Source organism: Pithys albifrons, chromosome 7 (assembly GCF_047495875.1).
Source record: "Pithys albifrons albifrons isolate INPA30051 chromosome 7, PitAlb_v1, whole genome shotgun sequence".
NCBI classification, from domain to species: Eukaryota; Metazoa; Chordata; class Aves; order Passeriformes; family Thamnophilidae; genus Pithys; species Pithys albifrons.
The window spans coordinates 42,421,732-42,565,910 of NC_092464.1; the positions used below are offsets into that span (position 1 = coordinate 42,421,732).

General features: G+C 40.1%; 2 protein-coding genes across 3 annotated transcripts; both read right to left on the reverse strand.

Moving 5' to 3' along the window:
* Positions 1-8,389: 8,389 nt before the first annotated feature.
* On the reverse strand, positions 8,390-27,744 carry TCAIM (T cell activation inhibitor, mitochondrial). Of its 2 annotated transcripts, none has more exons than XM_071561158.1 (11): positions 27,656-27,744; positions 25,247-25,322; positions 21,964-22,099; positions 21,299-21,452; positions 20,145-20,391; positions 18,395-18,517; positions 15,662-15,759; positions 13,999-14,090; positions 11,841-12,073; positions 11,216-11,347; positions 8,390-9,456 (listed from the first exon to the last, which is right to left on the reverse strand). In XM_071561158.1, the coding sequence occupies exons 2-11, from the start codon at positions 25,273-25,275 to the stop codon at positions 9,231-9,233; spliced, it is 1,470 nt and encodes a 489-aa protein (XP_071417259.1). In that variant the 5' UTR covers positions 25,276-25,322; positions 27,656-27,744; the 3' UTR covers positions 8,390-9,230. The 2 variants fall into 2 exon arrangements, with proteins under 2 accessions (XP_071417259.1, XP_071417260.1); XM_071561159.1 differs by lacking the exon at positions 27,656-27,744 and adding an exon at positions 27,025-27,177.
* On the reverse strand, positions 27,021-65,794 carry TOPAZ1 (testis and ovary specific TOPAZ 1). The gene is made up of 22 exons (XM_071561256.1): positions 64,648-65,794; positions 60,848-63,254; positions 58,818-58,879; positions 55,937-56,067; positions 53,931-53,992; positions 51,284-51,396; positions 49,553-49,638; positions 48,701-48,838; positions 44,678-44,741; positions 43,438-43,589; positions 43,130-43,222; positions 42,735-42,850; positions 41,277-41,343; positions 40,089-40,263; positions 38,716-38,816; positions 38,356-38,521; positions 37,370-37,534; positions 36,141-36,344; positions 34,919-35,102; positions 33,432-33,627; positions 30,592-30,721; positions 27,021-28,102 (listed from the first exon to the last, which is right to left on the reverse strand). The coding sequence occupies exons 1-22, from the start codon at positions 65,792-65,794 to the stop codon at positions 27,021-27,023; spliced, it is 7,041 nt and encodes a 2,346-aa protein (XP_071417357.1).
* Positions 65,795-144,179: the final 78,385 nt, after the last annotated feature.

The following is a 144,179-nucleotide window of genomic DNA, read 5'->3' on the forward strand; positions in this document are numbered from 1 at the left end:
ACAATAAAATAACAGGACAAAACAAACTCTAGCTTTCAAGAAAGGATGATAAGGGAAAAAATATTTTCCACAAAATCTGTGCATTTGACCTGTTCGTAGCAAGAACTAAAATATTTACAAAGAAATCCATGACACTTGGTGATTTGATTTGAACAGTGATTTCTGGATGCAAAGCATCCAGCGGGGATTACAGAAATACTGAACTCCATTGCAATTTTTCAGGAAAGAGGAAATATTTTAACAACATCAGCTGTTATGAAAATGAGAAAGAACTTCACTGAAGCTACGCAAGGCCTTGTTATCAAAAAGTGCCAGCATTACAAGTGTACATTTAGCTTACAGTAACTCTGGAGAAATTCTTCACTGGAAACTCACTTCTGCAACAGTTAATACACTTTTAAAAGTTTACTTTTGCCTAAGACTGTATGTCTAACAAAAAAAGAACAACCAAAAAGGAAACAAAATACTGGAACAAGCATTTAGACAAAAGGTTACACTATTTTACAAGCCTGAATTCAACTCTGGCTCTCCAACTGCTGGCATTCTCCCAGATACACCCTTCCCATAGACTCTTGTACATTTATGCAGCTGTACATCTGGTGCACAAGGTGGAATGAGACCCTTTCCCATAGTAAGGATGCGGCACTGCCAGAATTTGTGGAAAACAGTTTTGCTTAAGCAAAAAAGAGTCAGCAACAACTGCAAAGTCCAAACCAAAATAATAACACTGAAGATAGAAGAAATGTAATGGAGAGTGCAAACTACTGAGAAAGTGGCTCCAGTGTACAAGACAATTATCCGGACTGGCACTGTGTGTGTGTTAAACTATTTATTATGCTCATGCACATGGTGATATATTAAAATTCTTGTTGGCAAAATATCAATTCAAAATTAAATGATGCTTTAGCCTCATCACTGGGATTTTTGTTGTAATAAGTCACATTTGTAATAAACTTGATTAAATGTGATAAAATATTACACAGTTCAAACAGACAAATCCAACAGGGAAATCATGTCCATTTTTGTTAAACTAAATGGCAGAGCTTTGTTGTTGGCATTCGAACAGCTCTGAACTTTGCTAGAGATGTATTCTATCAAATCTCCCCATAGTTCTTAATGAATAATTGAAGATAATATATAACTGAGATGCTTGTTTGCTACCTCCAGAGTTAGATCCTAGAGGACCATTAAATTAATTTTTAATAACGTTTGCTATGGTTAAAGTTACAGGGCACAAAATTTCGCTTTAAATATGCTCAGCGTATAAAGAATAATCCCATGATTACAACCCAGATAGCAGAAGGTGTACAGTGATTAATAAAGCAGAAAGGAAAACATTAGCAAAGCTTACAGCTACTCCAAGTTATTTTTCAGATATCCTCCTTTTGTGCCTCTTACCTACATATTCCATGACTAACAGTCCACCATGATGACCATGCTCAAATTCTCCAGCACAGTTCTCCTTGTTTCCCCTTTCCCCTTGCAGAAGCTCGGAACTGAGCAGGCCTTTCGAGCGTGTGGGGTCTGTGCAAGATCTTACCCATTTTAATTATTTATCATACATGGTCAGCGAGGAGGCAATTTCTGCTAGTGCCTCAGGGTGATGCTGAAAATGTTTCACAAATTTATTAGACAAAAAGAATTCAGCATAATAAGTTGCCTGCAAAATAAATTTTTAGAGAACAAAGTAATCATTAGGAAATCCAGCCCATTTTAAGTAATTGCTAACTGCACCTAGGCTTCCATTAATCACCGCATAATTATGTTTCACCTAATATTAACTCTGTCCTCAAAAAAGGCTGGTCTATCTGTGAAATAAAATAGTATAATAAGGAAGCAATGAAGGAATGACAAAATTAGCATAAACTTTAAACCAAAAAGAGCAGAGGAGTTACCAACTATCCTGTGCCATGGATGACTCAGTATTTGTATACAATCTCTACATTCTATCAGCAAGATAAGCAGCACTTGAGAATGTATTGGAATGCAGGTAGAGTACATTTTGTAATGCTGTGCTGGAGCACGAGGGTTTAAGACGCAGCATGATAGCCTGTACTCAGTCAAGCTTTTATTTTGACAGAATCAGAAAGCAGCTTTGGAAGCACTGGTTTGTAATTTTTTGACAAACTGCCACCACTGAAGGCTCACTCGTGGAGAAGCCTTTGTCCAATGGCACCTAGTGTTCAAAATAATAGAGGGCAGAAAGGAGGGAAGACAGATGTACTCAACATCCAATCCCTTCACACTCTCTTCTTAGCCACTTTCAAACACTGACGTTTAGAACAAACCTGTCTATGATTTGTACATACCAAGTCTAACCTGATAAAGGAAAAACACTGGACACTTGTACCCAGCCAGAACGGTCCTCTTCTCTGAAAGAAACTTCTAGTGCCAACCAGATACACAGAGGTACTACACTCACTATACAGACTTCTACAGCTTTACTTGGGTGAGGGAGTATTTTTTCCCAAGAGATTTTTCAAATAAAGACATAATTAAATTTTTCTTCTAAGAGAGATCTGTGAGCTGAGAAGGTCTGTGAGGACCTCTTGGTGACATCTGAAGATACCTCCAAACGCAGTAAGGTCTCTATGGCTTTCAAAGGGCTGCCACACAGTTAGGGACATGCTACTAAGTTATAACTAGAAACCTCAGCTGGCACCTGCTCTTTAGATCTGCCATTCAGTGCTGGTCATGACAAACTATTTTAGGAAGGAGGTGGGCAAAACCCGTAACTGTCAAGCTGGAGCAATCCTAAATTTGGTTGTTCCTTTTCCTCATTTTCAGACCAGAGCAAAAATTGTAGACGAAATGTGGCTCTTGCCAGAAGATTGCACTTACGGTTTCTATACCCAGTAAAGATGGAAAGAATCATACATTAGTGAGGAGGACATATATAGAGAGATATATATGTGCATGTGTGTGTGTGTATATGTAATTTTTTTTTCAGTCCTGACTTTGGCCAGGAGGAGTTTAGACTTGCAGGGCCTTTTGTCCCACCCACTTTTCACCATCTCAAAATGAAGATGGGCATCTTGAGCTTCAGCATAGATTTCTGGCTAAAATCAGAATGCACACACCCCCCTCAAATTGCAGGACAGCTTATTTTCCCTCCAAAGTCTGTCATGCCAGGACAACAATGATCTGAGTAGCCAAAAAACATTTGCAACTGTACAGACTTTTAAATTCTGATTCATTAATTTGCTTTTTTTTCTTTTTGTGGTAATACAGAGTCTAAAAGACCTAGCTATTCCAGGCATCACACAAAAACTGACCAAGACAAGATCTCCTGTTACTAAAACCTTTGTGAACTGGTTAGTCACATCTAGATTAACACTTTGTGACCTTTAGAGAAAGGTCTCGCAAGCTCCAAGATTAAACAGAGAGGAATGTGCATCTGATCATGCAATACACTAACAGCCCTGTGTTTAAATATCACCTGGATAGAGGGATTGTCTGTTTTGAAGACAGGAGAATCATCCTCCAGGAATCTTATTTGAAGTGGGCAAAATTGCAGCAAAAAATTGGCTCAAAAGACCACAAGCTGTTAACTCTGTCAGCACTGCTACAAACCCCGGTAGCAGTTTCAGAAAGGCCATTCCTCTCTTTTATTTCTGTGGAGGTTTTCTTGTTTGTTGGTTTTGTTTTTAAATGAGCAGGTTCCTCGGCCCCTCCACCAGAGAGGTTGCTGTGATCAGATGTCCTCCCCTGGGGCTGCATGGGCAGTCCTCATGAAGACAACACTGACTCACCCTCTGTAGTTCTGCTTCTGAGACAGTATCACCTTCACAGATCCCTGCTAGCAGGGTGAGCCTCTGTACAATGCCCTAGTTGCCAATTGGTGAGAAGAATCAAATAAGTTAGATGTAGTGCTCCTTGTTAAGTACTTTATAGCAATTTTAACCAGCTGTGAAGTTGAGGGATTTTCATTTACTCAATAGCACTGTGTAGAAGTTACCACTCAGTCTTGATGGACTGCCTGAAATAAATGCAAGCTGAAAATGACAGTTACCCATTCCCTTGGATTATAATATATTCAAAAACTCAGTTTACAGCTATGACCCACTAACTCAATGAACTTGAAACATCCCATTAAATTAAAAACAAGAAGTTCCCAGGAGCATGACAAACCGATGGGTAAAATAACGTGTGGGTTGGACAAAGCACTATCAAAGAAATGCCTTGATCTTGAACTGTGGCCACCAGATCACAGAGTAGTCTTGAGGGAGGACAGCAGGTTCTCATCCGATTGCTGCTATTAGTAAATGGTCCCAGAATATCCCATTACAGAGAGAGGGTGCACACAGCAACCACAGGCATTAGCTGACTGCTCAACTATGTCCCTGCAACATAAAAAAATCAAATAACAAAGCAGATGATGAAAGAGAAACAATCCAAAAGAAATTAAAGCTGACTGGTATCTTAAGCTCCAGTAAATTGCTTGTGTTCTCCTGCACAGCTAGGTAGGGATGTCGGCACGAAAGAAGAAAACTAACCCTGCTCTTTTAATCGAACCTCAGTGTTAAAACATTGTTTCATGTTGTCATTGCAGATGTTATATTTGGCACAAACTTTGGCCACTCCCACTTTTCTGAAATCTTACTTCTCTGTTAAAATCCAAGAGAAGTTTACAAAGAGGTTAAGGAGCTCAATTTCAGGCATGTTGGGGCAGTCTGTAGTTAACACAGTCCACAGCATAGACAGATCAATTTCAAGCTGTGCTCTTTTGGTAAACATGTTAGGAAAAGCAAAAGGGTTAAAAATCATTTAAACTTGCTAAAATATGGAGCCACATAATAGCCAAAAGCTACGGAAATAGAACACAGAAAAGACAATTTCAGGATATAAAAGCTGTCAAGAAAATATTAAATTTCAGCTCTACTAAATAAAATATCTTCTAAAGGTTTTTTGTTTTTTAAAGACATAAATGTGATCATAATCAGTCAGTTTGGCTACTTAAACACAGCACCCCATTGGAGGATTTAGCAAAAATGAAGTACTAAATTATTCAGCATTTCAGCAATTGTGTAAGGAATATGGCTGAAAAGGACAAACTGCAAAACAAGATTATTTTTTTATTACTTCAGTATATACTGTAGTTTTAACTGGGCCTTCCAAGGAGATATCTAAACATTTTTCCATACACAAAATTGAGATCCTAACTTTTAATATTGTATTTTTAAGTCAAATTACTCTATATGTAACTGAAAAGGATGACCTCCTGTCTAACTTTTTAAATTAATATTTTCACTATATTTACAGCTATATTTTTTCTCTCAGCTGAGCTTTAAAAAACAAAAAACCCCAAACACCACCTCCCCTCCTGCATAAAACCAACAAAAATCCAAACAAAACCCAAAACCAAATCCAAACAAAAAAATCCAAAGAACCCTTCCCTATTACAATTCTGCATAATGTTAACTTTATAAATATTAGAAAAATCTCATCTTTGTATACATGTACTACACACAGACAGTACATGCATGTGTTCAAGGAGTCACAGAGATAGCCCTGTTCAGACAAATGCTATATACTCTCAAAAAGACAACTGGAAATTTGTATGTTTAAAAATTTCATTTTCCTCAGAAAGGTTTTTTTTAGCAGTAATGTACACAAACTAGGTGAGATTTACATTCTCCATGGAGTTCGGATGAATTTTGGATGTGCTTTGATAAATCAGCTCTAATCTTCTGGAAGACTTTCCCTTTTTAAATCTTCCTTGAGATTTTGAATATCTTACAAAGCATGAATACGAGCCTAATAGCGCTGGAGACTGTATCACAGCAGTTGATAGTCACAAGAAAAATGACAAAATGGGCCTTATTGCATGCAATTTCATGCAATTTTCATATACAGCTGTGTTAAAACACAGGCAGGAGCCCATAACACTGAAATTCAGACAGAACTGATACTGTAAAATGTTATGCCAACACCTGACAAGATGGAAAATGCTGTTTGCCTGTGCCTGCATCTCAAGGTCACAGTATTAAACAGCATCAAAATAACTTGTTAAGGTGATAAATTTTGTCTCAAGCCCCCACCTCTTTTATTCTAGCATTGAATCTGGCATTGAATTTCCTTCTGGCAGCTGCATGAAAACACTGAACCACTCTCACAGACTGAATGACATGATCTGGGCATCATGGTTTATTGACTCATGACAGGTGACCAACACACATTTCAAGTCTTTGATCACTGGCACAGTTTCTTACTTATCCTTCAAATCACAGAATCTTCTGAGTTGGAAGGGACCCACAAGGCTCACCAAGTCCAACCCATAACTGAATAGCCCCTGCAGGGATTAGACTGACAACGTTGGCTCTGTGCTCTAACCACTGAGCTATCTCACAGCATGTTTATTGCAGCTTTCTAAACAGTAGAAAACCTCAAATCTAAGCCAAACAATAATGACTGAAACAGCAAAACATCAACTCTACCTAATTATATTAGGATTTGTTTTTAAGGAGGGCATCTTTAGGAACTTAATACTAAGTACATTTTTAGTTTAGTTGTTGGTTGCAGAGCACGCAGGAATGTTGTACTGAACAAAAAACTACAGTAGATGTTAGTTCTCATTCAAATGTATTTCCACAATAAGGGAACAGCCATATCTGTTGAACACAATTTGATGTGGTCTGCACTGTTTAAAAACACAATGGTTTCAACCCTGTCATTGTGACAAAAGATTTTCAGTTCTACACCTTTTTTCCCCCAACCATATTAAAATGTCAGAAAGCAAAATTTAACTCTGACAGATTTAACCCACGAAGTTACCTAAATGGGTAATTCTGTTACTTCAGTGACAGTTCAAAATAAGTCAAACATGCCAAAATAAAGACCTACAACATACACCACAAATTTTCTACCTCCCCCGCCCTGTTTTTCTAAGTATGTTAAAAAGAGAAACCCACATGTTTGTAAAGGCAACTTGACCATTCTGCATCAAAACCAACTTACAGAAAGTGCACTATAAAAGAATACTGTTAAGACCTAGACCTTGCATTGCTGAAATTACTGACCTATACTCAACCTCAATTTTTATAGTGCTCAATTTCCGAGCAGTTTTAGATTTTATAATGCATCTCTCTAAGAACTCAGGAAAACAAAACCTAACAGAAGAAGGAAGGCCCACCCCCAGGGCACCTGAGCCAACCACCTCCTTGGTGGAAGAGTGGCAGGACTGGAACACTTTGGTTTATTGCACAAGACTTGAGGCCCCAGCCTGGAGGTAACCATCAGGGGAGCAAGCTGCCACACCATCCCTGAAGGGCTGACTCATTTTGCTAGACCATTTTGGCTACTTCCCCTTAGAAGAAACTGTGAGAATCTGCAGATGTATCCAAGACTAGAAATGTGTAACAGCAACTACTTTTACTGCTTTTACACTTAAGCTCAGTCCCATTCCCGCTTGTCAACCCTTGCCTACTCCAATCCCTATTCCAGGTCAGGGTCTCCATTGCTCCATTTATTTACTTACATGGAAACATCCCATACTCTGTTTTTTCAAGGCTCTTTACAGCTTATGTCTTTTCCTCCTCTGGCCAGTTCCAGTCATCTTTTTGGCACTGCAAAGAGAAGGTGTAGTCACTGCTTTCTGTGACATTGGTGTCAGTCCGCAGCCATCAGGCTCCTGGTTGCATCCATCCACCTTCCCTCAAGACTTTTTATCCTCTACTCTACAATCAAACTGGGCTGATGCTTGTTGCATCAAGATCTGTAAGGGGTCATTTAACTCAAGTAAGAAAAAATCCGACTATTACATTCCCTTTTTATTCCCCATGACACCTTGCTTTCAAAGAGCCCTTACAGGCAATACTGCTGGGCTACAGCTGATGGCACTGCCTCACTTGCTTAGCACAGCTGAGGGCACAGACAGTGTCATCAGAGCTAGGTGGAGAGAGGGAGGTAACGTGCAATGGAAGAAATTAGAAGAAACTCTCAACTAACCTTCAAAACCTATACAGGAACTGCCAGTAATTTGCCTGAATCAGGCCTGAGAAAGTCACAGAGGGGCTTTTTGTATTACGTTTGACAACATATCAAACAACTTGACACTGAGCCTTTTATAACAGGAGAAAACAGAGAACCACAACAATTCCCCTGCTCAATACAAATAAAAATACAAGTAAGGAAGTGTTTGACAATTTCATAGTTTGGGTTTTTTTTGTTTTTGTTTTTGTTTTTTTTTCCCAGTTATGATGAATTCAAGTCCAGGAACACTAAGCAGTTGGTCTTTCTCAAAAGATATTTTGTGAAGTAGTAATCCAAATACCAAAATCATCTTGGCATGTATTATAATGAAAAAGTGTTCACATGCATTCACACTTTATTTCATGTTTTTTTCAAGGAATAAAGTACCAGTCAAGATCCATTTGTTGTACTGCAAACTCCTTGTTCTTATTGAGAAATACTTACTCTTGCAGACAGTCCCACACAAACTAATGCTTCTTTTCCTTAGATGTCACATTAAACTACTCAGGTTTAAAGTGCTGTGAATGGTATTTGCAATCTGTTATAGTGTAAGTAAAGAGGATTGTCTGTATTTAATGGAGAAAATGCTGGAAAACAAAAAGAGAATGACATCTGCTTTAAAGTAACTGCAGACAGTACACCTGGCATATTTTGGAATTCTAAGGCAACAATGTTGGATCAGCATATGAAACTCTGCTGTAGAGACCAAGTGAATGTACTCCCTTCTTCTGCAAAGTAGAAATATTCTGTTGTTTTTCCCTTGGGTTTTTTACCTAATTCAGTAAGAGGCAGCAGTATGAAATGCCAATATTGCCAGCAGGTAAATTATGTACTCAACTTCTGCATTCAAAAAATTCCTTAAGGTAATATGTAATGTCTAGTTTGAATAGCACACTCTTTAAGGTCATCTATCTGGCAATGTTCGTGTATATTAAAAATACACATGCACATTTTTGCAGATTTACAATTTAATGTATTTTCAGAATTCACTACAAAAATGCAGTTTCACAACTGCTAACATACACTGGGACTTCTACAGTAGTACAGATAATGTACAAATGTCTTTCCCAGAACTACCAATACTGTGCATTGTGCAAAGTGTCTAGGACTCCAATCCTTCTTGAGCAGCAGCTGAAAGAAAATTTGTATGTTGAATACTGATATCAAAATACAGATTTAAATAATTTACTCTTAAAAACATTCATATTTATAACCTCTTACAGAAAATAAACAATTCATCTGGTTATCAGATATGTCCCTCAGTTTTTCCAGTTCCAAGGTATACACAAGTCTCCATCCTGCAGCACAGAGTAGAAATGTGAAATGCAAAGGTGCATGCCCTGTAGGTATGGCAGCGATTCCTCCAGCAGCCGCTTACAACAATCTACCATCTGTGCACTGGAAACACTTGGCTCCTTATACAGCCGGTTCAAACAGAACTTTTCAGTGGAGGTACTGATTAGCTCTTTTTCTGTAATCATCATCCTAACAAATGAAGACAAGACACAGTGACAAAGTTAGAACTTAGTAGCTTAAAAAAAACACCAAAAACCCCCCACCTTGAAATAAGCATTTCAATATATACTGAATACACATTAAAATAACAAATAATGAAGTAAGTAGGTTATATGCATGTAAATAAAGGTGTCAATTCATGTACAGCTATAGTACAGCTGAGATTTTTGTGCAGGCTGATACCTATGTCTGCTCAGAGGTCAGACTGAACACTCTTCCACGAGTATGACCAAGAGCATACCCATGAAGTCACATTTGAAAGCCTGCACCATGACATCTTTTTGCTCACTAAGTAAGGGGGAAAACCAGCAAAATAAATGTCCTATCAAGCTCTATTTTTAATGTAAGGGGTGAAAGCACTTAAATAATGTTGGAAGTGTATTTTTTAACTATAAAATCATGTTCATAATTACTCTTTCCCAATTACAGCAGTACTCTCTATGTCATCAAAACAAACAGTTGATAGGTACAGTCAATTGATGCATATTAAATGTGTCAATTATAACTCTTTAATTGCAGAATTATATGGATCTGGTTAGACCTGATCATCTTAGGGTCTTTTCCAACCTACATGATTCTAAGAATATTGAATTCACAACTTGCAGATGATTTTTTTTCTTTCACCCCAGAGTGGTAAGACACTACATGGCAAACTCCAACTACTCAGAAATAAAGTTAATGTGTAGAAATAAGTAAGTCACTGGAGCTGTGATTGATCAACTAAAGCAGACAGTTTAGGTTCAGCAAGCCTTACTAGCTGAGGCGCTGTGCCACACTAACAATCTGTACTGTAAGCCAGCCTGGCCACAGAAACAGCACCACTGCTGCCCTACAACACAGACCCTGTGCTAGACAGGGCAGAACAGCACAGTGTCTGCGGAGTCACTGAGCAGTGAATCAGCCCAGGCTAAGCACGGACACAGCTACTGACACCCTCTGACTCACATGATAACGCTGCTGTAGGGCCTCACCACCACCCTCCCGGAGCTCAGGATGGGATCCTTGTGTACTTGCACAGCACTGTGCTCTGTTGAGGCACTCAGATGACTGCACAAGAGTCCAGTCCACCTCTGTCAGTCAGGGATGAACTGAGATGGTGAGTGAACCTAGAGCAAGGCTGTGCTCTCTATGGACCATACAGGCACCACCCTCCTGAGTGCCTTCCCTAATACCTGGGCACAAGCCTTCCTGTTCTGTGAGACCTCAGGCTTCCTTGAAGGAATTCAAGTTAGCTGCACTCAGTGAGAATCCCTTGTTAGGTGTTAACTAACCTTTATCTAAACTAACTGAGAAACAACCAGAAATAATGATTCTTGAGTTGGTCTCAGTAGTTTTAGTTTAGATTTTACTGCTTTTTATCACATTGGAATTAGCATTAATAGAAGTCGTGGCTTTTCTTATTCAATAAAAAGGTGTCTTCCTTAAAAAAACCTCCATCTTTCCATTGGAGAAGTAATTGCAAAAAAATTACGCAATTTTGTCTTTTAAGCGAAGAACTTTTATATCTGAATGAAGTACAACTGTTTCTACAAGCTGAAGGAGGGCATTTTCTAACAACTGTTCTTCACTTAATAAAGCTGAAGGGTAAAGTTCTGTTTTATAAAGAGAAGATTTTTCCCACCAAAAGAGTATGAATACATTCTTCAAAGTTCTCCTCCTCCACCAAATAAAAAACATAACATGCAAAAATTTTAATGAGTTAAATGTATCAAGTCACATGAACACTTACTCCTCCTTTCTTTTCAGATTCTCTCTTGCTTCCTGTGCTTTGGCAAAAATAAACCACTGAAGAGCTGTTGGATCACAGACCGTTGGGACCATAAAGTGTCCAAGTTCATGTAAGCTTGGTGCATATCTGTCACTAATGAAACATGATGGAAGTAAAGAACAAGGTATCATTTTTTTATGCAAGTGTTTACATTAATCACTTTCAGAATGAATTGTGAAAATAATATAAATTAGTCACTATCAGAATAATTGGTAAAAATTAATCAAGTTTGATTCACGAGACTACAGAAACATAATACATAATTATTTTTTAAAATTACATTTCAAAATCAACTGATAATACTCAAAAAATAGTCACAAGCATGACAGCACAAAACTTTTGATTTAAACCAGCACACTGCTGAAAAACAGAGAACTTAAGAGTCCAACTTGAATGAAATTAAGCAGGATTTTCTTCAGTCTGATTCCTTCTTAACCCACAAAAATGCACTTAAAACCTTCAGAAATAAAGACTTTGACATAATGAAAATCTGAGATTATATTACTTTTCTTCTTAGTGAGAGCAATAATTAGTGTAACAAAAAAAAAAACTCTACAAGAAATAAACCTTTCCTGCAAATACCTACCTTTCCAGAATCATTTTCAAACCTCGCAGACTACGAGGATGAAAAGGCAATCGACTGTCACGTAATCTATTATAGAAGGAGTTCAGAGTCTCATAGTACTCTTCTAGAGTCAACAAAGGTTGCAGTTCTTCAACATATATTACTTGTATGCCTCCCAGAAGTTGGCTTATCCGATCTTCCAAGAACAGCAGCCTTTTCTGAAGCTTGTAATAATTTGGCAGTCTCTCAAAAATCTGTGCACACACACAAACATTTCATATGTTACAAAGCATAAAACTTAATTATAATAAATTAAAAAAATAACAAGAAACTATAAAAGAGACATTTAAATACGCACACATAGAACCCAAGGGGAAAAAAGAAAATAAAAGAATACCAAGAGTGAGAAATACCAAGTATAAACATTTTGGGACTAAGAATGCAAGTACTTTTCATATTTATACTATGAAGGCACCAAGAGGCCATAAAAAGATGTATGGATGTCCTCTACACATACAGGAATTAATAAAAGCAATATATACTCTGAAGCCTAAATAAAACACTTATCACCACAGTTATAGTGGTAGAGCTATTCCTCATACAGAAGTCACTACTTACCATCTATCCTGTTATTACTATAAAGTAGTTTTCCATACAAAAAAATGCTGCTGCCGGAACAAGTCAAGTGATTTCAAAACAATCTTTTTAGAAATCCAGGAAAGTAGTAGAATCAGAACAGCTTTTGGCACAGTAAAATTTATTGGTTCAGCACTTGCATTTGTTATGGAGAAAAACAGCAAAAATCCTTTAAATGTTATACCTCTGACCAAGCATTGTACAGACTGACTTGGACAGTCTTCTACTGCTTCCTTCTTGCAGTAATTAGTAACAAAAAGCAATAGCACTCAGGACTGCTTTCTAAAATGGGGTAGAATCGGACAATTATGCCCTTTAAAAGCCAAGTGGTTAATCAACCTCATCAAGATTTTCCCTGACTTTTTCTGTGTAACATTTCACATAATCTTCAGTGAATTTTAAAATAAAAAGCCTTTGATTTCAGGTGCAAATATATACCTCTCTTTTGCACCATCACTACAATTAACTACACATACTGACTGTCCCATCGGCATGGCATTTTGTGCAGGTACATGATCTCTTCACAAAGAGATTAGAAAGGTTAGAAAGACAGAGCATTTATCTTTTTAAGGAAGATAGAATTTTAATCAGAACATTTCTATTCCAACGACTATCAACACTCTCAAATCTGAGAACAGAAAGTTTTTTATTAAATTCTGGTTTCTCAGTCTAAGTTTGTAGTAAATCATTCACATTAACCAACCACAGGTTTTTTTCTCCTTCAGTGAAATAGATATAGGCCAAAATTCAAACCAGCACCAGAGAAAGAAGATTGAGTGTTAACTTTTCATATTATTCACTGACTGGACTACAGAAATAGAATATTCTGACATTCTAGCAAGGCAAAATTTCCTACTAATTACCTCCTTTACAAAGAAGTATTTTTTGATAGAACTATCAATAATATTTCAGCAACTGAGATTAAAGGAAAATTACGGAAGTGATATGCTGATATCAGTACGTATTTAATTTTTGGTTCTTTGCATATAATACTTTGTCATTTAGGATGCCAGAAAGTTTATCAACTGAACTTTACACAAGCAGCAGCAGAACTAGCATAGGCACTAAATTTCTGCAACAGCCACACAGCTGCCTAAGAGAACAAAATGGAGTGACAGGGTTGATTAGTAGTCATTGACTGAAATCATCAGTTCACAACTGCCTTTAAATCTCTTATTTACAAAAAATCTGAATAAAAATAATTAATTCTTCACAGAAATGAGCTCTTCATGGATCACGAAATATTCTGCCAGTGCTCACTGCAGAGACTGGAGCAGCGCATAACAAATTAGTTTTCTTTGTATCTAATCAGGGGTGGTACTGCCTTGTTAATGAAAGCAGTAGTAAAGATCTGACAAAGATTGTTCTAAGTAACAGCATACACAGGATTAAATTTAGAATGTAGTGTATATAGTGATGCCGAACATAATAGCTAAGTGTTTGCTTTAAATTCTTCATCAGTTATCTGCACCTATCAATATTTTTGTTATGGTTTCAGTATGGATGTCATACCAAGAGGCGTTACCATTTACGTTACCCTTACTTTGGTCCAGTGATGGTGAACATCCATGGTCCCCAGCATGACATGACCCGCTGCGCTCATACCTGAGCGGTCCGTAAACACCACCGTGCGCCCTGGGGATTGAACACAGCTCGTTACTCCTGGGGGTTACTGCAATCCTTCCCACAGTGTGTTTCTGCATCAGAAATGCACATGAGTAGGTGCTTTTGTTATTCTCAAAACTGGAAAGAGATTCTTGGAAAGTCCAGTTTAAGAAATTTTTTTTCATACAAACCTGACCCAGCCTTTTGCCTGTTTGAACTTGAAGAGTTTTTAGCTATTTGGATTTTTTTCTAATGACTCCTTTTAAAATAAGAGAAAATCTCAGCAGACAGCATATGCAGAGAATATGTACAAATAATGTATATAGAGTAGGAAACACACTATATGCTTAAAGTATACATAAATAAGGTCAAAGTTGGTCAAAGAACTATCAGCACAGCCATTTAAGCCTACTTTCACAGAACTCTCTGCAACATGCAGGCTGTAAGAAACACTTTCACTTTAGGTTTTCACTCCTTTTTTAAAGAGAAAAAAGAGACAACATAAAAGGATAACTCGAGGTGTATTTTTAGGGTGATAAATCAGTTTTGAGTCTGAAAATGATTAGTACAAAGGCCCTCAAGAATTCTTTAGGGTGAAAGCACAGGCAACTATTCATCAAAATAAGCTTCCACAAAAGTCTTCAGTGGGATTACTTACAAGACAAGGCTTAAATAGAAGCTCTTGCTCTCAGAAATCAGTTTTCCAAAATCCCCAAAAAAGGAGCAACACTGACTTTAAGGCATTTAGTCCATCCTTGTACCCTAAGGCAAGATCAACTGCACCTGTATAATTACTGACAGGTATTTGTCCAGTGTGTTATTAAAGATCTTCAAAGATGGAAACTACAACGGGTTCACAAGACAGACTTCTCCAGCACTTTAAATCTGTAGCATGCTTAGGAAATAAAACTAATTTGAAACCTGATACAATTTAAAACTACTACTTATTGTCCTACTCACTCTGTCTTTTGACAAAGTATTAGGTGAACCCTCAAATGAAAGCCACTCAAAATTGACTATCTGCAGACAGGCATAAAATGTGGAATTACAATTAGAGGAAACAGTCACTGCCACAGGTCAAACAGCTGTATGAGAAGAACAGTAGGTCAGATTTACAGAATATTTTAATTTTTCCTGAGAAAATACAGACTTTAATCAAGTTATATTTATGGAACAGAGATGAGAAGAGAAAACAATACAATTTTAAAGGTATTCAAGTCAGTCCTCTTATATTGACTCATTAGAGAGCTAACTCACATTTTTATCTTGACTCTACCATGTGTAACAGTCTATTGCTATCTCTATCCTTTCAGAGGTTCGGTCCATATTTTTCACTTTGTTAGTATTAAGTCTGGTGCCTTCAACTCACTCTGTTAGCATTTATTAAGGAGTAAACCAAAAGCTGAATGTAGCCCACATTAAAAAATACCCACTAGCTTGAAATTAAGTTCTTACCAGATTTTTAGTAAGCCAAGCAAGTTTGTTTTTGCAGTTACCAAAAGCATTTATGAAAAGAACTAGAGTTCCTTTGCCACAGAAGACTCATGCTCATATCTAAATCAATACTATATTAGGATATATGAAACAAGCAACAGAAATACCTTTAACATTCTTTAATACTTCAGGTCGCTGCTGGACTAAGCGAGCCAGACTGTGTAGTTGGCTACAGCGGTGAGCAATACCCCAGCTTCTCTGCCACCTAAATAAAAATATAATTGAAAGCATTTAATTCTCACTATTATTTAAAAAAATCACAGAGGTTGAGATGCAGCTCAAGGTCTTATAACACAAATAAAATAGGAATTCAACAGGAATAAAAGCAAATGCTACCAAAAAGCTGTCCCTGTCGTATGCTATTTGAACAGATAAAAAAATAAATAAAATTTCACAGTGTTTCTTAAAACAAGTCCTGAAAAACCAAAGAAAAAAACCAGACATAGGAGAAACAAATATAAAACCTGGTAGACAGAACAAAATTTGTAAATCTCTCCCCCACCCATTAAGAAGGGGGTTAGTAAGAAAACATCGACAGACAACCCAGTATTTGGTTCAGTCATGGAACATGCAGTTTGTTTGTACAATGTGTAATGTTTGTCCAGAGGAGCAAATACAGTACCTAAGGTCTCCTGGTTTTTTTTCTGGAGTTCCTAGCCCAAAACACTACTATGATTCCAGTGGGAAGTTGCTATGTATTATTCATATTTTACAGTGGAATAATTTTTGTTAAACCATACCAGAGCCAGGTGTTACCTCGGTGACTTTAATATACATAATTTTGACATCTTTTCCATCACAGACAGATCAGATTTCTAACTAAACTGCAAAAACATTTAAATTGTGAAGTATTGAAAAAATACACTCTTTTACAGAGCTGATATAAAAATCTCTCAAAGTAGGAAAATGCCATTCCTTTACTGTACTGGGTCTGTCTGGAATTGAGTTCATTTTCTTCATACCACCCACGTTTTGCATTTTTTGCTAAAACAGTGATCACAACACATCAGTATTTTGGCTATTGTGCAGTGCTGGCACAGTGTCCAGGCCTTCACTTTGTCTTCACTTTTTCTTCCCACTCTGCCCCTCATCATCAGCAAGTAGGCTGATGGGCATGATGCTGGGAGGGGACACAATCAGGACAGGTGATTCCAGCCAACCAAAGGGATATTCCAGACCACAGGTTGTGTTCAGCTATAAATGTGCATGGAAAGGAGCAGGAAAGGGGGATCCTCATGGCTGTAGTGTTTGTCTTCCCAAGCAAGCATTGCACATGCTGAGGTCTGTTTTCCATAAGGGGCTAAACACCTGCCTGCCACTGGGGAAGAGTTAATTAATTCCTCCTTTTGCTTTGCTTCACTTCACCTATTTAAACTTCTACTTCAATCCACATATTTTCTTGGTTTTGCTCTTCCTATTCTCTTCCTCCCACTCCACTGGGGATATAAGTTCAAGTGGCTGTGTGGAGGTGTGGAGACTCAGCTGCTGGCTGGGGTCAACCCACATCATCTCATTTAGGGAAACTTAACTGGCAAAGCCTCACTCTTTGGGATGCAGGAAATGGCACTGTGCCACAGCACTTGTGAGGCAATTTAATCTAATACAAGTAATTCAAGTAACTACTCACTGTTACCTAGCAATACCACTTTGCTTTCAGTAGCACCAGACGGGAATGTAAAAAGATGGCATCTCTTCAGCTGTCCTAAACTTAAACATGGAATAAAGCCAATGACCCAGTTATTTCTCAGACGTTATTTTTCAGACGTTTGTGAACAGTAGCATTAGGCTGCAGGATCACAAATAACAGTTTCCTATTAAAGATACTGGCTTGTCAGACTTCCAACACTCACATTCTTTTCTGTATTATAACAATATAACTCATGGAAGGTTAATAACTCTTCCTGGAACATAACAGTTTTAGTGAATTTTAAGAGCACAAACTATAAGAAAATTAAGTATATACCATGAATAAAAATCAAACCCATGCATTTAATACTAAAGACTGTTTCAGAATCTTAAAAACCCTCACCACAGCACAGTTGCAGAGGATTAGAAATCGTGTTCAAAAAAACTGGCTTCAGCTTAAAGGAAGCCAGTGTCTTTTATAGGGTGGAAGGACAAAAGCATGATTTCAGAAGCTCCAACTCTCTCCTTCCTCGTTTAAAAACCAGAATTTAACAGACGAGCCCATGAAATAATCCCCAGAAGTTTATTTTTCCATTGGTGAATATCTTCACTGCCATCTTCCCACCCTGAATATCTCACTTCAGAACATCCCCACACAAAGGCACAAAATTTAAAAAGGGACTGCAAATTGTTTTCTGGAAAATACTCTGAATAATCAAGGTCTCCAGCTGTACTCAGCCCTTTCAAGCAAACAGATCTCCTCCTACTCTGGAGAGTGGGAAGCTAAACACTCCAAACAAGAACAATTTTTAAGCTTTCCCAGGATGTGAGTATGTACATTGTGCACAGGTGCAATTCACTGCCAGTCTTAGATCTTTGTGGATATTAACCTCAATTCAGGAAAAGCAATTTTAACCAGCAAAACACCACCCAAACTAACACATGCACACAGGTTCTATTTCTATTTATGTGTCTGTCTCAACTGGAGCCTACATTTTTAGTTAAAAATACTGGGTCTCTTGGAGCAGATTGTAACAGGAAACTTCTGTCCTAGTAGAATTTTCCTAGAAAAATACTCAGGGCAATAACATTTTTTCATATATGAAATATAGCTGTTCTGCTGAAAGAAGGCTTTAAAGCTCATGGCATGGTATTAGACAACACTTCCTTGCTTTGGCTGTCTTAATCAAAGTCCAAATGATCCAATTTATTACCTGATATCTGAGAGCTGGAGTTCATGAGAGAGTTCAAATTTTAACCGTTCTAGTTCTTTTCTAAGCGGCAAGCTCTTTTTCAGCTTTTTTACTGCTCTTGCTTCATTATCATCTAGCCAGGATCTGAAAGAGCAGACAGAATACTCAGCAGAAGAAGATGCTGCTCTATTACCTTTCATGCAAACAGTACAGGTTACTGAATTTACTGCTAATATAAACATTTTATTTCAAATTACCAGATAAAGGGATTTTTTAAAAATAGAGGATAGAGATTGAAATTATTGAATGCTTCACCTTAAGTAATCTACAAAGGAAAACCTGGCACTTTGAAGGGGACTAGGGAATCAAACTGAACCAAAAGACACTGACAGTGTAAACTGTTAAGACTTAGTGGTAAGAAAGGCGTAGAGAGTTGCAGATGAGTGTGATTTCAGGGGGTAGCTTCAGAACTATGTGCTTTAATGAAAGAACTTCCACACATCTACCTTTCAAAAAGAAAAAAGCCACAACAAAACCCAACAAAAAAAATCCAACCAAAGTGAACACAGTAGACTATCATATACAGGGGGTGGTACTAAAGGGCTGAGTTAGACAGAGCTGACATGAACACAGATTAAACGGGTCAAAGTTTTATAGTTTTTTTGCCAATAATCGCAACCAGACAAACATGACTCATTAAGTACATCTAAAATTTCAATAAATAGGTAATTCTATTTCTAGGGAAAAGTTACTCTTTAAGAGATTTAGCCTTTGCTCACAGCATAAACTTATTTTCATATTCTTATTTTTATAAACAAATACTTCTGTTCTCATGGAATGGAAGCAAAAACATTCAAGCTCAAGTAAGAAGAGAGGCCCAATGCCAAATGGCTAGATATTAAAAGGAGACTGTTAATACATAACTGTTTGTGGCACTTCTTGTAAATGAGTAAAAATAAGTAAAAATGTTCTCTACTATGTTAAATGCCAGTTAAGTGTTTTACAACTGCATATATTACAGCACTTTTACTTGTGAGGTGGTATGCAGGATGAGGGGAATGCTCTCCTCTATAGATCCTTCCAGCACCATCCTGCATTCACTTCAAATGACACAAAGTCTCATTATTACAAAAAGTTTTTCAAGGTCACAAAATGTGTTATGTGTCCCAAAATGAGCACATACAGATCTTTTTTAACCACCAACTTTTAATACACAACATGCTACATTTAATGCAATTTCAGTCCTTATAATTGCATTCATTTAAATATTAAGGTTGGCATGCTGAACAACAAATGAGGAGCACAACACTCAGGCAAATTAAAACCTTTTAACCTTAGTTTTCATGTATCATCTCCCACTGCCACCAGAATGTGATAATGAAATAGCAACAATAAAGTGGAGAGCCATAAAGTTTTGTGTTACAGAAATACTGGAAAAGGTAAGGAGCTATTTAGAGCAAGTAGAACTTCTGACCCCTTCTAAATTGACACCAATATTGCACAAATCTGAAAAACTAAATCAATCCAAACTGGATGGATGAAATATGAGTGCTGGGCAAAGTTACAAGAATGCCTCAGCTTAGCTGGCACTGTACTTTCCCCAGGAGCTCATTAGAACCCTCTTTAATTACAAAAAACATGACGAAGTTACACATTGGACAATAAAGTTTTGTATTGTTCAGAATGCTTATTGCCTGCCTTAAGAGAACTTGGCATTAGAGTAAGACCAATTCAGGTTACAAAATGTCCATTCAGTGAAAGCATTACATACATTAAAGTTGTTTCCACTCTCTGGGCTTGTTCTAGTTCCTCCTCGGGATCCTTGAATCCAGTAAAGGAATAGTAAGTCTTATCCCATTTGATAGGTCTGTTCACTGTGCTTGTTGCTTCCTTGTCAGGCTGAGAGTTCACATTCAGACTTTGAATATGCTCTGTAGATAAACTGCAGGAATTGAGAATATCCAATACTGTGCTCAGGAGATCCCTAGTATGTAATGTAAAACTGACTGCTCGAAACCCTGTAAAATACAAGTATTATTTAATTACAATTATTTAAAATGCATTTGCATTTCTCTCCTCTTACACAAGAACCTGAACAAGGCACAGACAGCTGGAAATTATTATAATACTGTTATTTCAATACTCACTGCAAAACTCAAGTGCAGTTTAAGCATGTCCCATGACAGCTACTGGGCCAAACTGCCCTGTTAGAAAGCAAGCTTTTGACTCAGGAACAGAAGACAGCTTCTTCAAATGTTACTTAAGTACACTGGACATAACACTTATATTTTCTTGAAAAACAGTATAATCTTGTTTTCTAGGCCTAGGGTCCCTCACAATTTGCTCAAGTATTTTGACTGTCAGGATACAGAATGTAAAATTCATCTGTTAGGCAAGGCATATGGGTGCACCAGAGAGAAATATGTAGAACAAAATTAATCAAAAGCAATTTTCCAAATTTGACAGTATTTTTTGCACACTCAGAGATAAGAGACCATGTGGTAAATTGAAGCTTCAGATGTTACACAGCTTTGGCTTACAGAGTAAGTTCCTACTGATCCTACAAGTACTCTGACATTGTGTACAACACATTTACCAGCAATGAGGAGAAGGATCCAACTGCTGTTCAGTTAAACACAACAGTGCTACTAAAAGCAGAAAAATTGTAATTTACATGCACCAAGGTTTTTTACTTCCTCATACTGTAACTTGACCTCAGCTCTGCAATGTCTCATCCTTTCAATGCTTTTAAAAGCTCAAGATGTTTAATTACTTGGGATGGTCCCAGCTGTCTGATCTAATACCTGTTTTCATAGTTTGACAGGATTTTATTTAGATGAGAAGTCTCTGTGACTGCACAAGGCTAAGTAATGGTCTGAAAGAACTGAAATACAGGAAGATACATTCTGCACGATATAAAAGCACCTGAAGCACTGAAGGATTCTTGAACATTAGAAGAGTTTGGTTCTGTTTCTCTTACATAAAAAGTAAGCTGAGTTGGCTTCAAGGAACGAAATCCTGGTTTCTGAAGGTTCTCCAAGTAGCCATTTAACCTCTTCAGAGAGTTTTCATTAACTTCCTATTTAAAAACAAAACCAAAAATTATAATTATGAATTTGGTAATTTTTCATTTAAACCTTTTTAATCTTACATGCAAAATTAGTTTTTTACAAAATGCCAGTTGCTCTTAGTAAGTAGTGATACAGTTCATATTCTCAGCATTAATAATTATCTTGCATGGATAAATTTACATGATGTACATACTTGTACATTCCAAACCCCACTTTTAAGGCTTTCAAGCTTAAAGAAATCCATTGATTCTATTATAATGCACAGCATTTCAAAGTGATAAAGTAATATGTATTGCCAGAAGGATTTTATTTACAACAATTAGAAAATATGAGTAATAAATAATGGATGTTTAAGGGCCCTATCCTTGCTAAAAATAAAGGAAGTGCATCTTTTTCCTGTGATGCCGACCATATTAAATTCTAACACTATGTTTGTCTCTCTGACAGAAATAAAACTAGAAAATTTCCTCCCTTGATATATGAAACATTTACAAAGAAAGCATACTAAAAGATTTTTACCCTCTCTTTAGGATGCTGGCCAAAGAAATCTGGATGTACAGCAAAATAGAAAGGTCTGAGAGCATTGATGGCATCAGCTCCGGACAAAGCTCTTGACTGAAGAACAGATTGTAGCAATATCTTGTCCAAACATAACCTAATAAAGTAATAAAATATTTATGCATGGTGCAACCAATCAAATGACAAACAGATATGAATTACATTAGAATGTGACAGAATTCAGTAAACATTCACAGCTGCAAGTATAATAATTTAAAACTGACATCAGAAGTCTCAGTTCTGGATTTTTCCCCGGGGATTCACAAAGCTGTATTTTGACAGAGCCAATCCAACAGGTTTAAGAGATGCTGCGTGCTAATGGCTGATTAAAGACATGTAAATAAGTACAGGAACTTTTCCCTCTACCTTCTCAAGCCTCAAATATAAATTCCCCAGTCAATTAGTTCAAATTACAAATATTTGCTTTAGTGGTATTTTTGGTAGCTATTACTGAAGCTGCTCTTAAAAGCCAGTCCTTACATATTTTTGAACCTCCAAGTTCAAAAGCCAAGCTCAGTATTTTTCAAGCAGTTCCAAAATAATATGAGATTTCACCCAGGAATTATAATCACAATTTAATCCAAAAATTTCTACATTAGTTTCTGAGTTTTGCACACTTGTGTCCATAAAAAAAAAAAACAAACCCCACTTTCTTAAACATACTCTTTTATAGAAAATATCAAGTAAAAAGACAATATTTTTTTGCCCTATCATCTTCACTGACTTAGAACAAACAAGGACTAAAAAGAATTTCAATGGAAGGAAACAAAGATTGTTTCACCTAAGATCAGAAAGAAAAGTTAAGTTGAAGAAGTTCAACAAAGTTCAGAAAGTGCAAATTATTAAATACCAGCAACTATGCAGAAATTAAACAACAGTTCTCTAACAAGCACACGTGTGTAACAGAGGACTCAAATGGAAAGAAAGATAAAATCTACATTAAAGACCACCTGCCATAGTTCAAAGGTGATATTCAGGTTTAACAAAGTAATTACCAAGAGATAGTATATATAGAGACAACAAGAAAATGTAAATATTCAATGCTTCTCCTTCACTGATTTCACAGGCTAACAAATTCAGTGGGCCATTTTCTGTGATTAATGTTCATTTTAGTTTGCAACTCAGAGGGGCAGACTCTGCTCTGTTAAGCAGTACCATGCTGTTTCACTCTTCACAGTATCATTCAACCTGCAAACCCTGAATACACGGCAGGCTGGAGACAAAGCTGCTTCCAATTCACATAAAATTAATGACTTTATTAGTAAGTTTTCAGGACTGTTTCACAGAGAGCTGTTTGTCCAGCACCCCAGACTGAATAATCATCCACAGAAACATGTGAGGCTTTCCTGACTGCTGTCATTAATTTAAAAAAAAATCCAAAAAATCCCCAAATTTGTGCTCAGGCAGTAAGCAGAATTCTTCATTTAAATGACAACAGTTTAGCTTTCAAGCTGATGCAGTGACCCTTTACTTTATCTTTTTTCTGTCAACTTATCCAGATTTTCAATTAGAAACATAAAAGCAGTTCAGCCTAATGTTTTCTGGCTAAGAGTTAGGCAAATATTTAATTAGTAGGTCTTAAAAGTCTTGCTGAAAACAGAAGTTTATGTAGAAGAGCGGGACAGAACACCCATGATGGAAGAAGACTGACGAAATGTCAAATCCATGTTACTAACAATAATTTTCATGTGTGGATTAAATGGAAGGAAAAGAAAAGATAAAATGTATTACTGGCAAACACTTCTACCTCTTTGCTGACTACAACTCAGAGGCTTTAAGGCTGGTCATCAGTACAGTCCATGATCCTACTCAAAATAGCAGGAGATGGTGAAGTAGCAGAGCAATGGCATGTTTTTATGAAGAGTGAAAGCTCTCAGTGACAATGCCACGGTTGGTCTGTGATGCAGGAAAAACACCTCCACTAGACCCAGCAGGAAAGAGCGCAAAGCACACTGGATGAAAGTCCACTTGGTCCTACGCCTGACAGTTTTGGGCCTCAAAACACCAAAATGATTGTCTTGCTGGGAAAGAAAAACATCTGCTATTTCTTTCCAGCAAAGGAAAAAAGTAAATTAACCTGTTACCTATCCAATAGCAGTTTTGATGAGCAGCCAGGCAAAAAATCCACATTCTCCTAGACCCAGCTGCTAGGAGGAAGAGGAGCTCAATTTTCTGTTCACCTTATTATACACCATTTCCCACATCCACTCTCATGCTACATTCCATGCCATTCCAGTAGTTCAGGAAAAAGTTCCAACATACCTGGAAACTATTCATCATACTTCCAAATTTATTAACCATAAATTTCCATCTGCTATTCTAAAATAAAAATGGCCAAGTATGGCTAACTTTTGTTCTCTTGTTTTCTATCTAAACAACACCATCATGTGGGTAGGAAGGCTCAGGATTCCAGCCAGAAGTCTATTTTGAACTTGCTTAAAAGAGAAATGCTCGAAGGCCAAAATTAGTCTGTGTGACAGAAGGAAGAATTCATTCACTGAAGGTGAAAGACAGAACTCTTCGGCATCTTTCAAATGAAGTGACAAATCAAGTGAATTAAAATGGATTTAGAGAGAAAAATGAAAGAAAGATGTTTATGGCTTCACTCACAAGGAACCAGGATTGTCCCAAGAGATTCATTTAGATCTGAAGAGCAGAGAAAGGCTTCGTATTAAAATCAAGGTCATAACCACTTTGAGGACAGTGTCTCCACTTCATGAAAGATATGAAACACAATCTCTACCACAACGCATTATGCAATCACAGTGTAGGATTTAATTTATTGATTAAATAATTCCCTCCAGCTTTCTTTTTCTTCACATGTCTCTGAAGTTTAACTTTTTGGCTTATAGCTTTGGCACTGAAAAGCTTGGTTAAATTAAGCCCACAGTTGTAGACATATTCACACATTTTGAAACACTAAGCTTTAATAACTCAATAGTGCAGTCATATACTGGGTATCATATTCAGATTTAGACTACCCCTTCTCATAATTAAGCTATTTTAAATTCCTTGTTTTGTTGAGAGCCTTTTTAATGTCTCACTCGAGGACAGGCATATGGCTTTTGGGGATTTGCAACTGTAGATGCGCTGCTGAAACCTTCAAGCTGTAAAGACGAGAACTTCCAAGAAATAAGCATTAAACAAAAATACCAAACCAGTTTCACACAGATGCAAGTCATATACAAAAACATACATACATAAACACGTGCCAAAGTTAAATTAAGCCAGCAACATGCCATACCTTCTCACGGTTCTCAAGCAGCAAAACATTTCAGCAACTCAATGGTCAAGCCAAATCTCAGCCATCCACCAACTCACTTAAAAAAAAAAGAAAAAAATTCCTGTTTAGTATGGACATGGGCATTTTCCCCTGTTACTTCTCAGTGCATTCTCTAAATCTTATGTGATAACTTTTGAGGTCACAATAGTAATATAAAATTGAGCAACCACACATAAAATCTACAGCTTTGTGTAAGAATGTTTTCAATTTCCTCTGTTAACAGTGAATCTTGCCAATATTAAGAGTTGTTACCATATTTTCATTTGAGGATGAATATTTAAAGACATTCTAGTTAGGGAAAAAAAATCAAAAAAATTATTTATGGACAATATTTTCCAGCTCTTCCTGATGTTCAAGTTTTGTTTTGAATGAAAGCAAAAAAATAGAAGCTTTCTTTATGCACTAATATATAGCAGCTCATGGAATTCAATGTAAATTTTTAGCAAGCCCAAAACTCTCAAACAAATGGTAATACCTTAAAATGTACATGCCAAATATTTTATGGGAGCATAATAAAAAAACAAAGGGAAAGACACTGTCTTACAACATTACCTGGGGATCTTTTATCAGAAGTTTACTGGCATTCCTAAAAATGAATTAGCAATTTTTACCAGTAACTTCTGCACTAAGCAACTGTAGGTGAGCTTTCCAACAGCAGACAAAGCCCTTGGCATGTCAGAGTGCAAACATGCACCTAATTATTAGGGATTATGAAGGAAGCTCCCTATTGGTAATGTTTCTTATATGATTTCATGTACTTTTTAAAAAAATATACTTTTCTTTGCACTTTCCAAAATAACATGCTAATTCTGCTTGCTGTTTTAAAGCACCCAAGATGAGCAGGTATCAGAGAAACACCAATCACGTCCCAATATAGTGTGACAGTTTCCATGACTACTTTGCAGAACACCTGAAGTTTTAAAACTGCATCGTACTAATAAAAATATACTTAACCAAGAGGTAAGTGGTTTACTGGATGTTTTACTAGAAGCAGACAGTGGGAGAAAAAAATATGTTGAGCTAAAATATTGCCAGAATACTCAATAACTTTTGTCTTCTGACTTTCAGCTAGGTAGGCAAGACAGTAATAATGTCATTTTTAGTCTCCATAACAACTGTCCTAATCATAAACTACGTTAAATACATTAACAAGCTCTCTGGTAATAAAACCCTTCTCTCTCTGTAATTTCAGCTTCAGGCATTTCGGCAGAGGATGGAAAATAACCAACAATCTCATTAATCCGTGGTGACGCTTTATATAACCAGACAAAAGCATCATTGTTTCTTGCTTTAAATGCTCTAATAACTGCTCAGAAATTGGTACGCTGCTTAGTTAAAAAACTAAATCTCCTCCTGTTGACCAGGTTTCCGTGCACCGCTGCTAACACAGAACAAAGTATTACTTCTTTTGCAGTCACTTCGCAAAAGCCTTTGGCAGGCGGAGGTTGCACATCGGGGCTGCTCCCACCGGGCCCGGGTCTGTCCCGGTGCTCCCCCAGCTGCGCTCGGGGCAGCGTGGAGGGAGCAGCGTGAGAACAAACAGGGCAGCAGCGCTCAAAGAACAAACGCGGGCCGACCGGACCCGCGCTGTGCTTGGCAGGAATCAGGCAACAGTGCTCTGAGCGCTGAGGCAACTTTACCGAAAACAGAGCCCTAGTATAATTCGCTTTAATATTCACTGACGGAAAGGTCTTCCCAAAAGGCGGCAGAAAGGACAGCGATCCGAATGGCACCCTCACCAACAAGACACAGGATAGGGCGCCAGCGATTCCGAGCCGAGCCGCGCCGGGCAGAGGTGAACCGAAACAAGACGAACCCGGCGGAGCCGAGCCGGGCAGAGCCGAGCCCGAGCGGAGCCGGGCCGGGCCAGGACGGGCCGTGCCGAGTTCAGCCGTGCCGAGCCCAGCCCAGCCGAGCCGTGCTGAGCCCAGCCGTGCCGTGCCGAGCCCAGCCGAGCCGTGCCGAGCCCAGCCGAGCCCAGCCGTGCCGTGCCGAGCCCAGTCGAGCCGTGACGAGCCCAGCCGTGCCGTGACGAGCCCAGCCGAGCCGTGCTGAACCCAGCCGTGCCGGACGCGGCGCCGCCGCCGGGCCCGTGTCCCCGCACACGTAGGGCCCCGCACGGGCTCGCTCCGGCCCGCGGCCCCCGCTCTTCCCGCCGGGACGGAGCCAGCGAGCCCGGCCCGCTTTCAAAGCAGATTCCCCCCACACCCGCTACCGCCCGGGCTCGGCCTCGCACCGTCCTCCGGCCGCCGTCCGAGCGGCCCCCCGAGCAGGACGGCAGTGAGGTCGCCCTGCGTTCCCCGATCCCCTCCTCCCCTGACCCGCCCTCGCGGAGAGGCGCGGCGGGGACATAGGCCCGGCCCCGCTTACCGGCATGGCCGCACGGCGCCCGCCGGGGCTCAGCCCCGTCGCCCCGATCGCACCCATGGCCGGCCCCGGGGCGTGCCCGGGGATTCCCGCGGGCGGGGCCGGTCTGGGAGCCCTCCCCGCCCCGCCCCGCCCCGCGCAGGCGCGCAGGGCTTGCCCCGGCAAGCGGCGCCTTACCCGCCCACCGCCCCTTGCGACGCCTGCAGTCCCTGCCCAGCCCACGGCCCCTTCCCCGCCCACGGCCTTTTCCGACGCCTGCAGTCCCTTCCCATCCCACGGCCCCTTCCGACGCCTGCAGTCCCTTCACAGTCCACGGCCCCTTCCGATGCCTGCAGTCCTTTCCCACTCCAGCTGCCCCTTCCCGCTCCAGGGCCTCCCGCCTCCGGCCCCGAGGCTGCTGTTGGCAGAGGACAGGCAGCAGTTCATCCCAGTGCTTGCATTGCCTTCGTTCTGCAGAACGAAAACACCAAGAGGGACCAGCCGTCAGGTTTGCGGTCCCGGCGGGAAGGTGAGAGCTGTTCAGCTGCAGTTACACAGAATCAGGTTGGAAAAGACCTCTGAGATCATCGAATCCAACCTATGACCCAACACCACCTTGTCAACTACACCACGGCACCAAGTGCCCCATCCAGTCTTTCCATAAAGACCTCCAGGAATGGTGACTGCACCACCTCCCTGGGCAGCCTATCCAACCATCCCTTCTGTGAGGAAATTCTTCCTCTGTCCAACTTAAACCTTGCCTGGTGCAGCTTAAGACTGTGTTCCATCTGTTTTAATAATGCTCCGTGTTCACACACATTCACGCATCTATTTTTCTTCCAAGGTCGTCAAAATGCATCTGATACACGGACATGGAACCTCAGAGCAAAACGTTGCTGACAGAGTTTCAGAACGAAGGGGTGTTATTAACTGTTAGGGTTTGGAGTTATTTGCCTGCAATCTATTGCATTTCCAGGCAGAAAAGGTTAAAAAGAGGACTGATAAGGAACTAACTGTAGTTCAGTGAAGCTTTAAATCAAGTTAACACTCTCGCAGCCCTCGGGGGATTTTCTTAATTTCCATAATGTGCAGCATGTTTTTTGCTTCCCAACAGAAGCCGATCACAGTTATGTAAGCAAATTGGTTGCATAATTATGCAGATGAAAAAATAATTGATTCAACAGAAGAGTATGCTGTTCATTTCACCTGGGATTTCTTTTACCTTGTTGAGAACAAAATAAACTGGGAGAGGTCATCAGCAAGTGGCACTGCCAGGTACCACTTCCATTGCATAGGCCTCCCGCTCCTGCCCTGGCACAGGAATTAATTCCTGCTTTTTTGCTAAGTCTCAGCACTTCAGCTGATAGGAATAGTACTGTGGCTTTGTCTGGTTGTGTTATTCCCCATCGATACCCACGACACATCCCACTGGCTCAGCAAGAGTGGCACAGATCTCCACACTGAAAGCTTGTTTCATACCAGACAAAAATATCATCTGAAAAAGTTTGTATTTTGACTGCTTGTTCCCTAACAGAAGAAAAATTCTAATCATTCTTGTTGCTTAATTCTAAGTTGCTAAAAGTGGCAATGGACCTGTTTCCTCCTTGCTCCTTTTGTTTCTGTTTTGGTCCTTGGTCTGCAGAAGGTCAAAAAGTGGCTTGAATTTCTTGGAGAAACAGGCCCATTACAGGCAATCATTCAGAACTCTGATACTAATCATGTCAGCATTAAATTCTGATACTACTCATCATTCTAGCAATTTTAGAAAAAAAAAGTTCTGCAGAAGGAGTTAAGACTGAAAAATGTAGACCTGGGATTTTCAAAAAAAAAAAAAAAAGAAACCCAAACCCAACTCAAACTTAAAACCAAACCTAAACCAACAACAATGCAAGATGCCATCTGGAGAAAGGACAAAAATTGTAAACTGGCCATTGCTTTTAATGTGGCTGTATTTTAATAAGGTGAGGACTATGGCATTAAGATTTTAATAATTAAAGTTCTATACCAGGGTCATTTAATTTTACTATTTCTCCTCAAGTAAAACTCTCAGTAAGATCCACTTGAGTTCTCCAGTGAACTGAGCACGCAGCCTGTAATCCTGGCTGTGGCCTCCACCCGAGTCTGCAGTTACAGCTGGAAGCTGGCCATGTCCACAGCTGGCAGTTTCAGCCCAATTTATTCATGAGCATTTGCTACACTATGTGCTCTGGCGTGGTGAAAAACTGCATAGTCTGCCTGATTTCACACTTTCTTAACCTCCTCATGCAGAGTATCATGCTCCAGATTCTTGTACCAGCTACAAGATACTAAACTGTCCATGTCTACTTTGCTGTTCCTTTTTTCTCCTGCATACCTAAAAATGTTAATTACAGGGGTCTGAATTAAATGGTTCAATGACAATACAGACACAGATATTTTGAATACTTTTATATAAATAATAAAAAACATTTATTAACATCTTAACAACTTCTCCAAAGTGACCCCACGAATTGCTCTTTATAAAACACAGTATATATCAAGCTCCTATTTCCAGCTTCTCATCTCCATCCTTCATGTGGGTTAAGAAACTCTCAAAACTATCAATGCTTTGAAATAACACTGTATTAAGTTTTCAAACAACATCATTGTTTTAGTTACAAGACACAGTCCGTACCTAACAAAAGTAATCTTTCCAAAAGCATATTGTGTAATCAGTGAAAACTGAAAAAAGATTTTCACAGAGAGAATTTCTCATGCATCTAACAACGTTCCAAAGGAGTACAGCATTGTCTACACCCAGCTACTGAAAGTTTTCATCTGCACATTTTCCTGTCTTTGACTCTCTCTGCAAACAGGCACACATACATTTATTTCCTATATGAAAAATTGTATCAAATTAGTTTCTTAATGTCAAACACAGAAGTTCTTTCAGCTTAAGGTACACCTCAGAAAAAGCAGAAGTATGGATACTGTGAATATACCGAGTGCCTGGTTCTGCAAAACTGCATTATCTCTGTTGTACTTAACTTTATTCTTTGGGAAATTTTTCCATCTTTTTAGGCTTGTTTCCATTCCACAGTGGAGTCTTCTCTTGTTTGGGACATGCAATTTCTGTTACCAAAATACCAAGAATGTTACTCAAGAAATTTTCCTGGCTTTTTATTACACATCAAAATGACCAGATTTGTACTGTATTTCATATGGACCAAGACAGTACAAAAATGTGAAATACAGGACTAAACAGCAAAGTAGTTTAAATTGCCTATAGGTTTATAATGTACTATATATATATATACACATACATATACATATATATATGTATATGGAGAAACAGTATATTGACAGCAACACCAGAAGCCTCGGCTGTAACAAAACTGAGCAATGATGGGGGGAACTTGCATTGCTCATTGATATAAAACATGCCTGAGATAACAACCTATCAGCTGAAGATGATACTCAGAAGACGGAGCCAAACCATTGCAAAAATTTTACACAGTTCCAAGTTAAGCTTGAAGGTCAATGATTAACTTCTGTCTGAAAAATAAAGCAGCATGTGGATTTTTTTGGCGGGGATGATCTAAGTGAAAATTCAAGGTTGCTTATAGTGGAAAAAATTCTGCTGTCTCCAGAACATCCCAAGCTTTGAAGCCATACAGATTACAAAGATAATTTTGTCCTTCTGCATCTCTCAAACACAGTATTAGCCACATCTGGTATCGCTTACAGAAATGTGGGATTTAGCTGAGGGTCAGATGGCCTCTGTTTAATTCCAAGGGAGATTAAGCTACAAAGCATCTTACAAAAAGTAATTAGCAAAAATTACTTAGTTTCTCACTACCAGTTTTAGTTTGTTGAAACCTTTCAAAATTGCTCTTATGACTAATGCTGGAGTGGCTGCAAGCACATCAGTTTAGACCCCTCACTAGAAACCTGATCACTTCTTCCCCAGTCTTGCAGAGCTACTGGGCAGCAAATCCGATTGGATCTGGCCAGGCAGATGGCCTTACAAATGGCAGAACCATCTCGGTGAATACCAAGGGGTAGAACCCAAAGTTTGACGTAGTGCCAACTGTACTTCAAGAAATTTTGAGGTAAGGGGCTTTTAAAGAAATGCCACCTGATTGTTATTACTGAATCTACCATTTCTTAGAGGGAAGGCAGATGAGATCCTCACAGAAGAATGATACTCTGTGAAAACACAAGAGTTTGTATCCTTGCATTCTTCTGTATAGCTGGCTTAGGAGCAAAGTAGTGATTGTGGTGGTCATCAGATTCAATCCTCTCTCTTCCAGTAGCAACTCCCAGACAGACTGGATGAGCAGTGGTACTGAAAAAGGTCAGGACCTGGCTCTGAAAAGGATGAGGAATCTAACAACTGATGATCAGATTCATGACATCAGATAAATAGCATGAACCTCAAGATTAGAGTGGCAACCTACCCCAAAGAGAAATACCACTGACACCCCTCCAAAACCATCCAGTACTAAGATCATAGTTGCTTTCGTGACTCAGAGGCACAAAGGACACTTGCAATAATGCTGCTGGAAGGGACACTGCCCCAAAGGAGGGAAAGCTTTTTCAAACATTGAGGTCTTAACCCACTGTCTTGATCTCCCTTATGATGGAACAGCCTTAAACACACATGGACTTCTATAACCAGAAGGGCAGAAGTGTTCAGAACAAAAAGCTTTGAAAGGAATGGAGAGCAGGCCTGAAAGACCTGTATTATTGGTACCTTTGTGAAGGTTGGTACTGGAGATCTAAACTAACACTACACAAGTGGGGAGCTTGGGCAAGTATCAACTTTGACAGAGGTCCATTTGATTTGCCACAGGTTTTCCCTGATATGAAATGTGTGTCTATTCTTACTCATGCTGCAGATCAGTGGATGAAATGTGACTTGAGCAATCCATACTCCAAATCTGATTCAGAATTTGCAGGCGGGAAAAAAGAAAAAATCCTGAAGAACCAGGAATGGTAGAATGAGCCTGCTTGAAGCCTCTGTCTCATCATGCAGTTGGCGGAAATCATAAAATGGGCAAACACACCTCCTTCCAAGAGCATAACCAAGGGAGAAAGCAAGCTTTCCTTTTCTGTGGAAGTACCTATACATAAAAATGTTCAGCCATACACAAGCTATTACCAAGATACAACTAAACCTTCATCTGTGAGCAACATGTGTAGACCCCCTCAGTTCTGTGAAGAAAAGTATCCCAAGTCAGGCACGTCTCAAGTGATTTTGAAGTTATTTTACTCTCAGTGCTTTTTATTGGGCTTTTGGAGTAAGAAAATTAAGATCTAAGGGGCACACAGATGGGACAAAAACCCCACAAGTTACTGTGAGGAAGGCAAAAGGAAACATGTCTTACTTACAGACTATGAAGCAACATGGAAAATATCTCACTCAAGAAGAGCAGATACACTCAATCAATGCACTTATATCTACACTTTAATACCACACTTACACCATCACCTGCTAGGAAAAACAAGTTAGTGCTACATTCTCAGTAAAAAAAGAACATAGGTTCTGAGGCTGCTGCGTCCTCATTATCTATTGATGCTGTTACAAAACATTTATGTAAGTCAGTGTGACAATTTATACAGTTAGGGAAAAAAATACTCTTTCTGTGCTATTATCTGCATTATATCAACATAAGTATTTAAAAACAACTTGAGTTTGAAACCTTGTTGTTAATCAGTAAGGCACAGTCTGAACCCAGGGGGAACTGCCTTTATTATTCTGTATTATTTTCAACAATGATTGCTTAACCATTAAAAACTAAAAGTCTTAACTATTTAATGACTACTGAAACAGCCAGACCTTCTCAGCCCATTTCATATTCTCCTGAAGCCATTTGAGAGCGAATGAAAGCTCTAGGCTGTAAACTTCTTCCATATTAGCATTCATTGTCATATGCTTAAGAAAAAGCTTTGGATCAGATAAACGAGCTGCTTGGATCAGTCTCTCCACTGCCACTTGATAGGAACTGTTATTCTGAACTGTCTGATCTTCACATCTGTAAGAGAATTTTCACAAATACAAAATTAGGTACCATACAGGCACTGCATCGCTCGCCTGACACTATACAGGCAGAAAGATTACAGAAATATTAAAACAATGCCTTTTATTCACTTCACTGGTAATATATGATGTTCATTTCTGACACATTTTTTAATTATTCTGAAGAATTAAGAAATTAGAAAAAGTATATATTTAACATATTTTACAGTACTGAAAAGTAATAGGCTTTAATGGCACTGCAGAGTAGCTCTGTAATATTCACAGCACATTTCATGAAAAAATGGCTCCAGGCTGGAAAATTCAGTAAAGGAACGGAAAATATTTAATGAACTGGATACAGCAAGAATTCGTGTACATGCTTGAATCCAAAAGGTTTACTAGTTTTTAGCATGTAATCACCTTTGAAACAATGCTGTGCCTGTATTTTTTGCAAGAGCAGAACTTAATCTTTAAGAAAGCAAGCAGAGGTACAATAGCATACACATGAACACATGAGATAAAAAACTTCTCATTTATCAAAGGAACAAAATTAAAAGATGTATTCCTTGAGAAGGATAGAGAGGAAGGAAGACAAAGTACTGAAGTTTTGAGATGCTCATGCTGATACTCCTTAACAAATGTAGCTTTTCTACGCAGCTTCACATTTTGATACTGAGCCAGTTAATCTCAGAGAAAAGGGGGTCTTGAAAAATAAAGTTACAGGTATAATCTAGTGACAATGGTTGGTGGTTTATGCACAAAAGGGAAAAAGCAACAAAACATGTTTTAATCTGAAGGTATTCAGACTCACAGAAATGGGGAGCAGGGGGGGGAGGGGGGCTCAACAAATTTAATACTGAGATATTCCTCATAAAGAAAATGAAGTAAAATGGCACATTTCAAAAAACAGTCAAGAAATGTTAAGAGTTTGTTTTTGAAAGAATTAACATTTTGACTGTGCCTTTCTACTCCACTATTTCACCACAACACAACAATCAATATAGCAAGGTATCAAGTAGACCTGTTTTTGAAAACACAGTACATTCTTAGTGCAGAAGATGCGTTCAGTTGGGGAACACAGGCCAGTATCACTCTGGAACAACTAATTCTCTGCTACATGTGTGTAGAAATAATAATGATAAAACCCCCCTAAGATTTACTGTTCTACAACCAGTTCAGAAACAACGATTCAAAACAAGTTTAAAACCAAGCATTCCCATTCCCAGACAGTGGAAAATAATATTGCTTGGTAATTCTATGATCACATGAACAAATACAATCAGAATGGTACATATCTGACAACAAACCTTTTCACTACTATTTGAAGAGTCCGACTAGTGCTCATTGGATTTTGAATATCACTGGCATTTGAAACAAGAAATATTTCAATGGCCAACAGCATCTCAACTTCAGACAGGTAAGATGGAATCTTCAAGAGTTTGTGATGTAAATTTCCCTGCAGCTGTGGGTAGCAACCCAATGATAAAGCACCTGAGAGTAAGTGCAGAAACACGAGGAATTAGGACTACTAATACAGAACATAGATCTGTTTTCTTCTGTTTGTGACTAAATGTGGAAAAAACCCAACCCCAAACCCTTAAATGGATTTTACTATTTCACCTGTGAAATGGCTTGTTTTGAGAAGATAGGAAATAGTGTTCACACATAATATTTACAGGTGTAAAGTGTTATTTTTTCAACGAGTATTATCAGCTATGATTAAAAAACTCTGTCAGAAGTCTGGAGACACCAAGTGTGTAATAGCACAAGTACAACTTATAGCAGGTCAGACAGAACCTCTGTTAGTCATGACCAAAGTGAGAGAACATTTAAACAGCATCTCCTGTTTTGCTCCCCTAACTTCTGTCAAGTGATCCCAGCAACCCAGCTGGGATACAGCATATCAGAGATTCAAAAAAAAAAAAAAGAAAAGAAGAAAAAAAGACATAGAAAAGTGTTCACCCCAAGAGGGAGGGACTCAAAGCAAATTGCTAACCACCACAATTCTAAGAATCAAACAGTAGATCATGTGACAATATGGAGGGATGACCCACCCAGTTATTATCTTCGCTCAGAAATGGGGAGTTGAAAACAATTACTGACTATGAGCTTTTAGTTGAATGGAATTTTCATATACTTAGGATAAACTTCTTAGCCAGACTTCTCAAATCTTAGATATTTTTACCACCAGAGTTCTAAAGAGATGTATAAGGAAATGTGATTTGCCTAAATGAAAAAGTGAAGATGATGCAATTTTCAACCATTTCAAGGGTTCACATTTCTGAAATTCTGAAACTGAATGTAAAAAGTTAATTTAATCAGAATTACATTTATTTCATGCCAGATAGTATGCACAGATTCTTATTTTCAACTCACTATTTCCTAATAAATATTTTGGTTACAAATAAATTCTTGATAGTAACACAGAAATGGTTTTCTTTTCACCCATTTCTCCTCAACATACTGAGATGTTAAGAGCATGTTATCCAAAGACTGTAAGGGAAGGATATTGTTTAAGAACCAACTTACTTTTGTAATAGGTTCTAGCTTTAGACCACAAAGAACTTGTTCCCAAAGCTGTGATTAATCTTCTAAGTAAAAGAAAATCAATAGCAATTTTTTTTGAAAGCATGAAGTCTACTGCAGAAGATGAGACCCCAAGGTTCTTGTTCTCAAAAGAGGCATTTATCAGCTTGTTAAAAAGGCAGCTGTACTGAGAGACATCTACAGTATCTGAAATGAAATGAAGAATATTAACTAGTGAATTGTCAAATGCAAATCTAATTGAAGAACTGCTTCACAATCAGTATCTAAATGAGGGGTTTTGCTTCTATCAGCAAAATGGAACAAGGTTGGGATAACATGAATTCTTTATTCATTGAAAGTCCTTTCATACAGTAGTTCATTCACATCGTGAAAGAGAAGTGCTAAGGTTCAAGTAATAAGTTGGTGTAAAACCCAATAGGATCAGATCAAAATAAATTCATTTGCCCAAGCCTACAAATACAATCTTTACCTGATTTCTCACACTTAAAATTTACACCAACAAAAGTCACCCTGATGCTTCCAGTTCTGCTTCTACCCTTACTCTGAACTGTCCCTGGCAGGACTGAGCAGCCTTGTATCCACCTCATGCTCTGATCCTTTCAGTATTCTCGGAGTAGATGGTCTTCCAACCAACCTCTCCTAACATTCCTAAAAGCACACACTGGCAATAGACTGAGACATACCCACAAGAATCAGCTGAATTTTCCTCAGTGGAGCTTAAGTAATGACACATCTCATTCTGAAGTACATGTCTAAAATTTGTAAGATAAATGGAGCCCACAAAAGCACTTAGTTCTTACTTAGCACAGGATGTAAAAGATGCCTAGGTTAGCTGGCTCAGTTAAAGAAAAAAACCAACCCTGAGGCATTCATCTGAAATTAGGATAAAATTAATTGTGCCAATGGTATCCCTATTTTAATTCATTATGTAGACTCTATGATGCTTAAAAATTTACTGGGTCTTTCTTGTTGCCCTGTGTAATTGAGTCAACTGGAAAAACAGGCCCGTGTATGAACACCATGTGTGTACCTGAGAGTGTGCCTGTGTGGCAAGAGCTGCAGAGTACAATACGTATTTAAACTATGGAAAAAAACCCTGAGCTTGTCTAAAACCATCTTAATTCTTGAAAATAATTTAGGTGGAAAACAGAGAAAGAAGTGCACAAAATCACCTGTTAACTTTTTAACTCAGTACCTTTTTCTTTACTTACCAGAATGTTTTTGCAAACCTGGGAAGTTCTGCAGAACTTCAAATGCCTGCCTGTACAAACTCTTACTCAAGTATTTGTGCACCAATGCACGCAACAGGTTGTGTCGATTGAGGATGTCCGTTTTATCACAAGGCCACAATGGTGCATTGGTGGTCCACTCTGACTCTGTGGCAAACAACAGTGCAGTGTTATTTCTATGAACTGAAACTGCTGGGCGCTGAGACTTTGGCCATTAAGAATGTAATGTAAAGTGGAAAAAATACAAATTTCAGTTCTGCATAGAAAACGCCGTTCTAGTTATTAATAATTCATTTCTTATAACAAATGCTTCTCAGATGGGTTCTCCAAAACTTTATATTGTAAACAATCCCTTTTGTTAAAATATCATGGAAGTAAAATGGTCTTTCAGTGGCATATATAAATATGTATATATCTATGTACACCTATAAAACTGAGTAGCAAATTTTGGATCCTCAACTCAGTATTAATTTACAGAACACATTCTATTCTTTACACTTCTGAGTTTCTAGTCCTTTCAGCAAATCAGAATTCCAAAAAGCCAGAAATAATGTATTATTTAACTGCAGAAATATGGTACTATTCTAAAGCAATTACATTGAATGGGGAGGGATATTGTGAGGCATAAAGAAACACTGCATTGGCCCAAGCCTGAATTTTTTTGACACTGAATGTCCCCTGGCTCAAAGGAAATCTACATGGGGTAGGGCCATTTCCCAAGCTGCAGTCCTCCCTCATTACAGCAGACTTTTGAGTAGAATGCTGTTGATACCAGACTACTGTGAAAACTTTTCTGAAAATTAGTAGGTATGAGTTATAGTGTTTCTTATACGTATCAAGAATAATAACCAGTAAGATGGATCAGATTTGCTTCTGTTGTCCCAGTATTAGTTACTAACTTTTGTAACACAGACCAGCTTTTATCTTTTATCTGAAAGGAACTGTTCAAATTCAAACCAAAATCTTACCTCTCAATACCCTTGTTGCTCCATCCAAACTTCCAGAATGAAGGAAGACCTCTGCAGCTTTATTAACAATCTGACATCTTGAGGCAAAACTCTCTGCACCTTTAAGTCCTTTCAAGACTGTAAATTGTATCTGTAGCTCATTCAATTTGTCCAAAACCTTCCTTCCCTAGTGTAAGAATGAGAAGGGAAAGGGGAAAGGTCAGAGAAAGCAGCGGTAACAGTGAACAAGTAGTGTATTTACATAAAATACAGCAGATTTAACTTAGCAGTACAGATTTATAGGCATCAAGTCAGTTATCCAAAGTGAGCTGGGGAAGTATAGCAAAATTTCCAATGAAGGTTAAGAATAGTCAAGTATACCTTTGTCCACTGCAGTACTTTGTGATAAGAATACATTACACTTATTCCAGTCCTCCCAATGAAAAGTTTGTCTGCTTCATTATGTTGTGAATTTTTCATTACTAGAAAGACACAAACAAAGCATTTTAAAAAGTTTTACATGTAAATGCAGTTTTAAAGAAATGAAACACTTGAAAAACACAGTCACTAGGAAAATATCAAATCCGTTTTCTTAAATATTTGCCATTAAAAGTAGTAACTTCCTAAGTCTTAGCAATGGAAAGTAGAGTAAATAACCACAATCTCTTTGATCTCAAAGTACGGTTGTGAGCACAAAATCCATTCAGGTGTGGGAATACCTTTTGTACCATTATAAAATATTTTAAAATACAGTATTTATTTAATATTTATATCATATTTGCAATTCCTATTTTGTGTATGCTTTTAATATATTAAAGCAGTAGCACAAGTATATAATTTATTAATAAGCAAATTGGAGGTGAGTGCTCAAAAACTTTTTACTGATGGAGGTGCCTAACAGTTTGGAGACCAAGGCTCCAGGGAGGACAGACTAAATTCCAAACTCTGCCAAAATCCTCTCTGTGGTACAAATGGAAGCTGTGATAGCTGTTTAGTAATATGAAAGTCTGTGCTCAGAAAGGTCATGCCATATATCTGGAGTAAGTGTTCATCACATTTTAGTAGTTAATACAGGTTGAAAAGTATCTGAGTCATTTCTCATAAAACACTTCAATATCCCACTGATACACTTCACTGAGCCTCGGTAATCAGGGAGCTTATCAGGAAGAATGATACAGATATGCAAATGAAGGGGCATAGGGAGGAAAGGAACAAGAAAACCTGCCAGAACTATTAAAACACTAGAACTCTAAGTTCTTTAGAAAATAAAATAATTTTAAAACCCCACATTACTGAAAACAAAAGTATAAATTATATACATGATGTAACCCTGTTTAATGTGCTTTAAAATACACAACTGTATATATATATATACAGCTCAAATTTTTATTTATGCTATTAATAGTGTGACACTTCACATGGCAATACCTAACATTTGCCTTTGTCCTGAGTACAGGCCATTCTTATTATAAGATCATGAATTTTGTGTTCTCTTCTTGATTTCGCAAAGCTCAACTGCTCCTCCTTCAGAATTTTCTTTTGACTTTAAGTGTAAGCACTATGGATTTTACTTCTATAAAAATGGCTTCTATTGAACATTACAGCAGATTGCATTTGCACCTCAAGAAATTCTGAACACTGTAACAAAAAATTAACTAATAATCAGAAAACTATGTGAATTCATTTTTTATCTCTTTTAAAACTCTATAAAGAATAGGGATGAACAAAAAGCATTTCTTGTATTTTAATTTTACCTGCATCAGCAAAATCACAAAAAGGAACTCCTGGTCTGTCTGTCTCAGAATCTTTGCTTAGTATTTCAGCAATAGATAAAAGTAATTTCTGAAAATCAGCAAAACATTCACATCCAGTTCTTGCATTAAGATACAAAGCTCCAAGCTTGGCCCAATCCATTTTTTCCTCGCAATGCTGTGAGGAAGGCAAAGGATAAAGATAAGCAAACCTGCTTCCAGAACACCAAACAGAAAATATGTTTAATTTTGAGAAATACACGTGGCATAGCCTTAGAGCAGAAAAAAGATGGAGATGAAATGCTACTGCCAGCCTTAATGCTGATATGGAACAGGTACATATTGCCTAACTTGCACGGACCGCTAATTACTGCTGTCCCTCAAGAAATTAAATTCCTTTTTTTATGTCATGACCCCAGCTGGGGAAGCTCATAACTTATTCATCCTATTTAAGAACTGGCATTTATCCAGTATTTACTATCCCTTTTTTTTTGACACAATGCACACTGAATTTACGGTTATTTTCTGTATGAATTATGAATTAGTCATTTGTTTGCCAGATCACTTGAGAACTTTGATGTTAAAGGAGTAAAAAAAAAAGTTCTTCCTGTCTTATATTTCAGTGTTTGGATCTGAGTATTATGTGTGATAATATGTAAACTATATTATAATTGAGCATAATAAGTAATATGACCTTGAATACGAAACATCCAACTGTTCAATCAAAGAATGTTTTACAATATTTTCTTATTCTTTAAAATTCCTGCTTAGTGTTGTCATCCTTTTGCAATTGCGTGTTTCTATACTGGATATGAATTCTATCTGCTAAATAATATATTAAATAAATTTTTGGTGAGGAATGATGTACCACTACCAACTAAAAGCACAACAAATATAAGACACTGGAAATATTGCTTAGTTATATATTGTATTTCAATCATATGCAAAATGAAGATAAAAACTACAAGTATGTAAATTAAAATAACATCAGAGAAAAGCCAAAGACAGTCTTCCCCTCCATTTAGGCCTTCCCAAACATGGCTTTGCACAGAAATATTTTATCATAAGCTCAATATGCTCAATAATAAAGCCCTCTAATTTAGGGAAGTGTAGGAATTGCTATTTCTTTTTCATTTAAAGAAGACATAGTTTTAAGTATTTCAACAGGTTTGAAGAATGCACATACTGTACCTGAATTTCATCCACTGCCAAGTTGAAATCAAAAAGCCAGTTCTTTTCAAAATGTCTTTCCTTAAATCTTCTATATGAAAAAAATATTAGTACTTAATTTTAACACACCCTATTGAACTAAACCATGCACTAGCAGAAGGTGAACAACTAAATACCACATAAATAATGAACTGATATGATTTTTGATTCTATTTACTTCACATTATGCAAACTTCACACTGAAAACACTAATTTATGATCTTGCCAAGAGAAGTCAGTAAATGTATTAAACAAATAATTAAGCTGAGCTCTTTTCACAGAATATATCCCTTATCTCAGTTGAGATGTAACTGCAAAGGTACAAATAAGACTTGCCATCTACTAAGTCAATGCAGAATTGTATTGTATGTATTTCTGACAGAGTGACAAGTGCTAGTCACCTGCAAATACCGATGAGCACAGCACTTGATTCTGATGCTGCCACTGGAAACATCTGCCCAGTGCGATGCTACCACGAAGAGATGCAGAACCCACATGTGAACGTGCCAACACACAGAACTAAAGTAGCACATCTGCTCAGTCTTCCTAGATAGAAGTCACTGCTCACCTTTAGCTGAACTCACACACATATGGAGGCAACCTGGAAGAAGTCATTGCTTTATGAATCAGATTCCTGATACAAAAAGTGATTAAAATGACCTCCAGCATGTGTGGTAAGTTGCATTGGTAAAACATTGCCATCCACGGCTGAAAGTGCTCTATGGAAAAAGTATGCAAAAGCAGTAAATAATTTCTACAGTGGTTTCAGTTGGAACACTAGTGGCTTGTTTTCAGATGGGAGATGCTGCATATTTGGTTTCCTCTAAGAATCAAAGGTGTGTTTATGGATCACAAATTCAGCTTCTCAGCTTGTGTGTGTGTATAATGCAGATGATACAGAAAAAGGATCACAATCTTGTTCAAGTGATGGGGAGGCATCAACCGTTTTGGAACAGATTTGACATTTTGTACAGCATAATCCAGTAGTATTTAAAAACTGACCCTCCTTCCCAGTAGTGCTGGCCCCCAAGTGCTTATGTAGTCACACTGCAAAGGAAACTAGAGAACTACTTCAGATTGTAACTAATCCTCTTATTGCCTAGAAGGGTTATTTATTGCAGAAGTACTCTTTGCATAAATGATATACTGAACCATTATGTTTCCAATTTGATTAGTTATATAAACCTGTAGGACAGTGGGGAGAAGGCTGTACAATGATGGAAAAAACTAATCGTAACTGTGGTCAGAATCTAAATTTTGACTTAACAGTCCTTGATCTCTGAAGCACAGAAGATTGACAACACTTTAAAATACAATTAGGCATGATATGATAGTATTTTCCTTCAAAGTATTTTAAAGATTTTACATAAATTTTTAAAAATATAATCTGAAGAAGAAACTAGGCAGATATAATTAGCAAATGGCTCCTCATAGACATACCTGGATTTCATGTTTGAAACAGTACTTATTTCCCACCTGGAAACTTGCAGTTGCTGAAGTAACTTAATTATATAGTCAAAATGGTCTAGCTCAAGGAACATACCAGCATCAATGAGCTGTAATACCAAAAAAGGTAAGAAAAGTAACCATAAAAAAATTGTGATAATTTAATGCATTTTCACAGGTAAGTGGCAAACAGCATTGGGAAAAATATGTCACACTGAATCCCAGTCAAGAAAGAATGGATAAATAAAAACTTGTACAACAAGCTCAGCTACTCACAATAACACCTTTAATATTATTTCCGTACTATATTTTAAAATAATATGTTTGGGTTTTAAAACAGGGAATATACTGCAGGAATTCCAACAAGCAGCAGTAGTACAAACTCTTACCTTACAAAAGGTATGGATTAATGTAGGCACAGCATCTCTTAAATTCAAAGAAGCCACATGCTCAAAAACTTTCAAAAGAACATCCACAGCTGGCTAATTTAGGGGGAAAAAAAGCAGCACCATCAGTTTTGCAACTCTGTTCAATAAGAAAACTTAGAGATTTTATAATAGGAACTCTTGAATTGTTCCCCATGCCCAAGATCTGACTACCGGGGTAAAATAAAACTGATTACTACAAACAGCATACCACTCAAAAAAACTAAGACACTATAGAACAAAGATTGCAAAAATATTAGTAAGTCACCTACCAGTGTCTTGATCTGTACAGTTACATTCAGTATCTGAAATACTTCCTGCAACAAACACTTCTTGAGCAGAGAATTGAGAAGATCATTCAAGACTTCAGAGGCAAAATCCACACCAGGAGTAACTTCTCTGTAATACTGCACAAATATTCGGACTAAAAAAACAATTACATTAATTTCATTTGGGGGCAACTGATGTTAGCTATTTAAACAAGTTATTTGCTTACCTTTTAAGTGCAATGTAACAACCCCTAATTATCAAGATATTATGGGACAGATATGGAGAAAAATGTGTGAAAGGATCCAGCTTGAATACTGTGTTAACCTTGCTGGGCCCAGGCTGACTATTCTGAAAGACCTCATGTCATTGAGCTCTGTAGGCTTCAGGAAAGCTGAGCTGATCTGGTGCAGCACAAGAAAAATGCACAGGTCAGGTTTAGTGTGTGTGTCCAGGCAGTAAGGCCTTTCCAGACATGAAGCTCTCAGACGTGAAGTGCAGTGTTAGGGCGAATGGTTTTACAACCTGTTGCAGTGCCAGCCTTCGTTAATAACCTGCTGGTATACAGTGTTGCCCACATTAAAACACCCAGTGTTTCAGAAGAGAAACATTACAGCATAAAGTGCAACTGAATCCCCCATTCACATTCTGGTACACTGAGAAGCTCTCAAAAACCTAAGACTTCTTAAGACAGGCACAAAAGGAATCACTGTCCAGAGTGAAAAAAAATCCAAACCAAAACAAAGGCCTTTCTGACTGAACTCAAAAGCTCAGATGGATCTGAATCAACTGCAGTCCCTAAAATGGGTTAACTGTAATTGTTTGCATATATGGTAATCTGTAAGGACTAAACTAAAGATGTTTGGGTGCAGTACCAACATTTCATTTCAAGAACTTCATTCTAAAGTTTTTTGGGTTTATGATGTTTGGCCAGGATGTTCAAAAGCTCCTTAACAAAATCTGGGTTCTGTTAAACCTTCCTGCTGCCCCAATTACTCTCAAGTGTAGTTACAGTCAGGCTAAGTTGGTTTTCTGTGGCAACACGTTCCTAACAACCTCCTGAGACAACTGTGCATCTAAATTTCTAGCCTCACTGGGAAACTGAAAGATGAAAACACAGGGATTGAATGTATTCATTTGAAGTAAGAATTTCTTATTCACTGCTGAAGTGGTGGTAACTATTTCTTTCTCAACAACCTATTTAATTTGTTTAAGTAAGCTAAAGATACCACTACTATACCATACCTGCACGTTTTAGGAGGCCTGATTCTTTGATATTAATGTATGTCCTAAGAATTGCCATGCAAATCTAGGAACAAAAACAAAACCAGAGTGAAATGTTACCTCAGTTTATGCCAAACAAAAGAACTACCCAAACCCACAACTTCTATTATGAAATGAGCTTTAAATTAAAATGCAGTTACTTCAGAATTAGTGTAAGTGTCGCAGATTGTAAGCAAGCAGAGAAAGAAGTCCACATGTGTTATTTGCTATTGGAACATTCATATCTTAGCATCTTAATCTGTCAGCTTTGTGCTACTTACGCAGTTTGCTCCGTCTCTGCAGATGAACAAATAAAGACTACAGTTTTTAAATCTTAGAATTCCAAGGTAGGGAAAAAACCCACCCACCCTTTCAGATACCCTTTGTCACTTCTGGAACATTTACAGTCTTTCTGCATAACAATGTAAATAGGTCATATTTAATACTATTTTGTGAAAGAATGAAAAATCAACAGAGAGAGAGAATGACCTAAATTAGTAGTTATGTTATTAGACAATTGAGTTAGGTTTATTTTTACATGCAACTTCAAAATTACACAGGATCCACAGGAGTTTGTTACACAGCAAATGCAGAAGACAGTGGCTTGTGGCCAAGACATCTTTTGTTTTTTAAAACCATTAACCTGTTCAGATCATCAAGCCCAAGAACATAAAAATTGTACATCTAAGTATGTTGAATATAAATCTTACCGTTTTTACTTTACAACAGTATCACAATGTTGTTGAACTATAATCCAAGATAGACCTTTCAGAAAAGCACATCAAAGTTTTAACCTTTTATGTGAGTGTGACTTGGCAACAGGTTAACTCATTTGATCTGAATCTATAATCCCAGGTGGCTGAGGGCATTTCCAAAACAAACTTTTGCACATGTTTACAGTATGGAAATTAGTTTGCTTTCTTTTGGAATCTGCTTTTGATCTTCTTTGGACTGACTCCCAAAAAAAGCCAAGATTGCATCTGGAGCTCTGACTGTTCCAAGTATTAGTGGAATTGCCTGGAAAACCCACTTGTAGTACTATTTAATCATGGGATATGTTACATTACATTGATAAAAGAAACTAAATGTGTTATATCTTTACAGTTTCCAGAAGGCTTCAGTTGATTTAGTTGTTTCAATTTTAAAAGCTGTAACTGCACCTACAGACCATGTGAAAATCTGAGAATCTCTAAATTTTGAGTTAACGGTAACAGATTTTGAATGAAGGTACAAGAAAGACATGATTCCTATTTTCAAAAGGTAGGATAAATCACACTACTCCATCTGTTCATTGATTCCATGACTCATTTAACATGACAATTTAATAAAAACCATAATAAAGGACTGCATCTTATACAGGCAACCAACAGTCCAGTAAAACAGGGTCCTTATTTGGAACAACAAGCACAGGAATTTAGGAAATCCTACAGCATCTTCCAGTCAGTGTACACTGTGATGTTTAGTAAGAGAGAACCCCAGACTGCAGCCTTTTGCTCAGTGAGATCAAAACCAGGAACCTTTTAAGAGGAGATTCTGCTTATGAACCCTGTGTAGCCTTTAAGATGGACATGACCTATTAAATATGGCTGAAACTGACTAACAAGTTCAAAAGTCACTTAATGGCAGTTACAGACAGTAATAAAAGGACAGGAATAAAAGTCTCATTGCTTTAGGAACACAGATTAAAAAACAAAACCAAAAAACCACCACAACAGAAGCATATACCCAAGGCCCTGAAGTTGCAAAACAACACTAGTGAAGACAGAAGTCTTGCTATTTTATATTCTGTTTGCTTCCAGTTAGAGGTTTATAAGATCAAAGCAAAAAAAGTATGAAATGACAAGAAGTGAACATTTCTTTAGTGGATACGAGTCCAAAAACATGAATAAGTAAAGTGCACAGAGCTAAAACAAAATCAGACAAAGAAATACAGCTTGTAGAAAGACACTTTTTGAAACCACTTATTTAACTGTGCCATTATTATGTATGCTACACTCTGAAGTGCCATTTGAGCAAAACAATTTACTGTATTAGGGCCACTTGTCTCTTGCCCTTTCACTGTGCCCCACTGAGAAGAATCCAGCTTCATCTTCCTTAACCCTCTCTTCATCAGACACATATATATTACTGAGATCCACCCCACCTTTAAATTCTTTGGAGAGTATTTAAAACACAGTCTTCCTAGTTTTGTTTACTTTGCCTAACAGAAAACAGATTTCACCACTTGAAATTAGAGGCATCTTTGAAAAAAACCCCAAACCCAAAATTGGTACATTGTATGACTTGCAGAGCTCAAGAAAATGCTGATTTTCAAGACATACAATATTTTTATAAATTAAATCACTGCTGTGTTGTGTGATCAACAACTGTCAAGTGTTAAATACCAGGAAGTTATGCCTTAAAGCATCAATCAGTTACTTAATGAAAAGGAAAGCATATCCATTATGAGGAAAGGTATTTCTGGTAACAATCATCACTGAAAACACAGCATTAAGCAAGTGGACTATCAGCCTGCACAGCAGTTCCTGCAGAGATTTATTTCTCCTGTATCTGACTGGATGACTTTGTTGCTTCTTTACCTCTTTTCCATTTATGTACTTTGGTGCCACCATGAGGTGCTTGGCCTACTATCATTTTTGAATGGACAGGTCTAAAAATACAAATAAATACACAAACAAACCAACCTCGAAATATACTTTCAGACTACCCAGAAAGTTTGGCGAGGTTTGGTGGGCAGAACAGTAAAAATGTGCTGGACTGCTACACTGCAAGTAATATCAGAGTGGATTTTTAACGGTTTCAGACAAAAGAATTCTTTAATGTGCCTGCATATAATTAAGCATTGCAAACCATGACAATTCATATAAACTAGCTGAAAATCACTAATATTCACTACAGTCTGCCAAAGATACTTCACAACTGAGGAAAAGGGAAAATGTCCCATACAAAAATACTCTCAAACGATCTTAATGTTTTAAGATGTCATATTAATTTTAAAAGGGGTTACACAGCATTAGAAAAAAAATAAAGCACCTTTTTTCCAGATGTAAACAGGAATAGAGAAAACATTAAGAAAAATAAAACTGAATTACACTGATGTATTTTAAAGATTCTGATGGAGTATATTTAAGCTATCAAGAAGATGTATAAGCTCCTTTAGATGTTACTTGGGTTTTAGCAATTATGTCTAACAGGTTCACTGCAAGTTATTTTTTACATTTTGATTCTGAAATGTCTGACATTAGTGACAAAACAGCACTTACACCAATAAGATGACAGATAAAAAATAAATCTTTTAAGACCTGATGAGGACAAGGTTAGGCATTTGTCTTTGTTTACTTGTTTTGAGATTTTTGTTTGCTTCCAAGTGACTTACAAAACCACACAAGTCTTAGTGTTGTACAGGCAATTCCAAAATCTTATTAGATGACTGCACAATTAGGTTGCCTTGCACAGTTCTTGGAAGTATTACAGACTCATAATGTCCCTGTTAAATGGTTTGAAAATGTATCTACTTTGCCCATCACTGGAAAACTATTTTTCCTTGTAAATATTGTGAGAATTGCTGCTCCATTTAAGGATATTACAGCATCTTTAAACAAATATGCCCATATTGCACAAAACATGCAGAAAGTCACACACACCATAAATAGCATTTGACTTTAACAACACATACAAGATTTTTGCAAAGGTTTTCCGAAAATCTCTGATGCTCAGGATAGGAATGTCTCAGAATCTGCACATTCTACTACTCTATATCCACACAGCCTAATTCTTGCTCTTTTCCTGATGTTTGCTCTCTTAAGAAGTCTGCTAGCTCAAAATTGTACCATGTTTTAAACAAAGAACTTTGAAAGACCTCGAGAGAAAGAATTTCTGAACGTGTTTTACATACATCTATCTCTGAAGTTTACTCCCTTTCCATATAAACAAAGGAGATGATGCTTTGCATTTAAAAAGTGTTCACACTTACAATCTGTTCCTTACTTCAACAGATCTTGTTACCTTTTCATCCCCTTGTTTGGGAACATGACAGAACCAACATTTTGTTCTTGCACACCCACGTGAAGTTGCGAAATAGTATCTGCAGTATTTACGGGGCAGGTGAAGTGCACTCAGGATCTGTTGGACTGAGTGAGAAGCCTGAAATAAAATAAAATTATAAAAAGCAGAAAAAATCAAAGAAGTAGTATTTTTAGAAAGTAAACATGCTCAATTTTTTGTGAATTTGACAATATCTACAAATTATAAACAAGAGCAAAAAAAGTGTGATTTAAATTAAACCTCTGAAACAACCCTCATCTCTATCCTGTACTCGCAGCGTTCAAAGGGGACAAAGATCAATCCTTTGTCATGTTGTGTTAGTGTCTAACACAACAAAAGCCCATCTTGAACACCACAGACAGGGAGAATGCAAGAACTGCTAAATGAGACAGACAATGAGTAGAGAGGAAGAAGAAAGATGACAAACTCCTGCATGGGTCTGAGACTTCTGAGGCATCAATTTCCTTTACCCTTTTTCAGTGCCCAGAATAATGGATAAAACAAGCTGTCTTAAACATGTGAAACCTTGTCTGCTTTTCAGTTACATGAAAAACGATAAAGCAAAAAGTACTTCTTAATTTTGCTTAAGCTGAGTTAAAAAAAAAAAACAACAAAAACCCAGGACAGTGAATAGCTGCCTTCTCTTCACTGATTTTGTTCTCAGAAACTGTACTTGCTCACATCTTTAAATGTACAGAAACATAAACACACATAGACTCATAATTGCTGACTCGATATATGGAGAACTGTCTGAATATCTCTAGGAAATTTACTGTCAAAGGATCAGAAATCATTGAAGATTTAATAACTCACAACTGCATTTTTCTCCATCCTCTGCGGCTCAGAATCTTCACAATTCTTCAATGGCTGTGAAGAACTTTTTCCTGAAGGTTTGTAACCTAAAAATTAGGATGAGAGCAATAAATGGATCACATAATAAATGGAAATCATAGTGAAACCACTCTAATTTATTTTATTTATAGTTCCTCCAAGTCACAGCAATGATAAATGAAAATTTGATTAATACAATCTAAAGCCAGTAATTTAAGTTACAGTTTTCTTAATTATCCTAAAAGTGAGACTTTACACAAACTTCAAGAGTAAGCACATTTCATTTAAAAACTGCACTACTTTATCCAAGGTTCCCAGTCTCTAACTTACAGAGATAAGAAATGAAATAAAAATATCCAGAAGTTTTAATTTCAAAAGGAAAATTACCCACCCACTTTATCAGTAATCTTTGCATTCCAACGTCACTACCCACAAATTTAAACTAGTTTTTTCAGATTTGAAAGAAAGCCTTTCATATTCTTATGTTTTAAGCAGGGCAGTAGCAGGCTTAAGCCCAATGTAAGTTACTGGTTTCTTAAACATGAAATTTGGTCTTAGAACTTTAATTATTACTGAATAACAGATTTCTGTCTTTGAAAAATGAATAATGTTAATGGAAAAGTTCAAATTTTCAACTCCATATCTATGGAGAAGTAAGAGCTTTTGAATGCCTTGCTTTCTATGCTTCCCATCCAGCCCCTTCAAAGAACTGGGTATTCAAAACCTTTTCTGACAAACTATACTTACTAAAGAGCAAGCAATAGTGAATGTTCTACTACAGACTTGCACTTGAACATGGTTCTTATCCTGCATGCCTTTCTAAACAGATAGGGCTATCCCAGGAAAGGAAGGAGAAACCTAATGTAGAACAATTAAATATTTACTGTTTCACACTGTCACAGTTGCAAAGCTTTGTGCAGTGATGGTGGGCAATTCCATAAATTCAGGATTGGACACCTTTAGTGACAAGACTGAGAAAACAGCTGATCACTAGAGCTGCAGAAAAACGCCACTGCAAACTTGATCTCAGACTCTTGTCATCTCCAAACCCTAGTTTCTGACCAGCCCTTTCAAGAGCTTTCACTCTTCCTTCTGAATGTAGGGCCCTAAAGTGAAATAGCCAATCCTGCCTGCACAGTTCTGGGAATGAATGGTTGTTTTGCCCTGTCCTAGCACACAAATTCTTGCTTTGGCAACTGTTTCAAATGATTTTCAGAAGGAAGATTTAGAACATTTCAGAAGACTATACACTTCTAAGGTCAAAGACATGAATAGTTTCAAACAACTGGAGTCTGAAGATTGATCTCACAGTTGCTTTTTGCAGCATGTTTCTTGCACTTCCTGAAAATATTACTAAATAACACGATGATAAAATTGTTCTACAGGCTCAGACTGGCAGTAGAATTTGAAACTAAGCAAGAACCTCTGTCACTAATCTTAATTGAAGAAATTCATGTTCATAAGTATCCCTAATAATCAGTAATTCTAAAAACATTAATTCCCAAAGCAGCTGTCACAAAGAAACAGAATACAGTATCTATCCATAAGTAATCGATTCCTGCTTTTCTCTATCTTGCAGTTTTGTTTTTATATAGCAAACTAAAATTCCAGCCAAAACCTTCAGGAAATGAAGACAATCAGTGAGATTTTATAGGCAAATAAAGCACATGAAAAAATAAATTCTGGAGTGTTCACCAATACAGCATACCATACCATTTGTCCAGGATTTCATCACTGTAGCTTCACTGAAGAGATTTACTTCTGGCTCATTCAGTGGTAATCCTGATACTAATTCACAGCTCACATGATCTTTGTATTTACAGTCGCTGCTGAGTATTAAAAAAAAATAATTTAACTAAGTAAACAGGTTTACTTGCTGTAAATTTAAATAGCTAGCAGTCCCAGCAACTTTACTTTCATTATTCTCATTGGCTGGTCCCCCCATAAGGTTATCTTAGCTGAGGTTATTGTGTTCTAAAATGCAACCATATGAAATTCAATAAATCTGTGAAGAACTTTTGGTTTTGTTTTTTTCCCCCACTATCCTGACAGGAAAATTAAGATGATTTCTGTCATCTCTGAAGAAGCATCTACTTTACCATAGTCTGTTATATAATATCTGCCAAAGGAGTAAACCACAAAGCTTTGGAAACTACATTTGAAGAGCCAGCTGTTTTCTTTCCCAAACACTGACTCTGCTGGGCAGAAGATTTAAGTGGTTTCAAAGGGAATGCCAATTAAAGACTCTTCTGCCTTTAATTATTCTTGAAAAATGTACACTAAAGATAATTAAACTACTAAAATATGATGTTTTCAAAAATAAAATATTGCTAGCAAAATACTTAGTAATATGCTTCTTATTTGTAAGGGAAAAAAACAATCCCCATGCATGAGATCTTTACCCCCTCCCCCTTTCAATGAAGAATCCTGGTCCAGTACACAGGACATTTCAACCGGCTTCCTCCTTTGGAGACAGAAACAGAGTTGCCATCCCCTTATGAGGGGCACATTCTAGCTATTTAATACTTCTCATAGCCAGAACGATTCAAATTGTTCCTAAACTTCAGGTTGTTTTCAATACAACTTGAAATGAAAACGCTGTGGCAGAGAAGTAGTTCTATCTAATAAACCCACATTCTTCAAGATCAATCTTTATTTTTATTCTAAGCAATGCATTGGGTTGGTTTTCAGAACGGAAAAAAAATCTGCAAATTTTGTTACTCAGAATTTTCAAGTTAACATGTAAATTGTTTTTACACTTCCTTGTGATGCCAGACTCAATCTGAGACACCAGGATTTTCACAGCAGCTCACCCTCAGGATAACAACCTTCAATTTCTTTTTAATCTAGACATGAAACTACACACAATTTTGCCAGGAACTGTAAACTATATAGTTATACAACTGATTCCTTTTTTTAAGTAACAGCATCGCTAGAAGTGGAGTTTGCTAAATAAGAACAGCAACTATGTCTTCTTCTAGATGAAGGTTTGCAATGGTAACTTACTGAGTAAAACTAGAGAAAGTAGTTTGACTCCAAATGAAGGCCTTTTCTTTAACCACACAGAGTGATGCCTTTCAGCTAAAGTAGTGAAGTAGCACAGAATCATGTGCCCAAACATATTTTATCCAGCATAATCTACATATTCTATAGCATAAAGAACTATTTTTGCTACTAAGGTAAATTTAAACGCTAATTTACCAAATGAGCTTGGAGCTTTCTAGTGGATTAATGAAAAGATGTTGTATTCTCCATTAACAGATTTCTGGCACGCATCATATCTGTCATGGAACTGTGACCGATGTTGGAAAAAAAGTAATACTCTCTTCTCTGTCATTTAAGGTTTGTTGATTATTTTGAAAATTACTCTGTGTTCTGGTTCCAGCTGGGACAGGGTTAACTCTTGCAGTAGCCAGGAGGGGGCATGGCTAGGACAGGGACATTACTCTATAGGACTTATGTTAATAATATTGTTGCTGTTACTGTTAGTTTTCCTATCTCATTGCTGTTTCCAGCAAATTTTTCATATCTTAACCCACGATCTTCATCTTTTGTGCCTCCAATTGTCCTCTCTGCTGCAAGGGGAGGGGAGGAATGAGTGTGTAGCACGTGGTTCAGAGAGTCTCAGTGGAGCAATAAATTGGGGAGCACCAGTCCTAAACCATGACTCTATGAAATATGTTAATTCTCTTGTAACTGCCTAAATATTCCATCTTTTAGACATACTTTTTCTACAAAACTAATTCTCCTTCATTTTTGGACTGCTGTGGAACGGAAGTGTCTTAGTCTGACACTAAATCAGACTAAGAAACAATGTACAATGGATATGGTAAGCACAGCTTGAAGGCAGCAGAACAGTAAAGCACTTCCTTAACTTCTCATGACATGTTTTTAAGCACTTTTTCTACTGCTGTATAAATATTTGTCAGCCTGAATTTGAATGTGATCTTTCCATTCTTTTCTAAGTTTAGAAAGAGGCAGAAAACTGGAAGCTTCACTGATTTATTATTATTTTTTTCATTTTGTTAAGTTCTGGTAAGTACTATTGTGGCTAGAAATGTAACTTAAGCTGCACTCACAGAGATGCAAAGGTGAGACACTGTCACAGAGTGGAGATATTTTGCCACCCGTCAGAGGACAATATAATCCCTATTGTCCTGTCAGATTATGACTATAGTTGTTCTGTACTTTTACACAGTGAAATTATATTAGTGCACATATTTCTTTTCTTCATCACATAGTCACAATAGCACAGAAAAATTGAATTAAATATTGATGGTGTTTTGGTAAAAACATTACTTTACATTCTTTTAGCAACTGGGGAACACCACAGGTTACATGAAGGACACATAATATATACCTTTCTTCAGCTTCACTCTTTTTTTCTTCTTTAACATCAGGCACTCCATCTGCCAACTTGATCTGTGAAGATATTTAAAAGTTATTACTACTAAGCCTGTTATGCTTTACTCTACAGACTTAAAACTGTTAGTGATTGTTGGAAGGTGTGATAATATAGTCTTAACTGTAGAAACTGTAATTTGGATTGTAGGCTTACTCTGACATCATCTTTTTAAATGGACATATTGCCATTATGCTCTGTGATCTTTAAATAATGATTGTTAATTGGAACAAAGGCAATGGTGACTGTCTTGACTTCTCTGCTCCCACTGATAATCCCAGAAATTTTTAGGCCTACTGCTGTGTAGAAACCCACAAAACATATTCCATCAAGTTTGATGAATTTAAAGCTGTACCGGGGAGGAATTCAAGGCTTTTGCTCAGCTGTGTACCAGGCTGTATAGTTAAAAATCACCAACGATTTGGAGAAAAAAGACAGCGCCAAATATATTTGTGTGTGAGAATCTGAAGGGACTAATATATAATGAATTAATGTAATCCTGACTTTGTTTTGTCCACTATTCATGCAAGTAACTGGGACTTCACATTCTATCACAGATTTACAATAGCCAAAGAATTAGAGATGGATATGCTCTCATCAGATTTCCAAACTTCATTTTACCAGTTTCCTCAATGTTTTTAGTGTGAGTTTTTGTTCTTCTCACAGGATTATCAATTGGAAAAGTCATCAAAAAAGCAAAATCCAGGAATCACCCCAAATGGTAGAGTACTTTCAACATGTGTTCTGCTATTGCATTCCCTCCCCAGCTCTTACACTACACTGTCAATGGCACAGCTCATATTCTGCCCACATACGGAACACATTTAGGGCTTAGCATGTCTTCTGTGGCTTAAGTTTGGCTAAATTTGAGGTTTGCCTGAGATTATTTGTACATATTTACTGCTGTCCAACACAACACAGGAAGGCAAACAGTAGGTCAATGATTTTATAAAGAAAACACTATGAAGCAACCCAGCTGGGACTGACCTGGCAATATTGCAACAAGTACTACACCTTCAGCAAACTGTACTATTTGACACACCTTTTTAGACTCTCTAAGAGGTCAGGGAACAAAGTGGTGCAGGTAACTTGGTGAAGCAGATGTTAGCAGCCCCAATTCCATTTGCTGAAGGAAATGTTTCTACTCTTCTAAATAATGATTTTGAAATGGAGGCTGATTCTCTGCTGTTTGATTAACTTCTTTATTACTTGCCAATTTTTAACCATGTGAATTTTACAATTTAACTTACGCAGTTACAACAACTGGAAAACAGTAAATGCCATCAGCAGCTATGTCTGAGTGGCAGAGAGATGTAAATTCCAACCCCTTATTAAAGAAGTAAACAGTATAAAACTTCAGCAAGTCTTAAAAGACTTATTATCTAGAGGAAGGAAGACAGAGAGAGTAGAACAGTCAGATGAAGTCCGTGAGTGAAAATGGCTTAACATTCCCTCTGAACTGTCAGGAAGTCAGTACATTAATGTAATGGCCCTTTTGTCCAAGTAATGAGGCACGGAATGATCCTCCTTGGACGCAGGATGGCTGTGCAGCTCCCCAGCTTTTCAACACCACCCCATCCTTCAGACTGTGTGGTGAAAAGCATTTAACAGCAACTGTTAAAACTAGGTATGTTATGCAAAAATGTCACATATGCACAGGAGTACTCTTAGGTGTTCACTGGAACAGTAACTTTCATACCATTGGCATTACTCTAACAAATGATATAACAGTATCTTGTTTCATTTCAAAAGTGAAGATGAACTATTAAGGAAAAACAATCAAATTCTGTTAAGCAAAAATTACATTGTCAATGGCACAGAAATCTATGAAATGCTAGTAGTCTTTTTATTATAGGAAATTAAAAATTTTGTTGATAAAACAGCATTAATAATTAAAATTATGCAATTATGTAGACTATAATTTCTTAAACTATTTAAAGAGAGAAAGCATAACTTCTCAGTACCTTTACATTCATGTCAAAACTCTTCAAAAGCTCATCTAGTTTGCTTGGTTGCCCATCTTTAGGTAAGTCCTCTGTAACATCTCCCAAAGGACAGTTTCCTCTGGAGGAGTTGTGGGTTACAGTATGTTCAGCTGAAAATGTATAAACACATTGCTTTATGTGCTGCCTGTGCTAAATATTACAAAGTCTTAATACTAATAACATTTAAGAACTCCTAGGACTTCCTAAAAGTGAAATGTATAAGGAAAAATATTTCATGTTTAAGGCAGGAACCATTTCAAATAAATATTAAGCTTAATCTGCAATTAAAATTCTATCCAAGCTATATGTACTATAATGGTCCCTGTAGAACAGTGTAACAGGTTTATTTATAGAATATTGAATTCAGTATTTTAGAAAAAAATTCAGTTAAGCTTTTTTATTGAAATCCAGCCAAAGATATGTATAGTAATTTGCTAAGCAAAAAGACTTAGTCTTTGCTAGAAAAGAGCATAAGTTAATCATGCAACTCTGAACTAAATATAGGTAGCTCTGAGAAACTCCAAATTCCTGTAAAACAGAAGACTCAGTAAAAATTCAGTGTAAGGAAATTTCAGCACCTTTTGCAGATGCCATAGGAAATGAGTAAGACACCTGACTGCAAAGTTCTGAAGCAGCTATTTATGTACAACAAAAGAGTTCTGCATAGAAAAGAAATTCAGTATTGAATCATATGAATGAATTTCAACTGCACTGCACTGCCCAGATGCAGGAAGAAAGAATCAGATTAATATTCGAAAGACTTTTATCTTATAGTGACTGATCTCTGTATGATCACCAGTAAAAGACACATCTGGCTGAAGACAATATACAAAGGATTTCCACTTGAAAGGTAAAGAGGATTGATGTTATACTTTAACTGTAGTCTTTTTTCCCCTTCTTAGACGGTGAAGCCACTGAGGCAAGCAGGCATGACCTCACTACATAACACAGGACACCAAAGCTTTATTTACAAGGAAGTGAATTATTTTATATCCTAAATAAAATCACTCTAAATCAATACATAAGCAGTCAGTAATTACCAAAACCAGGCATCTTTCCTTTGTTCTGTGCAGGTCTTTTTTAAAAATCATACATCAAATTATAAGCTACTATGTGCATATTCATCTAAGAGTGTCATGTGATCCTAAGTTTCTCAGATCTGGGAAGAAGGACTTATTGAAACCTTCATTTTAAGCACCACAAAAAGAACCAAAGACTTTAACCCTCAAACTTTGCTAGAACATGAAGTAAAACAACAAAGAAAATGTGGAAGTTACTAACAGTACAGGGCTTGCTCCCAGGTTTAATTTCAACCACTTCAGTATTGCAGATGCCATGGCACAGGTCTCTCCAGATCTTCACATCCCCAGAGCCCTAACTGAGCACTTCCCGCCTCCTCAGGAAATTTGTGTCTGCTTCTTCACATCTGAGCTCTTAAAACCTCATTACCTTTTATTTTGCCTTCTAATCCCAGAAGCCTGAAACCTTTGCTCCCTCAAATAGTCACTAGTCACTCCTTTCATCTGCCCACACAGCTCTTTCTACACGAACATAAATCATTAATGTGGAAAACCAGCACAAGAGGTACTGTCATAGATGCCTTTCAAGCTTGCAGCAAAATGAACAAATAATGTCAGAATATTAGATTAACAAGGGGCGGTCCTGGGGTGTAATGGAGAGCACTCTGGACTCTGAATCCCAAGGACCTGAGTTCGAGTCTCAGTGGGACCGTCCCCTGGCAGTTAAAGCCTCCCTGCCATCCCATCCCGTCAGATCTCGGATGCCCAGCAGGGTCAGCCCCGGTTAGTACCGGGGGCTGTGACAGTCCTGAAGACTTCCCTGTCACTGTCCAAGCTCGCTCGGCCGTGGCAGATGGACCTTGGGACTTAAACGGTGGGCCCAGTTCTGCACACACTGTGCCCCACCTAAAAAATCCACTGCACAGGCTGGAAGGGCACACCCACGTGGGGAGAGCCCTGCCCAAATCTTGGTTTTGTGAAGTCTGGCCATGCATACATTAGATTAACAGCAACCTGACAAACTGATACCAGAAAGGGAAATACTATGAACCTTCAGAATCAGTCTCTGCACCGTGTGTGTTTGCCACTATGACAGTAATGGGCTTCTGTTCAAAAGTCAAAATCCTGTTCCTTCAACCCATCTAACAGAGACTTCCACATCAGATGTACTTTGAAAAGTAGGTCTGGTATGCAAGTTGTAGAAAACAAAACAAATCACAACCATATGCTACCTATCCTGGACTGTTCTGCTTTAAATAGGAAGAAAAAAACCACATTGTCAAAAGTAACCTTCTCTTATTTAAAAAAAGCCATCGTTTAAAAACAAAACAGTGTCTCAGAGGAACGGACACAGCATCCACAAAAAGACCAAATGGACAACCTGGAAAAAAAAGGGCTTACAAAATTCTGTCTGCTGATAAACACAAGAGAACAACCAACTGTAACTGTGAGCTAGACTCCAAAGCACTCAGCATCCCACCACACAAAGTGCCACAGCACTCAGTGTCCCACTATGATCCCAACACCTCACAGAATTTCTTGCCTGAACTGAGAGATGTCAGAAAAACCCACTATCAAAAACAAACAAAAAAACCCAAAGCCCCCAGTACTACCAAGAGACAAGTATTACACAGAAGTAGATCCCTGTATGACTTAGGTTTGTACCATTTAGAAAGACATCAATTTTATACACATTAGCAAGTGAATTGCTGTTACAATAAAAAGATATTCCAGGAACTGACAAGTTCCTCTTTTTTGCATAAAAGTCTAGATTTTGGCACAAAACATCTCTGTGGTTATTTTCATCTTTTGATTACATATGAAAAAATTTCCAGTCTTACCTTTTAGCACCAAGTCGCAATAATTTTCAGTATCATTTGACATTCCAGATTCTTGCACGCATCTGTTTTGAACAAAAAGTGTATTTAAGATTTCCATCTTGCACAAAAGCAAAATTAATCTACCAGTTAACATAAAATTAAAGTTCTTAGTAATACTTTTAGCTATGAACAGAATCCTTACATACAACCCAAAGTAAAACTGTTCTTAAGTTAATCTTTTGTCTTTTTTATGTCCATCCCTACAGGCATACACCTAAACATGTTAAGTAAAACTAAGACATTTCAAATCCCAAAATTTTCAGTAAAAGCTCATTATCTCATTTAATCTTTCCCTAAAATACGCAAAAAGGAAATTTTGTCTGTATAGCAAATTATGGAAATATTGTGCCAATGAACCAATTTATGACTTTCTACAAAATGTGACTTTTAGTATTTTTATATTCAAGACCAAAGTATATTTATATTGAGATCATTTGCATAACAATGAATCTCAAAGAAAGTAATAAAAACATTTGTTCATAGAAAATACTTTATGTATTTCAAAGATAAGTTGGGGAAACGTAACTATTTCTCCTTAGAAAAGCTCACAAAGTAAAAATACATATTAAAGTATTATTTTATAATATATAAACCACCATCATCACCACAGGTTTTGGAAGCTCATAGCTGGTGACTGATACCATGTATAATGACAGCAAGCTGTCTAATAAAATGCAACAAAGAAAATTTGCAACAGCCTAGTGGGAAAAGGTTCCACAGGATGCATAACTTGAAACTACACAAACTTTCAAGCACAGACACCTACATACACGTACAAGATAACATTAAACAGTAACTTGTAGAGATGAGAGGGATTATTGTTATTAGAGCTCTTTGTTGCCTTATTTCCTCTCCCTCACATTTTATGTGAAATGCAAAGTTTGAGTGATTTTGCCTCAACTATAGACTTTCTTTTTTGCCAAACTGCAGTGCAGGCAGTTGCAGAAAGCTGTCATCTTCACATACATTGCTTAAAACTGAAATATTTTACAGCATCAAGAGACTGAAATCTTCATGTTCAGGTCAAAAGCCACTTCCCAATCTTTACCACATTGTGCTAGTTTTGCAGTGTGAAATAGTTACGGAACTACTTTATAACTTCTTTTAAAGAAGGTGCCTAAATACACAGAGAAAACTACATTTATTGCAGTATTTGGCATTTGCTCACCAGCCTGACAAATCCAGAAGTGCTGACAGAACAAGAAGTCTTCAACACATTTAGAGATGTAGAAAGGGAGATAGACTAGTCCATGCCATTACGTGGCATCTTTTTGAGTGCTTCTGGTGATTAAACAAATCTCTCTTTATAGCCCAAGTTAAACAAAGCATAGTGTTGTTTGCTATTTTGCATGTGAAAAACAGATTCAAGTTAAGGTTTTATGCAAAACAGTAAAGCAAGAATGCTGCTGATGCATCTTCAAAACTATCCACTGAACCTTCTAGAGTTCTGTTGGAATGAAATAACATACAGGATAAATCTTAGGTGCACATATTCCCCACATGAGAGTAAAGAAATAGCTCAGATGATTGATTCAAAACCCTGCATTGTTGGGAGTCAGCTGGGGTAGGCAATAGGAAACAGCAAACAGAAGTATATGTGAAAACCAAGTTTCACTGTCCCCTTCAGGCCACAGGCCAGAACCTTCTCCTGAGGACTGGCAACTAATGCCTGGAAGTGACCAGCACTCACTCTTCATAAAATGCAAGCACCAGAGGAATGACCAGTCCTACTTATCCTGAAGGTCAGAGCACACTGAATCAAACCATTCAGGATGTACACACACAGAGCCATTGCTGAATCTTCCTGAATGAAGAGCTAATCAATTTATCTGTTTTCAGAATACTGTCATAGCCTAATCAAATTCTGACACCTAGAATCAACCCAGAAATTGCTGATATTCTTTAAGAAAGCCTGACCACTACAATGGAAGTATATTGATATGAGAAAAAAAGCATTTAGCAGTATTGTAACAAAAGAATTACATGCATACCCAGAACTATTCTCAACTGAGTATCCCTTTTCTGAGGTAAGAGGAGACTCAGGCTTAATATCCTCCTTTGTGTCTTTAGTGCAGGTATTAGTAGAGGACACTCTCACTGGACTATTTTCACAGCATGCAAGGACTTGCTGCTCTTCATTGCTGGTTCCAAAAAGGTCGGGGTCATCCTGAATCACATCAATGACAAGAACATCTTGTTCGTAAGCTTCACGAATATCTGGTAAATTTTGACTTTCGTGTTGTGAAAGATTCTCTTTTGATTTTCTATCATCATTTATTTGTAATCCAGCAATGTGGCTGACCAAATTCCAGGAATGATCAGAAAAACCAGGTTTCAGCACACATTCAGTACTACAGAAATCAGGCACAGATGACTCTGGTTGTTCCTCAAGAAGAGGATGTGGATATGCAGAAGAACTTTCAGGGAGGACAAACATCTCTGAGAGGTTTTCAGAGCCACCATGCTGAAAGTCTTTGCTGTCCATCTCATCTTCTTTTTTCTTTATAGGAACTGTAGATGTAGCATCACTCATGACAGGAAGAGGATGCTGCTCAGAACTTCCCAAAACAGTCTGTTCACCTGTCTTCTGTCTTCTTGAAACCCTAGTGCTTTTATGACGCTCTACTGGACTACATGTTTTTCTTTCAAATGAAGGGCCAGATTCCAATTTCCTGGATTCGGGTTTGTTTCTGAATAGAGGAGTTTTGAATTTTGTCAGGTTTTCAGGGTTTAATGCTTTAATTAGCTTTAAATCAGAAAATGTCTGGTCTGCTACAGACACTTTAGAGCTGAAGTTTGTTCTGGTTGTGTTACCTGTAGATGTGTTCTTCTGGACTGTCACAGACAAGTTTCTATTTGCTCCATCTTCTTCATCTTTTTGTTTTGTTGTAAAATTCAAGGTTGCTTTAACTTCTTGCACATCTTCATGGTTAAAAGTCACAGCTGTTCTACCAGTATTAACTGGAGATTCCCCATTTTCATTACTCATTCTTAAAGTCTTGTAAATATCCACAGAAGAGGATTCTGGTTTTTCAAGCAAAGTCTCACATTCAGTATTTGTATCATTTTTTTTGTGTGTAGATTCTTTTGCAATTTCTGCCAATGGCATATGCAAATCCAACTGCCTCAAACTCCCAGTCAGAGCACTATCTCCTACACCTTTAACACTGCTTTTATCAGAGGCAGTTTTAGAAAGACTTTTTCCTTCTGAAATGGACCTATGATTTTTATAAACCCATCCAGAAGTCCTGGCAGAAGACTGAACAGGCCAAACTTTTTTACCAGTCATGGGTACCGTCCTTTGACAGGTAATCTGCTGTAATTCCTTACTAACGTTGTTCAGTTTTTCCCTCATCTTGCCTTTGTGCCAATCAGAAATATCATGGACCTGAGCTGGCACTCTCAGGGTACCTGAACCAGCTGAATGATGTGCCACACTGCTTGAATTTTCTCCTTTTGCTATTACACAGAGCTCAGATGTCTTCTTAAAGCCATTTTCAAATGCAGGTAATTTGCTGCTCTTCATTCCCCAGGTGGATACATTTTTGGCTTCTTGAGTACTTTTTCCTGTATGAAGATTTAAGGCATGATCACATGAAGCTGACAGAGTATGATTTGGTCCTGAAACTGCAAGGGAGCTTGTCATTGCAACTGCTGCTTCTGCTTGTAACTTGCACTCACTGTATTCATTAGCCATGTCTCTGAAAGTATTCTGCACTGCTGATTTCTCTGTGACTTTCACCTTCTTTCTAGGCTTTCTACCAACATTCCCCCTTAAACACTTACTGCTTTCACTCAGAGAACATGAAAAACAGCCTTCTCCATTTTCATTTTTTTCTTTATTAGACAATAAACCATGTTTGACGGGTGATGTCTCATTTGGCATTCTACCAGTGCTGCAAATTGTATTCCTCACTTCTGCAGTACCATGGGGTATATGGACGAACCCATTTAATTTATAACTGCTGGTAGTTCCACCAGCTGAAAGATTCACAAATGTATTGATGTAACTACAGTCCTCTAATCTCACAAATGGATTCTTTTCTGTTGGACAGAGCAATCCACTACAATGGTTTAGGTCACTTCTGCAATGTTCAGCATTACATTTTGCAGATCTCTTCACCACTATTTCAGCTACACTCACACTGAAATTTTGCAAGTGCTTGACTTCACCAGTTCCAGGTTTCCTTTTTTTATACTGCACATCAGACTTTTTTGTTACAGCACGGCATACAAAGCTCTTGCTTTGAGTCCCACCTAAGGCAGCAACCACGGGAGATTCAGAGTAGTGAGATTCCTTTTCCTTAGAATCTTCTGATCTGTCTTGCTTTGTCTCAACCTTCTTCACAGCCTGTGAAGCACCAGTGTCTTGCTCAATTGCTTTCAATTGTTCCTCTGCTGATTAAAAAACAAAGAAGTCTCATTAAAGAAAACACTAAAACACTACCCTATTTTAGTATTTTATAAAGAGACACAACAAAAACCCCTTCAACATTCAAGGCTACTAAAGAATATGACACCGTACAAGGCTATAATATTTCTGTAGTTTTACCATTTTTTTAATTAACACTATTAGCAGACTTACAATAATGAAGAATGTATTAACTTCAGAAACAAATGCAGATGAACAAAACCTTAAGACATCATAAGGCCATTGGAAGTTGTGTATTTGCTGTAGGTTCCACATACGTGGAAACCAACTTAGATCCAGTTGGCAAGAAAATGCAGATGCTGTTTGCAAACTCAGCCTTAAAATCTTCTGTTTACACAGGAGATTCTCTCTAATAAGGAAGCTTATCCATAAGAATATACCTCAGATATTCAACCAAATGCATTGGACTGATTGAGAAGATCCAGGAAGATCCAGTACTTGCATTTTTATAGACTAATACTTTTTATTTAAAAGCAAAGATGGATCAAGTAAAAAACTGTACATCTTTAAATTTAGACCAGAGAATGTACTCAAAAAGGTGCTAGTGGAATGCTGAGGGTGTTTTAGATCTTAGTTTTCAAAGTGGGAAACAATCTCAGTTTTTCAGAATATGGTTTCTAGATAAAATAGTAATCTACAGTAAATATCTGCCATTCAAGTGTATCCACATTGAAAGGAAAAAGAAAGTCTTTTAGACAATCAAAAAATTAAGAGACTTTTAAGAATCCCCCTTCAAAATTGTTCCTGTTTGATACAACATTCGCTTAAAACATAAAAATATAATCATTGTTTCTACATCACTCAGAATTCTGCAGAGAATAGCAACTACAAAGCAAAAAGTTCTGGAAACAAAACCCAGCATTCTATAAAGGCAGGTACTGAAACAAGACAGCATGATACATATGTAAATAAACAGATAATACACAGATGAATGAAAAATTGACTTTTTTCAGCTTTGTTGAAACTACTGCTTCCTTTCGTGCTTGTGCCTGACCTTCTCTGCTGACTGCTTTTGAAGGAAACAAATCCCAACACTTCTTATCCAGATCCTATTGCTGCCAATACCCCTTTCCGCCTCGTGATACCCTCTGAAAGGTAACTGGTCTCCTCTGCTTTGTGTTAAAGACAGCTTCTCCTTCAAGACAAGCCTTTTCTCTTTTTAAAAATCTGGCTTTTTCCAAGACTAGTATTCACAGTACTGTAAAGCACATCCTAGCTCTTATCTCTACACTCCCTGAACTAAGTGAGCAGCCAGTTTTTAAAGGGGTCACACTGCAGCACCAGTTCCTTGTCCTGGAAGCCCAAATTCTGCACCTGTACTTCTACAGTGGGGCTCCACAAGTGCTTAACAGGGCTTACCATTTTCCCCTGAGCTGACTGCTCCCTTCTGAGGGCTTGAGCTCTGCTGCTTTTCTTTAGTACGACACCTGTATATCTCTCCTCTGGTTTTTGGTTGTTCTTGTCCACCCAGAGCCTGTACCTGCTGCGACACCAGTGCACTTCTCCCCCTCTTCCTCATACTCACAGCTCCTTTCCTGGACTCTGGACACTGTGCATGCAGCTCTAGCAAGGCAGAACTACCTTTCTTTCTGTGACCATATAATTTTGGTTTCATTAATGATATCCCACCTTTCTTGTTCAAGCATCTCCTTTCTTCCTCCTGTGTCCCTAGCTGTCTTGATCCAACTACAGGACACCTATTCAACTTCTCTACTGTATCAGCCTCTTCCTGAGGTTTTGATTCAGTCATGGCTTCCTGAGCCTCCAAATTATCCCCAAGATCTGGGATTTGCATATTCTGCATCATTACAGACTCAGTGCGTTTCATTTCAGTACTCCATGTGACCTCTGTGGGTTGCAGCCCTTCTGGTTTTGGAAGGCAGGAAATGCCATGCCTTTCTGCGCTCTCAATTTCTTCCTCTGAGGATGGGATTTTTAATTTTATTTCCATACAGGAGTATTTGCCATCTTTTCCTGAGCTCCTTGAACCCTCATGGAAAACTGAGAGGTTCAGGTCTTCCGTGGAACGTTCTTCCCTTTCAATCCCAACCGAGAATTCATTCTGCAAAGTGGCTCCCGAGCAGCACAGCTGCTGCCTGTGCCCTGTCCTTGCAGTCTCTGCGCCGCCCGCTGCTGCAGGCGCGCCCGCTGCCTGCCCACCCTCACACTCCGCTGTCTCTGGAACTGACGGCGCTACACCCTTGCTGATTCTGGCACCGCTCCCACGCTGTACCCTCTCGACTTTTTTACCTGGGAATTTCTGGCTGTTCCCGCCTTGCTCCTTCTGCACGGGCACAGGAGGAGCAAACTGCCCGACGGAGGCGCGGGAGGGCGCGGCCGGTGGCGGGCAGCAAGGTAAAGGCTGCTCAGCCTTTCTCTTCCGTGACAGGCGATGGCCCTGCTTTAGTACCAGCTCTTTCCCCGGCTCACGGCCCGCAGTCAGCGAGGCGGGGCCGCCCTGCCCCACGCTGGCCGACACGACCCTGCCCGAGCGCAGCCGCGGCATGGCGGGCACGGCCCGCGGGACGCGCTCGCAGGGGCACCTCGCGCCGCACCCGTCACAGCCCCGCACCCACGGCGGGTACAGCCCCTCCCGGACCTCAGGGTCACCCGGGGGCAGCCCTGACCGACAGAAAACTCAGGCCGCTCGGGAAAAGCCCACGACGAACGGCGAGTCCCCCGAGCCCCCCACGCCAGCTCGGAGCCACCCCTCAGAGCAGAGAGCAGGGCGGTGGGGGAACCGGCCCCGCTCCTCCCCAGGAGCAAGGCGACCGCTGCCCGCAGCCTCCGCGATACCCTCCCACCTCTACCCTCGTTCACCGTCCCTCGACGCCTCGCCCGAGTGCCACCTGCCCGCCCGCACGCCGAGCCGCCGCCGCGGCGGGTAATGGGGGCAGTGACCTGAGGGCGGCGCGCAGCCCCGAGACCCGCCCCGGCCCAGCGAGGGCGAGCAGGGCCGCCCACAGCCCCAGGCCCACCGCCGGGGCGGGGCTGAGAAGGCGGGGGCAAAGGCGCCTCGTGGCGGGACCGTATCTGGGTGTTGGCAGCGCTGCTTTCGTGGTCGCGGCTGCGCCGATGTTGTGCTGCTCCCATGTTGCCCGAGGGCCCGCGCGAAGCTGCCAGGCTCGGCCGCGGCCTCGTGGGGCGCCCGAGGCAACGGGGTTCTGCAGCCCAAGTAATGGGGTTCTGTGCCCCAGTTAATGGGGTTCTGTGCCCCAGATAATGGGGTTCTGTGTGCAGCTACCAGGCCATGTGACTCCCCACCCAGCTTGCCCAAGATGAGAGTTGCATAGGCAAACACCCAGCCTCACCCATTCCATCAGGTGTTTGCCCACCTCAGTGAAGCAGCATTACCTGCTCCATGTACAGCACTTCAGAGGGGCCCTGCACTTGGTTCACATAATCACAGAATGGGTCAGGCTGGAAGGGACTGCAGTGGGTCATCAAGTCCAAACTCCCAGCTCAAGCAGGATAATGTCCTGACGTTTCCTGAGTATTTCTGGTGAGGGACGCTCCACAATCTCTCTGGGCAATCTGTTCCAGTGCACCTGCACAGTAAAGGTTCCTCATACTCAGACAGAACTTCTGTGCATCAGTTTCTGCCAGTTGCCTCTTATCTTATTGCTTGGCAGCACCAAGAATAGCTGGGATCCATCCCTTGGCACCTCCTCTTTAGGTACTTTAAAGATATTTTTGAGGTCTCCGCTCAGTTGTCTATTCTTGAGGCTGAACAGACCAGCGCTCTCAGCTTTCCTCATAAGAGAGACTCCAATCCCTCAGCTGGACCTGCTCTGGGAGCTCCATGTCTCTTTTACTGAGGACATCAACTTTGTATTTCTAATAACACAGATTCTCAGGGCTAGTGCTAGGGAAAAGTCACTCAAATAGATTATATAGTCAGAAAACAGCATAAGTTGGTGTTTGGTCTTTGAGGGGGGGTGGGGGGTGGAGGGCAATAGTTTCAGCACAGGTGGAGAACACCAAAGCTTCAGGACCATCCACTGTGTGATAATGTGAACATGTAGAAATTAGCTTACAAAACCAATGTTGTACAAAGACTCAATCTAAGTGGCAGGGGCTATGAAAATCACAAAATATTAATAAGGTGATACTCTGATGCCAACAATGCAAGTGACAACATTGCACATAGCTGGTAACTGACTTTCTTACAAGCAGTCCCTTTCTGTTCACAGGTGGTCTCTGAGGGATAAAGTGCCTTATTCAAATTCATTTCATTCTGGCTTAGTGTTTTCTGGTGTTCCCATTTTGTGCATCTTAGTTTGAGACCTGTGCATGGGAATGAGGTGCTTTGTATCACAACTTTCTGGAAGTACAGTACAGTTCATGTAAAAGAGTAGTTGAAAAGGCATATTTTACTAATTGGCATTGGCTCACTATGTGACTTCAGCACAGATAACTCACTTTATCTCTGTTTCTCCATCTAGAGGCAGAGATAATACATCTCAGTCCAAATGAAGATAGGGAATGGTGGATTTTTGGTGAAAACTCTCCATAGGTGAAGAAAGAACAGGCAGGCTGGGAAACTGTTAACTTTGATTTGCTTGCCACCTTCTTATGTTGCATGTGCACACTTAAGTACAACAAAAAAGTCAGTGACTGGTTAACTAAAGCTAATCAAGGTAGCAAATAAAGATTTCTTAGACCATTTCTCCACTGGCTCTGTATTGTGCTTCTGGTCCTTGGGACACAAAGGACCCAATGAAAGGGAGTTAATGGCATTTAGATTGGCAGTGTTCTGCAAGGGTGTTCCATAAAGCATTCATCTCTGGCAAAATTTAACCGTTTAACCTTCTCCAGTTCAAATGTAACCTCCTCCAGCGTGTAACAGAGTCTTTTAAGTTTGATATCAAGATGAGGAAGAAAAAGATATGCTGAAAAGCAGTAGTAAAGGAAATCTGGAAGAATGCCATAAAAATTATCTTACTGCTCTCCAGTATAATTTTTAAGATTTTAGTATTTAGTGAGTTATTTATAGTGATGAGAACTCAAACCAGATTTTTATGAAATGAATAAAAAATGTACTTGAATACTAATTAAAGACATTCTTCATTAAATTACTTTGAGAAAAAGGCCAGAGCTTCAGAAAGGACATTTTGAAGTAGCTGTGGATTATGTTAAAAAACAGATTGCATTCAGTTTACAATACTGCTAAAAAGAGATAGTATAAACATTGTCTTGCAAAGTGGATCCATTTAACCATCTTTTAAAAATACTTGAAAGAATAGAGATTTTTTATATGTAGACATATTTAAAGAAATTCTGTGTCAAGTGTTTTTTAAAATGTAGGTTATTAAAGTGGAAATAACTTTAACATATCATATAAACAGCTTAAGGAGGAAAAATGAGTAATTTTCACATTCCAACACTTGTGTTAGTAATACTACAAGGAAACATTAAAACTTTATTTTGAAATGATATATTATTTAGAAATAAAGATAAATGCTTGTTTCTCTTGAGTTTTGTGTTCCTGTATGTCAATGTTATATCTAAATTTTAGAACTAATTAAACTTTTGCTAATCTATTGCTTTGTTTTACTGATTTCTTGTTCATCCTAGGCAATTAAAGACAGTAACAGAAAGATAAGGTACCAAATGACCAAATGTCTGAAAGTAAAAAGGGAATCCTGGTGCCTAAAAACATTTTTTCCCCAGAATAACCAGTACACTCAGAGATTCCTGGCAATTTCCAAGCAGGAAAAAGGAACTTTTGTGACTACATTTATATAAAGTCCATAAAATTATTATTTTTTTTTCTCAGAGGAGCCTGTGCACTTAACTCCTCAACTAATGTAATTTACATTGCTAGTGTGGAGAAATTATGGCTGCAGATCTAACAATGAGACATTTGAGTAATCTTCCAAAAGTTTTCAAAAGATTGCAATTTATAAGCCTATAATCTAGCTACATAGGACAGCCAGTCATATAAGTTTTTTATTGGGCTGTATTTTAGACTTTGATAATATACTCATCTAACAACAGGAATTAAGTTGTCTTTTTTAGCTAGGGAGCTGGAAAGAATTAACTTGAAAATGAACTGGGTTTTTTTTGTGAGGCAATGTGAAAAATGTCCCCCTGGACCACTTCTTTTTACACTGCTTGCATCTTCATGCTTTGCTGAGGGATAGATTTGTTATCTCTGGCAGACCTTAGTGAAAAGAGTTTGGCTGTGCTGTAATAACTGAGACTGAGCTCTGAAGAATACACCTGATCTGTTACATTCTTAAAACACATCAAATTAAGCCCTTAAGTAATACAACTAAATTGATAAAGGAGAGTTTTAGTGCAGTATATCTAAGAAACTCTCTTTTTCTAACCCCAAGTATTTATTTATTAACTGTTCAGAGCTCTTGGTTTTGCAAAAGTAGAAGCCAAAGATAGTAAAACGTTGATACAATTTTTAAGTAACTTCTTTATCCCCTGCTTTCCGTTCAAATACACGTGTGTTCTGGAAATAGGTGTGATGCTAATCTGTTGAAGTAAGAAGTGCTTTTTTTTCCTCAAGCCATTCATGTATATCCTTCTAAAACTTCTTTTGGTTTTCACTCCCAGGACTTAAGGCAGGAGCAACCTTTGACATGGCATCTAATGAGAATCATGCTAACTGCCCATGTTGGGCTTGCGGGACAACGTATGCGCTTGACTCGTGTCCTTGGTAGGTCACCTCTCTAGGTGTCGATCCAGTTTATGGTGATGGCTGTTTGCTCGTCTGCCCTGACAAGAGAACTGCAATGGCCAAGGGCCATTACGGTGGTGAGAGCACAGATACCTCGGTGGAAATGCATGATCTGTCTTGTGAAATTGCTCATTGATTACACTGTGGCGTCATGATGGTAGACTAGGTGAATCCAATGAGTAGCTGGATATCTCAACCTTTGTTTTGGTGTCTGTTTTTATTATAGAGCTGTACAGAGTAGATTAAAGTAACTTCATTTTCCACTAGTTTAAAATAAGTCAGTGGAGGAAAAAAGGACAGCTGCTGTATTTTCTAATGAACCATTTGACATTTCTTGGTAGATCCTCTGATTCTTAATTTACTACTGAATTGTGTCAGCATGAAAATCAAAATTATTGATTGTATGGAGTCAATTTCCCCTGGCAATTTTTGTGCTCCTTCGGTTTCTGTCTAAGGATAGTCATAGCAGGGATAAGGACCTCTCCCACTGAACTGCAAGGCTTGAAATCATCTATACCACTTGCCTTTTTTTTTGTAATCATGATGCTTGACATTTATTCTGGATGACTGACTTTCCAGATGGTCACATCTGATCTGAACCTTACAGAAAGTGGCACTAATCAGTTTTAAGGTTCCACAAGGCAACTCCTGTGTAAGGTTTGTATTCTGTTTTATTCCCTTTCATTCATGGCTCTTTTTGAAACTTCCACTGCTAGTAGTTTAAAAAATGCACTAACTAGCTAGCTGGAATTAGAGATTAAAAAAACCCAGATCCAGTAGAGAGATGTAGTAGAGCATCAGCTAATCAAATAGGGGACTACTGTTTCAGTCTGAACTCATTTCAAAATTCTCTAAATAAAGCATATCTTTGCTTTAACTAGATAATACATAACCCCGTACCTATCACTAAATCTGCCTTAATAATCAACTTCTTTTAGTTGCTGGATGAAAAAGATGTTGGACCTGGAAGGAAAGCATCTACACACTAGCAAGTACATGACACCTCCATCCTTCTGCCAAAAAAGATTATGAAGTGTGACTTCTAGATGAGAAAGTTAAAAAAGAAAGGGAAAAAGGAAATGAAAGTTGAGTTAATCAGAGCCAGAGAAGTTATAGAGTTAGTAATGGTAGGGGTGTAGTAAGGTGTAGATAGAAGGCAATAAACCAGCAAACAATTAGTCAAAACGGTTCTAGAAAACAGAACAAAAAATGGCAAATTGCTTCAGAAAATCACCTTTAAAAAAGAAAGGGGTGGTGAAGACTGAACACAGTAATAGGAAACGTTTCTGTGACTCAGGCTGACTGAAGAAACAGTGGGGAATCATCTTCAGCAGTGCTCCTAGGAAAAGTAAAGAGAGCCTGAACTCTGAATGGTGACAGTGATCAATCGCAAACTGGAACCCAAATCTAGTCCTAATTAATCTTGCTGTTGGGCATTGAACAGTGACTGGCTCCCAGGTTCAATTTCTTGAGCTCTGGTCATCCATTAAGGCCTTCCATCTCTGTCTGCTTAATAGTGTCAGGGTGGCTGACAAGTGTGGAGCCTTCTTCCTTGGGTGATGCATCCATAAGCATCAAATCACATCCCCTAATATGTTATATAGTTTGTATATATAGTTTTGAACCTGAGGAGTGCATTTATAGTTACTCTATGTTTTTTAGAGCTTCAGATCTTGAGAAAATATCTGCTGCTTATCTTTTTTTTTTTTTTGAGACTGTGTTACTCTTTAGCAATGAAAATACCTTTTACAGAGGATGAAATGTAATTGTTTCAGCCATGCTGACTGTATTGTGCAATGCACTGACTATAAAGCTTCTCCTGAGCAAAGCAGCACACAACCCTTTTAAAATGTATGCTGACTTTACCAGTGAACATTTTCCCACCAGCATATCCAGGATAATCTGTGGGAAGAGTTACATGAAAGCTGATACTATTGATTCATATGTGCAATATCTTGCTGTGCAGGAAAGAGGAGAAGAGACCAGAGATGTACTTATTTGTGCATTCATCTGCATACTTTTTCATTTGTAATCAATTATGCAATTTGAAAACAAGAGAAAATGATCTTCAGATAAACCAGGCACATACTAGGTCCTTTAGGGAGGGTTGGAAGTAAAATTCATTGATTCTAAGTCAAAGCAAGGCACCCATTTAGCAGAGATTTGCATCCAGCATAAATTATTTGGTTAATATTAACATCACTTGCATATCTTCATACTTTGATAGGCTGAGTGGCTGGGTCATAACCTCTAAGTGGTATCTCAGCTATCTGCATTCTATGTGTGAGAAGACAGGTTCATTTAAAATCTAAATACTCCCTATCTGTATGCCCTCCTGCTTAGCCAGCATTTGTGAATAGATAAATATTTTTCTAATCATCATGAGGATTGTTGATGTGTTTGTGATGGCCAGAATTCCATAGTGTAACAACTGCAAGTGTCCACTCTCCGGCTTGGCTGTCATTTGGTGGGTCAGACTAAGCGTGTAAGTAATTATGGAAAGTGTTATTTCTGGTGTCGTTTCCCCACAAACAACATCTCTGTGATTATGGAGAGCTGATCAGAAAGTCTCTGTACCTGTTGGTGTAGACAAATATGTAATTACTGAAGAAATTAGATGTTTCACTGTTAAAGGAGGAATTATTTGCTGCATTGCCCTTCAGCCTTGTCACTTTCTAGAGCAATTTGTGTGACACCAAATAGAGGAAATGTCCTCGGAAGACAGTTCTAAAACCTCGTTATGAGTCATGACTCCACTGTAGGTTTTTTGCATAATATTACTGTTATGTTGGTAGAATTCTAAAGTGATCCCCAGGTCATTTAGCTGATGACAACTGAATGAGCCATCTCAAGTATTAGTTTCATGAAGACATGAAGACATGCAGTTTCACTTCTTATTTGTCATGTTGCTCCTCATGAGAATTGGAGTGCTTTGCATTAATTATATTGTGATGATCAGGTGAGAAGTGAGGTTATGTATTCACACAGCACGGGGAACAAAAATAAAGAGTAGGCCTTCTCCAGTGTTACAGTATCTATGCAGAAGTACCATCCTTGCACCTCAGAAGCCTCTCTTTCAAATTCTTACTCGCCTGTAATAAGGCTGTCAGTAAGTGGTAATTCTCAGTTAACAGCAATGCTGTTGTCACTGTTGACAGGTCAGAACAGCAAGGCAGTCTATTTCCTTTTTGGCTGCAATGATTGCATTAATTTTTTGTGTGCCTGCATATATGTCAGTCATTCCTTCCTGGCCTCTGAGTAAGTATTGGGCAGTTTTGCCTAAATTTGACTGTGGTGGGATAGAGATCACAGAGGTACTGAGTTCCTGCATATTTCATGAATATGGACATCCATATAGATGAGAAATCATCCATGGAATGAAATACTCACCCTTTATTAAACGTGAGAAAATTCACAGAAAAGAGAGATGTCAGATACCAGGTCTTGTCCTGCTGCTTACAGAGCTACTGATTATAAGATCTTGCACAGGGTCAAGGCAGGACTGAGTGTCAGGGGACATCTTTATGAGAAGACTTGCTGGAGGGGAGAGAGCTTCCATGGGAGTTACACTTACTGACAAAGCTTTATAACTAGAAAGGCCTAAATGTTCCTGAGGGTTTCCTGGAGTTGGAGCACACAAACTAGTAGCTGTAAAGCAGTATTAATCCCTATGTGGAAAAATATGTTTCCATACGTGGCATATATGAGTGATTTTTCAGGCGTGTTCCAATAAATGAGTCTCTTCCTTGGTCCATGTGAATTTGCAGCAATATCTTTTATATATATAGTTTATGCTGTGCAATGAAATTATAAATAAATGCAAACAATGTATTTATTTACACTAAAAGTATATAAGTTGCTCTTTTATATATGCAAATAGTTATTTATCTTTGCAGCTTGTGTTTGAGCGTCCTATTCTGTTTTGAACCTTGAAAAAAGACAGGTAATCATTTGTATTCATTTTGTATGCTCAACAGTCTGAAAAGAGACAGGTGAAATTAGTCAGTTGCCTTATGTGGGCTAAGAATGATGCCTTCAGGGATTTAGGTGATTTGGGCTAGGCACATGCTGAACTGAAACCTCTTCCTGTGCTGCAGGATGCACTTCATACCTCATCTTTTCTCCACCATCCCATGCCATTTACACATTTATGTTTGTCACATAAATCTGCATTGTGGTCTTCCTGAGGGCTGTTTGCTTGTTGTTCCTGGCTACTGAGAAAATTAAAAGTTATAACCAAAGACAAATAATTATTTCTAATCAGGAATCTGTTTGGATATTTTTAACTAACATCTTTCTGTTGGTGTGGTTACAGGCTTCTGTGAATAAAATGTGTTCCCTTACTCCATAGGCTGTATTTGTTAAAATGGTAAGATTAACAAATTGCTGCCTCATTAAAAAAGTCAGGAACTATGCACAGCATTTATTTTTGATGCCGCTTTTTCAGAGGTCTGTTTTCTGATACCCTCATCCTCCTCTTCTCTTTCCCTAAATAAATATTTTGTGTGGAATTGGAAGGAGGTTTTTCTGGACAGTTCAGAGGCTGCACTGAGTCCTTGTATTCACTTTGGAATTTATTGGTACAGCTGAACTTCCCACACTGCTGGGAGGCTACACATGGGGTCACATAGAGCTCTGCACCGGGTGTTCATGGTATAGCTTGACTCCAGAGAATGGAGTTCACAGCAGTGAAATGGTCCTGTAGAGTCATCTCTTAGTAGAACACCCTCACACCCCAGTGTGTCCTTTTGCCCCCAGCAGTCCTAAGCATGGAAGGCTAGGCAGGGACTGTCAATTTCAGTTGGATTCAGTTGGATATTATTAGCAGGACAAAAACCAACACAAGCGTTGCTAAAATGTAAAAATTATGCAGGACCCTCTGGCGTCTGTGTCTGGCAGGCACAGCCCTCCAATAGTAGCTTGGGAGCTGCTGGCAAGCTCTGCTCTCACTTCTATAGAGAACTGGCCTCGGGCTTGGAAGCCTTAGGTGATGTTTTAGCTGACCCTTCACCTTGAGTGTGATGTGAGGATTTAAAGAAGGCCTGAAAGCTGTTGGAAATAAATGGACAGCCAATCATCCCCTGACCCCTGTATCTTTTATGTGTGAGTAGATGCTAAGGGCTTACCCCAGTATGAATGAAAACAAATCCCTCCATGCTGGAACAGGTATGCTTGAACCCACACCTCGGATTTTGTATCTGTTGTTCTCTTTCAGCATGATAGCAACCCTCAACCAGTATGTGCTGGCCCCACGAGCTGGAGTTTGTTCTCTGCCACCATCGCAGACTTTACGCATGTACAGACCTCTGTGTTTTGGGAGAAGTAAAAGAAACAGGAGAAGCAGGAGACTGGAAAGAGAAATCCTGGCATGCTCTGTGAGGAGACTGCCATTTCTTTTCCCTCCTCTGTTTGCTGCTCCACCATGCATGAAGCCTTCAAGCTATATAATATGAATTAGTACATAGTCTATAAAAAGGCTACAGTATATAGCCTATTTTTGCTATAAAAACCAAACTAAACCAGCATGCCTCATTAGTCGAGTGGAGATTGAGAGATACTGTTCTGTAAAGGAATTATATACACTGCAATAGTATTTACTAGGATGCACAACCTATACATTTTTATTATCCCCTCCCAAGTAAGCGCTCATGTCATCCTTTTGGGAAGACTTGTTATTTAAACTGCAGGCCTCTGGATCAGGAACCATTATTTTCGGTGTCTTTGGCTCCCAGAGTTAGGCACCAGCTGATGGAGCCTACGAGTTGCTGTTGTGCCCTGTACATGTGATATAACAGCAGTAACATTTGCAGGGGCAACTGAACAAAGAATTTTATCATACATGGCCTTTAAATATTGACTAATTGATTTAGTGCTTGAAAAATATTTGGGGGTTGTGGATTTGTCTACTAAAACTGTAAATAGGTGCTGCTAACAGACTCCAGCTGGATTCAGAGAACTCTGCTGGTCACAGTGACCTTCCCTCCTGTTTATTTTTTATTGATAAAAGTAGTTGGAAAAAAGAGTTAATCTGGACTGTCATTCAGATTATTCAAACTATAGTAATCCCTATGTTAAAATGTACCTTTTAGGAAATGAAACAATTTTTATGAGAAGGAAACTAATCTATGTAGAATTAAAATGTCAGGTTGTTACAGTTGGATATTTATATCGATTTATGTGCTCAACTTTTCGTTCCTATTTTATGAAATTCTCATGATAAGAAATTTTTTTCCAGAATCGTAAAATGTTTTAGGAGAAATATTGGTTGTTGGTAGTAGATTGGATTTTCAGGAATAAATGGCTGCCCTGCTTGCAAATTCCATCATGGAGCAAATGACACAGCAGTGTAGTGAATTTCCAAAGCTGTAGCCAGATAGTGATGAAAACCTAGTAATACTTTGATACATTGATAAACAGGAAGCATTTATCTGAAAAAATAATCGATGGCCCTTTCTTGATTGTTAATCTACGATGATATTCTCAGGGAACAGAAAGTTAGTTCTTGCTGAAAGTCTGAACTCACAAACAGACTTGTCTGTGTTAACTCAGGCCATGGGAACTACCAATAGGAGTGGAAGTTTCTTTAAGAAACTAGATGAGTTGGATCTCCTAAGGGCATCTAACTCTGTGATATGACTTTGTCATATTGAATCACTTCACAGCATAACTGGTCAACTGATACCAAATAATGCCTACCACTTCATTAGGAATTCCTGAGTATTTTTGCTGCATCTTTTACATTTTTATGTTAAGATAATATCATTTAGTTCGATTCACTGTAAGCTACATCATACTAAGGGGATCCTTAGTTTTCAAAGCTTTTGTTTTGCTTTTGCAGGAGATCCAAGAGTGAAGGTTTTGGCAAAAATGCCTCATCCCAAACCCATGAAACCCTCACTGAATAGAGTATTTCTTTCTGTAAGCAACAAGATTGGACATTTTTCAGTTATGTCTTTCTGGCCCTGCCTGTGCCACACAATGGGATGGGGCCAGAAGGTCCCAGAGAAGGGACAAATTAAGGTATGTCCTACAGCAGCAGCAGTATAGTTGTCTCATTGTGTTGCTTGTATGCCTAACCAGCCCTTCTGAGGTTGCAGAAAATGTGTCCTGGCGTACCCTTGCAGAGTAGAAGCTTTCTGGTTTGCATTAAAGGTTCAGACCCCTCCAACGGATGTTTTTCTGAGCAGAAAAAAAATCTGAGAGAAAAAGAAAAAAAAGCCTGTCAAAATTTTCCAGTTGGCTCTTGCTGTTGATATGGGGAAGATGCATGGTGTTTTTCATAGCTAATAAAGATGTTGATGTCCTGCTTTGTAATGAAGCTTAGTTTTGACTGTGGAAATGTAACTAATTCTTCCACAGATTTAACACTGACAAAATAACACAGCTAGTGCTATACTTCCTAACTTAGAGCTCTCACCTAGCAGCACCTTCTGCTGAATTAACCCTTGCCTTTTCTGTCTTACTTTGGGATGTATGAAATCAGTCTCCTTGGAAGGGTTGAACACCCAAAAATGTTTGGTCCAAGGGGCCCTGCCTCAGGTTCCTGGCTTCATTTTAGCATCACTGACCTGTACCAGTCTGTTGAAAATGTCTGCCCATGAAGTTAGTCTGTGGGCTAACAGAGACCACTGTATTGAAATTACTTGTTGAACAGGACCTTAAAATGCAAACTTTCTGTGTGCTGTATTGTGCTTTCTGCCAAGTCCTCCGAGCTGGTAGTTGCTCAAGGGACAGTCTGATTAGCTTGTGGTGGTTAATGACTTCATCTTTGCTGACACAAAAAGGGCATAAAAGCAGAGGGCTGGAAATTTTTTGCATGTCGTGTTTAGGAGGACAGGTGGTGACAAACGCTGGTGCTGGAAAGATTTGTACAAAGTGTTTGTGTTCCCAGCAGATGGTGCTGCGCTGGTGGCCATGAGAGGGGGATGTGCCCAGGACTAACAGCTCTCACACAGTGAGACACAACTTGAGATGAAATGTTTATTGAGGGAAGGGGATCCTGAGGACTCTGGAAATTGCTATCATGCAGTGTGGAAGTGGCCTGTTTACACATGTACTTAGGTGCTGCACAGTCTGAATTTCCCCTGGTGGCATTTTGTTATAGTGTTAATTTTTAGTTCATCTGCACTATTTGGCTTTATATTATATTCCCTCAGGGTCTACATAAAATGTATAAATATACAGCATACTTCTGGGGCTGGAAAGGATGTGCACTCTCATTTTGTTAGTCCTCTTAGATGGGCCAGGGCAGTGCTCCTCTTTCATTCTTGATTGAAGAATTACAGAGCCTTTTGGTCAAGAAAGAAAAAAAAATCTTTGACTCACTTCATGCTCTGCTATTTTGCAGTGATTTGTAAATGTGAAAAGCACTTAGGAGTTAGATAAGCAAAACTGCAATTTTCATATTTGTTTTATAAAAATCACATTTTTGCTGGTGTAACCACAAGCACTGTACTCAGAAATCGACACTAAAAATGTCAGTTCACAAAGCTTGGGCTTGTGTTTCTCAAACAGGAAGACACTGGCAACGGTCAGAAATTATTTTGGTGTTGTCCTCTCATATGACGAGTTGCCTGTGACCCATGTAGTGACTAATAGGGGGCCAAGGTTCCCTTGCAGTGGGGAAGGGACTCTGTAAGTGACCTCATGGCTGATTCTTGTCACAGCATTTGTCTAATTGTCTGAGCAGACAAACTTTTTAGGGCAGCCTCTTCTTATCATTGGCATCTTTTGTGCCTCAGCTCCTTGTGGGTCCCTTCCAACTCAGAATATTCTGTGAAATCTAAAAACATTTCACAGTGCTTCAATGCTGTATTGTAAGTATGTGGGAGGAACAAAAAGTTTATGCAAATGCTGTGGATTACCCTGTGCTTTGAAATACCACCTGACTTCTAACAACTGTATTGCAAAGGTCATAGTAACAATATACTAGAACCCCTAATGTTAGTTAGTGGTAATTTTTTAACCCTGGAGCCAAAAAGACCTGATTATCAATGTTGAATGTAATCAGGTAGAAAGAGCACATAAGAAATCTTCACAAGCAACAAAACAAAGCAGTTTAATGTTGTTTCCTTGCAAGACCAGAGCCTTTTCATCACACTGACTGTACAGATACAGCAAGGCTTGCAGCATTTTCTTCCTTGCCTTTGTGATTATCACTAAGCAACTGGCCCCTCACTGTTTCTGTGCTCAGAACTGGTTTAGAGAGCTTTGCATCATTTCAAACTTTTTCTCTTTTAGAAACCATTTAACGAATTAATGGACTAAAAGGCAAGTGCCTTGGATGAGTGACATTTCTTTGTTAAGAATTAGAAATTACATTATCTTCTCTAGCTCTCTATGGAGAGAACATGAAAAGTGTCTCTGCTGCCCCCACAGCATCCTACTGCTGTTGAAGTTTTGCAGATTTGAAGAAGGTGATTGAGGGTGCCTACAAACAATGTAGCAAATGTATAGGCTTGGACGTAAGTGCCTCAGTCCAGCATTTGAGTAAATCATGTGTTGTCAATGCAATTCAGATGGTTTGCTACATTGCAGCACAAGGTATTTCTATGCAGAGATCCAATCTATGTAACTGTTTCCCTCTGAATATGAAATCTACTGCACTGCTTCTTGTAGGTCACTTCCTGGGAGAGTGTAGCCCTCTATAATGACAGAGGCTGAACTGGACTGGAAAGTAGCATCATAGAATCTTAAGAGTGTTAAGGCGTTGGAATAGACCTTAAAGATCATCTAGTCCCAACCCTGCCCACCCCGCCATAACCAAAAACCTTTCTGTCCCACTCCAACATCTGCACTGGAGACAGTGGGACATCACACGTTAGCTATGGGAGAAGTAATTTTTAGAGGTATGCCTAGGTTTTCTTTCTAAACAAGTAGTAGGCGATTATCTGAGAAACTTCATTGCTTGATACAGATGATTATGGCAAGCTAATTGCGCATTCAAAATTCCCCCCCATGATTAAAGTTTCAGAGAGCCTGATGACACAGTCATGGGACGCTGCTTTTCTTTGAGATTAGTTGTCTTTCATTAAGGACTAGTTTTACAGCTTCTGGTATTGGATGTTCCATTTGAAGAAACCTCATTTTTTGAAGCAGATAAGAGCCATTATGCTCTCTCTGTTGAGACTGTATGGGAGCTGGGCATACTATCTTATGAAGATGATATGAAAAATTCCGTTTCTGGACTACGGGCATATTAGGAAATGCCCTTCTCACACTCTACAGAAACAGCAGGGAAAGCATGATCCTGACTCAGACAATCGAAACTTTAATTGTAAGGCTAATGCTGATTTATTGCAGACTTCAGTGCGATTTTTTCCCCCACCCGCACGTACTCAGAATAGCTGCGTCTCTCCCTTTTCCCTCGTGCCATTCCCTGTGCGTGGCATACGCCGTGAACTAAGGTAGCTGTGAGCCTGGAGTCTCAAAACTTCCCCTTACAGCAGCTCAGCAAGCTACCATTTATTTTTAATTGCTCCCCACCGTGTAGGCCAATTAAGGATGAAGCCAGCAGGGCAAGGATCACTGGCAAAGCCTTTGAAGGGAGCAGACCCAGCATTTGCTTCGCCGGAAGGCTGCCATTCACACATTTGTGCAAGAATGCAAACAATTGGGCTCACTCAGTGGGATCAAGTGCTATCTAGTTCAGTCTGAACCACTTTATAGTGCAGATGGCAGTGCGAGTGGCAGCACCGCTGAATATTATCCTCGGGGTTAGAAACTTTCCAAATGAGATTTCCATTCGTGACCCTCCCCGTTTCAGCACGAAACACCTGCTAAAGCAGCTTTAGGAAATGCCTCTTATTAGCAGCTTCTGTTTGAGCTCAGGTTTTCCTGGACATCGGAGTTCAGCAGGCTTAAGAACTTGATATTTTGATAATAGGAAAGAGAAAATATTAGAGAATAAGTGGGTACAGCCTCCATGTTTCCTGCTACCTTGATTTTTCCTTTAAATTTCTCTTTTGACACATTTATTTTTCCCAGCCTTTGAACCTCCCAGAAAAGACAGTCGCTTGGTCTCCTAAATAGCGTGGTAATTTCCAGGAAATCCTGGATGGTGGGTTTGCTGAGTGGATTGGGATTAGCAACCCAGGATTTTAGATGGTTTGGGAAAGAAATGCATCTGCAAATTTGGTCATGATTGTTTTGAGCAGTCTGTGCTTTCCGGCTTCTGTGGAAGAGACCGAGCATTTATGTCCAGCTTCACACAGAACTAGGAAAACCAGCATGCACAAACCCAAAGGGCAAAGGTAGGAAACCAAAATGGAGGAAACTCTGTTTTACTCTGGGAAAAGTTTCCAGGAGGCCTTGCTATTCCTTGCAGTGGGCTTTTACAAGCTGTCAGCTGAGGCTCACACATCCATCCAGGTTGTGTCTGCTCAGTGTTAGGGACACACAGACACTGGGCTTGGCAGGGATTTGGTGTCTCCTTATGTCGGAATGTACATCATGCAGATAAATTTTAGTCAAAAGAAGCCAAAATTCCGATTTTGTTCTTCTTCTGTTCCTTGCATGAGGAAGCTGCTGGTGTCTCCATGAGCTAGTCCCTTGGGAAGCCTCCCAGTTATCCCCTGGTTGAGATGGTGAAAGCAGTGGGTGCAGCCAGAGTAACGACACTGACTGTTTGTCCGCACATCTCAGGGATCCCAATTCCACAATTTCCAACCTTTAAAAAATATTTAATCCCTCTGGGTTTTGCACTGGAGAGGCAGACCCTATATAAGAAATCTTAGATTATTAACAACTAAGATTATTAACAATTTTAAGAATCAGTTAAAATTCTGGCCACAGCTCATATATATACACAGGGGTCTCTTCTAGACAAGGACAGTCTTCAAAGTACTCATTAAACCATTTACCTGGGCAATTGTTTAGTCATCTGTCTGGGGAAGCCCTGTATGACTAAAAGGCCTGATATCAGGTTTTAAATGCTACTCTAGAAAGCTGAAATGGAAAACCATGCAGCTGAATTGAGACTGCAATGCCATGACGAGAAGGCATGTTTCATTTTACATGTATGGCCTGTAGCCTGACTCTGCACATTATAGAAAATGGCCACTCCCTGGCTTGTCTGTAGATTGGATTTTCCCCACAGAAACTCCTGCAAATGTCTGAGACAGAAGGACAGTGAGGCTTTGGTTATTCCCAGGTGCTTTCTACCTCCCTGGGTCCCTGCAGGACGTCTTCCCCCTCTGCTGACTGAGGTGCCTCCACTGCCAGTGCAGCCAGTGCAGCCCAGCCAGTGGAAAAGAGGAGGAATTTCCTAACCCATGCAGTGCCCCAGTAGCATCGGCTCTCTGCGATGCTGGGCTCTCACTGACGCGGCTTCATACAGAAACATTGATGCTGCAGATGAGAGTACTGGCTTGCCTTTAGGGCTGAAAAAGAAATGGAGCTAGTGGGGTTACTTTTGTTCTGATCCTGGTTTACCTCTCCCTGTGTGACTGCTTTGTAAGATTTCCCTGCATGTAGACTTCTGGGGATACTGCAGCTTTCTGTGCCACATGAAGTCATTGTGAGGATCGATTACTGATGGCTGTTAAACGTTGCTATGGGTATTTTTGTTGGATTTACAATAAATGTATTTCAGCAGTAATATAAAATTTGAATTAAATTGCATCTTTAGTGATACCAAGAAAAGCACTGTTATTTTACGAGTTGTTCATATCTCTGATAGTTGTAACTTTGTCCTAATTTTAAAGAAAGCTAATAATTATTTTAAAAATGTGTATGAAACAAATTGCTGCATTTGTAGTTTTTTTCCTGTAGTACCTGTAAATTTGTTATATTATAAAGATGGAAATTCTGAAACAATCTTTTCTGGAAAGAAACTCAGCTTCTTAAACCCGTGTAAATAACTGAAAGGGGATGTATTTGTGCTTTCCTGATAATGGAGTAATATGAAGCCTGTGTACATTTTAATGTGGCATTCAGTGATTGTACAGCACAGTGATCTAATAGTCTTCAGATTTCAGAGCCTAGATTCTGCAGTATGTGCAAAATTGTTTTCAAAATGGTAGAGAATTGTAGGAAGGGAAGAGACAAAACTGTTCAGTGTTGGACAAGGGTTTATCATTTTGATTGCCAGTAGCGTATGTTGTGTGAGTCAGAATATGACTGAGTGTCTATTTATATGGCTGTTATAGAAATATATGTGTGTGTATGTTTGGGATGTGAAAAGCAAGCAGGATGTGCACCTCTGTATGTAGTTAATCATTTGACTATGGTGCTTATACCATGAAAGCTCAACAATTGTATTCCAAACCCCCCAATATTATGATCATTTGTCTTGTTTTTCCCCATGATTGATAAGTTCTTGTTTACATCAATACATCAAGACCAAATTTATATACTAAAACAGCAGCTGTCATTTCAGAGGAAAACAAAAACACTAGATAAAAGTAAACTGCTAACTTATATTCATGAGCACCTATCAGCCTTTAATAAGACAGCATCCAGTTCAGACTAAAAGTCATATCCTGCCTTGTACTGACTATGTTATCTCAGTCTGGGGATTTGACTTGTGTTCACTTCCCATGTTTTTGTAGTCCAAAAGTCTTTGAAAAAACCCTTTTGTTCTGATTTCGTACTTAGATGAGAATCACATTTCAGTCACAGAGAGTAGCTGGGTCTGCAGTCATTGCATTAGTTTTAGGTACTTTTTGTGCCTGTAGTCTGGAAAGTGCTCTCTGGCTACTCCGGAGCCTGAATATGTGTTAAAACAGCTGAAATGAAAAGACAGAGAGTCAGCCTACCATGACTGTCCATGCTGCTAAAATGGCATGTAGAAAACATCGCAGGCATTAGGTATTGCACCCATAGCGACTGAGTCATCGCTCACTGGGGAGGGAAGATGGTCACGGGAGTAGAGGCAGGGATCTGCACGGAGAGAGGATGACCAAGCCACAGGAAAGCAGGTGGAAAGAACAATCAGACTTTGGAAACAAGTGATGGGGAGAAAAGGAGGTTTTGGCCGAAGTTGTAAGCTGAGACCCCCAGGACCTGGGTTCAGTATTTGCTTTAGCTTGGACTCCCTGTGTCATAGTGGCTAAAACAAGGGCAGTGTTTCTGTCTTTCTGTTGTCCATGTGCACCTGAGAAGTAGCAATGTATCTGCTTGCAATACCGAATGTATGAGAAGTCATGTATAGCTGCAAATACAGTTGAGTTGCCCTCAAAACTTAAGATGATCATAATGTAGAAGGACTTCTAGTCAACAAGCTCCAAACACCTTAACAGAGTTCTTTGTTTAGAGATCCTTCTCTGAGAATTTTCTCATCAGGGTTCTGGCTAGTTCAAGCCTCTACCACTTTTTCCAGGAGCTGTCCCTTGTTTTCAAAACAGGGGTTTGTCCTGTCTGGTCACAAATATTTGCCTTTCTGTTTTCATCTTATTTTAGTATGTAGGCAACACTGACATTCAAGAAATGAGTGTGTTGTGTTGCTAAAGAGATTACTTTTCCTTCCCTGATGACACCAATCACAGAACCAAACATGTTTCTAAACTCATGCTTGGGTTAGGAAGCTGCAAAAGCAGCACTGCAAAAGAGTTAGTATCAACCTAAACCTGTGTTGGCACAAAAAACCCAGAGACAGTCTCTCACCTCTCTTTTACATCCATAGTGAGGGGAGAGAGCACAAAACTGGAATTACTGCATCTCAGCAAGTACATGGCATAGCACAAATGAGGAAGTGTGTTTCAGATAGGAGCTCGACATCTAAATGTTCAGTTTGTTTGAGATTTATTGATCTCTCATGGTCATACTGAGAAGCAGTCCTACAGCAGATGGTCAGTGGTACGCCACAAGATCAGTCCTGTAAGACTTTTTTTTATCTGTGTATTTCAAATCTCCGTGTTTATCACATAAACCCTAAAATTAGAAATGTCCTCTCAAAAATCATTATGCCCAAAATGTTTGCAAAAATTACTTTTGCTAACAGTGGTGCATTTTATTCTCCTAGTGCAGCCCTGTGTCTAGCCCACATTTGCATTTGATGTAACTGCATGCCATGGATTTTGTCACCAATTATCATTCTTTTCAAGGGAGGATGTTTGTGATTTCGGCTGAAATATGCTAATTACTGAAAACCATCGACACGTGAAGAACTCAGTACTTCAGCATACTCCCCATTCCAGCAAGCGCGGTGAATGTGAAATACCACCTGTCAGGCACTTGCAGCAGATACGGTGTACATTCTGCAGTGTCCTGTGGAGTAAGAGAGGTGTGGGAAATGAAACTGCCGGAGGATGCAATGCTGATTATTGTCTCTACAATCTGTACATGGAGCAGCCCGGCAAGGTGGCGTGGCAGGAATTCCTCAGCTGAGTAGGAAAGGCAGCATCACAGCAAGCTGCTTTGCTCGGTAATGCTTCCTGTACCAAAGGGAAGAAAAGTTTGCAGGGGGATTTTTTTGTTTCTTTAAAAATCCATACTTGCAACCCAGCAACTTACACACAAGAATAACACCGAGGATTATTTTCAAAGTGCTTTAAAAAGATTGAAAGAGAAGGGGACTGCTGATTGTTCAAAGCAATGCAAAGCTGTTGCTGCCTATTCATTTCATTCATCCTAAATATCCAGTCGCAGTTTAATTCCTAGATGTACTGTATGCCCTTTCGTGGATAATCAGCCTAATTTGTCTTCAGCTGCAAGCAAGTGAACCAAGATTCATTTAGTTAAGCAAGCTAAGCAAAAACATTCTTTACCCACAGATGGGTAAGCCAGCCGATATCTTAGGATAAATGAAGGGAATTTTGTTTTCTTTTCTTAGCTACTGCAAGGACTCCTATGGATAGAAGAATGACAAAACAGATTTTGTCCCTCTGTGTTTTTAATTAGTTAAACAGGGAAAGACTAATAGATCTCATCCTGGAATCTTGAATCTTAATTTGCAACATTGGACGTTGTTTTGACTTCAACTGGCACTTTTAACAAATAGACTTTTCACTGGAGGTTTTCAGAAAGACCACATGTAATATTAGATGAGAGGTACTTAATTAATGTAGGAAAGTGCCAACAAACTATCAGCCAGCACCGATTTGTCTTGGATTTGAAATAAAAGGTATTTGCTCTGTGCTGCCTGCCTAGCAATTACCATTAAATGTGTGTGGATTTAGGCCAATTCTTAATGAAAAAGGGGCCAGCTCACAATAAACGTCACTCGTGTTGTCTTGGGCTATGCTGATAGTGTGGTGAATGAATCAAACAAAATGCAAACATTAATCTGGCTGACCCCAAGGCAACCAGTGGGAGGCAGAGCTATGACTCCCCTAATCCCTGTGCCCTGTCTGAGCGCACAAGGCAATAGCCAAATCTGCCTCTCACACCTCCCTCCCAGAGAGAAAAAAGATTTGCAAAATAACTGCAATAGCACATCACATTGTCAAAGAGAGTCTAGTGTACACAGAGAAAAGTGCTGAAAATTGAAACCCATTTAATACCAGTGATCAATTTGAATATTAGCAGGATTGGCTACTAGGAGAACTGTACAACCATTTTTTCAGCTATATCCTGACCGTATGCAGGTGAAAGCATTTAGGGAGGGGAGAAAACTGTACCTTTTTATGCTTTGGCGTTTTTTTCGTAGAGGAACAAGTTGGAAGTGTCTCAGCCCTGCATCTCAGCGTTGCATCCTCCCAGGGTCAGAGAATAAGTGAGCATCAACAACTCTTGCTGCTCATCTCCATTTTTGAGGGAAAAATCCAGAAGTTACAGGAGCAAGGGAGGACATGTTCTGTTCTCTATAACTGACACTGCAAGAGACATTTTTTGCATGTGCATATGTATTTTTCTAATGCCAGCACTGTGTAAAACAGGTTTCAGCACTACCTGGGACCAGATCTCTGCATGTCCTGCTGGTAGATGGAGCTTCTTCACCATTTCAAACTCCTTCAGGTCTTTCAGCAATTCTTGAAGCACCTGAAACCCAAAGCAGGCCTCTGTATTGCTCCCTTTTGCAAACACCGGCTCATCCTGAAGCAGATCAAGGTAATTACTTGGAAAATAAAAATCTGTTTAGAGAACTTGTTACTTCTTTAGGTTAGCCAGGCACAGCAGCCAAATGGGGATTATCCTTGTAATCTTCAGATCAGAAGTGTGGCATACACTGCAGTTATCTGAGAAGGCATGATTATATTTTGCACTGGCTGCTCATCGGTGTAATCATGCCTTTAGTCTCACGGCCTCAGCTTTTCTGTGGTAGTGGTGCTCAGCAAGCCTTTCTCTTCCAAACCAACTTCAGATGCACTGAGGGAGCAACCTTTGGTACCCACTTGCAGCCCTGGTTGCCTCCCATTAATCCCTTCTGGCCCCCTGCCATTTGGATGAGCAAACTGCTGTTCCTTCTGTTATTACCTTTGGTTTTTTTCCCCCCTAAAAAGCAGTCAAACTCGTAATAAATTGAATTACTTTTCCGGCTACCTGATTGTTTGTGTAATTGAAGGAAGTGGTTAATTTTTAAGCACAGTGGGTTATTCACAGCATTAAAATTAGTTTTGCTTTTGTTAGACCAGAGATCCATTTGCCGTTAACACAGTTGAGGCACAAACCAGTATTTAGATGAGAGACGAAAAATGCATTGATTGACCAAAACCTTCTGTGCCACTGAACACTGTGCAGTGATCTAACTAGCAATGAAACAACTTATCACAGCATTGGAATTACGTGCACGTAATGGGAAATTCTCTTTTTTTTTTTTTTTTGTTCACAAAAGGACTTGATCACATGCCATTACTCAGAGAGTAGCTGAAATCTCTTCGGGCCTTTGCTCTGTAATCTAAAACGCCCTTTGCTTTTTACTATCGTAGGCTTTGGCAGCTACAAGAAAATGCAAAATGATGGCTGTGCTTGTATCGATTATCATCCTAATTCTGCTCTCAGTGAAGTCCATCACAAACCTGCCACAGCCTCCCATGGGAGTGAGTGCAGGCTGTGTATAATTGCAGTTACTTTAATACAAATTTACTTACTTGACACTTGAAATTCTGCATTCTTACTGCAGTTATGCTGTGAGCAGCATTAAATTGTCTCCCAGAAACAGACTGAGACTGCTCATGCCCACCTATGCTACTGTATTGTGATGGAGAAGTAACAACCCCTTGCCTGAAGTGGGTCCTCTACCAGCTCAGGGCTCTTTTCTGCTTCCCCTGGTCACTTGTGAGATTCCTCCAATGTCTTTGTGATGGATGTGCTGCCCACTGGCAATTGTTCATTTTGATGCTCTACGTGACATCTCTGCTTCATGCCTGGCTCCTTATTTCCTTATTTATTTTATGACCTCTCTACCTATTCACTCCAAATTCCCTTTGTGGCCTACTTCTCCTGCTTGGTTTGTTCAGTTAGTGGCCCTGCATCTGGTTTTTGGGTCACAGGGAATGAACAGGCTCTGGCTTAATGTCTCCTTCTTCAGGTGGAGAAGAAAGTGACATCTTCAAATAGTTTTAAAGCTGTTCAGTGCCTTTTATCAGTTCTTTTCATTTTCTGAACATGGTATGGCCATTTAGCTTTGCCAATAGGGCACCTTAAGTAATGTTTTTAATTCAGTCTGCACAAGAGGAGGTCACAAGGCTGTGGCTTTTTCCAGAGTCTATTTCAGGTTTGTAGGTTGGGCAGAGAAAAAGAAACTGAGCAGTTTCTAGCATCTCTTTGAGAGGTATGGTGTGAGTCTGCACAGCCCTGGTGCTGTGTTGCACTGGGAAAGATTCACCTGCTCACAGCTGCTCTGTAAGTGTATGCCTGGAGCAAAGCCTCTTGACAATAACTCTTGAACTACCTGCTTCTGCTGCAAGCCTGGCCAAGTTCAGGACTTTGATTTAACCTTATATTAGACCCTAGGTGCCTTCACGCACCCACTTTTTCAATACAAGAATCAGCAACCTATGCAACTTAAAAACTGGCTGTTGGTTGTGGCTGCAGTTCACCAGCTGCCTGTCAGTGCAGTGTCCAGGCTCTGCAGAGAGCTGCTGAGGGAGGATGCAGAGCACTGTATCACAGCTGACTTGGTTTGCCTTTCAGAGAAATTTATCTGCCCTAAAAAGAACTGAAATACTTCAAAGCATCATTTGCAAATGTTAATGAGAAGAATGCTGGGTACCCAGTGGGTACAGGGTTCCAGGTAAGCCTTTAGAAAATGTCTGTCCTAAAAGTGGAGAAGTCTCAGATTTGTGTTTTAGTATCAGTCTTCCCTATTCCACTTATAACCTGTTGCAAATAAATAAATACCTTAAAGACCTCCAGCTTGTCCTGGTTTCAGCAGGTTTCATTTTCTTCTTAGTTGTTGGTACAGTGCTGTGCTTTGAATTCAATACGAGAATAATGTTGATAAAACACTGAAGTTTTGGTTGTTGCTGAGTAGTGCTTTTTTCAAGTCAAGGACTTTTCAGTTTTCCATGCTCTGCCAGTGAGGAGGTGCACAAGAAGCTGGGAGGGAGCATAGCCAGGACAGCTGATCTGAACCGGCCAAAGAGATATTCCATACCATACAATAGCATGTTTAGTATATAAATGGGAGAATTTGCCAGGAGGTGCCAGTCTGTGCTTGGGGACTGGCTGGGCATCACTCAGTGGGTGGTGAGCAATTACAGTGTGCATCACTTGTTTTTCCTTTTTTTTTTCCTCCTTTCATTACAATAATAGCAGCAGCAGCAGCAACAACAACAGTAATAATTGTTATTATATTTTATTATTATTATTAGCATCATCATAATTCTTGTAATATTTTACTTTTTTCTATTATTAGTTATTTCAATTATTGATATCTTGACCCATGAGTTTTTACATCCCATACATTCCATCTCCTGTGGTCCTCTCCAGCAAAATTGTCTGTACTCTCACACCAATGCGATGTGGCTGTACTCTGGATAATTATTTTTTTATTTTGCTGAAGAAGTGAATTGGAGCCAAGGTGATCACAGTGCCTCCTGGGAGCTTCCTGGGTGACTGGAGCAAAGATCAAGGCCTGGGAGGAGTTTAGAAATGGTACTCGCACAGAGACTGCTTCTCCACATCTTCTCCAGCCTGAGAGCAAAGATCACTGACTGATTAGGCTGGAGACAGCTCTGTAGTAGGAGGTGTGATGAAGTCCAGTTTAAACAGAGAGAATACAGTGCATAAACCATTGCACCAAACCATTTTTATCTCACAGTATGACAGAACAGGTAAGGTTGGAAGAGACCACTGAAGGTTATCCAGTCCAACCCCCTTGTTCAAGCATGTCAAGCACATGTCCTATGATCTCTCACAGAATGGCAGAATTGTTAGGGTTGGAAGGGACCTCTGGAGACCATCAAGTCCAGCACCCCTAGATGTTGATCTAGGATCAATTATATTACAAAACAGAGCTTCCAGCTTTGCAGGTTCAGAAGCAGAGCTCCATGAACACCCAGAGCACAGCTGGTTTGAACCCTGGACTGGTTCTGCCATGAGTTATACCAGCACACACTGACAGGCACTTCATGGTAGTCAGTGAAGACTAACCTAGAGGTGTCTTTTTCTTCCCATCCCTATATTTCTCCTTTGCAGGTGATCAAATACACATTTTCATTTGACAAGACACTCCCTCTAAACCTGATGGCTTTAGAGGGAGTACCAGCCTTACTGGGGCAAGTTACAGGCAGTTTCTGGACTGTAGCAGAGCCTTGGAGATGCAGGAGAGTAGTGAACATGTTATAAGGCTCTGTTCCTGCAGACAACCAAGAAAAAAGGAGGGATGTGCACATGTATGTATGAAACTTGGTGCCTCCATGATCGAACTTGGGAGATTTTCATATGTGGCTGAGAAGCTGTACTGAATCCATCCATGCTTACATCTGTTGCAAATGAGTGACTGTATACAGCCCTTGGTGAAATATAAGCCCTGACATTTTTTCCCCACCCATCATGGAATAAGATTAAGGGAGTAGCAGAACTCATCAGGTGGAATAGTGTGGGAAGGGTCTGGCCACTGGCTGCCTGCACTAAGGAATTAGGTGAGAGTCCAGCATCCCATATGAGCCCTACTATCCAGTTCCTGTTCCACTGAGATGTCTACAAGCTCACAGTTGAGCTCTGTAGACGCTTCTGTGGTGGTTCAAGAAACAGCATGACTTATTCCTCTTTTAAAGTGGCCTACAGAATGCATTTTACCTCACAATTACACACAGACAAGAAATTTATTTGAGGGAACATACTCTTGGTTGCAAGTTCTTCCCCCCTCCCAAAGGAGTGTGCTTGAGGACCTGTGTCTCAGCCCTCTCCTTCCCAAAGCTCAGGCACCGATTTGCCCACAGAGGCTGAGACCAGAGTTACAGCTGATCACCTGTTCAGGATGGAGAAACTTTTTCTGACTGAGACTTTTGGGTTTTGTTCAGCTGGCAAACAGGAATTATTGGAAACTCATCTGCATTGCAAGTGTGCATTAAAATGCATGAGGCGTGTAAGGTTGGGGCTGGTGGAAGAAAAATGTGTGCAATTTGTGGAAACTGTGGATTGTTATGACTCCTGAATTGGCATATTTATATGCTTCATTGTTCTTAGATTTGGGATTTTCTGTTTGTCAAATCTAGTGTGTGTGACATACATACCATGACAGACTTCTTGTTGCTTTTCTTTCACAGAAGACCTTTCAGTGAAACCAAGGCCACAGCATAGCCATCACTAGTGGGCAGTGGGTCAGATGACCCAAGAGAGATCCCATCCAGCCTGAATCATTCTTTTGCAGAACACAGTTGCCAAACTAATATATTCCTTGAGAGTTCATCGCACTACAAATCACAGTTAGGGAATGAATACAAATCCTATGTGATAACTTCAACTGAGACAGTATTTTTAATTCTCCTTTCTCTCTTGTCTAAAGGCAGTAAAATTGAAGACAGCCCTAAGACCTGTTATGCACAGGATCAAAATGTGTTTTTTGAGGCATGACACAGCTGTTTTTTAGTTGGGGCATCCCAAATGTTCTCCAGCAGAGGTGCTTTGAAAATGTAATATATGCAGACAATGTACTAAGTAACAGACAAGCACATTTATCTTAGTCCTCTTTTGCAGGACACTTGGAGGAGGTTTATAGATCACGAGATAACTTCACTCTTGGAGGCAGAAAAATTATTGATGTTAAGAGAACAGATTTTAGACTCTTAACTGTGTTTTATATGCTGCTGTATGGGACCAAGAAGTCATAAAATGCCATAGCATGTAAAAGTTATGTCACTGATTATACAAATTGTATAAATATACCAGCAAAAGTTATGAGACTGTATCACACGCTGGATATTGCCCCAGAAACATCATAGATACTGCTTTTCCATTAGATGTATTCCTCTCAGGGTGTAGATTTCCTGGATAAGGTTCTTTTCATCCTCAGAGTGATAGCAGCCTCACCATTACCTCCATGGGCTCACCACTGTTCAAATGTACCTGTTGCAAGTCACCTGGGTCACTGTCATGACTCAAACCACAGTTTCATGAGGTAGGTTACAGTGCTAGACAGAGAATGAGCTTATTGGCAGCATGAGCGAAGCATCAGCGGAAAAGAAAAAAGAAATTTACTATCTTGTAGTTCTTATTGTACAGGCAGCAGGACAAGGTGTCAAAGGAGAGACTGATTGACCACTGCTGGTGCTGTCCAATGCTGGAGTGGGACTTCAGTAGCCAGGATATGGCAGGTGTGTGGGAGCTGTGGATGGATGTGAAGGAGTCAGGGAAGTTCCTTTTGTTCAGAGCTGTTCTGAGTGAAAGGCCATAAAACTGGCATCCTCTGGCATGACAGAGGTGGTGACAGAAACACCTCATCTCTCGTGAGGGATAGTACAAAGGGAAGTTGTTCTGCTTCAGGCAAGAGCAAGCTATCCCCGAAAAACACAAGGAAACATTCACTATATTTTTAATGTTTGTGTGGCACTTCTAAGCCGGAAATTGTTATGAGTGCTAAATATTATGTTCCCTAATGTGTAAAACGGTGACTAATATTATTACATTCTGTCATACAAGAGCCCTTGGGATGAAAATTCAAAGAGACACAATAAATAACCATAAAAGGAAAAAAGAAAGAAGGAGAACAGAACCTCATTTCCCATTTCAGTGGGAATGTGCTGATTGACAGCAGACTTATGGAGACAATTCTCCTCTCCACTTGGGCTGCAGAGCCCAGACCCCATGCAGGAAGAAGCAAGTAGCAAGGAAATGGGTCTGGCTGGCAGTTGCCTTGCAGAGCAGTTGTGGACAGGCATGGTCTGGCAGCAGGTACCCTCTGTCTGTGCAGAATCCATGGTTATGGACCCAACTCTTTTCCCCTCATCTATTTCAAACCAGCGAACACAGGCAGCCATGCCACCTGAGCCATACACTTCCAAGCTGTTAAACCAAAGCTCTTGGGGGGGTTTTGAGAGTCCCTCAGCAGCTTTTCCTACAATACCTCTGCTTCAAAATTGCCCACTGCCACTCACTCTTCTGATGCCTGCTGGACTCTGCCAGTGGTCTGCAGTCAGAAACACAGTCTTCCCTCCTCCTTTGCTGTGTCTGCATGCACTTTTTTTCCCCTTAGATTTTGCACTGTTCGTATGTGCTGTTGTCAAATGAAATCACTACAGGCTGGAGGAAGAGTGACTGGAAAGCAGTCCAGCGGAAAAGAACCCAGGGTTGCTGGTCGACAGCCAGCTGAACATAAGCCAGCAGTGAGCCCAGGTGGCCCAGAAGGCCAGTGGCATCCTGGCCTGTAGCAGAATTATTGTGGCCAGCAGGACGAGGGCAGTGACTGTTCCTCTGTACTCAGCACTGGTGAGGCCACACCTCGAGTTCTGTGTTCAGTTCTGGGCCCCTCACTGCAAGAAAGACACTGAGGTGCTGGAGCAGGTGCAGAGAAGGGCAATGGAGCTGGTGAAGGGTCTGGAGCACAAGTCCTATGAGCAGCAGCTGAGGGAGCTGGGGGTGTTTAGCCTGATAAAAAGGCAGCTCATGGAGACCTTACTGCTCTAAATAACTACCTGAAAGGAGTTTGCAGCAAGGTGGGGGTCAGCCTCTTACTCCCAGGTAACCAGCAACAGGACAAGGAGAAATGGCCTCAAGCTGCAGCAGGGGAGATTCAGGTTGGAAATCAGCAAAAATTTCTTCACTGAAAGAGTGGTTAAGCAATGGAATGGGCTGCCCAGGGAAGTGAAGTTACCATCCCTGGAAGTGTGCAGAAAACGGCTAGGTGTGGCACTTGGTGCTATGGATTAGCTGACATGCTGGTGTTTGGTCAAAGGCTGGATTCGATCTCGGAGGTCTTTTCCAGCCTTAATGATTCTATAAATCTATGACTGATTTGGAATCAGTAATGGGGGGAAGTAGGATCATGCTGGATGGATTGCTTGCTGGCTGAGATGACCATCTTGGTGGCCAGGGAGGGGGGAATGGTGGTGGATGCCATTTGTCCTTACTTTAGCAGGTGTTTTACCAGCATAGCCCACCCTATCGTTGCAGCCAGACTGGTGAGATGTGGTTAGCAGGTACAGATTAATGTTTCTACCAGTGAGCTGGGTAAGGGGACACCCATGACAAATTCGTGATGGCACTTTGGCAGGTGTAAATCCTTGCAAGTTCTGCTGCAGGGATGGTCTTGACTCAGACACCTCATGCCACTGGTGATGCCTGACCAAAGTCCCAGACAGGTCACAGCCATGTGGGTCCCTGCAGGTCCTGCAGGTCACTGCTGCTGGCTCTGCAGAGGGGCAGGGTGCTGGAAGGCAATGTGCAGAGGGAAAACCCAACCCAGAAAGAGAGAAAAAAGCCATGGGATTCTTTCCCTAAACCCAGATATAATAATCGGAGCTTGATGAAATGTGCTGGGTGAGTGTGTTTTGCGTGCGGCTGTTTCTGGGGAGTAATTTTTTTCGTTTCGCTTTTAATTAGCCAGGCTTAAATTAGCAGCATCTACTGTTGATATCCCTCCTTGAATAGCTAGAATACTTTCAATCAGGAGGCTTATTAATATGCAAAAAAGTGATTTGTTTTGATTTCAGTCTGGAAGGGTTTTTCCCCCCACAAGTTTCCATTTCAGTATCTTCTGTTCTAAATGAAGGTGAAATTGCTGTGTTGTGGCCATGTAAGAGAGCTTGGGTTATCTGGGGAAAAGGGAGAAGACTTGATGGAGAGTTTCAGAAATTCCCATCTCAGTTGGTATTTGTTCTGCTGTATTTTACTACATTGAAACAACATCCGGCTGTGGGATAGCAGGAGACTCACTCAGGTTACTGTGCTCCCTCACAACGTAATTAAAATGTAACTTTTTTTGCTTCTCAAAGGCACTTGGACTCTTCTCAGCTATCTCCCCTCTCAACCTACAGTTTTGGATGGGAGGAAGGTCTTTTTACTCCGTAATTCCCCAGTATGTTTGCAGGACTATATTCATACTGCAGATGACTGATGCTGACCTGTGCATAGAGTGATGACCCCAGCAAACCTCACACATGGTGGAGGGTTTCAATGGCTCTTGCTAAGAATGTCAGGTTCAAGGTCCACTTCCTTCCTAAAATCTTTTGGACTGATGTGGCAGCAAAATTAATTTGTTTACTCCTCTAATCTGAAAGTCTTGAGAGTCTCCAGGCATTAAGATTGAAACCTTGCAGTGGGGTGGTGGCCCTTTGTCAGCCTCTCTGTAGGCACTGTCCCTGTCTGTAGCACAGCATTTAAACACTATGGGGTCTTTAAATCTGTTTCTGTGAGACACCCAGAAGGGGTTGGCCAGGGCTTTTTATTATTACTTGTGCAAGTGCTTGTAAAACCCTGCTGTGGGTCATAACCCTGGTGTGTTGTGTGTGATGCATATACAGAGAAAGCCGGGTAAATTTTGAAAGGAAATCTGAAAGGGGACAAATTTCTTGGCCTTTTAAGCCCCTTTGGCAGAGTGTAGGAGTGGCAGGAGGAGAGAACCATGCCTGCCCACCCTGTTCCCTTGTGGAAAAGACGTGGGACACCCAGATCCTTGCCACTGCACTGCTGGGGAAGGCCAGTGTCAGCAAATGTTTTGCCCTCCTCCACTTAATGTTTATTTTTGTCAGAAAAATGTAATTTAGAAATTGCTTGGATTTGTATTTCTGACTGAGAAAATCCCAGAGTTTGTCACTGGTATTTTGGGCTATATTCAATAACAGTGTCTGACTTTTTCTATTAAACTATTTCCATGTATGGATTTTTTCTTTTATGAACATGTGAGAAGTAATTTTTTTTCTTGACCAAATGTAATTATGAGAGTTGTGGACACCAGTCATGTGCTTAAATTCAAAGAGACCTTCAGATGTAGATTAAACTGAAGATTCATGGGTTTAAATCAAGGAGATTGTGAAAAGCAGTGATTTACACAGGGCAAATCTAGTCTGGCACTACTTGCCTTAAGATAGCTGTATAATTACTAGTGTTGAGTAACAAAATGTTACCTGATGTTCATACCACTTCCCCAGCCAGGTACACCTCCCAGGTGGAGATGTGGGGCTACAAACTCAAGATGAGAAAAGAGGTTACCCTCTAATAGATTTAGAAAAGGGCCCTAGCACAGGGTAAAGTCACTGTGCTCACCAAGCCTTCAGATGGGGGCCTGCCTGCAAGGCAGAGAATCAGCCACTGAAATGAGGTTTTGAGTAACCTGGAGACAGGACCAATGGGGCAGAGTGATGGACTGACAGATGGACGGAGGCTGTGGGTTCAGTGAGTAGAAAGCATGCCAGGGTGCTACAGCCCTGGTTCCTGTCTGTGCCCAGGAACCACTTAATATTCAAAAAGCCTGTGAAGAAAGGGACTTGGATTTCCCAAATATTGCCTTCAAAAGCAAGAGTCTTGTGATTTGAGGGCATAACAGCAATGCCTCTGAGTGACATTTGCTTTGGTGGGTTGGAAGGGCACACTTCTGATGTGTATTTTCAGTGTGCCTTTCTTCAACTGGAATTTCTCCTGACTCCAGGGAACTGGAGCTCTGTATGTCTCTGGAAATTAAAACAAAAACTGGCTTCAGTGGTATTTCCTGAAATGCGTTTTCATCTCATTGAGTCTGTCCTAACAGCAGCCCCAAAGCATCCAAGATTTCATTTTCATCTAGCAGTGATCAAAATCAACATCAGCAAGGAATAAATAGACAAAGCCATGCTGCAGGGATATTAATTCACATGACAAGGCAGGGCAGTTTGCTTTATTAAAAAAGAAAACGTGTGAGGGTTTTCTTGGCCACTGAGTATTTCAGTCACTATAAACATCTGTATTTTGCAATCTCATATTTTTCTGGGTCTTTGAGGGAGTAAGTCTTCAGCTCCTGTGAATGAAGCTGCAGCCCTTGTGAAGGTGCCTGAATGTGTGATGTGCCTGGGACACAGGCAGCCAAGGACAGGGGTTGAGCAGGAAGCTCATCTGCACCATGATGGAGGCCTTGGTGTTAATGCTAATGGGAATCTGCTTTCTCATTCTGGCAGGGACAGGGGACTTTTTTTTGTGAATGTCTCCCTTTTCCCTGGCATAAGTTTTACTCTTTCATTTATAAAGGAAAAAACCCAACCCCAACCAGGTGAACTGACTTTCAATGGGTTAAAACAAGCCAACTCTGCCCAAAGCTGCCAAGGACGGAGCCACCTGTGCAGTCCAGAGTGTGTAAATCTCACTGTGGCTGCGCTGGCCCTGGGGCATGCATGACCTGCCACTGCAGGCAGCTGTCTGCACGTCCACCACTGCAGAGGGGGGATGGATTTCTGGGCTACTTTTCCCTGACAGCAGACACTTCTCCCCCATGACAGGATGAGTGATGCTGTTCCCTCTGCATGTGCTGTGGGAGCAATCACTAGCTCTGTTTCCCTTACCTTGTCATTAAGCAGCAAAGACAATGCCATTTTGAATTCAAGCCTTGAAGACAACATGATTTCAATCTGAGTGATAAAACTAGAAGGGCTTTTACAGGAACCCAGCTGCCAGATTGCAATTCAATACTTTTGGGCTTAAGCTAGGGAAAAGTGGAGAGAGATCAAAAACCATTCCTGGAGGAAAAGAGCTGCTGGTTCTCACCAGAGACTTATCACATGCTGCAGCTGACATGGGAGATGTTGCCACTGTGTGATGGGTCTCTCTGGAGGTCCCCACAGCCAAACAACAGAAGTTTATTTGGAACAATAAAATAGTGAACTGTATGCATTGAAATCTGGTGAAAGGAGAGGTTATGGAGTGCAGGAATACTTTCCCTGACAACATCCCGTGGATGTGCAGTGTTTTTGAGGCCATGTGTGGGTTTCTACTCTCTTAAGATTCTGCAGCATATCTCCAGAGTTGGGGTATGTGCTGGCCCACATGGCTATTACTATGGAAACCATTATTTTAACATACTAAAAAATTAGTCATGTAAACCCCCTAAAAGAGGCTAAAACCTTTTGCCATTTGGCAAGGAATAGGGCTGTAGAGGGTGTATGGGGAGAGCAGCTTCTTTTCCAGAAGACTGTCCTGCTCTTTATCAGCTGGGGAAGGTGGGCACCTACTCCTGTTTCGCCATCAGGAAGGCTTTGGGGAGGGGAGCAGTGTGGTGGCTGCTCATCACTACCCCCCTCCTGCAGAAGTGCCTCAGCAGAGTGAGGTAAAACCAGCACAAAGTGCTGCCTCCTCCACCAGATCTGGTGTCTGCAGTGAAATTGAGCCAGAACTTCGGAAATTAAATGCAGTTTGCAGAATTAGAAGTTACTTCAGTCTATGCTGGCTATGTACATGGAGAAGATGCTGGATTTCCTGAAGAGCCCAGGAATACATGTGCTACCACAGCTACACATCCCAAATGGCAAGGAGACCAGAGCAGAAAGAGTTCAAGGCATCAGACCCCTATTCAGTGGAAGGAATTAAGTCATCTTAATAACCACTTCACTAAGGGCTTATGGGGGGGCAATGTTATCTGGATGTTGAGGTTTTGACATATGCCAGAATTCTCTAAAACTGGACTTTTCTTCCCAAATGGCCAAAATTTTTAGCTTAATTGTGGAGATGCCTCACACTCAAAATATTAATACAGACTTCAGATCTCTTCTCAGTTCTGCTTTTTTTGTGCTGTCTCAGACCAGAAATGAAACAGCTCATCCCAAGCCTGTGCCCCAGACTCTGCAGAGAGAGCAGCAGCAGGTACAAAGCTGCAATGACACAGGTGTGGGCACCTGGTCTCAGCCTTCCTCCTGGCAATTACACCATGTCCCTGGGAGTATAGGAGTTTTCCTGGCATGAAGTGGGTCTCAGAGTGCAGCTGGCTGGATTGCTTTGCACATCTTTTTAAAAATGGTCTCCGTGGCAGCAAGAGCTGTGTGCATTAAGCTTGCATGTGTGGGCAGCGCTTTCTTGGGAATGCATGGCTGGAGAACTAGGTCTAATAAAATGCAATGTAAAAACTCATTTATTGAGGCATAGGTAGTTAGTATCCTTAAAGAATAGAGGCATTGGTTTATCAAAGAAACATGATAATTTTTGGAATTTCTTATATTCAAAAAGACAAGTAGTATGACACAGCAAAATCTGTTGCTTTTAAGCAGGGAGAATCTCCCTAGAGGATGGGTTATGAAACTTCTCTGAGTAGTTTATGCATTTCTTCAGAGACTGCTTGCTTTCTCCTGTTGTTTACATTAACCTTTGAGTGAAAGTTATTTAGCCCTACTTTGTAATTTTTATGCTCTTTGTGGTGCCACTTCACTGCGCAACGGGGATGTTTCAGCCCCTTTTATGTGCACATTTGAGGCCTGACTATATACTGGAAGGACTTTTCTAAAAAAATCTATCTAATCTATCTAATATAACTATCTAACATACCATATTTAAAATGGTACCTGTGAACAAGCCTCTTTTCTTCCTCCTTAGTGTCACCTCACTGTTTCTTTATTTGCTCCCTCCTGTTGTGAATTTTTTATAGCACTGGAAAAACCTGACTCCGGTTTGTGGGTACCAAAATTCAGCCCCACCTACTGTTTGCTTTGCAATGCTGCCTGAAATATCATTTTAATTTCACATTAGTTGTTTGCAAAGAGACAGCCCAATTAAGGAGATGAAGAGGAATCCTGTTTAATGCTACTTTTCATGAGAAACACCACAGTAACAAAGCAGGGTGCATGCGAACACAGAAAGTGCGAGATGCTGAGCCCTACTGTGCCTGTCAGCTTGGCTTTTGCATGCAGGGGAAAAGAAAACAAAATTTACAACGATGCTACTCTCTGAAGTGGTACATGAGCTGCTGGCAAGTCCAAGAAGGAAACAAAAAACCTGTTCAAAACAATTGAAGAACATTGTGGATGTGCTGAGAAAACAAACCCATCAAGTTTATATTTTAAAGGGTTCAAGGGTGAAATTAAGTATTATTTGCTTAAATATAAAACCCACTTTTGGAATAACAACCCCATAAAACAAAATCTCACAAGAGACTACAGCCCAGCACTTCAGCTTTGATAGACTTTGCTCTTTTTTCCCCAATTGCTGAGCACAGTGTTTTAAGGTTATAAAAACCCTATCAACAATTCTAATGGGGTATTTTTCAGGGGTAAACTTCCATTTTTCACAATAGTAAGCAAGTAGGAGAAAGAATCTGGAAGGCACCATAAAACTCTCCAGGTGTACTCACAGACTCCAGGGGCCTCTTGTTTTGAGGGTTGTCCAGAAATCTGGTGAGCAGCTATTTTTTCATCTCAGCAGCCAGACAGAACTAGAGTGGACATGAAGACCAACTGTAGGCACTTATTTAAGAATAACATTCACACAAAACCTATAGTGAACTATTTATTTTGTGCATTCACTTTTTGCTGCAGCACATGCCAGCTGCTGAAGGGAGCAAACAGAAATCACTTCCATCACCTAAAACTGACAGTCGACTATTCAACCTGCAATCCACCTCATAAGATGACATGATGAGGCTTCTTAATGACATGAAGGAGTGCTTGATTTTCAGTAGCAGTGCTACATTATGGCATGCATTAATTTGCTGGCAAATCACTTTATAAGAGCATAGAGTGTGATGTATTTAAGTTATTTACTACAATAAATGCCCCAAAGATACCTCTGAAGGGTGATGTTCCCAGGAAATTCGTAAACAAAGGGAGCTGAAAACGGCCTGTCTCCACATACCATACTTGGAGCATTATGGAGATAGTCTATCAGGTCACCCAGCAGTGGATATTAAGCTATTTCAAATGTTATGTGTATTTAATGACAGAAACTAAATAGATCAAATGTGGCTCACAATAAAAGATGAAATGGTGTTTTTAGTTCCATATATGAATAGCTGCACATGTAAATCAGAGTGTATGTGTGAGCAAGGGTTATTGGAGCTATTGCCTTGATGCCTCCTGTTTCTGAAGAATTGTGTGTATTAGCCCATGAAACAAACTCTGAAGTTAAAAGTTTCGAGTTTTAAAACAAGGTTATAACAATGAGATTACCACACAGACCACACTACTTGTGTTAGCAGAGAACAAGTTTAATAAAACAGACTTCTTGCATGTTGGATTCACAAATTCATACTCCTCCTTGCCATAGTGCCTGAACTAGAAACACGGCCTTGCTTTTCCTCTCACCAATGACAAAAAGCCAATGCTAGCCTGCATTGACAGGTTGCCCTCCCCTCATGTACAAGTGATCCTCCCATACACATCTTACGTTGTTCATGGTATTGGTTGTGGACTTTTTGCTATTACAGGAATTCAGAGCTTCTGTAGGAAAGCCCACCTGCGCAGAAAGACTGGGATGGGTCCAAGGAAACCACCATTGTCTCCTTTCATTTGCATTTCCAGGCTGTCTCATACTATTTCTGGTCTTGTGCATATCCTGATTCTCATCTCTCTCCCTGCCAGCAATCATACATCCAAGAAGGGATTTAAATAATTTTTACTGCCATCTTCAATCAGATGAGTTAGGATAACAAAGAAGACTTTCAAAAATACCTTCATTGGTTCTATGTTGCCCAAATTGTTTGCTCTCTGCATTTCTTCACTCTTTGCTTTAGACATATCTAGAGGTTTATATCATATAAGAAAACAGCCAGCCACACCTGAGAGCATGTAGCCATCTTGAGCAGTTGGAGGAAGGGAAAACCCACCAAAGAAACCTGAATCTGAGTCCAAGAGCAGACAGTTGCTTTCTGAGATCAAAACTGAACAGCATTTCAGTTTGACTTAAGGGATTGTATATGGCCATCAGCTTTGTGCCAACCTCCATATACATGACTCGGTTTTGGGTGGAAAGCACTGTTCTGTAACCCGCTCCCCTCAAATTAACATCACACCGGTGTTGTGGTACAAAGGAGAAGGCAGAGAAGAGCTGAAATGCAGAAAGAGCGGAAATTTCAGATCTAAAATGCATGGCACATGGTACAGGGCCACTCAGTTTGAGTGTGCTTCGCTGTCCCTCTGTACCTGGTAATTTAGGAGGCACTGCTTAAGCAATGTTTCCATTATTTTAAGGACAGCAATTGTTGGTACCACTTCTGGATGACCCTGCTGTTTATTTTTTCACTCATCACAACACACTTAGGGCTGTTTTAGTATCAATACCAAGGGGCCCAACTTCTTTCCTGGTACGTACAGCATCTTTTACAGAGAATGTGTGATCAGGTATTGAGAGAGGAAAGGGATCAGAACAAGTCATAGGCACGGACCACAGATGTGATTGTTAGGGAGAACCACACATGGAGCATGCAGAGCCTTTTTTTTTTTATTTTACTGTTTGCCGCTGCTTAGTAGAAGCTCCCCGTTCCTTAACATTCAGATGGCATTGAAGGGGCAGCGACCATGCTGTTGGCAGAGCTGCCCTGTGCCTGCTGAAGCACTGCTCTGCACTGCACAGTGAGGCAGGGTCTCGGGGCCAGACCCACACAGATATTTAGGGGCCTAACTTCTATTTCAGACTTCAGTGGGAGGCTGGTGCCTAAATAGGAGTTGAGCACCTGATTACCTTTGCAGGTCTGGGCTTGAGTGGAGGCAGCCAGGAGGTGCTTCACATCCCCTGCCTGCTCACAGGAACTGCAGCTCCTCTCCAGCCAGCGGTCGAACCGTGGTGCGGTGCAACCCTGGTGTTGTGAAGTAGCCGTTCTCCAACTGGTGACGGCCTGATTCACAACACCAGCTGCTGCACGGCACCTGAGTGGGCCTCCTGGCCAGGCTTCCTGCTGCTGGGCTCCTCTGCGCTCTGTCCTCCTCCATGGTCCATCTCCCACACCACCATATGCTGGAAAGCAAAGTGACAGGGTTAGGTCCATCAGTCTCACAAGTTATATACCCCTGCCTGTTTAAAATACAAACATGTGAAGCATGTATGTCTCCAAGGAAAAAAAACTGGCAAACTTGCTCAGCACTCAAGATCTAAGGTTTCGCAGAGGTGTCTGCTGCAGCGTGATGCTGGAAACATGTACAACTGCACTCCTGCAACTCATTCCCTGCGCTCATCTCCTGAGGGCTGGAGGCTGGCAGGCGGGGGAAGCAACCTAGAAACTCAGCCAAGCCCTCAGAGACATGGGAGAAATAGGCTGCTTTTTCACAGATTTCAGGATGTTGTCAAAAGGAGAGCAGTGCCCCAGGGACTGCCTGGCTTCCTGAGCACACCATGGCCACGAACTCTCGTGCCTGCACCTTGTCCACTCCTCTGAGGTGGTTGACACACCAGCACATGTGTGGCCCATCCCCAGAAGCTGCCCAGCATGTTGCCATTTGGGAAGGTGCCCGCACCCCACAAAGTCCTGCTGCAACCCATGAATGAACCATCCCTTCATTCCCCTCCAAGGCACCCATCCCTCAGGAGCTCTCAGAACCTGAGGGACACAGTCTGCTGATGACCAGGAAAACTGATCTTTTAAAATCACAAAGGGAGTAATGGATTCTGGGACTTCATGGAAAAGAAATCTCCTTCGCCTGTGCAGGGCTGATGCTGGGGAGCACGCCAACAACTGCAGCCTGCACACAGTGTGTCTCTCGGGCAGAATGAGAGCTCAGGCTTACAATGCTGCAGCACTACAGAAATGGCCTTGGGGAGAGCATGAGTCCAGGTGATCCTGAAGATTTTCAAGAAAACAAAAAAAGTGGAAACAGACATGTGCTTCTTCCCGATTCTCCTTAAAATGTTGCATCAGTGGTACAATGACTTGCTTGTCACAGTTGGATCATTCTTAAGGGGTTACCAAGAACTCCTTATTGGTCTTATTCATCTAGGCACACGTGAAACATTAGCAAATAACAAACTTGATCTTGTATATTACCTTCCTAAGCAACCAAAATTCAAAAGGAGGCAGAGTTTCTGTGAATCAGTTCAGGACTATCTCTGGAATGAGGACTCATTGCAGGAGTCCTTAAGCAAATTGGATAGAAAGAAAGTGGTATGCAGTCTAGCACACCTCCAGGGAGAAAGCGCTGTTTTTAAATAGTTCTCCTGAAATAGGTTGGATTTGGGGACATAATTTCTAGCCCTGCTGACAAAGGAAGCGTCCCCCCCATCCATGCCCAGTGCCCAATTAAATCCAAGGGAAACTTCATGCCTTGCTTTTTCCCTGCAGAGCAGGGAGATGTCATCATGTATAGTCCCTGGGCAGAAAAGAGAGTAACATATGCACATATGCGCTAACAGAAAATATGCCAGAGACAGGCTATGGAATTTAGTTGCTGTAGGAAATGGAATTAAATTTCCTGACACCTGTGCATGGGTGCACACTCATAAGGTCTCAGTCATGTTGCACTAACAGAGCTTTTATTTAAAGAGCAGTTTCTGGAATTTTAACACATTGAAGAAAAAAAGTACTTATATTTTATGTGGAACTATTATTCAGCCCTCAACCCTGAAAGGAAAAACCTGAAAGCTGAACGTGTGCTGTGGCTGGTGCTGATCAATGGTGACATGCTAATGCTTGATAAAGGTGAATTGTCTCCCCTGAGCAGATCTTTCACCGCCTGCAGTGGCACCAAGCACACTTGACGAAGCACACTGTGTCACACACACAGTAATGCCAAATACTTTTTGTACATTCTCTGTTCTCTGGGAACACTAAAGTCTGCCACTAGTATTGTGGGTGGGAAAAGAGAAACAAATGATAAGAGCCTTTTTCAAGGTTATTGAAATCCCTCTGAATCCTTTCATGCAATCTGTGCTGAAGTAGATCAGACTACTTAAAAAGACCAGGCTACTATATATGCATTGCTTGTTGCCTGAAAGAAGCAAATTTAAAAGTATTTTCAAGGAAAAATAAGTATTAGAACTCGTACAAGTGAGACATGAACACTTAAACTACTTTCTCTCCCTTTAATGCACCAGAGATGGAGGCTGGTTTTCTCCTTCTTTACTCACTCAGTTGAATAGTCGAGTGTAGTCTTAGTGTACATCTCAGCTTTTCAAATTTTAATATTCTCCCATTTCTACTTAATACAATTTTATTTGATCATCTACTGGCATTAGCTTTCACTTTTGACGCTACATGACTTGAGAGCTTTTTTATGATTTCAGCTAGGTTGCACATAGGTAACTGCAGAATCTCCTAAAGAGCTGAGTAACGAGCAGTGAGGGAAAGGCATGGTCTAGAAGGCCTGAGAAAAAACCACCAAAACAAAATATTTACTTTAGGATAACATTAGTGCATTAGGAAAAGAAACTCATCTCCTATAAATAGGAAAACAAACATTTCAGTTTTGGGGAGGGAAAAATCCATCAACATACACTCAGTAACACAGATAATCCTGCCTAAGAATTAGCATTTCTGTGTGCATATATATATATATAAATATAAATATAAATATATATATATATACACACACATATATATATAAACAGGGAAGAGTAACGAGAAGCCATGCCAGCAAGCTGTTTTTTGTATGCCGAGTTCCAGGCAGTGAGCAGGACTCGGGTACAGGGTCAGCACTAGACCTGGAACATCAACTGCAACCCCACCCCTCAAGGTTATTACCACCCTTAATATCCCATGCAAATAGATTTTCTTGCTTTGGTCACAGCAGTCTATTAATTCAGCCCTCTTGTCTGGTACATCTTTATCCTCTGCAGGTTAATCCTGCCAAATTCCCTTGCTGTAGTACATGTCACACAGCATATAATATCCAACAATGCAATTTTGCTAATCCTGTTTTATCAGCTTTGTTGCCCTGTCTGGTCAATCCAATAGCGAAAAACCACACATAAGGTTTCTGCCAAGATCTCCCTCTCTTCTGCCCCTCTCCCCCCACTTTTGTATGGTTTCAATTAAATAGTTTGAGAGCAGAACATAGCATTTGGATATCCGCCAATGTCCTTCAGAAGCAGAATGTCAAGGCACTTAATTATATAGGTCTCCCAATTCTTTCAGGCGCCCCACCTACCCAGTCAGCTGAATTTACTAAATGCAAGTGTAAAAAATCAGCTCAGATCCCTTTTTAAAACACTCCCCATACATTAAGGACTTGAAGATAGCTGAATAGCGACATATTTATCGCCCATTATCTTACTAAAAGATTAAACAAATGAGTAAAGACTGTCTCATTAACAGTTCTTTGTTGTCTTGTTTACTGTTTAGTGGACTCATTAACATTAATTATTAGAAGAGGAACATCAATTATTGCAATAACCTTTGTGAAGCCAAGCAAACTGACTGCTAAACAGCAAACGAATTCACGTTTACCAGGCAGGATTTGCATGGACAGAAAGAAGAAAAAGACCCAAAATCCTCCACATCACTCTGAAGCACGAGAGATACAGTGTCGCTTGTTAAGTCTGGCATCAGCAGCACGTCCTGCTCAAGACCTCTAGACAGAGAATAAAAGGGTGAGTAAATTCTGATCTTAACTCCACAAGACTTGCTTACCCAGCTCTAAGTGGCGAGATGTGAACAAAGGGATTCCTGCTTCCTCTGGCGCTCGCCAGGCTGTATTTATTACACTAATTATTTGAACGCAGGGAACAGCCCTTTCTCTCCCCCGTCATCAGTGCAGTGCATATGCTTGTATAAATATAACGCAGACTGCAGCATCGATTTCAGGATTCTCTGTCAACGCGCTGCTAGAGCTGACTGCTTCGCTGCCTCAGGTGAAGGGCATTCGTACAGTTACTAGATATTATAGCTCGGGCTTTCCTCTTCTCCTCCTCCCTTTCCCTCTCCCTCCGATTTCTTTTGGGAAAACCAATCCCAGGTAGAGATCTCCTCTGCCTGAGCAGAGATTCAACGTTGTAGCAGTATTTTAAACACACCATATATTTCAGCAGCTCTGGCAGGAGTTAAATACCAGCAGTAGCACAGCCATTATTTAAAATACTGTGAGGAAGAAAGCTAAGTCACTAAGCTGGATCTGTCACCTCTGACACTGTTTCTCAGTCTTAATACAAGTGCTAGTCTGTGCCTAAGAACGAAATGAACCTTTTCAGAAGGATCCTGAGCCAAATCCAGGGATTGTAAGATTATATTTATATACAAATAGAAACAAGGGCAGATAAGTGCTGCAGTTTTTGCAGATGCTTCTGCAGTTACACGCAGTGAACGAATATGCAGATAGCTCCTTAAACCAGCTAGGTTTTAAAGAACAAACCTTTGCAATTTCCGAACAGTTTGCCCTGCGATGGCAGCCCTATGTTTGGCATCACCAGGACCCTTCCTCCTCATCCCCTGGCTCCACCAGTGTGGTTCACCAACACCTTCCCCTTGCTGCCCCTTGTAGTACTGGTCTGTGTCTGGTTCTCCCCACTAATTAAAATGTGAAACAATTAAGTTGTGTGCTAAATGAGTGACTCTGGCCCTACAGCCTCCCAGCCAGAGAGAGTTCCGCAGGGACAGCGTGGCCTGTTACCTCGGCATGAATTTGTGCTGACAGGACAGTCCATCCGTCTTCACATCTTTGGACAGCTGTGCTTACCTAGCAGAATGCAAACATCTCTGAACTTTGCTTACTGGATAAAAGGAAGCATTAGTTTCCTATTGCATTTCCTCCTACAAGATCAATCATACACACGGGCAAGACACAGCATCCCTATGTTTGTAATTAATCTCCTAAAGGAAGAACATCTCCTCTCAATCGATTGCTGTATTTATATGCAGCCTTCTTGCAAGGGAGGGAGTAGAAGAAAATAAAAGCCAGTAGCAGAATAATAATCAGCTGATTTCATAATAAATGCTGATATGTGCTATATATGCACAGCAAGATGCTTTTTTATGTGAGATGATTCTCTGCTGGAAAAACCACCTTGTAATTAATGGTGGTCATTAACATTGGGGACTGCAGGGTTGCTTTTAGATGTCCTGATAGCAGGACTGTTTTATCACGACAAAATGATGTTTTCACCAAAACAATACACGTGTACTTCAAAATAATCTTCCAGATGCTTTACTGTGTCTTGCTAAGTGTTATCAGTTGCAGATAACCAAACTGAACATCACGTGGTCTGTATACTGCCGGTTTGCCCATAGGAGGCTCCTTCCCACCAACACATCTGGTCACAAAGGATGCCATGCCTCCTTCACACTTGCCTTAGTGTGTATGGGAATGTTGAAAATCCAGACTAAGGAAATATTAAAAAACCAACAAACCCCCCACACCACAACCAACTAGATCCTTTTCATCATTAAGATTAATTTCTTGTCCTCTCAGAGAAAGAAGTGTGTGCCAAGTTGCTGCCCTTCTGAGGTTGACTAAGTGGGCAGCAGGAATCAAACACAAAGTGTTAAAAAAACACCAATAAACAGAAAGCAAGAGGTGCTCAGAAGTTCCAAGGACCCAGACCTGCCTCTCACTACTGCTTTAGATCTGTTTCATTGCACAAAGTGCATTGAGCTCGCTGACATTTACATTGGGCCAGCATATTCTTTATAATGAGAAAATAAATATAGTCTTGGAGACATGTTCAGGTGAAAGGCACACTTCTGATAGGCACCATACTCGTCTAGGGTGTCACTGCCCATTTTGATTTAAAGGAATATGATCAAGATTTGCTTGCTGAATGCAAGATTGAGACAAGTCAGAGCCTTTCCCCCATTATGCAAAACAGCAGCAGGACAGGGCTGCTACTGTTCATGACCGAGCTCATTCAGTGGTACTTCACACAACCTGCTTCACAGGTCTAATGCTTATATAATCCAATATTCAGAAATATTGGACTGTCTATGTCTGAGAGGAGAAAAAACCCACCCATATATTTTAGGAAACTGATTTACAAAAATGGAGAACAGAGCCAGTGTAACAGCACTTTAAAACGAAATGCAGGTGTGGTATATCTACCTGACTGCCAGCACTACAGTCTCATCTGCATCTGTGCAGACCTGGAAACATCCTTCTGCCCACCAGCATCAAGTTGCATTAAGTAAGAATGTCTTTTGGTGGTCTTCGCTAAATGCTCTGCTCAGTACTCCCCCTTTGGGGACAGAGGCCGATCACTTTTATTTTTGTACTCCTCCTTTTCAATTTAAACATCTTTTATCTCTAGAAAAATGTAAGTTTTGCCACAAAGGAAAAATGATCTCAAATATCCACAAAATACCTTAGTGTACTATTGGCTTTCAGTGGATTCAGTCTTCACTTAGATATATGATTTAAATAAAGAATTGGATGCCAACACATCCATTTTAGAAACTCTTTATCAGAAAATACATCCACATGATAACAAGCTGGCTTTCATCTGGGAAATCTGTGGCCCATTACCAGACTGCCTGTTCACTGTCTATAGAAGTTACCACGAAAACCTAGTTACCAGCAAAACCAACTTACAAATCATTGGTTTGAATCCTGCCACCTCTCCCTGCATGACAAGGGCACAGCTGGACCAGTGGTGCTGGCACCTCATCCGAAATGATGCACATTTCAGGAAAGCATCTGAGTGATCAGCACCTTAACTCTTTCTCCGTCATGGCTGCAGCAAAGGGCATCTTGCCTCACCACCAGTATGGAGATTTCCACAGCCCCGAGATAAGCAGAGGCTTGGACACCTGTGTCATTCTTAGGATGCCTCCTCGCTGCCCTTCCTTTATCATGAAAGTCCTGAATAAAAAGTGTAAAGATGCTGTTTGCAAACACTGATCATTAAAATTAAGGCATTGTTCGAACATTTAGTGTATCATAAGGTGCAAAGAAGATACAGTCTGGACACAACCTACTGGCAATATAAAATACAGACATGGTATGTATTCAACTAAAGGACAAATGGTAAGCCCAGGGCTGGATACTGAGTGTTAACCTATGTTTTCTCTCTGTGCCTGTTTAACAGGGGACTTCAGACACTTGGCTAACTTGGAAGTTTTGATGCCTTGCCAGCTGCCTTGAGGCTGCAAATCTTACAAGATGAGATCTTCCTGTGGCATTTGACTTTTCTGCCTGAAGCCCAGAGAGCTCAGGAGCAGACAGAGCACAGGTGAAAGTAACCCATTACAAATGATAATTCACTGCATGTTCTAAATAAAACAGATGTAGAGTGCAAAAGGAAGGGGATTTTCCTATTCCTGTTTCCTCCATATTCATGTGATCATCACTGTCTTTTGCCCCTACATGCACTGCTCTCAGGTCTGGAAGACCAGTACATGACAACCATTCTTCAGGCTGCAATTACTTTCTCAGTCTTGATGGCTGAGGAGAGGATCCTTCTCCTCTGTCTTCCTTGCCGCAATTGAAGAGTGCTATGAATGCTAGTTTGTTCCTCCTGCCCTCAGCCAAAAGTCACAGGTACCTTCAGCTCTTGTGCACTGTACCTGTAATGGCCAAGTCATAGTCTGGGGATAGGGAGAGCTCACACAATATGACAGCCAGGTGAGAGGCATGGTGCCTCTCCTAAGGGAACACTGCTACACTGTTCAAGTGATAGGGAAGGATTTTCAGCGTTTGGTACAGGACCTCAGAGAACAGCAAGGATGCTGTTCGTCAGTGTGGAGATGCACCAGCAGAGTTCAGTGGGCAGTGTTTGCACAATGTACCATTTCAACATATATGCATCAAGACATAAATGAGAAAGTCAAGTCTATGAACTTATACAAATACAGTCTTTTTAGCAAAGGGGGTTAGATGTGGTTGACCCTTACATGGACAAAAGGATTGATGTGTGTACAGGCTATGCTTTTCAATAAAGTACATTAAAATCAGAAATATCAGAAAAATTGACCAGGGGTCTGATAGAGCTCCTCCTTATGAAAGAAAGACTTCAAATTTCTTCAAATTCTATCTGCTGTTTGTTATGCTTCTTTCACAACTAGCTACCCTTCAGTTGCCAGACCTATGGAGGTTGGAGACACATTTCTCAAAGCCAGCAGGAAGACAATAACAATTAACAAATTATTCAGTTCTGTTGAAGCCAGATAAAACCCACGATCTGCATAAGAATTCAAAATTATATCCCTAATGAAACATACTTTCTGGTCCCAGCTACTTTTTCTTAAAAAAAAACCCCAAACAACCAAACAAAACCAACCAACCCCAACCCCTCCACCTCCCAAAACCAAAACCAAAACCAAAACCTCACAAAAAACCAAACAAACCCAAAGCAGCTCTTAAGGATGAGTATGCAAGAGCTTCCCTTTCCTTTGCTGACATCACACTACAACCTATGTTAGTGCAAGTCAGCTGCGCAAAGCCATCCCCTTCTTTTCTTATCAAACCAGTGAAAAAACATGAATCAAAGAGGAAATACTTCAGAGATTTCCTATTAAAGCTGCAAATTTGACAGAGAATCCCATATGGTCAGTTGTACCACAAATGCAAAGTCACAGTCCTAAATCCAGCTGGTCTCCTTTATCACAACAGGATGCGTCTGTCTAGCAGTAGTCACTGAGAGAATGAAGTAATCTAGGATCTGGAAGATAACACATTGGAAGGATGCATGTTTGAAGATTTAAGCTTAATTAATAGCAATGGATTTTATTATCCTCTGCTTCCAGTTTTGCTATTAGTTCTTTTCAGATTTACTCTCTATTAATGAACAAAATATAATCAGGAGAACTAAGCATAAGAGGGTTCAATTAAGCATTTTTCGGGGGAAATCAAACCAACAAACCCACAACAAAAAAAGCAAGACCATTGTGTATCTAGGATTCTTACTATACAATATTCATGTCTCTATGGGGGTGTAAGTTATTATGGCACTAATTTGTTTAACACAAACACGCATAAGTAGCTGAAGGTGAGAACCTGTACCTAAAGACATGGCTGACAAAACATGCTCACATGTGCAAATAGGATGCTTGGGAATAAAGCTGAGCTCGGGTTACGTGCACAAATAAGGGGTTTTTTTTCCCCTTCCCAGCAGAGCTGACAATAAAAGTACCCCTGTCATCATCACAGCCTCCTGCAATGTTAACATTAAATTTTTCTCTGTGTGCATGTGTGCAGGCAGCTTTTGTTAGTGTTTGTCTACAAAATTATAATAGGTGTCTTTCCTTGTGCACTGGCTTGTGTGATAGCAGTTTAAAAGACAAAACCAAGCCCTGTCTTTAATATAGTGTTATCAGAGGCATCTCCCTTGGGGAGGTGTTATGGCCATCTAGCAGACACCTAGATGAGATATGTGCTTCTTTGGAGAGATATTGCTACAAAGCTTTTGAGAGAAAGAATGGATGCTTAGCTAATAGATGCGCATAATTACTAATCTGCAATGCTCCTTAATGGGAGATTTTGACAGGCCGTTTTGAGACGTATCATAAAGATGTGCAATAGTGCTGCTGAGTTTGTGTCTCATACCCCTGGAATCCTCCAAGCTTAATTTTTAATAGCCATAATTGCTTTTAGTTTTCCACCATTAATGAATATTTGGATATGCCAGCCCATCACTGCCCTCCCCTCCTGAAGAAGCGTGTTAGAACAGAAATGTGCATCCAGATTTCCCTTGTCTGCATGCTCTGGGCACACGCACTGCATCACAACTGAGCAGAGATGGTTCCAGTGGAGGGGAACGCTGTTCTTGTTGTGAGAGAGGTTAGTGCAAAGAGGCCACTACAGAAATGAAGGGTGGAAAAAGCAATTCTACCTAAGGTGGGAAATTTAGGGTGAGATGGGGTATTCACAGAGCAATTCATCTTGGGAGGCCATTCACTCTGAACTCAGACTGCAAGTATGGGAGACCATGTTTTGCTCTCAGTATTGGAGCTGCAAAACCATACATACCACTTGGGTGTAATGGAAAAGACTTGGAACTCAGAGGCAAGTGACTGGCTCTATTTCCGTGTGTCTTTCCTCTGCCTCCCTGCATGCCAGCACAGCTGAGGGCAAGATTTCTGATTCTTGCTATTCCTGTCCTGGAGAGGCAGGGTGGCCTGATTCACTGCTCAGCTGGTTTTGCTCCTGTGATTTCAGGGGATGGCCTAGATGTGCTGCAAGGAATTAACCCCTCACCCTCCTTCCTTCACATGCCATTTTGTTGTGAAGTGTAATATCGAAAGAAACCACTACAACAACACGTCTTGCTGTGAGTGAGAATGATCAGCACAAAGCACAAAAAGCCCAAGCCCCGCTTGCAGACTCCTTTGAGCACTTTAAAGCAATGTACATTTGGCTTTTGTCCGTGTCCTTCCTTTGAATTTCCATCATACCTGGCCACCCTTGCAGACAGGTGATCGTTCTTGCTAAAATCCCTCATTTGCCTCATGGTCCATCCCAACATCAAAGCACACCAATGCTTTGGACAACAACCCAGAAAACTCCCATATTAACAGAGCAATATGTGACTCTGAAAAAGCTCGTGAGCTCATGCGTGTGACAGGTTAATGTGGGCAGTTTTTGAAGGTGAAATGGAGGCGTTGAGATCCAAGGGCAGCAAGTGGCATGCTCCCAACTGCAGTTCATGATGGAAAAGGCCACCAAGAGTCTGCAGCATTTTGGAAGCCCTGTCATGCATTGCAAACATATTTTGAAAGGTTTTATAAACAAATCCGAAGGAGGTTATTAAATTCATCATTCTGTGTGCAGAAGGCATGAAAAAATTGTTGTGAATTGGGTAAGTAAATAGAAGTCTAACTGCAAAAATAAAACGACATAAATAACACAAGAATGATGACTAGATTGCTGTATTTTGAGTGGATTTGAGGCAGATGTGAAACAGGTGGTAATTATTTGCTACAGAGTAACTGCAATTTACTTGAATTAACTGCATAATACATTTTGGCCAGAAATCCTTGTATTAACACAATGTTTTCTGAACTTCTTCAGGGAAAAAAATTAGTAGCATATCAAGTTGCAATTCACCGCAACACCTGTACTTTTTTTATCCTCAGTAAAATACAAACATTCAAGCAGATCTCCGAGGTCATGCAAGCTGCCAGGGCAGCAAAGACCAGGAGCTCCAGGCAGAAAACTAACATTGGCTGCATGGAAGAGTTCCCTTCCTGCTGATTGCTCTCCAAACGCCAGCACAGAGGGCCACACCACATCTTCTGCTGCTGTGCTCAGAAATTTCACCCCAGGCAGCTCAGTGGACCATGCGACAGACTTGCAGGGTAGCTCCTGTGGCTATTTCACAGTCACGGACATACCTACTGCATCTCCTGCTTTCAGGCACGTAAACTAATTACAGTGATGTTCCAGTGGAAACTTCCTCTTGGATTTGGCTTGCTATTCATTCAGCACACAATGATGAAAAAATCTTAATTTCCTTCAGATGATCCTGTGAGCTGTATTAATAAATTAAAACGCCAAAAATAAGAATAGCAGTGCCTGAAGCTCCACTGGCAAAAAAAAAAAAAAAAGAAAAAAAAAGCATTAAGCAGAAAGTATTAAAACTACCATGCAAGGCATGTATTTGCTATATTTAGCTTTTTACCATACAGGATGATAATCCTGAAGTGGAAGGAAAAATGTGCTGAGTCACTACATCTAAAAAAAATTTATTCTTCAAGCAAAATGTACCAGCCACGTAACACTGCATCTGAGTGCTTTTCACCCTACATTAAAATACTTAGTGAACTGAAAGAGATTAAGGAAAACCTGAGACGTTCCCAAATGCATGCTTCAGAGGAGAGGGGAATTAAATCAGAATTCATGTACTCAGAAGTTGGTATTCAAATTGTTTTGTGAAAGGAGCGTTCTATCTGTTTTGATAGCCCAATGCACCATGACCGCTTCAGAATACAGGCATTGCATGAACATCGGATCCTGCACCGCCTCCCTTATTCAGGAATAAGGGCAAGGGAGCCAACTTTGGCAATGCTATTCACACATGAGAGGGTTTAGTCCTGCAAATCTTCATCCAGTGGCAATGCTGATAAAATTGTGGGGGAAAAATCCAGACCCTTGCTGTAATTTGCAATAGTTTGGTATATGAAACTTGTCAAACACACAAGCAATGTACATAAACAGGGAAAGCCTCTAAAAATGCGGACAAATGCTACATTTTTTAAGATGTGTTTTAAGATAGGGGTCATATTTTGTCAGCTTAATAATAATTTTACAGAAACTGAACACACCAGGTTCCTACCTTGCTTGAATAAGTGGTGGTATGTACCATATGGCAATTTCCACCAATGGTGGCAATAATATCTTTTAAAAAAAAAATCCTTTTTCCTCTCAACAAGCTTTACAGATGAGTATAGGAAACAACACTACACTTGAATTAAGCAGATGCTTATGACATTCCTCCTGGCAATATAATGTGATTTATTGAGTTATACTGCAGTCTTCAGCTTTTTAACCAGATTAAGGCTGAAAAAGAAGCCAGCAACTAAAACATTTTTCCTTTTTAAAAATTTTTATTCTATTTAGTTATGTTTTTTAGTTAAATAAACTTCTGGAAGAGTACAGAAGCTACAAGACCTAATGGCCCAGACACGTAATTAATCAGATTTGAAAAGCAAAGACCATTTATCTACATAAAACAAATAGAATCTATTCTATTAAGCTAACCCATTTAAATCACAAACCTGACTGCTGCTAGTGAGACTATTTTGCTTGGCAAAGGTCCTAAAGGTTCTAAAATTATGTATGCTATTTTTATTTCCTCCTTGGATTGGATTAGTTACTAAGCAACTAAAGTGTTCAGTTCTCTTGGTTAACAGATATACTGTATTTCATAAAATTGGTTACTATATAGGACCTAAGTGCCCGTGAAGAAAAGATAGACTCATGACTTTTGGAGGCTATTTGTTTGTGAATGGTTTTGTATGATCAACTGTCCTGATTTACATTTTAAATGCACATAATTACTATCTGGGTTGCAAGGTTTTCAAAGTTTTATCTCTAGGTTATATTTTTAAGAAAAGAGTAATCTTGAAGTCAGTGTTCTACTTGACAAGGGATTTTGATCACTTTTCATTTCCTAAAGATGCCACTAAGGAATTGGAGGTATATCATCAGTGTAATGCTTGCTCTTTGGTGCATTAAACAGAAATAGGACAGTTTAATAATAAAAATTAAAAAAAAAGTTAAAAAGTGGCAGGGAAGATAAAGAAGATGCCCTGAAATAGTAAGAATGGACAAGAATTCTGGCATAAAGGCAGAATACCAGTAACATCCTTTAAAGCACATCCAAAGATCTGATCTTTACCTGATTTGTTGCTATCGCTTCCAAATACGCTTCTAAATACGTATGTTCTTAGTGTGGTCATACTAGGGAGGAAAAGGTACTTCAGGCAGTGCAGTGTGCTGTGTGCAGTGTGCTGCTTACTGATGCTAAAGTCCTATAAAGCTCCACTGTGGTGCACCATGCTGTTCAATTTCATAAAGTATTCACAAAACCTCCCTTAAACACTGTAAAATGTGGAGCTGATGGTGGTTTGATGGTTGATATCCTTGGTTTGGGTATTTCTTGGTAACTTCAGGCTTTGTCAGCTCAACCCAACCTACTCCTTTTGCAAACTCACTCCCGTTTGAGGATGTTATTTCAAACATCCCCCCCTTTTTGGTTTGTTTTGTCATTTTAAATTTTTTTTGTTTGTTCATTTGTTTCAACTCCAGATTGAAACCTCTGGCACGTAGGAGGAATGAAATATTTGCTTTTACATGAAGTTATTCTATAGCAGTCCTTGGGAGAATGCATACCAATAAACATACCCTAGCACTTTTTCTGAAATAAAAGACTGTGTCTAAACAAGTTAGGCTCCTCTCTCTCTGAGCTAGCTGACTGTCAGTTTTCTGCATCTGTGGTGTGGTGTGGCTGTGGTTTACAAAGGTGCTCAGACACTCCTCAGATAGGCAGGGCCCACAGATGCTTCTGGGATGGACATGAAGAGCACACATTCATGTAACCAGCTGCCACATCAAACACCATCCCTGCTCTTGTGTAGGTAGGTCAGGTGAATGACCTTCCTTTGCAGCCTCCAAGAAAAAACCCCAACTGTCAAATCTGGCAAAGCATTTGCTCATGATGCACCAAGTCCTTAACTTCGCTTGCGTAGCCGTGATGCAGTGAGGAGAAGCCAAGCTCATGCAAAGGGGTTGCCAAGCAGGGCTTCTTTTCCTTCTGCAAATCCCTAGGAAATACCCAGTGAGCAGAGGGACAAAGAGAGATGCTGGAGTGTGTATCAGTCCCACAGCTGCCTATGCCATGCATTTGTTCTGGGCAATGTGTGTAAGCTCATGCCCATAAATAGACTCTACTGGATGATGATAGAAGTAATTGGAAATGCTTAAAACAGCTACTCCATAAATCATTTGCATTCACTGGGTTCCACCTGGGCCCTCACTATAGTCTCCTTCCTCTGCCTGGCTTGACAGGCAGAGCACAAAATGGGTCACTTTCTGCTCCCTTGAATATTTTATCACTAAAAAGGGAAAAAGCAAAAGGTCAGTGTTCAAAGGAATTCCTTGTCCACATCTCTGTGCAACTTCAGCAATCTGGGTAATCTCAGGACCAGACCGTTCAAGATGCACACAAGACCTCTGACAAAATCACTGCACCCACATCATAGTGCCTTCTCCTGTGTAGCTCCATGCTGTCTCAAAGTTAATATGCACACACACAAAAAAAATCTACTTGTAGGTACTAAAGCTGCCCCACAGCGTGTAGTGCACTGTTCTGGAAACTAGTTCAGGCACTTCAGCAGCTTCTTTCAACTATGGTCTATTTTTTAAGCATCACTCTTCTACAAGTTTTAAAACAACACTTTTTAAAGGTGTTTTTTACAAAAAGAATCATTAGTAGTGCCTATGTAGGTATCACCAGACTGTGAGACAAAAAACAAGTCTTTTCTGCAGCACATCTGCACTCAAACTTGCTCGCTGAAAGACCCACAACCTCTGCACAGATAAAGGTCATTACCTGAAATCTGACAAATGAGCTATTTCAAAATCAAAGGAAAGGGAAAAAATCTATAGTTGTGATCCTCCCATTTCCGTTCTCTGGCCAGCTGCAGGGGGAGTGAAATTTCGATCACTTCTGTGGTCCAGTTTAAGGCCAAAGCAGGCAGGGCTTTAGCAGTGAGAGCCAACACTACAAATGCCATCAGAAGCACTTATGCCTTTTTTCAACAAGATACTGCACTGCAAGATAGGCTGCTGCATGACTCAAAATAAAGGCACTTTGCGTACATCTGGATGCAAAGCACATTTAATTCTAGGAACATCTCAGCTTTTCCACCATAAATTCCTAAGGGATCATCCTGAGTCAGCCATGAGGGGGGGACAGCAGACACAGAAGATCCTACAGGGTTGATGCTGGGGAAGATGGAGGAGGCTGAACAGTGTCTCAGCACCTGCCAAACCAGTATTGTCATTTTAAAAGATGTTTAAATACCAGTGTTGAATACTGACATGAACCAAATGTACTGGAAAACACAAAGCATTTAAAAATCAATGAGCAAAGTATGAGATGCTGATCTGCAGTTCCAGTAAAGGAAAGTCAGCAATGCCAGGAAGCACGCTATGCACTGAAACCTCAGAACCATGACAGGACCCGAACACAAAGCCAAGCACAAAGCCAGTCCTTAGCTAGCTCTTTTAGGGTCAGCTTTCTTGCTTCAGGAGTTCCACCCAGAGCATAATGGCTAAGCAAAGTTAAGACAACCTCAGGTACAGGCACTATTAGACCCAAGAAATAGTATCAGAACCAACATTTCAAAGCTAGAATTGCCATTTCACAAACTGTCGTACCATCTCTTACATTGCCACAAGCCCATTGCTGGAAAAGCCTTCTGGGATTCCTCTTATTGGATATAATTCTGCAAAATTTTGGAGCAAAGCTGCTAAGACATCTGCATTTTTGTGTGCCTGGTCCTCCTGACTTCATTGGGACTGCTCACACACAGGTCTACTTGATCCAGAGCTGAGCTTTCAGAAACTCCTTTATTTTGAAGTAAAGAAATGAAGCAAGGAAGTTGAACCTTACAAAGGAAGGAATTCTAATAGAAATGACCCACGAAGCGTGAACTCTTCTATACCTTCAATTTATTTCCCAATACAAGCCTATACTCCTGCAACCTGCTCCTGTGTGGTGCAATGCATCAGTGACTCCCAGGACTTCCCTGCAGCAGGGTATTATCACAATGTGTTTCCCTGCAGAAGCTTCACCCTTGCAGCCTCAGCTCTAACTGCCCACCTGCAGTAACACTCAAACTACACTACACAGGAACTCAGACTGCATTCTCTCCATTTCCCAAACCATAACCATTCAAGCCAGGCTGCTGATTTAAATGAGAATACTTGCAGGTTTGCAAAATCAGGTCACAGGGAGGGGGGGGGGAAATCCTGTTTTTTAATGCCTGAAGAAGGTACGTGTGGGAGAGATGAGGCTTCTTTTCTAGGAAAAGAAAAACACAGGAAAACTCAAGTAAAGGAAAATGAAGCCTTGCTTCTGATTTGAGACAAATGGCTGTCTTACTGGCACAAGTAAATTAAAGGTGAAAGCTTTGTCAGGAGCTGTGCTCTGTGGAAGACAGCTAGAGAAGAAGAATTTAAGATTTCTGGGACAGGAAGAGTCACAAGAGATGAACATTGTATGATTTAATTATCCAACTGGAGGGATAAATTAAGCTTTTGACTTGGAGCTGCATATAAAGAGAGCAATTAGACCTCTCTTTAAGAAAATTAGCATACGGTTTAAGAAGGGAGTAATAGTTTTAAAATGATAGCATGAAATTGTTACTTATATGCAATGGTAATAGAACTGTATGCTATACATATTGAACTAGATGTTCCATTGTTTTATATCAGTATTCCTTTTCCAAAGCTAAAGGACCTGGAGCTGGTTTTCACTGTTAGATCTGCCTCAATGAGTCCACTTCAGTGTGAACACAGCCTCCACCAAAACTCACTGAAGTTTTCTCCATTTCCAAACCCACACTGCTGCTGTGTATCTTGGATATGTATTATTCATAGATTATTAATCCCCTTAAAATAGGTCTGTGCTGTGAATCTGCTCTTGAAATGGGCTCTGCATATATGCTTAGCTTGTGTTCAAGTTTTTGTGAGAGACTTTTGTGTAATAGTAGTCTCTATGACTAAGCCACTCGTCTTCTCATAAGGATGCGTGTGCGTGCATGTATCTATATATATGCACCTTTACTCCCCAGGCTGTGCTGGCACCGCATTAAACAATTCCAATGAGATGAAGTGGTTTCAAAGAAAAAAACCCAAAACATCCCCATCAAGCTTCAGATTTTCCAAGTGGGTAAATCAATATGTCTTTGACCAAAATAAAACCCTACCACCAATCTATTCTAGATAGGGAACAAGCCCTAAATCATTACAAAAGTACCTAGTAATAGATTTAGGGTTTAAATTAAGTTATTTTCCACATCAGAGGTGTATATGAGCTTATTTTCTATACCGTGGGCCAACTTTCAGTAAACTATGCCCTCTGTTTGGAAACCTACCAAAAATTACTGAGAGAGATCTCATCAGTACAGAGATGAGCACTGTTGACCCAGTGTAAGATTTTGTTATAGTATCCCTATTTGAACAAGTAACAATTCTGAGGAAGTCAATGTTTGCTCTGCTATCGTATTTCTATCTAGTAGCACTTTCCGGAGCGAAGAAATTGCTCTATCATGCGTGCAGAAGCACTTGGCTTGCACATAAAAAGTCCCCGGAGGGTTAAAAAAATTCCCCACCACTTTTTGAAACCCTATCAACATGCACACAAATTGCACACCAAAGAACTGGCTAGTATAAATTTGAATGCATTTAATACCCAAGTGAGGAGCAAGACAGTAACTCTGAAGCAACAATCTCTCCTTTTTATGTAACTCACTGTCCAACAAAATGTTTAAAAGAGGATTAATTTTCCATCCGTGATCTTTTACCATGCACTTTTATGCTCAGATAATTAACTTCCCTAATGAAAACAAAACAAAAAAGTATCAGTGCAGGGTTTAGTGCATCTAAATAAGCATACATTAGTTTAATTTTTCATGTTTGAAGCCCTGTGATCTCAGTGGTAAAAACCTAATGTGATTTAACGTCTTTTATACACAAAATAGGTTGGTGAAAAGAAGATACAACATCTGCAGCTCTGTACATTCACCAACTTTTTATTCCTAGTAGTACTGGAGGGGAAAACATCAAGAATAAATGTACATGTGAAAAGTATCACTATGTTAGTCACCAGTTAGGAACTCAATCTTGTACGTAACTTCTAACTATAATACAGCACCAAAAATGACTAGGATGTATTTTTACAGTGAAAAATAGCAGTTCTGCCTTTTATAAATCAGATAGCCTCACTTATTCTGAGCTAAATTTCAGTTATGAACATTTTTGAAAGTACAACAGCAGTAAGCTCATGATGACTGAGATTGCTGTGGGAAAGCTTCCTTGGTGGTCATCAAATGCTGGAATGCCACTGGCATTATTTGAGCTGCTGATGTGGTCCTCATGTGCTCCCAGGGGACTGTCCAGTCAGAAGCAAATGTGTGCTCTGGCTGCAGCTCTCAGCAATACACCCAAAACCCTTGTTCCAGCAGGAACAGATTGTTCACCCACACGTTACACTGGTGCTCCTCCCAGAATAGACCACGCGCTAATGGACAGGAGCAGGTCTTTAGCAATAGGAATACTTGTGCTTTTCTGCTTCTATGCTGATACTTGCTTCTTGGATGTCTTGAATTAAACACTCAGCTGTTTGAGGTTTTTTTTTCCCTTTACCTGTGCAAAACACTGCTTTGTGCCTATTCAGAGCTGCCCTTTGGGAGCGGGTTTCTATTAACAGCTGCACAAGATGACAGGTGAATATTTATCTCTCTGTGTGGTTTAGTATGTAACTACCTTGTCTCCCATCCTGCAGGTTAAGTTCCATGGTCCAGGCAGCACTTCTGAGGAAGATGTAGGGAAATGCTGTGAGTGGGCTGTGGCTGCCAGATGGTTATGTATGTATGTAAGTATGTATGCATCTATCTATCTATCTATCTATCTATCTATCTATCTATCTATCTATCTATCTATCATCTATCTATCTGTCTCCCACTCCCAGGTGTTACTCCATTATGCAGCATCAACCAGGAGCTCCAGTGGAAAATTAATTCTCTCCCCTGCTTCTACTCAGGAAAGTTTCAGCTCCACATTTTAAGTTTACAGCAATGCATCACCAAACAAGCCCCAAGAAGGGAAAAGACAGCTGTGCTGATGTTAAATGACTTGCTCAATGTCAAGTGGCAGCCAGGAGCAGAAATGGGAATATAATCCCGGATCCCACATGGTGCATTTGCTAGTTTAAAGTCTGGCATACACTTCTGGAAGTGAACACATGGCTAGGAATACACTTGAGTATTCAATGCCTTGTTTTTTGCCTCCAGCAGCCCATACAGAACCCTACTCAGATTTAATATTTTGAAAAGGCAAAAGATTGTATTATCAACAGGTGATCAACAAAATTACTTCCCCATCACTTTCTATGTTCAGGACAATGGACTGAGTACAAAGTATCATGGATATAATTTAGCAAATACAGGTTGTACATACTAGTTTAATGCAGTATTTTTATAATATTGTGTAACACTTGGGATACCAAGGTCTTACAGGAGGATATGTCTCCCTGGCAATCTTCTACCTCCCTGTATGTACTGGTCATAAGGGAGGAACACTATGTCTGAATTACTGCCAGCATGGGAGTGAAATATATTAATGCAGACCTTATGAAGGCTAGTTTTGGAGGTTTATAAAAACCTATATATTCTATTGACCAATTAGTTCTGGCAGCAAGCTTTTTAATCCCATAAAACCTCATGTCTATAACAGATCCCACACAACATGCAAATCATGCAACTCCTGTAAAGGAGCCTGTGTGAGGGTGAATTAGCTGTCAAGAACACAGATCTGGCCTGAAGTTATCCCCAGTGCAAAGGCAAGGGATTCACATCAAGTCAGATTTTTCTCTTGAAACATCCATGGGCTTGGAGCTCACTGTAGAAAACAGGACACAATCTACAGACTTCAACAGACCTTGTGAAATGCAACTGGGGCTTCTTTCCAGTCTCAGGCCACCCAGCCAAAGTACTCACAGCATCCTATTAATGGGCAAGGAAAAGCCTCTGCTGTTGCAGCTAACAGAAATGACCACATAGTGCAAGAATGATGACCTCAGAGCAAGTTTCCAACCAAAAATTCCTTATATGAGTAGTCTCTTATGTTATAGGGGCTACATACAGTGAGTAATGAGACTTGAGCAACTCTGGCTTCTTTGTCAGACCTCTGGACAGAGGTAAAGAGAAGAATGATGCTAAGGGAACATAAAACTTGTGAGCTTCCTATGTTTCAGAGAGACATGCTGTCCCTATTAAAAACATCCTTGTGTGCAGAAATAAACCTAAGCCAGTGCCCTGCCACCTCCCCAAACAAATCAACAGCCACAAGTATGCAGAGAAACATTCTGCTGATAATTTTTTCATTTGACAAATAAAAAAATATTGCTATTGTGCTTTGAAATTTTCTGATATTGGCTTTAGTGTCAGCTCCCTGCCTATCAGTGTTAATGAGAAAAACTGAAGAAGGTATTTCCAGGGGTTCGGAGAATGCTTTGCTTCAAATGCAATTTTGTTTGCTTTGTTTTTTTTTTGGCAGCAGCCAAAGGTTCCCATGGCATCTCCAAAGCACACTGGGACCATTTGTGTGTGATGTCTGATCCAAGGAGGTCAAAGCCAAGACCTGTGCAGTGGTCACTGCTTCTGGTTGTTCCCTTGACTTCTAACACATCCAAAGCAGGACAAATCTCTTTCCCTTTCACTTTCAAGTATATTCCCTCTCACTCCAGCTCACCAGCCTCTCCTTTCATTGCCTCATGTTCAGCCATGCAGAGATAAATACTCCAATTTGCTTTGCAGAAGCTAGGCAGGGGTGAAGTGGGGGGAAGAAAATAAAAAAGGCACAAAAGCACCAGTTATGGAGGAATTCAGTGTGTTTACCATCTCTCCCTCACCCCCAGCTCTGGGCATCAGCTCCAGTCAATTCCACCCAGACAATAAAGTCATTTATCACTTGAGGACCTGCACAGGTTCAATACCTGATGTAAAGCAGATGATTGCTTCCATTGATTCAGATGAAATATCCAAGCAGAGGCACAGCCGGCTGTGGCTGTAGCGCATGCACCATTTGTGATGGTTTAATAAATAAACCATTGATTATAAAATGGAGCCTGATAAATCCTGACAGGGCAGATCTGCAGCTGTACCTCTCCTCTGACTCCTATAATTAATGGCTTAGTACTGTGCTACTGTTAAGTGAGGACCAGCTCATCTAGAAGCAATAGCACGTTAGTGATATTTATGCAAATGTGCGTAATTACCGCACATGGCATAACTGACAAGGTCACTCCTTGTTTTGGATGAGATTTTCTTGGTGGAGACCATCAGCACTGGTGGGGGATGTCTTGCCACAAAACAGACCGTTTCTCACTGCAAGGCTTCAGCTTCCTAAGAGCATGATAGCACATCCGGGAGGCAGGAGATGAATCCCACAGCAAGTGGGAAATCAGCCCTCAAAGATGCTGAATGAGAGATGTGGGAACTGAGTGGGCTTTGGATGGTCTGCGGGCTGTGACCATTCCTGGTCACAGGTTTTAAAAAAAAGTAAGATAACCCTGACGAATGGCACCTCGCAAGCCTGAAAGAGAGATCTGGACAACTACAGCCTTGTACAGTGCGTTTTTTTCTAAGCAACAAAACTACAGCCTTGTTGTGAATAGTTGTTGAAATTACTTCTTTTTTTCTTGAACAAGGGCTGGATTTAGAAGAACACAACCATTCCATGAGCCTTGCTGATACGCAAGAGAGTAAATGTACAAATGGTTTTCCCGTCACCATGATGCACAGCCCTGGAGTTCAGCCATGACTCAGAGGGCTTCAGCCACAGCCCTCAGCATTGCCAGCTTTTGCCTCAATCTGCATGGATGACATCAGGACAGAAGTATTATGTCTTTCTGTAACCGATATATATGCTTTTCCAATAATGTATTTCAATACCAAGCCAAGCTAATGCATGTCCAATTAGCAGTGGAATTGCTTTACTATTTACCAACCTATTAACTGCCCAGTCAGAAGAAGGGGCCAAGTATCAGAGGCATCTAATACAGTAGCTAACCATTTACATAAGGCTCATTTAATTTCACAGTATTTTAACAAGGTTACAGCTTCCTGATGACATTCTTCTACAGTTGCAGGGCAAAAAACCAGATCCTTAAAACATAAATGTATTGCAGAGAAGACTGGCAGAGAGAGGTGAGGAAGAAAAGATTTGCCTTATATTTTTATTTGACTCCTTTCACCCTGACTGAAGACAGAAACAGACACATGATTTAAAAAAAAAACAAACAACACCTAGATTTTATTGTGGTAAATTCTTGTAAGGTAAAGAGGTGACTTTGCCCATTTCAATTTAAATGGGAAATGAGCTTTCTTTGCAAACATGTATGTGTAGATCTACAAAATCTATTAAATAACATGAGGATATTACTAAGTAATGTTCATCAGAAAGTATTCATTGAGTTAATTCCGTTTCCCAAATGAAATAAAGTGCAACAATAAATAATGGCTAATGTGTAATGCAACGTAAAGTCAGGACCAATCCTTCCTTTCATTAAACTTGGTACAGTGTATGTGCTATGCATTTTTAATACATTTAAATAATTTAGGAGAAATAGTGCAGAATAAGACTGACAGGAAATAGTCTAAGCTCCTAATTTTAGGAAACAGCCTATAAATAAAATTTCAGGAGCCCATAATTTCTTGATTAAAGGCAAATTGTTGTTGTCACACCCAGAAAAAATGCATTGTATTTTATTACTCTAATATATTTGTAACTGTAATTTAGGAGAGTATCACAAAGCTGCCAACCAAAGAATCACAGTCTGTGACCTCTCTGTGATATGTTCTGTTCAGCCACTGCAGAATAAACAGCAACAATCTAGAATTTGAGATGTTAAAGCAAAAAATGACTTCTCTTATAAGCATGCACCAACTTCTGATTTTTGACAGGCAGCAACAGCAAACGCATTTCTGACTCTTTCCATTTTCTTGCTGGCTGGTTTTTAAACGTTTCTCTCCCTCCTCCCCACCTGTCACTGGTGACCCTTATTTCCTGCATGCAGTATTTCTGTCCTTCCCTTGAATCTGATGTGCCTGATAGTCCAGGCATGCAGGATGCTGATTAGCGCTGTCGGCTTTAAAGTTTCCCTAACCCATTTCTCAGGTAATCTCGTACAAATGCCTATCTCCAGCCAGCACATGTGGCAAAGATGCAGTAGCTCACCTCTTATTTTAGAAACACCTGCAGTAAATCAGAGAAAAGCTCTTAGCCCAGATGCTGAAAGGCAAGGGCATAACAGCCTGGCTGAAGCTGGAACTTGAACCCAAATCCCACTGTGTGTGTGCAAACTCATCACAGTGAAGGATAGTAGTGGATCCACGGAGGAAAAATAAAAGGCGAAGCCTAGTGCACAAGCTTATTCAGGAAAATAGCAATATAAATTAATAACTTTAGTCACAGGAGCAGTCTCCATAAATCCCGAATCATGTTTGTGTTCAAATACTTCCTCCCACGGCTGTGAAATGTGTGAAGAGGCTGAGAAAGAGTCACCCCTAAATACAGGGATTCACACCACTTAACGTTGTCCCTATTAAAAACAAACTGTATTTACCAAAACAGTACACAAGCAACCTCAGCTGCCTTCCTTTCCTTCAATCAAGGCACCAAAAGCTCAAGCTTCTCCAGAGCAGACCAAGAAAGACATACTTTTTCAGCCAAGGGAGTTGAAACAGCTTCCACTTAGGGGATTCACTGCAGAAAATACCTAGTTTAAATCACATTTTATAGCTTGTGTCCTGCAGACTGAATAATTTAATAGCCCCTTCTGGCTTTAAAATCTATGAGTTAGGGAAACCAACCTATTGCAGCACAGGTGGTAAACCTTTTTACCAAGAGAAGAGTAAGCTTGGGTCTTGAACAACAGGGCTTTCTAAAACCAATCAACCAAAGCCCCAGGTAAGCCAATGTGTTAGAAGTTTGCATCATTGTGAAAGAGATCAGATGAGTTATGGTAAGATCTTAGAGATAGGAACTTTCAACAAGTTTGTACTAAGTTCTGAAAGACTATGTAAAATAATGTTTCCTGCGATGAAACACTGGCGTATTTGAAGAGGAAATTGTATGTAAGGAGAAACAGAGTATAAACTCAATTAACTCTACTAAAAGCTATAAATATCTAATCAAGCACCGTATTTCAGAAGCTGAACCCTAAACATGAAAAATCCAGCCATTATGGAGTGTCCTGGGCTGCAGACACCGTATCAGGTTCATCAGGAGAAAGCAAAGAAAGAAAAAGCTGCAGGCTGTTCCTCTCAGTCTGAAGGGGACTAAAATCTTTAAAAAGCCATAACTGTACTTTAATTCTGCTTAGAAGACTTATACAGCTACTAGCTATCAATGAAGTCATGGATTTTATGGGTTCCAATTCCACAATGTACTTAAGCAGAGCGACTTACATGCATAAAGTTAGAAATTTATCCATCTGTACTTTACACTCAAAACCAGTGCTCTATATATTATTCTTCTGCAAACTGGTGTTTGCACATGACACCCCTCCTGGCAAGCAGATGTCTTGAAAGGTGAACTGCTGAGCCACAGCCTCACATTTCACAGACAGAACAGCTCTGAAGCCCCTTGGGCTTTTCCCTCAAAGACAAGCAGCACCAGGCAAGTTTCCCACACAGAAATGGACACAGGACTTGGAGATATCATTGGGAAAAACACCTTATGATCTCTAAGGAGCTGTGTAACATTGGGATGCACAGTGCTTGGTCCTGGTTAGGTCCCAAGTACAGCACTTCTAGTGGTGTACTGGGCAGTTTACCTCAGGGCTCCTTAGGAAGCAGACTTGCTTTTTTTGAGTGTCAGGTAGCACCCTTGACATTCACCCTGATTTCATCGATCAATTAATCTGCAAAGTCAGAGGCAGCTTCAGCACGAGCTGGTACCATTGAGCGCACAGGAGGAGGGATCTGTGGCATTGGGATGCCAGATACAACACTGCTGGTTCTTCCACCCCAATGGGCATGTCTTGGTTAGAAGAGCCTGAAGGACTGTGGCTGCTGCACTGCTATGCTGCCATGCCATGGTTCTTCAAGGCATATGTATCTTGGTAAAGTTTTCTCAGCCTGATTGCTGCTGTCCCTAAAAAGTAAAAAACACACTGAAGACCAGAGGAAATTTCTTCTTATCTTAGGGGAAGAAGCCACCGTGCATCCTTTTAAAAGCAAACTGAGGACAGGAAATTCAGTAAAGCATCAAACAAATTTTCCCCTAAATTTTTGAATAGGGAACACAGTTCTGTTTTTCCTCTACACACACAACACCTCTCCACTAGATCATGATCTAATACTTTCAATTTCTCAGCAGTTTCAAACATAATTTTAAAAAATAAAATTAAAAAAATCTACTTAGCAAAAAGACATCTTCCTCTTTTTTACTGCCAAATCTTTCCACCCTATTGCTGCTTCCAGTTGCAAATTGTGCAACACCCAGGGAACCAGTGACAGATTTAAGAGCTAGCCCCAGCATTTCAGACTAGCACTTTGGGACCAATGTAACTAACTGGGAGATTCACAGTTTTCCAAATGAACACAGCATAACAGCTTCTCCTTTCTCATCTGGACCCAGAAGCAGAAGGCATCCAACTTTTGGGGAATGGTAATCTAAGTGCTCCCAATCAGCAATAGCAGAGATTTCCAAGCAGCTTTTCTCTAAAGTCATACACTGCATAGGGCCAAATAAATCAGGTTTTTCAGTCCTCACGTGAAGTGACCTGTGTGACTTAAAAAAGCAGCTGTATTATCTAATAATGCTTTCCATCACACCAGCTCACCCTGTGTGCTCACACACAAGGAAATAAAATGTGTGTGAGAGAACATGGGCGTGCACACAAACAGCCCCATCACATACCGCTGTGTCTCGCCATCTGGCATTCTTCTAGGGATTAATACAAAGTTAGGTTTAAAATGCCACATATGCATGTAGGGCTTGAGAACTCTTACAGAAGGTTTTAACAACCTGCGTGGAGGTGCCATAAGATGAACAAGGCAAGACATGTAAGGCTGCAAGAGTGTGTTAGGAGCAGAAAATGCACATTTATCAAATCAGCAGGCACAAAAAGTTGCAACTGTATGTGTATGTAGCATAAGTAAGTTGCAAACCAGTATGATTGATTAAAGCTTGTTCGAGTCCAGAGAAACTGAAATAGGACAAATGGTAATGTGACAGAGAAATGTCAAAATAGATGAGGAATTACACATGCCAGTGGCTGAACAAAAACTAGCTGAGATTAAGCCAGAGACAAAGATTAAATGCCAGATTGCCTAAAGCTAATTATCTGGACAATTAATGGAATGCCTGCAACTCGTTTTGATTATTAAGAGCACAGTCAATTGGAGAAAGGACAAAGCTATTTGTAAGAGGCTGCACTGATTTCCTCAGAAGAGGATGCTGTCAGTGAAGTGGAAGAAATTCTTACCCTGGAGATCACTAAGCCAGCTGCTAAACTATGGTACAGCCATGTCACCTGGTACCCAAATGATACCAATCCTTTCCTTGGACTGTCACTGGTGTCAAAATTTGATGCACATCTCATTCCCAAACTGATAATTTGACTGGCATACTAGATAGGGAAAATATTTCTGTGCCTTCAATGCTACAAGACACATGCAAGTATTTCTATACCTTGACCTGCCAAAAATTAAACTGAACTTCCTCCTCTTCTTCCTTAGATTTTTCATGCACCAGTTTTCAGGAAACTCCTACATTCTTCTATATTTATACATTCAAGAGCTAAATGTGGTTCCCAGATAAATACTTTATGTGATGACATTTCTTAAACTGGCCACAGACCAGCCAGATGCAAATACCTACTCACTCAGCTAATATGAGGGAATATAAAGATGTTTAATAAAAATATTCACTTCCTTCTTTTTAAAAAAAAAAGAAAGAAAGAATAGAGGCTAATCCCAAATACAGAGATACTCTCTATGGAGAATTATCTGAGCCTTTTTCTCTTACTAGTACAGGACTACCTTAGGATCTGGAATGAGAAATACCTGGCAGGTTTTCTTCTAAGCACACATTTGTGTCAGTAAAAAGCACAGGGACCATGCTCTTTTGAAGACGCAGTACTACATTTTAGCTTTTTTCCCCCCTCTAGTGAGATCCTGGGAAATATGTATGCATTCACCACTGCCATTAAGCATCACATCGATCAGTTGCAAGGCACTTTACCCTAGATAGCAGAGAGTGGAAATAGATGTGACCCAACCCTGGTGTTTCTCCAAAGGGTTTCCCTGCAGACAGGCCCTTCAAATATCAGATATAAATTAGAGGACCCATCTTGACTGAGCAAAGGCCTGTAGTGCAAACCCCTAAGCCCAAGCTCTGCCAGATCCGCGAGGGTGAGCGGCATGGTCACAGCAAGCTTTGCTCAACAGCCAGCACAGAGCCACCAGCAAGACTTGGGGGGCTGGATCTATTCTCTTGGGCTCTGACATTGCCTGATGTAGTTATGCTGCTTTCAGCACTTAGCTAATTCTTTTGCACACATGTACATTCATTTTGAAGGTTTTTACATGATTTAACAGCTTGAGAAGCAGGAATTTCCAGAGTTGCCTCGATCTGTCAGCGTAGGTATCATAAAGCCAAGCTGTTCCTGCTTCATGTTTAAGTTGAGTGTTGTTGCCTTAAAAAGCAAGTGTGTACAAGACAGCACTTTCTACAGAATGGAACTACAAACTGCTGTGCTTCTTGGGAGAAACCCTTCATGAGGTTAACAGCAGTTTAACATCCCATGCTGAGATTAAAACTGGTTTTACAAACACAATTCCTGAATAGGCACCATATTTTAGCTTTGCAGCAGGGAAACCAACTTGAAAAAGGCATACTAGGAGGGAGCCCATGCCTTTAAACATACTTTATCCATCCTTGGATGACAGAGATAAAATGATGCATTGAGGAACTGCACTTCCTATTTTATCCTCTGCACTAGAAGGGCTGGAAAAGGGACAAAAATTTAGGGTTTTAGAGCTTACGTACCACCTCAGCAAAAGCTTGTTTGGTGAGCAAACACAGCTCTGCTGACTAGTTGGTGAAATGGCACGAGGCAGCAATCTCAATCCCAGAATAAAGTGATTTTAGTAAAACCCCAATGAGCTTTACAAACAGGAAGAGCACATTGTACATTACTCAAGAGTAAGAGCCTTTGCCGCTGCTCCCTGTGAAACTGACTCCCAACACAGTGGCCATGGCAGTCTGGGACCTCAAGCAGGACAGATATCCACATCCTTTAATCTCAGACTGTTGCTAGGACTCAGCCCACACTTGATCACCATCTGCAGGGAGTTACAAGCAGAAAATATTTCGGATCTGCAGGGTTAAAAGGTATTTTTTCCCTCAACAGTGAAAAAGTACCCTAAATGCTTTTGGTCATTTGTTAAATATTAGGATGCTTTCCGAACTATTTTATCCTACTAACAGCTAGGGGGTTTCCAGGCCCTTAGGAAAAAAATGAAAAAGTAATATTTAATCCTTTAAACAGGACAAATCTCTCTTTTTTGCCATTTTAACTGATTTACAGCTTCTGAAACAGCAATTAGCATCTTGGTCAGAGACATAAGAATAAACAAAAGCTCTCAGCATATCAGGTCATACCAGTGTTCGAAAAAAGTGCTTATACTGTTCTCAGCTTTATTTTGGTTTGCCAAAACAAAGTAATCAGCTGTTTCCCAGGGGAAATATGACAGATACATTGATTTTCACAACACAGATGTGATGGAGGCTCGAGCAAAATCAGACATACACAAGGAATCCACAGTGCTCTGTCCTGCAGGCTGAAGTCAAGGCAATGGAGTGGGGACCAAAGTGCACTGCAGTGTTTTAAGAGGGGAAAAAAGCTGATATATCTGTGTCTGCTGCAGGAGTAAATTTTTTCTGATCTTTGCTCACAAAAGATGATTTAAGGATCTGAAAAATTCTTTTTCCTCTCAAAATAGTATGTCAGGAATAATACATGCTTCTGCTAGGCCCCCTGGGAGACTTGGAAATCACACCAATCCATCACACTGATACCACTGTGCACCCAGCATCTACCCTGTCTGTGCTTTTGAAAGGTTAAAAAACCCTTTTGGTTTTGTGATAGGCTATTTTTTCCTTTATCTCCGTCTTAAAAATAGTGAGAAATTTATAGAATCTGTATCCATACTTGGAGAAGCAATGCAGGGGAAGCATCATTGTTGGACTCCAGATTTCTTTACAGGTTTGACAAAACCTGAGCCATTGCGAAAGACGAGTGAGCATGAGCTGAGTGTTGCCCTATGCTTTGACTCACCTTGCACCAAACTGAGATTAAGAGACTACTGAAAGATGTATTGTATGTTCCCGTACTACAATACATCCACCTCAAACACAGACGTGAAAGATCTTGCAGGAGTGAGGCTTTGGTAAAGTGACAACTCCTGTATTTAAATGATGATTTGTTTGGACAAGGTTTTCAGGAGGAATCCTGCATGGCAGCTATTCCCAAAGAGCTCAGCACGAGCCAGAGTGCTCATTTTATCCTACTTTTTCATAACCTTAAAAAACATGGTAGCATTCCCTAATTGACTACTCTTTTCACATCTCAGGAGAGGTTTTTTCCATTACGAAGTATAACTTGTATTCTCCTAAATCTCACAGATCTTAACCAGAGGAACAGAGAATCCACAAGGGGAGGTTCCTCCTTTTCAAAAAATTCTGCCAGGATGGACTTTGGCAAACATGAATGAACATTTGTAGACATTTTAAATCTCCAAATGAGGGGAAAACAAGAAAGCTTTGAAAAATACATGCATGCACATACTTGATTTAAATGATGAAATTCTACTCATGAAAATTATTACGGTATCTACACACGAGGGGGCCCAAATGATAGCCCTGTTGTCCCATTAATTGTATTTATTCCAAAAGTCTTATAAGGTTATCTTTAGTCCCAGCTTCAGCAGCCTGTAATTTAAAACAAGCACCTTTTTCTTTCAGCATGCGAATCAGGTACTAGTGCTGTCTCTTTCAACCTCTTTTGTGCTTCTAAATTAGAAAACCCAAATGTCATTTTTCTTCAGATATGAAACACAGTCAAGGTCGCTGTAAAATAAAAGAGCAATTAACATTGCAAGAAAACTGTTGTACAGGAGTGAAATACAGTACTTGAAAAAGTGGCTAAAACCTAAACTATTCCTACAAATGATATCCCTTATTCAGGCTAAAATGACAGAACACAGCTTCAGATATTCCTGACAAATTCAAACAAAGCAAAACAAAAGACCTGTGTATCCTCCCACCCACTAATTTGTTTGCTGGGCTTTCATTGCTGCAAGGAAAGAGTCTTGCTGTTTGGTAGCTCTGATACATGAAAACTGTCTGTGTTTCCCTGCCATCTTCCCCCTCCTCAAATGAACCCTAGACAGCTAATAAACATTAGCACAGAATTTCTCTTCCACAGTTTCCTGTATCACTCAAATGAGAGAAGAAGTTTTATGAATTTTTCAAATAATATTCAGGCTGGAGCTGCCTTAGCTGAAAAGACAAAAAGTGAACATTAAGGGTTTGGAGTTGATAAGTATTTTAAAATACAAAACTATCTTGCCTCTGACCCTTCTCTAAAATCAGCCAAGATTTTGTAACTTGGTAAAATTAAATGTGTTATCAACACACAACTGACTGCCACCCAGCAAAGATAAATTATCTCATTAGTGCCATGGAAATCAGATGAGGCATGCATAGTAAGTGACATATTAAATGCAATCATAAAACCCTGCTGAAGTGATATTAGTGACCTGACACATGACAAAAAACCCCAATGAGGCAACACAGAATCCAGGCTGGAAGATGCACTGATATTATTTCTATGCAGCATACATCAGATATATCCCATAATCAAAAGCATTGGAAAAAAATTAAGAAATTATTTATATGCAAAGAAGGAGATATCTTCAAGTGGAGCAGAGCTACTCACTAATGCAGCAAACTGCAACTGTTATGACAGGATCAACAAGTTAGGAGAGCTGCCATCCCGCACTGCCCACCTACATTCTCCCATGCACTTAGTGACGACCAGTTGCCAGACACAGGCAGGTTCCCACTTTTCACATCTGCAGTGGTAAATTTCTAGTATTAACTATTAGCAAATAAGCATGAAGGAACCACATGACTCAAAGAGACTGTGGGGAGCCCCCTCCCACCTCATGTCCGCAGTACCAGTGACTTAGACACCTCCTGACCAGCATTCATCCAGCTCTCCTCAAACTCCCCTGGTGCTGGAAACCCCAGGACTGCTGCAAGCAGAATCTCCAGCGCTTCTCTCCCTTCTCTGGTGCAAAGTTTTTTATTAAAATCTGACCTACATTTTCCTTGCTGCAACTTACTGCATTTTATCTGACTCACAGCAGACAGACCAAGGGCTATTCCTTTTCTCCAGCAGGCTTTTACACCTTCCAGGGACACACAGCCTAGTCAAGAGACCTGGTGAAAGTTTCCATTATTTCAGCTTGCTGTTCCACATCCTATTTTCTAAATACATTGCCATTCTTGTTGTTGCCCTTCCTGATATTTTTCTTGAAGGGTTGTGCTGCAAAGTGGACACACAAAAGCTCCAGCTGAGTCCTTCTCAGGACCAGCTATCTTGAAAGATTAATCCATGCACCATACATGCAACACTATTCACATCCAGCAAGTCATCTTGTTGAAAGAGTGTGTTCCTGTCAACCTCCATCTAGGTTGTGACACTTTCTTACTTTCAGACTATAGATGAGATACTCCTTAGGAGTCATCTCCTGCTTGGACATTGAATTGGGAAGCTTAAATGCCACTCTCTTCAATTCTCCCAACTTCACCTTCCATGACATCATGGTCACAAGTGAAAGCCAAGTACTGATGGCCAGGAAAAGACTGGTAGAGCCACCTCACCCACAGGGACAGCTCTGAATAAGTGCTTAACTTCGCCTTTCACCATCATCCTCTTGTGCCATCCTTGGTGGCCACGACAAGCACAGCTGAAAGGCAAACCACGAAAACTGACCCAAACCACTTACAGGAAACATCCCAGTAAACTTTCACAATAAAGTAACTGCTTCCCACGGAACAGCTCAGCATCTCCCCAGGATCCTCTGCAACTGGGTCTCTGCAAAGGGCTTAGAGATGGCTCTTCCCAAAACACAATCCTGATGGCTGGAAAGAAGGATTTTTCTTTTCTCTGGATTGTTGGGGTTTTCCCCCTCCCCACGTCTGACTTGCATCTGACTTTTACAGTGAATTTGAAGTGCAAACTCTTCTTCAGGCCACAGTGCTGAGGAGTCTCCTCTCCTTGGTGCTTATAGCAAAATAGTTCTCTGCTGTATCTTGTATCTGAAACAGCATAGCTGAATGGGACTGAAGTAACGTGAAATAATAGAAAAAGTCAATAGAAAAGGTCAAAACAACATATATACCTGTACCTGACACAAACACACTGCTGTTACACTTTTGGGGAATATTATGGTACTGATTTTTATAGCGAAGAAGACAAGAGGGTCCCACACCAGCAGCAGGCAGTGGTCTGAATGACACAGGGCACTGCGATGGAGTTCCCTGTTCTCTTCCTCCACTTGCCAACCTTGTAGCATAAAAGAGGGCAGGAAAGGTTTGGAAAAAGCCTTGTGTTCTTATGCCACATTGCTAGCAAAGGAGAAACACGAGCATGCAGTTTTTATGTGCCACTGTCAGATGATCCAGGGATTTTGCTCGCTATTGAAATGAGTCAGCTTGAAATGCTTTCTTTAATGCGACTTTTGGCCAATGTCAGTGCCCTTGTGAGGGGCACTGGTAGGTGTCAGATGTGGAACAACCATGTCAGAGAGGAAGCAACCATTTTCCAAGAGTGGCATTTCATTCTGCAATAAAATAAGTTACGCTATCCACAGAATTACCCTTTATCCATCACTTTACTCAGCAAGACAGGCCAATACGATTTCTGTCCTTTTCCTTTTTCTGTACAGTTCATTTTTGTTCCTCCTGGAGGTTACAAAACAAATTGCAAGTTGACTAGTTTGAATCCTCAATACACAAAAGGGTAATATTGTTTAACTGCAGAACTGCAGGTATGTTGCTGGGGTGCAGTTCTCTACTTTCAATAGGTTCACTTTAACTATAAAATTAATTATTTGGTGACACTAGTAAACAGAAATAACCAGTAGAGATCATTGCATTTTTATTTAAGTGTATGTTAACATGGAAAAATTACATACAACAAAAAGATTTGAGTGAGTTTAGTTCTGTTTGTTCTGTTTTTAGGGCGGTATTCAAATCCTTGGGTTTTAACTTTGAAAGGTTAAAAAGTTTAATTGGATTAATTTGATGGTCTACTTACATTATCCAGCAGGGATATTTTGAGCCATCAGAGAATGTCTCTTGTGTTGCCTGAGATACAAGCCAATGAAATCGAGATGAGGGTTTGCTATTGGCCAGGACCAATTATTTCTGCTGAGAGAAAAGATCAAACCCTGATAGGAAATAAAATGAAGTAACAGGGATATGAATTTGAGAAATTTTGACCTTGGAGTAAGTTAATATTTTCCTTAGAAAAGTTTAAATACAGTCTTTATTTTACACTCTTTAATGTAGGAAACTAATAATAATGTCTAAAACGGCCATTCTCATTGTCTTGCTGAACAGAAAACACCAATAAATTCATTCTCTCTCTTCTGGATGCCACACATTTAATCTTAAGTTTGAATAGAGGCTACCAGAGCTAATTTACACTAGTGAAAACTACTCATAGCCTACTCACCAGTGGAAAGGGAAAACTGAAACAAAATTGTTAGTAAAGAAGCTTTGAAACACTAGGGATTGAACTTATCTGCCCGTGTGTCCCTAAGAACACCAAAGAGCCTATCCTCAGCATTTACATGGAGTCTGGGATGTCACTGATCCCGCTGGAAGCAAAATCCTGAGGAGGTGGTGGTACTTTTGCCCATCTACTCCCAGGCTCTCCTGTAACCTTACAGCTACCACTTCTAATTGTCCTAGGGAGGAGATCAATTAAGAGACTCAAACTCCATCAACTCTTCTAGCCCAAAAATATCCCTTACTGATTTTCTAGTTTTCCCTGCTTTTGTCCCATGTAGCAAGGAGCATCATCTTTTCTTAAAGAATAACAACTGAGTGCTAGCTCAGTGACACATAGAGCTGTTTTTAGCAAAGACTGATAACTTCTCAGGTTCACGGCCCTCCTGCGTTGTGTGATTCTTGCATACAAAGGCAGCAAACCATGTTCGGACTCACACATAGCTCAGATTCAGCCCATAAAGACAGTTTTGTTTACTTCCTGTGAGACCCCCCCAGACTCAGCACTGGTAGCATTTCCTCAGCTCAATCACCCACAAGTTTCTCATGAGATTTTAGCTTTTTATTTCCCTTCAGTCTGTGTGAATTTAGTCCGATCTTCATTCTCACATCCACTTTGCAGCGATTCTGCCCTGTTTTCCAGGCTATCGAGCTTCATTCCCTTCTTGCTTGCTTCCCTCTATCTTCCCTGTTCTCCACTGCAGAGTCTGCTCCACACCAAGGGCTGGGACAAACCCTGCACTGCTAAACTGGGGAACAGATAACAGAGTTCATGGATGGTCACAGGGTTGAGTCAAGCCGTCACTGCTGCAACTATAGAAATTTTAATATACATGCCTCCTGACTGTGTACTAAGATAACAGAAGATGAGAACTGGATGCAAAGGGTACTTCAGCTCCAGCTGCATTTCAGGTTTGCATACAGACAGCAGAGTAGGATACAGTTAGCAATATCCCTGGTGGATTTTGCATATAAGATAGTGACTTTATTAAAATTTGAAACATCTTTTAATTAACAAATTCTTTTGTAAGACACAGTCAGCAGTGGTTTCCATGGTTGCTACTACTGGATATCGCAGAGCACAAAATGGGGCTGCAGCAGCAGGGGGAGGCAACACACTGTGCTGATGGGGAATGGGATCCCTACTGCCCACCAGGACCCTGGCAGAAGGGGCAGAGTTAAGGCTGGGTTTGTGGCCCTCTCCCCTTAGAAGGGATCACCTTCCAGGAAGACATCAGGAGAATGGTGCCTCCTCCACTGCTAGTCCCACTGGGTCCTCCTGTATCCCCACTGGCACAAGATCAGGCCTGCAATTCCTGTAGGACAGCCACGTTCAGTCCTGTTCTACACCCTAGGAATGTCCCCGTAGTTCACTCATACCAGAATGGGTATGGGCTTCAATTTGTTCATCTCCAATGTTCAATCAAACAATCTACAGTAGGTCGACTTTCAGATGGGAACTAAAGGCGATCTTTTAATTAGATTTAAGAACTGCAACACTTGAAGTTAAATCATGCTTAGAAAGATGAAAATTGAAAAATGATAACTAATGGGATTTACAGATGATTTCCTTTAAAAGTAAAAAATTATTATTACACACATGTACCCCAAGGACCTTTCAATAGCTGTTAAAAATATTCCTCTTAACAGCAGACAATGAGAATATATCCACTTATATGGAAAGATGAACAACAAAGCTTCTGCTAAGACATTTTTTAATAAAAGTAAAGATTCCCAATTATAGACTAGAGCCTGCAGTCCCTTCCACCTCCTCTTCCATTTCAGATTCCATATTTCTTTAGCAACTGAGAATGATGTCACAGCTGAGTAATATGGGGGCTACACATTTGGATTCTGGCCTAAGTGACATCAGTTAAGCCAGCTGTAAAAAGGGACACTGAATCCTCGCTCAGTGACATGTAAATAACATGAAAACATAATTTCAAATACCTGTCCTATTGCAAAGTCCTATTTTAACACAAATTTAAAACTGTCTAAAGAACTTAGGACCTTAATACATACTACAAAAAAGCCAGGTAGCATTCTTTTAGCTAATCTTCACATTGTTGTAGATTTCTTCAACAATACCAGTCAGTGACAGAAACTACTGTTCATGGTTTAACTATAGAGGTCAAGGTTTTTCTCCTGTAAACCCAAGCACCCTCTTTTGCATCACATTCATCTCTCCTGACACAGCCCCAAGGCCAACTGAAAAATCACTACCAATTTCAACAGGAGTGGATACAGACTTGGAATCTGCTTCATGAGAAAGATCCATTTCCTTAATTAAGTGTACTTGTAAAGATATTCTAGCTGTAATGTAAACACTGACCAGAGCGTGCACAAGGTGTTTTGTGCTTGCATACCTTTGCTTGCTCAGGTCAGTTAATCACAGGGAGATCCCATCAGTTTCCTGCCTCTGGTTTGTGGGAAGTCCATTGCCACTGCAAGTGCTAACCAGATGGTCAAACAAAGGTATAGAGTGCCAACATCTATACTGGCAGCAGAACTTGCAAAGACACCTACTTGAGTACAATTCCTAACTTCAAATCCTGTCCTTTTGCAGCTGACATATGGAAACTGCAGGAAACGTGATGAAATCAGGTAGGAATCCTTCACTAAAGTACTTTGTCACGTGCCAATCATTTGAATAATGTCTTTGTACATCTGAACAAATCTCTATGTCTCTTACAGGGGTCCTAAAGGTGTTCTGAAAGGAAGTATTTTAAATTTTCCTTCAAGTGTTCGTTGATAACAACATTTACCATGAATTTTGTGGTCTTACTTGCTCACTAGAGAAATTAGCAACAAATTCAAAAGGACACAGAATTCTGTTCAGACCAAAATGAAAATGAGGAGCATGTTTGATGACATAAATATAGCATGGTATGATATAATAAATATACTGGTACAAGGCAGAACAAGGGCTGGAAGCTCTTTTTTCACACAGGTTATGTTAAAAAGTGTCACCCAGAACTGATAAAGAGAAAAACCTGTGATGACAGCTTAGCATCTTTTACCTAGCAAGGTACAATTCTTGCACTTTGCCAAAACCCCAAAGTCCCTGGTGCACACCAGCTGTTTGGTGGCTCATCATATGCAGCAGGATGATTAATGCACTTGTAGGAGATGGGTGCCCTGCCCTAAAACCACTGGCAACCTTGGCAGGCAAGACAAAACCTGCCTGTTTGAAGATGAAATCCTCATCCCTTGTGTCTCTTTAGAGCATGATAAACTAGCAGAAGCTGGCATGGCTTTCCTGTCCCCTCAGCAGGGGAAGACACCAAAATCCTGCCACTGCTCTCTGCCAGGCACACCTATTTCCAGTACTACATTTATTTCCAATGAGAAGCTATAAATTTGACATTGCAGCACCAGAAGAAACACAGCCTGGGTTTGTCAGGCAGGGAAGGTTGGTTATTTCAGCAGCTTAATGTTCCTGGGTCAGCTGGTAGATGGAAAACTGCCTGCTCAGGAGCCACAAAACCCTGTCACAGGTTTCATTTTACTCATGTGAATGTGCTGAATCATTAAAAAAAGGTCTGCTTGACTAGGTAGGGTAATATCTGAAGACTGTGGAGAGAAGATTATTTGGAAGGTAGAATACACATAACCATTAGAGGTAGTGTTGTGATTCACAATGTGATTTACAAACTGATTTCCTGGCAGTGCCACTTCAGGCCCAGGAAGAATGCATTGGTGGCTATGTGGCTGTGAGCAAAGCTTATCCACTTGCTCTCCTGAAAAACCAGTAATCTGCTGTGTAGCACAGACTCTCTTGGGGCACATCCTCTTCATTCACAGACACTGATAGGGATGCTCTATCAGTATTTTTAACTTCATCCCAAATTATGAATGTTTTCAAATCTGAACAGCATTAAAAAGCTTTCTTGCTTTTTCTGGCCACCTGCAGTGCAAAAGTGTTAACTCAGGAATTTATTCCACAATGGATTATAAATGACTTTTAGTGACATGATGGATACATCCTGGCTTTGCAGTATATAGATGATCTCAGAATACAAGCCTTATTCCTTGTTTCAGTAATATGCTGCACACGGATCAGTGTTGTCAGCAGTCTGTCTTCAGTATTTTGATTAATAATGTTAACGTGATTTTCTAAATTGAGTTATTGTTCCCATTTCTGATCATATTTATGCTAATAGTTGTGGGGTTTTTTTTATTTAAACAATTATGAAAGCATTAGTTTGTCACCAGCAGGCTTACTTTCATAGGCTATGTTGTTTCAAAATGAAGGCAAGCTTATGAGGAACAAAAATTTTTTTCATTTTTAATTTAAAAAACATCTTTAGAGAGTATTTAAAATCTTAACCTATTCTCCGGTTCAGATGTCTTTAGTGAGATTTTTCTTAGAACACACAAAGGGGAAGTTACTGAACTCTCCTGCTGACATGAGATCAGAGGATGCATGAATTTCCCAACCTGTAAAATTTGGGGGGGATTTTCACACTATGCTTCAGATGAAGCACTTCCAAACTAATGACATCTGGTGACTCATTAGCATGCCTTGTAGCTAACATGTTCTCACTCAATGCCTAAATGTGGGATATGCAGACAATCCCTTTCAGCCTTCATGAATGAACAAGGTTAAAGGTACAAGTCAAGACAAGCTTCACCAGAGTTCAACATGGAGACTAAAATAAGAAAACACTGAAAATATGTTTGAGATGGGTCTACCAACCATCAGAGAAACCCTAACAAGACCATGCTGGTGGTATCCACAGTCCCTGTTAAGCAAAGGTCTGATTTCTTTCCATCCAAGAACTGACTCATGACATCGGACTGCGGTCTTCATAAGGCCACGACGAGGGCAACATTACTTTCTATGCTCGCTAATTGCAGAAATTTGCTCTCCAGCTTCAGGCATCTGAAGGGCATGTTGCATAGTGTCAGCAGGAAATGACAGGGCTGTGCAGCAGGAGGAAAGATGACACAAAGTCTTGAAGTTGGAGGAAGACAGAGGGCCATAGGGATGACTCGACCATGAGTTTCTGACACATCAAAGGCAAGCCATACGTTTATACATACAGACACGAAAAGGAAGCTCCACCCCTCACCTAAAACTGTTAAGTATCTTAAACACTGAGCAAGAAAGAGAAAAACGTATTTTGGAGCTGATAGTAATTAATAGTTTTGCAAATCTGTACTTTTTTGTTTCTATAGTCCTTAAGAACAGAACTTTTCTGGAGGGCTGCAGACCTAGGATGAACCACGTGTGGAAAACCTGGCATTTTAACTCAAGCACACAAAAAAGAAAGAATGTAGAAACTGTATGAAAAACAGTGCTGCTTTCTTCTCCCACCAAGCAGCAACCAACCACTCAAATCACTTAGGAAAACAATTTGCAATTTTCCTCCAGATGAAGAGCACAGTAGCTTTTGATACATATGCACCTAACTGTGGCTTTCTGTGAGCAAAATTAATATCTCTAATGCAGCTAACAAAAGAAAAGCTTTTTAAAGATACAAAGCTGAAAAAAGCTGAACAAGTAGAGAGAAGAACAAAACACAAAAGCAGCTCCAATGCTTAAGGCAACCTACACACACCCATCTATAGATGTGTCGCTTGCTACGAAATATATTTATATGGATCATTATCTTCACATGATACCTTGGCATTCCAGAAGCATTCAAGTAACCACATTATGCACGGCTCAGCAAACCACTTACATACGCACATGGGTGGCTTTAAAGAATCCTGAAATTATGTCACCAAGATAGGGAAACAAGGGGCTTCCCATCTACAGAGAGAAAGAAAAGTGGAGAGTGCAAGCAGAGAGCTGGGCCTGTCCTATGTATTGTGACATAAAAGGCAAGACTGGCAGATGAAGTTAAAGGCACCATTTTAACTCAACAGAGGACAGAGGTACAAAATATCAATTCTGCCTGTATGCAAAAGGCTTAATAATTACCTTTGCTGTGTGGCTCAGTTCCTCCAGGGAGAAGATGGGAAAAAGCAGCAAGAAGAAAAGAATTTAAGAAACTTTTGCGTAGGTGTGGGAAGGGGGGAGATGGCTGAATGAGCAAATTGCTTTGAACAATCGGCTGGTGATGGGTTAGCACTGAAATAGGAATATCTGTGAGCCCTGCAGTGCAACGAAATTTGGGAACCACAGCAGATCCCTGAAGAAAAAATGACAGCTGGACTTTACTAGAAGTTGCCCAGTTGTGCCCCTGTGCAGCTTCCCGATGGAGCTCCCACCTGATCCAAGAGCTGGCTGGACCTCTTTGCCACTGCCAGGCACTGTATCAGGGTCTGACAGGGGGGATTCTGCTGCATTAGCAAATTAGGAAATCCTGGAACTAATCACAAATAGCACTCCCAACTCCTATGTTACCAACCTCTGCCTCCCCAGTATATTTAACCTTTATTTAATGGAAACCCTTTACACAGACTCCTACAGCCCATGCCTGCATGGCACACGTCTGGGGACAAGGACTGGCTCTGTGCTGTCACAGGGAACTGGTTCCTGCTTCCCGCAGATAAGGGAACACACTATACATTAATCTCCTTTTACAATATAATATAAAACCCTAATTACAACCTCATGCCTCCACAACAAACACATCACACATTTAATTCATGCGCAAATGTCAGCTCTCAACAATTTTTAATGTGGCTGAGTTTGTAATTAAGGGTTTGCTTTGTTCAGCAAGTGAAGTATTAGGGCATGACCATGGAGCCCAGTTCTAACACTGTTTCCTGAAGGATTTTCTCAGATATAAGCAAAACCAGGACAACTGACCAGGTACATGAAGAAGATCATCTGCATGGTCAGAGGTTTTACAGACCTACAGCTGGGACAGAAAACCCTTTGTGAGCCTTGATCAATAGAAAGAACCAGACCAGCACTTCATTTGAACACCTAGCAGATGCTCCAGTCCAGGTAACCATTAATCCATGTGCTTCTCTCTCTCTCTATTTCTTTGTGTCATTTCAAAGATAGACAGATCTATCTTTCTTCTATTTACATGTATTAAAAAACTCAGAAAAAAACATTTAAGTAGAATTCTCAGTGT

What these genes read in the sequence shown, in the direction of transcription:
- TCAIM (XM_071561158.1), bottom strand. Translation starts at nt 25,275, where the DNA reads ATGTTTTGCTGCTTGAGAACCGTGAGAAG. An exon ending in CTCCAGCTCTCAGATATCAG is followed by an intron (nt 15,760 to 18,394) that starts GTAATAAATTGG and finishes ATTTTTATTTAG; the next exon opens with GTGGCAGAGAAGCTGGGGTA. An exon ending in TTCACCATCACTGGACCAAA is followed by an intron (nt 12,074 to 13,998) that starts GTAAGGGTAACG and finishes GTGTGTGCACAG; the next exon opens with ATTTTTGAGAGACTGCCAAA.
- TOPAZ1 (XM_071561256.1), bottom strand. Translation starts at nt 65,794, where the DNA reads ATGCCGCGGCTGCGCTCGGGCAGGGTCGTGTCGGCCAGCGTGGGGCAG. An exon ending in GTTTCAAACATGAAATCCAG is followed by an intron (nt 41,344 to 42,734) that starts GTATGTCTATGA and finishes TTCATATAGAAG; the next exon opens with ATTTAAGGAAAGACATTTTG. An exon ending in AGCAACAAGGGTATTGAGAG is followed by an intron (nt 37,535 to 38,355) that starts GTAAGATTTTGG and finishes TGTTTGCCACAG; the next exon opens with AGTCAGAGTGGACCACCAAT.